General features: G+C 48.4%; 7 protein-coding genes across 22 annotated transcripts; 3 read left to right on the top strand and 4 right to left on the bottom strand.

The window, feature by feature from the left end:
* Nucleotides 1–22618: 22618 nt before the first annotated feature.
* GNLY (granulysin) lies at nt 22619–27161 on the bottom strand. Of its 2 annotated transcripts, XM_030828164.1 has the most exons (6): nt 27021–27072; nt 26494–26574; nt 26069–26172; nt 25435–25533; nt 23796–23967; nt 22619–22909 (listed from the first exon to the last, which is right to left on the bottom strand). In XM_030828164.1, the coding sequence occupies exons 1-6, from the start codon at nt 27070–27072 to the stop codon at nt 22899–22901; spliced, it is 519 nt and encodes a 172-aa protein (XP_030684024.1). In that variant the 3' UTR covers nt 22619–22898. The 2 variants fall into 2 exon arrangements, with proteins under 2 accessions (XP_030684024.1, XP_030684023.1); XM_030828163.1 differs by lacking the exon at nt 26494–26574 and having other exon boundaries at nt 27021–27161.
* Nucleotides 27162–27657: 496 nt separating this feature from the next.
* Nucleotides 27658–118709, bottom strand: USP39 (ubiquitin specific peptidase 39). 9 transcript variants are annotated; one of them, XM_030828149.1, is made up of 14 exons: nt 104967–105332; nt 102155–102224; nt 99837–99931; nt 97631–97767; nt 95720–95872; nt 90456–90681; nt 85572–85649; nt 84256–84323; nt 82283–82471; nt 80578–80720; nt 76640–76775; nt 73733–73819; nt 72898–72990; nt 27658–27718 (listed from the first exon to the last, which is right to left on the bottom strand). In XM_030828149.1, the coding sequence occupies exons 1-13, from the start codon at nt 105226–105228 to the stop codon at nt 72943–72945; spliced, it is 1692 nt and encodes a 563-aa protein (XP_030684009.1). In that variant the 5' UTR covers nt 105229–105332; the 3' UTR covers nt 27658–27718; nt 72898–72942. The 9 variants fall into 9 exon arrangements, with proteins under 9 accessions (XP_030684009.1, XP_030684007.1, XP_030684013.1 ...); XM_030828147.1 differs by lacking the exon at nt 27658–27718 and adding an exon at nt 63701–63784; XM_030828153.1 differs by lacking the exons at nt 27658–27718; nt 104967–105332 and adding an exon at nt 118376–118709 and having other exon boundaries at nt 72469–72990.
* SFTPB (surfactant protein B) lies at nt 53536–64018 on the top strand. 2 transcript variants are annotated; one of them, XM_030828155.1, is made up of 11 exons: nt 53536–53638; nt 53949–54076; nt 54576–54647; nt 55008–55133; nt 56327–56503; nt 56766–56855; nt 58288–58478; nt 58651–58789; nt 60021–60101; nt 60594–60675; nt 63246–64018. In XM_030828155.1, the coding sequence occupies exons 1-10, from the start codon at nt 53536–53538 to the stop codon at nt 60654–60656; spliced, it is 1170 nt and encodes a 389-aa protein (XP_030684015.1). In that variant the 3' UTR covers nt 60657–60675; nt 63246–64018. The 2 variants fall into 2 exon arrangements, with proteins under 2 accessions (XP_030684015.1, XP_030684016.1); XM_030828156.1 differs by lacking the exons at nt 60021–60101; nt 60594–60675 and having other exon boundaries at nt 53572–53638; nt 63242–63319.
* On the top strand, nt 109408–116224 carry C14H2orf68 (chromosome 14 C2orf68 homolog). Its single transcript, XM_003268752.4, has 4 exons — nt 109408–109589; nt 109680–109798; nt 111885–112036; nt 112405–116224. Exons 1-4 carry the CDS (start codon nt 109483–109485, stop codon nt 112525–112527), a joined length of 501 nt encoding a protein of 166 aa, XP_003268800.1. The 5' UTR covers nt 109408–109482; the 3' UTR covers nt 112528–116224.
* A 38-nt stretch (nt 118710–118747) lies between the features above and the next one.
* Nucleotides 118748–122907, top strand: TMEM150A (transmembrane protein 150A). Of its 5 annotated transcripts, XM_030828158.1 has the most exons (8): nt 118748–118848; nt 119389–119569; nt 119970–120017; nt 120345–120431; nt 121039–121106; nt 121436–121563; nt 121752–121929; nt 122137–122907. In XM_030828158.1, the coding sequence occupies exons 2-8, from the start codon at nt 119505–119507 to the stop codon at nt 122376–122378; spliced, it is 816 nt and encodes a 271-aa protein (XP_030684018.1). In that variant the 5' UTR covers nt 118748–118848; nt 119389–119504; the 3' UTR covers nt 122379–122907. The 5 variants fall into 5 exon arrangements, with proteins under 5 accessions (XP_030684018.1, XP_030684021.1, XP_030684019.1 ...); XM_030828161.1 differs by lacking the exon at nt 121039–121106 and having other exon boundaries at nt 118756–118848; nt 122137–122905; XM_030828159.1 differs by lacking the exons at nt 118748–118848; nt 119970–120017 and having other exon boundaries at nt 119053–119569.
* A 635-nt stretch (nt 122908–123542) lies between these two features.
* RNF181 (ring finger protein 181) lies at nt 123543–125718 on the bottom strand. 2 transcript variants are annotated; one of them, XM_003268753.2, is made up of 5 exons: nt 125567–125718; nt 124803–124933; nt 124521–124630; nt 124277–124351; nt 123874–124010 (listed from the first exon to the last, which is right to left on the bottom strand). In XM_003268753.2, exons 1-5 carry the CDS (start codon nt 125650–125652, stop codon nt 123951–123953), a joined length of 462 nt encoding a protein of 153 aa, XP_003268801.1. In that variant the 5' UTR covers nt 125653–125718; the 3' UTR covers nt 123874–123950. The 2 variants fall into 2 exon arrangements, with proteins under 2 accessions (XP_012358106.1, XP_003268801.1); XM_012502652.2 differs by lacking the exon at nt 124521–124630 and having other exon boundaries at nt 123543–124010; nt 124277–124502; nt 125567–125688.
* A 2984-nt stretch (nt 125719–128702) lies between these two features.
* VAMP5 (vesicle associated membrane protein 5) lies at nt 128703–137783 on the bottom strand. Its single transcript, XM_003268748.2, has 3 exons — nt 137704–137783; nt 130275–130412; nt 128703–129162 (listed from the first exon to the last, which is right to left on the bottom strand). The coding sequence occupies exons 1-3, from the start codon at nt 137704–137706 to the stop codon at nt 128953–128955; spliced, it is 351 nt and encodes a 116-aa protein (XP_003268796.1). The 5' UTR covers nt 137707–137783; the 3' UTR covers nt 128703–128952.
* Nucleotides 137784–139929: the final 2146 nt, after the last annotated feature.

The following is a 139929-nucleotide window of genomic DNA, read 5'->3' as shown; positions in this document are numbered from 1 at the left end:
TGCTTATATTTGGCCATCCCATTCAGCATAAATCCCTGTCTTAGTCCTCCCACCCTCAAAGTGCCTGTTGTCAGCTTCTGACCCAAGGCTGCGCTTCCCAGCTTGTCAGAATGGATACCCTGCAAGCTACAATTCTTTAGGAGAAATAAAGTTCTCCTGTCTAAATATATGACCCTTGTAATTCTTCAGCTGACACTTCCAAAATGCACCTTGGATTCATTTGCTTCTCTCTGTCTTCACTCTCCTGGTCTGTGGTGGTCATTAGTGTGATACAGTTTTTCTGGGTTTGTGGCATGATGGCACTCTCCCACTTGATATGAAGTTAGGCTTGCCTCTGTGACCCGTTTGGCCAATGACATGTGAAGAGATATTTGTCACTTCTGGTGGGAATTTAAAGAACTAATATACTTCCTGTCTCCTTTCATGGGGATTATGGACATCATGTCCAGATGAGACCCATACCTGGATTCCTGAGTGATTAAGATCAACAGAGCCCTTCTGCTGATGCATGACAGAGAAATAAATCTTTGTTATGTGAAGCCATTGAAATGGGCACTGTCTGTTACTGCAGCACAACCTAGCTTATCCTGTCTGCTACATTATCATAGTCTAAGTCACTCAAACTACTTCAGAGGCTTCCTACTTCTATTCTTCTGTCTCTCCACAGAGCAAAGTAACCTTTCACGGTGCAAATTAGATGCCGTCACTCTCTCCTTAAAACCCTTTAGCATTTCCCATTGTACTTGGAAGACAATCCCAGCTCCTTCCCCTGGCCTAAAAGGCCCTGCCCAATCTAGCCCCTGCCTGTCTCTCTGACTGGTCTCCCACTCTGTCTTCCTCACTCCTTACAGTCCAGTCCCCCTCACCTCCTTTTTATCTCTAAGGCCCTGAGCCATCTCCTACCTTTAAGCTTTTGCAAGTGTTGTTGCCTCTGCCTGGAACACCTCATCCCCGCACTGTTCACTTAGCTGGCCCCTTCTCATCCTTCGAGCCTCAGCTTCAATGATATCTCTCCAGAGAGCCCCTTCCCTGACCACCCGACCACACTGCACCCAGTTCACTTCCTTATGAGCTCTTACCACAAGTCAGAATTATATTTTGTTCATGTTTATTTACTTGTTGATGCACTAAGTTGTAAGCTCTATGGGGGCCACATCGGCCCTTACTAAGAATTTGTTGAATGGAGAAGTGACTTGATGAGAAGGCTGTTGCAAAGGGTAATTAATGCCTGAAGCAATTGTAAAGTTGTGATGGTGATGGGGCTAGGAAATATTGACCAATTCCGACTCCCCAGTGAGACAGCTTCTTCCAGGCTACTGTGGACTAAACTTGCAAGGCTTTCTCCTCCCTTCAGAAGCTAAAGTGCCTCTGAGATACTGCGGGTTCCCCAGAGGGCTCAGCCTGGGTTCTGTCCTACCTTGGCTCTGACAGCTCAGCCAGTGACACCTCAGCCTGGAGCAGGTCCAGCCAGAGCCAAGGAGCAGGCAGCCAGCTGCTGCCATCATGAGAGATGCCTGGCCAGCTCTCTAGAAATAGCCCAAGGTCAAGGCAGGGTGCTTCTGACCTCTACAGATGGCAAAACCTGGAGATACTCTGTTCTCGAATCTCTCTCCCACTCCACTGCCAGGATCCCTGCCCTGGCCTGGGGCACCCTGATTTTCAGCCACCCTTCACAGACCCCTCCATTCATCGCTGCTCACGAGGAACCCCCAGGCCTCTAACCCTTTCTCCTCCCAACACACTTCTGGGGTACAGAGGATGGGCGTTATCCTCAGCTTGCAGTAAAGGGCTCTGTGGCTCAGGGAGGTGCACGGTCTCTTCCAAGGTCATGTGGTGAGTTTACTGCTGAACTGGAATTCAAATTTAGAGCTCCATTCCAGGTTCAGCGTCTCACCCCATCAGTATCTGCCACACGTGGGATGTGCCTAAGTCTCACAGCCCCACTCGAGCATCTGACCTAATCTATGTGTCACTTGCTGGGAGGGTGGGGGCAAGGTCCTTGCTTTGTGGAGTTTGACCGCCTTCCCTGGACTTAGGAGAACCTTTTAGTCTTAAGCTGCCAGCCCTAGCTGAATTTCCCAGGAGCCAGCTCTTGTGTGCCCAAATCCATGGCGTTCATCTTCACCTCTGGTTACTCTGCCTGCTTGACCAGCTCACTCGCCAGACCTCACTGCTGGCCCGACCACCTGAGCCCACTGTCCCCACACCCACAGGACACCCCCTCCATGAACAAGGAAGGCCGAGGACCCTGGGGACCCAGCCACAGCTTCATAGGCCACTTGTTCTGAGCAGGGCTCTCCGTCTCCCTTCTCTTGGAGGTTCCCACAGCCTGGGGAGGAAGGAGCAGAGATGCAAATCAGGGGACCATAAGGACTGTCCAGAAGCAGATTCAGGGAGGAAAGCCACCTCAAGGGACCAGGACAGGGCAGGCAGCTGGGAGAGGGAGAAGAGAAGCCCACAGAGGTAGGTGGCTGTCCCTGTGAATAGCACAGGACAGGGCAGGCAGCTAGTAGGATTTTTACCAATCAGATGACAGCAGACAGAGGAGAGAAAGGAATTAAGAGAGAATAAAAAGTGGAAATTTTTTGGAGAATAGTGTTTGTCGTTCAAGGACATTCAATAGATCCAAGTAAATGCTGATAGAATATCCATCAGACAACCCTCGAAACATGAACTACCTGTGGTACATCTTGAAAATATGGAGATTCCGTGCCCATAGGTGTTGCAAGTGCACTGCAAGCTCTAGTGGCCCCTTCACATGGTCGTGATGGGGAATTTGAACATCTCTGACTGTTCTCTGGCAAGTGGTGGTCGGGTGTCTAAAGCAGGGAAGGGTATCTTTTCTGAATCTGTTGGGCTACTGACAGGGCTTCAAACAGGTGCTTCTAGGAAGTTCGAAATCAATGTTTGCTCTTCCGAAGTGAAAAGATTTCTAGTGCACACTTGCCTGCTTGACTCATTTGCATGCCAGCCCTTTCTTCCTGGAGCATGGAAAGGTTGAAATGGATTCGCATTTGTTCTTAACTACAGAGGCCAAGACAGATGTTATCTCACGTGCTGGGGAGGGGTATTCACCAACACTGTGCTGTCGACAGCAACAATAACTCCCAAGCCTTTTGTGCAATATATTAATTTGGAAATTATTGACAACTCCTATCTTGCATGACGTAACATGGCAAGTGTACACAAAGTCTTCTTGAGTTGTCTTCGTCACTAGCCAGCCTCATGACTCTTTTCTCCCTGTGTCTATACTTCCCAAGACAGCATCTCTGTTCCTCCCATTTAATTGCACATTGGCATTGAAGAAGCCGTTCACATCCAACACTGCAGGCTGTCACAGACATGCTCTGAAAAATGTGTTTTTAGAGTCTTTAATATACTCATGTGCACCGCAAATCACCAAAAACAGAGCAGGCAATGTTTCCTGTATCTATTTGACCACCGGTAAGATAAGAGCCTCCCGTGAGCTGAAGGGAAGCTTTCTACATAAACCAGGGATGAAAGCATTAAACAAAAGAGTGACTCAGGAGGGCTCAGAACCGTGAGGGAGGCTGCGGTGGGGGAGCCCTGTGACACCGCCCATGGAGGCCGTCTGATTCCTGACCAGCAGTTTTAAAAAATATATTTATATATAGTGTGCATGCATATGTGTGTGTTATACTTGTAATTGACAAATAAGAAATGTTATTTACTTATAGTTTACAACATGATACTTTGATATATGTATACACCGTGGAATGAGTAACTCAAACATATTTATCATCCCACATACTTAACCGTTTTTTGTGGTGAGAACATTTAAAGTCTACTGTCTTCGACTAGCTTATTGAAGTGGGACGAAAAAACTAAGAAAATAAATAAATAATAATGTTTAGCATCTACTCTCAGCAATCTTCAAGTATATGATATATTATGATTAACTGCAGTCTCCATGCTATACAAGAAAACTCCAGAACTTATGCTCTGACCAGCAGTTTCTGGTTGACACAAAGACCTATTTCCAGAAGTTTCTTGAAGATACCATCTGGAAAGTAAATAGCAAATAGGATGGTTTGCTCTGTCATTATAAAAAGTAAAGATTGAACATCTCTCGGATGACCCAGCCATCAGCTGCAGTTCCCTGGCCTTATTCATTGGGAAGTCCGAAGCGGAGCCCCCATGTGTCAACACATCACCACCACCATGTCTACGTAGGGCTGGAAACCGTTCCCCCCAGTCCTCTTCCTCGTGCTCCCAGGTTAGAGTTTGCCAACAAGAGGATCTTGCACAGGACTTGGAAGGCAGAAGGGAAGCAGAAGTCATTGTTCTCAGGGGTTAGTAAGAACGGACATGGTGCTTCATCAGATGCAGGTGCATGGCTGACTTCTAAGAACTCCCACGCCTGTCACTTCTTCCCCCACACCCAGGATTCAGGCTGAGGCCGTCAAGATGCAGAATCGCTTCTGTGTCCTGACCTCCCCTGACCCATGTGGCTGCATAGGACCTCCCTGCTCTCTCTGGCTCTGAGCTCCAGCTTCCACTCAGCCCCCAGCCTCACATGGGCCTCTCCTTACTCAGTCCCCACCCCCTGCTCAGCATGGACCCATGCTGGAAACCTGACCCCCTTTTTAGGCTCCTCAAGGCCTTTGTGTGTGCAGTGGACTTCACAGGAGGCTTAGAAATTACCAGGAGAGTTTTGTCACACACCAACACAAATGATATGATTACACGTTAGACACATGATTCTTAAAGGTTGCTCAGTCCTGTTTCTCCACCGTTCCTCAGTATCAGGCCTGCTTCCTGAGCTCTGCTAAAACAAAAGCCATCTACTCTAGGCTGTAAGCATCAGCGGAGTGAAGAACTGCCAGGCACCTTGAAGCTTGCATCTTTCCTTTCTCCATTCCCCACCAGTCTCCATAAAAAGAAAGGATTAGTAGGGAGTAATTTTCCTACCCCTCCAGCCTTACTCTTCCTTAGAAGGAAAATGTTGCTACACCTTCTGTTCTTTTCATTCATATTCTCCCACTATACTCAAGTTTGCGGATGTGAATGACTCTGAAAGATTATATTTTAGGGTGGTATGTGTATTCATTATCAATTGCTGTGTAACAAACTGCCCCAAAACTTAGCCGCCTAAAACAATACACTTTTATTTTTTTTCTCTGTTTCTGTGGGTCAAGAATTATAATTAGGCTGGGCGTGGTGGCTCACGTCTGTAATCCCAGCACTTTGGGAGGCTGAGGCAGGTGGATCACGAGGTCAGGAGATCGAGACCATCCTGGCTAACATGATGAAACCCCGTCTCTACTAAAAATACAAAAAATTAGCCGGGCATGGTGGCAGGCACTTGTAGTCCCAGCTACTCGGGAGGCTGAGGCAGGAGAATGGCATCAACCCGGGAGGCAGAGCTTGCAGTGAGCCAAGATTGTGCCACTGCACTCCAGCCTAGGTGACAGAGCAAGATTCCATCTCGAAAAAAAAAAAAAATTATAATTAAGAGTGACTTAGTTGAATGGTTCTGTCTCAGGGATTCCCATGAGATTGCAGTCAAGACGTCAGCCAGAACTACAGTCCTCCAAAGGCTTGCCTGGGTTGAAAGGGTCGGCTTCCGAGATGGTGCCCACTTGAGGCTGCTGGAGAGAGGCCCCAGCCCATCACCATGTGGGCCTCTCCACAAGGCCACTTGAGCATCCTCACGAGTGTCAGCTGACTTTCCCCAGAGTGAATGACACAAGAGAGAAAACAAGGCAGAAGCTACAATGCCATTTATTATCTAATCTCTGAAGTCACATACCATCACTTCCCCTGTATTCTGTCTTTAGAAGTGAGTCACTGGCCAGACACAATGGCTCACACCTGTAATCCAAGCAACTTGGGAGGCCGAGGCAGGAGAATTGCTTGAGGTCAGGAGTTCAAGACCAGCCTGGGTAGCATAGCAAGATTTCATCTCTATAAAAAAATTTTAAAATTAACCAGACAGAGTGGTGCGTACCTGTAGTCCCAGCTTTTCAGGAGGCTGAGGCAGGAGGCTCTCTTAAACCTAGGAGGTCGAGGCTGCAGTGGCTATAATTGCACCACTGCATCCAGCCCAGGTGACAGACCAAGACACTGACTCTAAAATAAATAAATAAATAAGCAAACATTTAAAAAGAAATGAGTCACTAAGCCCAAACCAAACTCAAGGGGAGGGGAATTAAGCTTCACCTTTTGAAGGGAGGAGTACCAAAGAATTTTCGGGCATAGTTTAAAACCACTACAATGTGAACAGTACAGGAAGTTCTTACTTAACATTGCCCATAGGTTCTCGGAAACTGCAACTTGAAGCAAAAGAACATATAGTGAAACTAATTTTTTTTCTTATTAACGTTATAACAAAATGATAGTGAATGAAATGACACTATCTGAGGACCCACTGTATGTCATTTCACTTGAAGTTGCAGTTTCCAAGAGCCTATGGACAATGTTAAGTAAGGACTTACCATACAGGACAAGGAATCAAAATACCTAGTTTTGTTTTGTCTTGTTTTGGTTTTGGTTTTTTGAGACAGGGTCTCACTCTGTCACCCAGGCTGGGGTGCAGTGGTGTGATCATGGCTCACTGCAGTCTCGACCTCCCGGGCTCAAGTGATCCTCCCACCTCAGACTCCTGAGTAGCTAGGACTACAGGCACATGCCACCAAGCCCAGCTAATTTTTGTATTTTTTTGTAGAGACAGAGTTTCGCCATGTTGGCCAGGCTGGTCTTAAACTCCGGAGCTCAAAGGATCCGCCTGCCTCGGCCTCCCAAAGTGCTAGGCTTACAGGCGTGAGTCACGGCACTTGGCCTACCTATGTTTAATTTTCCTTCTAAACACTGGGGGACTTGGGCATATCCCTTCTCCTCTCTAGATCTGTTTCCCCATCTGCAAAATAACAGGATTGACTTGGATAACTGCTAAGGGTTCATTTTCAGTTAGCATGTGTCTCAATGTTCCAGCACTCAAGACCCTAGGCCTGGACCCCAGAGCTCAGGCAGCTTTTCCTCCACGCACCCCCCTTCCCAGCAGATCTCGCTGGCTCCCAGCCCCAGGTATAGCCACCACCCATCAGCTCCTCCAGGTGCTTCTTCCAGGCCTTGTAGCCTCCTCTCTCCCAGTGGTGCCGTGCCCTGGCAGCACATTGGGATCACCTGTGGAGCTTTGAAAACTCCTTGTGTCCAAGCCACACTGAAGTTCATTAGCTCATCCAGGGTTGGGACCAAGCACCAGCAGGTGCAACAGCTCCCATGACTCCAAGGCCCAGCCAAGGTTGAGAACCACCACTCTAGCTTGAGTAGCCCTTCACATGCAGAATCGTTTCAACAAATAAAATAACACTGCCCGTGGCTGCGTTCTGATCTGCTCTTTTCCTTTGATGTCTATGCATTTGAGAGCACTCACACTGCAGAGGGTAGAGGTTTTAATTTATAGTTAATTATGTTTGGGGGTTGATTTCTCTAGGAGAACATTTTGCCTAGTATTAACCTAAGAGAGATATTTAGAGGGGTTTAGGGAAATTTTCTGTGACCAGGACAGAATTTTTTATAGACTTCTTTCCCTGGCTCAGGATTTCTCATCAAGGTATTGTTTCTGTGGGAAAATGGATTCAATTTTTATCTTTTTAACTTACACCACCTTTTCCTAGAATATAACCTGCTATAAGTCTGAACAATGCCTGCATTTTTTTTCCTTCTTGCTTGTGCATGTGTATGTGTGGGTGTGAGAAAAGTCAACATTCTCCAGGACAAGGGAGAGCCCAGCACCGAGAATGATGCTGGGCTTGGAGCTCCCAGGCCAGGAGCCGCCGTGGAACGTGGGCGTGGGGCCTGTGTCAGGACTGAAAGACGTCAGCTGGGCTCTCCTGACCCTCAGCTGAGTGCCACTGTGTGACCAATGCCCCAGTTTACCCAGACTGTAGGGTTTCCTGGGACACAGGACATTCTGTACTGAAACTGGGAAAGTTCCAGAAAACCAGGATAGTTGCGGCTCTGTGAGCACCACCCCCATCTTTACTGCCTGAACACCCAGTGGGGATAAGACAGAGCTGCTCTACTAAGGGTGCTGGGTGGCTTCACCAATAGGAACAGGGGGTAGCCACACAGCTCCTCTGGGCCGTGAGGCTCTGAGATGCCAGTTCCCAGCGCCCACGGCCCAGGAAACGGAGCAAGCTCTGCCACATTGACTTCTATTGGCAATCTCCAAACATCTGAGCTCCTGCCATGGAGAAAAGGGGAATGACCTGTCAGCTGTTCCTAGGCCAGTGATTTGAAATCCTGGGTGCATGTGGGAATCACCTGGCCAGCCCCACCCCCAGGGATTCTGATTTCACTGGGGTTCGGTGGGGTCCAGGTTCACACACATATGCCCTTCTAGACTTTTTCCTTATGGCCTCTTTCTAGGCAGGACATTTCCATCTTGGCCATGAAAACTTTGTCACTCCTAAACCTCTCTATTTCTCTTCTTGAGGTTACCTTGAGCTAAATGGCTTCCTAGAGAAGTCAGACTTTTTCACTGTATCAGTGGCAGTTGGGTTATAGATTACCTTCACGGGAAATTTTAGTTTATAAAAGCCCACACCACTCATCATTATCGAGGAATGAACTGTACAGCTCGTGGGTGTGGGTCCTTGTGTTGTCCCTAATCCGATCCCCTTCCTTCCAGCTCTCCCCTGAACTCCCTGCGAGCCCAGCTTCAGGAGGTCTCCATGGCCCCATCCTCCACTTCTGGTTCCACCCAATTTCCTGCCTCCCATATTTCCCCTTGTTTCTTTAGGTTCCCTCTTTGGGATGCAAGAACTGCCCTTGCCCACAGCTGGAGGGGAAGTGGAGGGCTCCTGCATGGTTCCTGTGGGCCTGCCACGCGGCCGAGCCCACTAAACTAGGGGGCGAATCCCCGGCCAGTCTGGAACAATCACATTCTCTTTCTAGGATCTGGGGCTGAGACACAGGGTCTCTGGTTAGCTGGCTGCATGAGCTCTATATCCAGAAGATCACAAGGCTCAGGGCCTGGGGCCACCATCTGAGGAAACACATTTTGAAACCATGAGCGGCAATGATCAGACAGGGTCTGCAGGCGCACAGCAGAAACAGGCAACCAGACAGGCCAGTGAGAAGGTCTGAGACAGTGACTGACAGCCCAACTTTGTCCCCAAGGAATGTCCCCATTCTTGTCCTCCTGGAGGCTGGGCTCTGAATCCTGCCCTCGGGCTCTGTGACATCCTCACCCTCAGTCCCTCTAAAGCTAAGCCAGCATTCGCAGATTCATGTCGCCTGCCACCAACCAACCCCTGGGAGAGTCTCCAATGCCCACCACTCTCATAGGCACAATTTCGGATCCTAAATCTGGGCCCTTCCGGCTCCCATGAGATCCCCTGAGTCCCTTCCTTTCCTGCTCCCTCTCAGCTTCAAAAAGGGCTAGCACCCTCGGCCGCTGCGGTCTGTTCCCCTAGGAGTTAAAGGAGAGATGGCCTCTTCCCTCCTGTGGGTTTCCTCCCACCACTTCCAGAGAACCCAGAGTTCTGGCCGGCATCTCCGGCTCCAGTTCCCATGGCAGAGCCTCTTCAGCACCACCCCCGTCATCCTCCTTCTGGAAACATCTCAGGACACACTTCAGTGGAACACCCTTGAAAACAGAGTAAACAGTGGTTTCCTCACATTCCTGTCAGCCTTTGTTTTTCGAGGCTGAAGAGTCTAAACTGGAGAGTCCCCCACGCCGCCCTCCCCACACTCCTTGGCACTGGCCTTGACCTTTGCGGGTTGTGGGTAGGGGAGCGGTCAGGGTTGCTAGGCTTGTACCGCAGTTTGAGGTCGCCTGTTAGGATCTCATGTCCTCCTCCGTGGTCCCCACTTGACCCCACTCTGGCCCTGGGGGAGAATCAACGTCAAGTGACAAAGCCAGAAAACTCAACGGAGGCAGAGTGGCCGCCTCCCAACCACTGCACCGCCCTGCCTCCTCCTGCCGCAGCCCAGACGGCCTCCCAGGGCGTCTCCTGCAGCTGTGCCCCGACTGTCCCAGCCCTGGTAGGGCCGAGGGACCTGGCTTCTCTTCTAGGATGTGGTGTGGGCCTCAGGGGAGAGCTAGAACAATGCCGGGCCCCTTATCAACAGCTAATCCCATCCTGGTCAGCTCCTGGACTTCCCTTCTCAGAAACACCAACTCTTATTTTAACACATGGTGTGTTCACTTCTGAGTCACCTCAGCCCTAATTGTGTGTGGACAGAGCAGTGGCAAGCCCTCCCTAATGCCGTGGCCACACTCTTCCAGGGAACAAAGAGCTAACACCTTCAAGTCCACCAGGAATGGGCCTGGCTTCCTTCTGCTCTTGTCACAAGCCCTGGGTGCCATAACGTGAAGGCACTGGAAGCAGAGACGCTGGAAATCATAAAATCCTACCCCTCACTCACAGCTGAGTTCACCGAAGCCTAGAGAGGGCCCGGCCTTGCTCAAAGTCACACAGCAAGGTCAGGACTCCTGGTCCAGGCCATTGCTTCTGAGACACACACCTTTCAGAGGTGTGTGTGTGAGTAGTCAGGAGGAAAACCCCAGGAAGTTTGCTTTTGTTGGGGTTTATTTCTATTTCAGTTTCCATTCTATACTTGCCCAGAGGGGTGTTTGTCCTACCTCAGGGCTCAGCACTGGGGCTCAGCTCAGCAGCAGGAGGGGTTTCAGGCACCCCAGTGATCAGGAATAACTCTACCCAGAAGCAGACTATCAGGAACTCCCGTGTCAGAACGTCCAAGTGTCCCAAAGCATGGCACTTCCAAGAGAAAGTGCTAAGTGGCTAGATAAATGGCTAATAACAAGAGTTGGTATGGTGTGGGGTGGTGGGGGGACCCCAGGCGCTGGCCCCATCCAGGGACATCTACGGCCCTGGAAACTGAGAACTGGGTCCAAAATGGCCTCCCACAGGCCCCAGGTGGTGCTTTACCACCACTCTGTTCCGAGAGTCTCTGAGAAGGATTTCTATCGAAGCCAAAAGGGGCTGAGGCTAATCCCCAACTAACCTTGCGTGTGCCCCATGACTCAGCCCACTGTCCCATGTGCATTCTCATTCATCAGAAGGTGGGCTCCAGAGGCAGTCTGCGTGAGGTCAGAGCCCAGCTCCGCTACTCACAGGCCATGTAGCGAAGCGAGAGAGCCTGAGCAGTGCACTCACTCTGTAAATGTGTGCAGTAACAGACCCTTCCTCCCAGGGATGGTTTAAGCATTAAAGCATGTGGAACGGTGCCTGGCATGTGATAGCTTAGATATCATCATCATCATCATCATCATCATTATCATCAATCATCATCACTATTATTATTTCAAGCACTCAACAGATACAATCTGCTTCCTCTGGACACCTAAGTATATCCCTTAAGGGCCAGCATTGTGGAAGCAGGAAATGCTAAGTCCTGTGATCCTCAGGACCACGCCGGGTGCGGCTTTGGGGATCGCTATAAGATAGACATAAGCCAGCAGCTGTGATCAGAACATTCCAGAACAGGAACAGAGGGTTTAGACAGTCTACTGTGTTCTACGATTCAGCCAAAACATCGAATGAGCATTTGCTGTGTGTGTATTGCTCAACATTTGCCCAAACACTTCCCTTCTTTCTACTTCTGTGTCATGATTAAGTTAGAAGGCAGACAGAAGTTTTCATTTGATAAAGAGACTGAAAACAAGAGAATTTGAGCTCTGGCCCCAGAGAGTCCCTAGCTTTTGATAATCTAATATCTGACACACTTTGTCATGTCTTTTTAAAGGATTTTTACTTACATATTTTTTATTGTAAGCTTGTTTTAGTTTTTAGCTTTGAAATAACATTAGACTTTGAAAACACTGCAAAAGTGGTACAAAGAATACGGCCAGGCGCGATGGCTCACGCTTGTAATCCTAGCACTTTGGGAGGCCGAGGCGGGTGGATCACGAGGTCAGGAGATCGAGACCACGGTGAAACCCCATCTCTACTAAAAATACAAAAAAATTAGCCGGGCGTGGTGGCGGGCGCCTATAGTCCCAGCTACTCAGAGAGGCTGAGGCAGGAGAATGGCGTGAACCCGGGAGGCAGAGCTTGCAGTGAGCCGAGATTGCGCCACTGCACTCCAGCCTGGGCGACAGAGCGAGACTCCGTCTCAAAAAAAAAAAAGAATACTATATACCCTTCCCCCAGCTTTCCAAAAAAAGCTGCACCACTGCACCGTATAATTATCCTAATTCTCACAACCAGGATAGGAACACTGACACAATACTGTGAACTGATCTCCAGACTTTATTCAAACTTTGTCAACTGTCCCACAAATGTTTTTTTTTCTGTTCCAGGATCCCACATTGATTGCACTGAGTTGTCTCTTTCAATCTGGGACAGCTTCCTCCGTCTTTGTCTTTCATGATGGTGGCACTTTTGAAGAGTGGTGGCCAATTATTTTGTAGAATGTTCCTCACTTTGGGTGTGTATAGTGTTTACTCATTATTAGATTGTAGTTATGCATTTTTGGCAAGAACACCACAGAAGGGACAGTGAGTCCTTCTCAGTACATCACAGCAGGAGGCACAGGATGCTGATACATCTTGTTCCTGGTGATCTTAACTTTGATCACTTGGAAAAGGTGGTACCTACCAGACTGGTCCACTGCACAGTTATTATGCTATTGTTCCCTTTGCAATTAATAAGTCTCTTGTGAAGAGGCTCTGAGACTATATAAGTATTTTGTTTCTCATCACATTTGCAGCCATTAACTTCAGTGTTCATCGATGGTTCTTGCCGGCCACAGAACCATCGATGAACACTGAAGTTAATGGCTGATATATATTCCTAACATATATACCTATAACACATATATATAGTAGATAAACTGTTATAGTTATATATGTATGTGTATGTATATATAGCTATATGTACAACTGTTTTTATATCTACCTAATATGTATACCTATAACAGTTTCTATATCTACCTATGTATATAAACCATCCATTCACACCAATTCCTCTGATTCCAATCCAGCTCCATAGGGTGTATGCTAACCTTCCCCCTTTCCATATTTGTTATGCTTTTTCAACAGTGAAAAACTTGGTTCTCACTCTCTGCCACATATTTACTTATTTGATTAATTGTGGAATGCACTTGAGATAGTTTCAGGATTTTGGATGCCTTTTTTATGTTTGTGTAATTTTAGTCGATAAATGTTGTTAAGGTTAAAGGTGAAGCAAGATAGACTAGTGGGTAAGTGTGTAAACTCTGGAAGTTGGAAGTATTTAATCTTTCTGAATCTCACCTTCCTTATCTGCAAAATAGGAGTAATAACAATGTGTAGCTCATAGGAGTGCAGTGAGGATTGAAGGAACGTATGTAAAGTGTTTAGCACATAGGAAACCCTAGATAAATGGTACACATTTTTATGAGCTATTGTTTAGGAAATAAAGTGAAATTTTCTATGAATACCCAATTGTTTTAATAAAAAGTTGACCCATATATCAGTTGATGTGAGGGAAACAAGAAAGAGGTTGGAAGCACTGGAGCTTTCCGTACAATTTCTCTTTCCACACAGTTATGTGCCACACAACGACGTTTCAGTCAAAGATGGACTTCATATATGACAGTGGTTTCACAAGATTATGACACCATATTTTTACGGTACCTTTTCTATGTTTAGATATGTTTAGACACAAATACTTACTAGCATGTTACAATTGCCTACGGTATCAGTACAGTAACACCCTGTAGGGGGTTGTAGCCTCAGTGAAATAGCCTATACCATATGGCCTAGGTGTGAAGTAGAATATACCATCTAGGTTTGTGTGATGCCGTCTAGTTTCGTGTGAGTACACTCTATGATGTTTGCACAACGATGAAATCACCTAAAGACGCATTTCTCAGAACGTATCTGTATTTCTGTGGTTAAGTGATTCATGACTTTGCGCAGTTGTAGAAACTGATCATTTTCCTCCACTAGGTGGCAGCATATGCGTCGTTGCCTTTAAGGCGGGTTCCTTGTGAGACGACCCAAGCATGTTGGAGAAGGAAAACAACTTCGGAATTAGGATCCTCATACAAAATGTGAGAAATAATCCACAACTTTAAAAAAAGAAAAGAAATGCCCCATCCCTAAGCACACTTTTGAAATACCCACAGTGAATTCAAGCAAATCTGCCCAAACCTGGTCCAGGCCACAGGACACCTGCGCCTGGTGGGTGGGTCTCAGGTCCCCCAGGACTTGGAATGTCATCCCTGGGGTGGAGGGTGGGCAGAGCTTATTGAGGCCCCAAGCCAGGCAAGGAGCTGGGCAGGTTCTCGGGCTCTGCCCCTTCACACTCTGGGATCTCCCCGGCCCAGGGCCTGGGTGGGGCTTACAAAGACGCGCAAAGTCATGCGTGCAGGCTGTCTGGGGCTGGAGAAACAAGAGGCTCCATTTGAAGCAAGAAACAGAGACCCACTCAACATGGCTAAAAAGGGGAGTGAGAGGGGGGCAATAGGGCCCCAGCGTGGAACGTTGTGTCCATCTAACCGCAGAATAAGAGGCTCAGACACAGGAAATCAAGATGACGGCAGCCACCTCCCCTGTCAGTGTCCTCACACTACCAGTCCTGCTCCCATCAGTGGCAGGAGAGGACAAGAGGCACCCACGGGGGGCGTGCTGGAAGTCTGTTGCAAGAACCCCAGGGTTTTCGGCCTGAGCAAGGGGAAAGCATATCTCACTTAGGTCACCATTTTTCTACGGGTAAATCTCCATCCAATTCCTGATTCTGTCAGAGACATCTCTTCCTGTTTGGAAGTACCACCGTGACAGTACCCACCTGCCAGCACAAGCTGTGCTGGGAATTTGGCACTGCCTATTCCTCCACCTATCTTCTTTTGGAGAATTATCTGGCACCTACTTTGTACAGTCTTGGTGGAGAGTAAACCCAGCATCCGCCATCCCATTGCTAAGACAAAAGGGTCTTCCAGGTGCCCTGCCGCTGCCTGACTTTCCTCTCGCCATCTCACAGCAACCAAAGGCAGGCATGAGAACTAAGCTTGGACTTGCTTTCCTAGGAATGTGGCTATGGAGTAAGAAACACAAGGACAGAAGGAGTGGTGGAAGCTCATTCATCCCAGTAATGGCACCTGGGCAAGACCGTGGAACCCCCCGTTTCCAAAACCATCTGAGCTGCCTGGCCCCTGTCTGTTTAAGCTCCGTTGTAGTCCTTCCCTTCCATCCTGTGGCAGCCATGGCCGCCCTGTCACTTCCCTTGTCTTAATTTAGCCTGAGTCCATTTCTGCTTCTTATCATCAATGAGCCTGGCCTTATACGAGCTCATCTGAGGAAGAAAGAATTCCTATTTCCCCTCTCGAGGGAAGAGCAAGGTGGAGCCTAAAGAAAAAATATGACCTTCCTACCCTGAGGGAATAAACTTGCTAAGATTCTTAGCCAAAAGGAAGTCTACGTAATTTGCTAGCCCTAACCAACAGCCAGTTGGTAACTTCTGAGCAGAACATGGAAAACCTGAGTGTGCTTGGCAGAAAGTTAGGACACCTGTTATGAAAAGGGAAGGGAGGAGTGGAATTTCAAGTGGTTACTCAACTCACCTACTCTCTATTGCATTACTCTTCAGACTTGTGCTGGGAACATTGCAGGGTCAAGCCCATTGCCTCACAGGATGAAGGAAATGGTCAACGCGGTCAGGGACTTGGATTTCCTACCCCCAGCCATTTCCAGTCCTGTGCAGAGCATTCTGGTCCTGCTGTTCCTCAAGGATATGTGCCCAGATTATTTACCCCAAGTTACAAGGGAGCTCAAGCCTCCATTCTTTGGAGAAAGGTGGCTTTGTGTGGCGGTTCACAGCTAAGACTGCCTGGATTCAAATCCCAAATCTGCCAAGGCAATTATGGGGACTGAGCCCCCAGCCTATGGGATCTGACACTGTCTCCAGATAAATAGCGTCAGAATTGAGTTGGAGGACACCTAGCTGGTGTCCACTGTGGAACTGACTGCTTGCTTGCTGGTGGGAAGAAATCTCCACATATTTGGGAGTCAGAGAAGTCTTCTGTGTTGATTGTTGTGTTAATGTAAGAGCAGAGGAAAAACATGATTTGTTTTTCCATAAAAGGCATTGTTGAAAACAACAGAGCAATCAGACAGGAATTAGCGCAGTTTAACAGATAGCTGTGGTGGGAGAAAGAACCAGATAAAGACAGCCCCGCCAAAACCACTGTCATTACAGGATGACTGTGGGTACACTCAAGGCAACGCCCCTTAAGGTGCAACATCAGAGTCTTCACACTGAGGGGGGTGGGGGAATTCACTAAAATAATCCAACCAGTCACCAAACAAATAAACAAGTAAATAACAGTATCAAGCTTGGATAGGGGCAGGGGGATGACCAGTAGCCAGATATGCGACAATATATTATCTAAAATGCCCAGTTTCCCAGAGAAACTTATGAGCTATAAAAAGAAATAAGAAAGGGTGATCCATACACAGAAAAAAAAAAAAAGCAGTAACAGAAACTGCCTGTGAAAGCAACCAGATAGTAGATTTAACAAAGATTTCCTAGCAACCATTATAAATATGTTCAGAAATAACTAAAGAAAACTGTGATTGAAGAAGTAAAGATATGATGATAATGTCTCATCAAATAGAAATATTAATACAGAGATAGAATTATTCTTAAAAAGAACCAAATGGAAAGTCTGGAGTTGAAAAGTATAATAACTAGCGGGGCACGGTGGCTCACACCTGTAATCCCAGCACACTGGTAGGTCGAGGCAGGCAGATCACCTGAGGTCAGGAGTTCGAGACCAGCCTGGCCAACATGGCAAAACCCCATCTCTACTAAAAATACAAAAATTAGGCTTGGTGGTGTGCACCTGTAATCCCAGCTACTCGGGAGGCTGAGGCAGGAGAATTGCTTGAACCCAGGAAGCAGAGGTTGCAGTGAACCAAACTTGCGCCACTGCACTCCAGCCTGGGTAACCAGAGCAAAACTCCATCTCAAAAAAAAAAAAAAGAAGAAGAAGAAAAGTACAATTACTAAAACGAAAAATTCACTAGTGGAGCTCAACAGTAGATCTGAACAATCAGAAGAATTAGCCAACTTGAAGATATTAATAAATCAATAGAGATTATGCAATCCAAAGAACAGAGAGAAAATAGAATGAAGAAAAATAAACAGAACCTCAGAGGACTGGTACACCATAGGCATGCCAACATATGCAGAGCAGAATACAGAAGAGAAGGAGACAGAGAACAAAACAGAAAAAAATAGTTGAAGAAATAATGGCTGAAAATGTCATGAATTTATTGAAAAACAATCTACATACCCAGGAAGCTCAATAAACTCTAAATAGGATACATGCAAAGAGATCCACAAATAAATATATCACATTAGAAATGCTGAAAGCCGTCGGGCCCAGTGACTCACGCCTGTAATCCCAGCACTTTGGGAGTTCGAGGTGGGTGGATCACCTGAGGTTAAGAGTTTGAGACCAGCCTGGCCAACATGATGAAACCTCATCTCTACTAAAAATACAAAAAATAATTATCTGGGCATAATGGTGGGGGCCTGTAATCCCAGCTACTTGGGAGGCTGAGGCAGGAGAATCGGTTGAACCCAGGAGGTGGAGGCTGCAGTGAGCTGAGATGGTGCCACTGCACTCCAGCCTGGGTGACTGAGCAAGACTCTGTCGAAAGAAAGAAAGAAAGAAAGAAAGAAAGAAAGAAAGAAAGAAAGAGCGAAAGAGAGAAAGAGAGAGAGAGAGAGAAAGAAAGAAAGAAAGAAAGAAAGAAAGAAAGAAAGAAAGAAAAGAAAGAGCGAAAGAGCGAAAGAGAGAGAGAGAAAGAGAGAAAGAAAGAGAGAAAGAAAGAAAGAAAGAAAAAAAGAAAGAAAAGAGAGAAAGAAAGGGAGGGAGGGAGGGAAGGAAGGAAGGAATGAAGGAAGGAAAGAAAGAAGGAAGGGGAGAAAGAAAGAGAGAGAGATAGAAAGAAAAGCTGAAAGCCAAATACAGGGAGAAAATCTTGACAGCAGCAAAAGAAAAACAATTCATCACTTACAAGGGAACCCCCAATTATTAACAGGTGCCTTCTCATCAGAAACAGTGGAGTGCAGATGAGTCCAGATAGCAGTGGGGAAACACACCTCCAGGATAGACTATGTGGTGGCCCATAAAACAAACCTCAATAAATTAAAAAGGATAGAAAGAATACAGAATATGTTCCCTGATCACAACAGAATAAAACTAATAATCAGTAACAGAAACAAATTTGGGGAACTCACAAATATATGGAAATTAAACAACACACTCCTAAATAACCAATGGATTAAAGGAAAAATCAAGAGGGAAATTAGAAAATACCTTGAGGTGAAAGAAAATGAAACCACAGCACACCAAAACTTATGGGATGTAGCTTAAGCTGTGCCAAAAGGGAAATGTGTAGCTGTAAATGCCTATATTGAAAAAGAGGAAGATTTGAAATCTTCGTCTCAGAAATCCCATTTTAAGACAATGGAAAAAGGCTGGGTGCAGTGGCTCACATCTGTAGTCTCAGCACTTTGAGAGGCCAACGCAGGAAGATCATTTGATGCCAGGAGTTCAAACCCAGCCTGGGCAACATAGCGAGATCTATCTCTAAAAAAATAAAAGTAAATTAGGTGAGCATGGTGGCCTGTGCCTGTAGTCCTAGCTACTTGGGAGTCTGAGACAGGAAGATTGCTTGAGCCCAGGAGTTCAAGGTTACAATGAAAAAAAAAAAAAAAGACATGAAAAAGAAGAGCAAATTAAACCTAAAGCAAGCAGGAAAAAAAGGGATATTTAAAAAATTAGAGTGGAAGTGTGGAAATTATTAAAATGGAGACTAGAAACAATATTTGAGAATACGAAATGAAACCAAAAGTTGGTTCTTTGAAAAAGCAAGTCTTTGGCTAGATTGACCACAATAAAAAGAGAGAAGCTGCAAATTACTAGAATCAGAAATGAAGGAGGGGAAATTACAACTGACCTTACAGAGAGAAAAAGGATTATACTATTATGCTAATTAATTACGCTAATACATTAGACAACTTAGAATGAAATGGGCACATTCCTACAAAGACACAAATGACTGAAACTGATGCAAGAGTAACAGAAAATCTGAATAGACCTATAATAAATAGGATGAATTAGTCATCAAAACAATGACTCACAAAGAAAACATCAAGCCAGATGTCTTCATTGGTGAATTCTACCAAATATTTAAAGAATTAATACCAATTCTCCAAAAACTCTTCCAAAAAATAGAAGAGGAAGGATGCCCTGATGCCAAAACCAGGTGAAACCAGATGAAGACATCAAAAGAAAAAAAAAAACTACAGACCAATATCTCTATTGAATATGGATGCAAAAATTTTCAAAAAAAATTCTAGCAAGCTGAATCCTGCAACACATAAAAACAGTTATATACCATGACCAAGTAAGATTTATCCAGAAATGCAAGGCAAATCAGCAACCAAAAGTCAATTGATAAAATTCATCATATCAGTAAAATAAAAAATGAAAAACACATGATCCTCTCAATAGCGCAGAAATATCATTTGACAAAATTTAACATCTTTTCATGATAATACTCTCAACAGCAGGGGAATCACTTGGACCCAGGAACCTGGGAAGTAGAGGTTGCAGCAGCCACTGCACTCCAGCCTGGGTGACAGAGCGAGACTCCGTCTCAAAAAAAAAAGGTGTTTCCACTTATGGCAGAAGAGAAAGGGAGAAAGTGTGTGCAGAGATCACATAGTGAGAAAAAAAGAGGAGGTTTAACAAGCAGCTCTCACAGAAACTAATAGAGCAAGAACTCACTTATTACCACAAGAATGGCACCAAGCCATTCATGAGGGATCCATCTCCCTGACTCAAACACTTCTCACTAGGTCCCACCTCCAATATTGGGGATCACGTCTTTTTTTTTTTTTTTTTTTTTTTTTTTTGAGATGAAGTTTCGTCCTCGTTGCCCAGGCTGGAGTGCAATGGCACCATCTTGGCTCACCACAACCTCCGCCTCCCAGGTTCAAGTGATTCTCCTGCCTCAGCCTCCCGAGTAGCTGGGATTACAGGCATGTGCCGCCACGCCTGGCTAACTTTGTATTTTTAGTAGAGATGGGGTTTCTCCATGTTGGTAAGGCTGGTCTTGAACTCCCGACCTCAGGTGATCCACCTGCCTAGGCCTCCCAAAATGCTGGGATTACAGGCATGAGCCACCATGCCCGGCCAGGGATCACATTTCAACATGAAGTTTGAAAGTTGCATTCTTGCAACTTGTCATGGAGTTTGGAGATTACACCTTCCAAACCTCCCAGTGTAAACAGGAGCACCTATTTACCCTTAAATAGGATTCCCCACTGTTAACACCTTACCACGTCGCATGTATGTGGTATATACCTTATCACACTCATTCTTTGCGTATGTATTGCCTTCTTTTCTGAATCATTTCAGAAATTGTAATTGCAGATATGATGACCCATTACTCTTTGAGTACCTTAGTGTATATTTTCTAACAAGGACACTGCCGTACATAACCGTAGTACAACCATCAAAATCAGGAATTAACATTAACAGAATATTACCATCACAGATTCCAGTCACATTTTATAAATTGCCCCAATTATGTTCTTTATAGGTCTGGATCCAAATCAGGATCACGTGTTGCAATTAGTTGTCATGTCTCTTTAGTTTCCTTCTATCTGGAACAGTTCTTCAATCTTTACTTGTCTTTCAAGACCTTGGCATTTTTGAAGAGGACAGGCTAGAGTGCAGTGGCTCCCGCCTGTAATCCCAGCACTTTGAGAGGCCAAGGTAGGCAGATTACTTGAGGTCAGGAGTTTGAGACCAGCCTGGCCAACATGGTGAAACCCTTTCTCTAATAAAAAATACAAAATTAGCCAGGTGTGGTGGTACATACCTGTAATCCCAAGCTACTTGGGAGGCTGAGGCAGGAGAATCACTTGAACCCAGGAGACGGAGATTGCAGTGAGCCCAGATCGTCACACTGCACTCCAGCCTGGGTGACAGAGCCAGACTCAGTCTAAAATAAGAATTTTTTTTTAATTTTCTAAAAAAAGGACAGGCTAAGTATTTTGTAAAATGTCAGTTTGAGTTTGCTCTGATGTTTCCTCATGATTTTTGCATTTTTGGCAGGAACAATGGAAAAGTAGTATTATATTTCTCTCAGAGCATTATATTATGAGGCCCAGGATATTGACTTGCCCCATGGGAGGTGGTAGTAACTTTCATCAGCTGACAGTCTTCTCCACTGTCAGGTTAACTAATAATGGAATGTATTAATTAATATCAAATTAGTGAGCCAGGCGCAGTTCTGCACACCTGTAGTCCCAGCTACTCTGGAGGCTGAAGTGAAGGATCCCTTGAGGCCAGGAGTTTGAGGCTACAGTGTGCTGAGACCATGCCTGAGAAGGGCCACTGCACTCCAGCCTGGGAGACAAAGTGAGACTCTGTCTCTAAAGAATAAATAAATCAATAAAAACTTTTTAAAAATCAAGTTAATATTTGATATACTCACTATACCAAATATGTTAGTGGGATATACTTTGCAACTATGTCTACGTTTCTTAACTGTAATTGTATTGTAAGCTAGCACGTTTCCTTTTCCCTTGTTTATTCATTCATGAATTATTTGTATTTATATGAATTTATGGATTCTGCTTTATTCAATGGATCACAATCTGTTCTTGTCATTATCTATTCTGAGGCTCAAATAGCCCCAGATTTGGCCATCGGTAGTCCCCTTGAACAGCTTCTTTGATTGAACCCAGAATAACACACCATACTCCTTGGGTGGCCAGCATCCATTTTTCCCTCTTCCCACCAACAGCAGCCCAGATTTTCATGTTTATTGTCAACCAAGTGATTGGGTTAGATGGACCCCATCTCAGCCCTAGGGGTGTGCCCTGCTTAGCTTAAGCCAATCAGTGTACCCCATTATTCTCCAGGACACAGTGATTGGTCTGAGGGTGGGCAAATGACCTGTGAGAACTGGCCAATGAGAACTGAGGAGATAACTGATAGGACTTCTGGGAAAGAAGCTTCCTATCTCTTTCCAAGGGAGCGCTCTCTCCCTCTGATGGATGCACTGTAAAGAGGTAAAATGTGGACCTGATGAAGCCATTTCTGCTGCCAAGAGAGAAGCGAACCTGAAGACAATTTCAATATACAAAGGTCGAGAGAACGAAAAATTGCAATAAAACAGGACGGGGCTCTGGTGACGCCACACATTTCTGGATCATTCTGTGCCTGAACATACCCGTGGACTGGTTAATTATTTGAACCAGTTAATTACCTTTTTTGATTAGGCCAGAATGGGCTGAGACTTCTGTTGCTTGCAACCAAAAGGGCCCTAAATGATACACTCCCCCGAAACAGCAAAGGAAGGCTGCCTGTTGCAAGAAGCAAGAGGATGGGCTTCTGTTCCTTTTCACCAAAAACAAAACAAAAAAACCTCTAACCCTGCTGGTCTCTCCCACTGGTCTGAGAGCTTCTGGGGACATAGCCACTGTGTGCCTCGGCCTCTCTGAATAACACATGGCTGTGGTGAGTGCTCAGTAAGCATTTCACGACTAACTGTGTGAGTGCTGTTAAGGTTGTCTCGTTCACCACTAAATCCATAACATTTACAACAGTGTATGGGACACACGACAGACATTTATTGAAGGACTACGCAGCTCACCCCAGCATGCCACTGACACCCACCCCTCAAATCCACCGAAGAAGCAGCAGCTGCGGCTAAAATCTTGCTTGACACTTTATTCTCCTGAGAGGGGAGGACAGCAGAGGGAATCAGGGGAGGGAGACTGGAGAGTGGATTCTGGACCGAGGAAGCGAGGAGCCGGCAGAGGTTGCTGAGGTTCCCGGGATCTGAGGACAGGAGCCTGTGCTTCTTCCACAGGACAGGGTGAGAGGGCTCAGAGGGGACCTGGAGCGGAGAGAACAGCCAGCTGTGGGCAGATGTGGTGGGTCCTCAAGGAGAAGCAGGCACTCAGAATGTTACTTGCTTAAGGTCCCAGAGCCACCTGCCCCTACTGAACACACCCAGAGGCACATCCTGGAAGCCAGTCAGCAGCCTGAGCAGGTTGTGGGGCCTTGAATAGAAAAGTCACAAGCTCCAATGACAGGAAATGGTGGGGACCCCCGATCTGCTAGCATAAAATCCCAGAGCATCGGCAAGGGCCAGCTGAGCTGCCAGAGCCAATCACCGAAGCCCCTTTCTGGCCCCATTTCCTACAGCCGAGACCTGTTCTCTCCAGGCACAGCCTGAGCAGCCATGGAGGGAAAGGCCTCACGCTCCCCTGCCTGAAGGGTTCCCTAGCCCAGCTCTCAGGGCCCAGGATTGTGGGGGAGGATATGGCCCCAGCTCCCAACCCCAGGGGCCTGTGCTGGGCTGGGATTGGAGTTTGACTGAGGGTCTGATGACCTTGAATAGCCTCAGTTTGAGGACATTTCCCCAGGGTCAGGTCCACACACACGGTGACCTCCTTCAATTCTCATTCCAATCTCAAAAATCAGGATTGCAATCTCCCCTTCACAGATGAAGAAACTGAAGCTCAGAGAGGTCAAGTTATTTGCTTAAGGTCACACAGCCAGGGAGAGATGGAGACCAGATTTTACTCCATGACCACCTGTGTCTGAAGCCCAAGCTCTAATCAGTATTTCTCAAACATTTCTAGCTAAAGTCCATCTGCTCAATTCTCCACACTTGCCCGTGCTGGGAGATGGGGGAGTAAGAAGGCAGCTTTGATGTATCCTGGGGGAAGCTGTCTCCAACCCTCAGGAGGCATCCCTGCTGTCACCTCTGCACTCACCCATAGAAGGTCCGCACAACTCGAGGTCCACACAGATCTCCTTGGCAGTTTTTCCGGCCACGAGGCCCTGGGTAACTCTAGGCTGATACGTCGTTATGAAATGTTTGCAGACGTCGCGCCATCGTGATCTCTGCTTCTTACACACCCGGGTTGCAGCTTTGGAAACGCTTTTCTGCAGCAGCAGCACCACAGTGGACATGGTTATAGGGTGAGTCCTGCCCAGCTCTGCCAGCCTGCAGGTTCCATCAGCCCTAGCAATGGGAGTACTGGGTGCGAGGAGCTGGCGCCTGGTGCCCATGGGGCCAGAGACTGTAGAGACGGGGCTGGGCCCCTACTCCCTGTCCCCAAGGCCTGGCCCAAGCCTGGCCAGGTAGGGCTCCTGAGACAAGGACAGTTAGCCCTGCTGGGGTCTCAGCCCCTTGTGCACCTGTCCCCTGCCTTCTGTGTGGAGAATGGTGCCCATGGCTGCCAGGCACACATTAAATGCTCTGCCATGTAGCTACCTGGGTCCAGAACCTGGCTGGGGGCTCCAGCTAGAGGGGGTGCATAGAGAAGACTGGTGGGGGTGGGAGGTGTGGTCAGAGCTTGGAGTCTTGGCTCATTCGGTTTTAAAGTCTCTTCTATGCCATCCCAGGGGAGGAGGATGAATCTGGGTATCCAAGGGCTAATGTGAGCCTGCAGTGCCAGGATGCTTAGTAGTTTCGGGCAGCAGAGGAGAGGGAAGAAGGGAGAGTGAAACAATAATTCTTGGTAGTAACACAATCATTCGTTAAGCATTTACTCCATGCTGGACGTGGAGCTAAGCACATCCCAGCCCTCAGCTCTTTTAAAAAGCTTCAGCAGCCAGGTGCAGTGGCTCATGCTTGTAATCCCACACTTTGGGAGGCCAAGGCAGGTGGATTGCTTCAGCTCAGAAGTTGGAGACTAGCCTGGGCAACAGTGAGACCCTGTTTCTACAAAAGTACAAAAATTAGCTGGGCATGGTGGCGCACACCTGGAGCCCCAGGTACTCAGGAGGCTCAGGCAGGAGAATTGCTTGGGCCAGGGAGGCAGAGGTTGCAGTGAGCCAAGATCACACCACTGCACTCCAGCCTGGGTCTCAGAGTAAGATCCTATCTCAAGAAAAAAAAAAAAAAAAAAAGCTTCGACAACTTGCAAGATAGGGACTATTATCCATCCCATTTCAAAGATAAGATAACCAAGGCTCAGAAAGTGGAAGTGACTTGCCCAAGGCCATGCAGCTTGGAAGTAGCAGATCTGGGATTTATTCAGTCCTGACCCAGGCCTCTTGGGGAACTAGCTTCTCAAAGCTCTGCCTTGGACACAAATGTTAGGGCTTTAGGGGAAGATTCCTAACTTCTCTGGGACAAGCCCTCTTTGAGGATACATGTATATTCTGCCCTCTGACTTACACAGTTCCAGAGAGTCACTAACAATTTCACAAGTTCTCTGAAATTCATCCACAGACACATGGGGACTCACAGATTCCCTTCTAGGAAGCCCTCCCCCAGGACCACTGTGCAAGGTGCCCCAGGACCACTGTGCAAGATGCCCCCGGGCTCCCCGATCCCCGATCTGGTCACAGGCTGGCCCCTCCATTGAGCAGCAGACAGGAGGCTCTGTAGCCCCTCAGCCTCACCTCGGTGGGCTGTTTCACCATCTCCTTCAGTGCCTGGACTATCCTCAGACAGGTCCTGCAGTCATAGCTCAGCTCCTGTGTTTTGGTCAACAGATCACCCTGTCAGGAAAGAAAGCCCCTATGATGGTCTCTCAGACACTCTGGGAGTGCGTGAAAATGCCCAAGAAAGGGGCCCTTGGTGTTTCTGAGGCCGGCAGGTATGTCCGTGATCTCTTCCCAGAGCATGGATACACTGAAGGCCTGAACTGGCTGCCTGGCCCCTGCCCACCTTTTTGCTTGTCTTAGAGGCTCTGAAACACCCCAGAAACAGCCTCCCACACCCCCAGTACTTTCCCAGCCCTGCACTTGCCCCTCTCCTATTGAGGAACTCCCAGGGGAGTCTGCCTATTTGGGTTCTGCAGCCCCAGGCTCCTTGGAGGGTGAGACCCCAGAGGATCCTCCTGGGGGAGTCTGCCAGGTATCTGTAGCCCTCCTGGCCAGATGTGAATTCGACAAAACCAGCATCGTCAGAAACAGCCCAGCCTCCACTCCCACCTCCTGACCATTAGAGAGCTCCAGCCCTCACCCCAGGAGCCACAGAGAGAGGAGGGAAAGGAGAGGGACTGTGGCAGGTGAGCAGAGAGCCAACACGTACCTGGGGGCTCTCCTGGGCCAGGCGTGGGCAGGATTTCTCCTCGTCACACAGGTGGGCTGTTGCCAGGTCATAGTACTCAGGGCTCAGATAAGAGAAGACCAGACCTGAGGAAGACCAGACTTCAGCTTCCCCTCTGCAGGCGGAAGGAGAGGGAAAGCCCGTTCTCCTGGCTTGTGGGAGTCCAGGAGGTGACCAGGGCCTAGGACAGGAGCTGGGCCTAGCAGGGGGCCAGGATACCTGTCCACATGCTTTGCCCTGGGGCCGCTCTGACCCACTCTCAGCACAAACACGTTCTCACGTTCCTTCTAGAAAGCCAGGAGGGCGAGACTCTCTCTTCTCCTCTGTTCTCCCAGCAACACAGATTTGGGGGTCGGTTTGTCTAGAAACTTCCCTCAATCTCCTTTCAAGAGATTTTCTTTTTTTACCTTCCATCCAGATGGCCCAGCCAAATCCACTCTCCCTTCCCGAAGTGTCCTTGCCCTTGGGGCTCACATTGACCCCAAGGCCTGGGAGAGAGCAGGGTGCAGGCGGCAGGAAGTCTGCCTTGAACACGGAAGAGATCTCGTTCTCTCACCAGCCCTGCACAATCCTAGACAGTGTAGGCCCGATGAAACGCAGACCCACCGATAAGGGCCAATGGCCTTCACCACACAGATGTGGAGGCAGGGGCTTGGGAGGGAAAGGGGGGTCTCAGGCCACACAGTGTGGCCAGTAGAGTTAGGACCAGAATCCCTGGCCTGTCTCTCCTCCTTGGCCAGGCCAGTGACAGGCTGGGCAGCACACTGGGCTAAGCCTGGCTCTGAGGGGAGGGCCAGGCCTCCATGACAGGGGAGAAGGCTGGGGGGAGGCAGGGGCACCTGGGTGCCCACAGAGTCCATGCTCCAGGTTCAGCCAGCCTGATAGTGCGTGGCTGGGTGGGCCATCAGGATCGATCCCGAGGAGAAGGCCTTACCTGTGTTGCCCAGGAGCGTGGCTGCAAGGAGCAGGAGGGCCCAGGTAGCCATGGTGGGGCAGCTGCTGAGATGCCTTTCACACCCTGTTTTATGGGCAGGGAGCCTACAGCTTAATCTTTCTCAGGTCCTGCCCTTTTTGTATGTCATCTCCCCCATGTCACTGGGTTTACCACAAATACAAATACCAGTGTGTGAAGAAGCAGCTCAGGGCAGTGGTAGCCCACAGGGTCCATGCCACACCCCACTCCCACACAACTAGAATGTGGGGTTGCTGGAGGCCAGCAGCTGCCGGGATGCCTGGGATGTGCTGATGGAGGGAGAAACCCCTTAGTACAAGTATGTTCCAGATATTGCATGGGACATTCTTATACTAAAAGTATAAGTGAGTCATCTCACTTGACCCAAAAGCTATTTTTAAACAGCTTTTTAATTTAACAATATACCACGAACATCTTTCCACATTTGTAAATATAGATCTTCTTCATCATTTCCCCTGGTTGCCTAATGGTTCCCTTTACACATGAACCATAGCTGAGGTCCTGTAACTCTGGGACTTGTATCCCCTGTGGTACTTCGGCTTGAAGAGCAGAGGCTGGGAAGCCTCTCCGAGGGCTCACCCAGTAGTCAAGTTGAGTGCTTCAGACAGGGTGCCTCAGCATCTCAAAACGGCAGCTGTAGCTCCTCCAGGCTACAAGGCCTGTTCACGTGGAAAATGGAAAGAGTGAAGCGGAAAGAGGTGGTACCTGTGTAGGAAAAACATCTTTCTCAGCCTCCATCTCATTGATCTGAACTGTGTCACATGATGACCCTGGCTGCAAAGGGCAATAGGAAGGGAGTCTTTTGCTGGACCTTCACTGACACTTTGCTTTTCGTTGTTGTTGTTTGTTTGTTTTTGTTTTGTTTTTCTTTTTGGAGACAGAGTTTCACTTTTGTCACCCAAGCTGGAGTGCAATGGTGTGATCTTGGCTCATTGCAACCTCCACCTCCGGGTTCAAGTGATTCTCCTGTCTCAGCCTCCTGAGTAGCTGGGATTACAGGCGCATGCCACCGTGCCCTGCTAATTTGTGTGTTTTTAGTACAGACAGGGTTTCACCATGTTGGCCAGGCTGGTCTTGAACTCCTGACCTCAGGTGATCCGCCCGCCTCGGCCTCCCAAAGTGTTAGGATTACAGGCATCAGCCATCGCACCTGGCCTTCATTGACACTTTGAACAAAATTGGTATTCTGCTAGGGAGGATGAGGGAATGGGAATCGTATAGGCAATGGCAGTGTCAGCTACTGCAGGACTTTTATTTATTTTTTTTTTTTGATACAAGTTCTTGCTCTGTCCCTCAGGCTACAGTGCAGTGGTGCAATCACAGATCACTGCAGCCTCAACCGCCCGGGCTCCAACAATCCCCCCCACCTCAGCCTCCCAAGTAGATGAGACCACAGGTGCATGACACTACCACCACTGCTGATTTTAAAATTTTTGGTAGAGATGGGTCTCCATATGTTGCCCAGGCTGGTCTTGAACTCCTGGACTCAAGCGATCTTCCCAGCCTCCAACGTGCTGGGATTATAGGCATGAGCAACCACGCCTGGCTTTGCAGGACTTTTTGATAAGGAAACATATTTCAGGAAGAATTGGTAGGACTTTGTACCCATATGATTACAAGAAAGAAGAGAGAGGAGGCAAAGGTTTTACAGCTTGGGTGACGAGTATTTGGGGCCCAGGAGGCTGAGGGACTGGCTGTGAAAATTAGGAAAAGGAGCTTGTTGGTGAGAAGTTGAGTTTGAGGTATTGCATTTGTGGCTGGCTTGTTTCCCCAGCTGTAAATCAACTGCTTGAGAGCAGGGCTGCCTCTGCCTGTCAGGGTCTCCCCACCATGCCTAGAACAGCTCTCAGACCAACCGGCAAACTCGTTTTACCTCAGATGAGGAAACCAGGACTCAGAAAGATCCAGTGAATTACCCACCAACACACAGCTAGGAAGGGAATGGTCTGTGGATTTGAACCCAGACCCTATGACTCCAAAGCCCAAGTTTTCCCCCAGCCCTACCCTATCTCAGTCTCCAGGTTTTCAGTGCAGGGCCACTTAACCCTCTTGAGGCCAGCTCAGGCACTACTCCCCCGTCTCAGCAGGCCCCCTCTCTCCTGACCACTGTGTGAAGACCACATTCATGGGGGGAAAGGGTCTTGAAAGGTGACTCATGTCTCCTTATTGTGGGAAACTTGGTGAGATCAAATATCGCAGTGAGACCTTGTCTGAGGTGTTGAGGGGTACGTGACAAAGCTCACAAGCCTCCACCCAGGCCTCCGGGGTCCCGTGTGATAAGAACCTGGGGTAAGTCTTACCCAGTTCCCACCCATGGTGCCCCAGGAACTGGCCCATTGCAAGTCAGGCCCAGGCCCCCAAAGAATTCCTGTGTGAAATATTGCCTTCTGCGGAGCTTGCAGTGAGCCGAGATCGTGCCACTGCACTCTAGCCTGGGCGACAGAGCCTCCGTCTCAAAAAAAAAAAAAAAAAGAAATATTGCCTTCTGTATCTTCTTCAGAAAATCTTCACTTACACTATCATAAAAATCGCCTCTATGTTTTTTTCTAGAACTTTTATAATTTTAACTTTGACATTTAGGTCTATGACTCATCTCAAATTAATGTATAGTGTAAGCTGGGTTGAGGTTCTGTTGGTTCATATCAATTTCTTGAAAAGATTTTTCTTTTCCCATTGAATTGCTTTGGCACGTTGGTTGAATATCAGTTGCCTGTGGGTCTGTTTGCAGACTCCTTATATCAACTACTACTGCAATAATAATAATAAAGCAATCCAATTTTTTACATGGGCAAAATATTTGAACAGGTAATTCGCAAAGGAAGATAAGAATGATCAAAACATTTGAAAACCTGCTCAACATCGTAAATCACAAAGAAATTTTTTTTTTTTTTTTGAGATGCAGCCTCACTCTGTCGCCCACGCTGGAGTACAATGGCGTGATCTCGGCTCACTGCCACCTCTGTCTCCCGGGTTCAAGCAATTCTCCTGCCTCAGCCTCCTGAGTATCTGGGATTACAGGCACACACCACCATGCCTGGCTAATTTTTGTATTTTTAGTAGAGATGGGGTTTCACCATCTTGGTCCAGGCTGGTCTTGAACTGCTGATCTGAAGTGATCCACCCACCTCGGCCTCCCAAAGTGTTGGGATTACAGGCATGAGCCATTGCACCTGGCCAAGAAATTCTATATTAAAACTATACTGAGATGATGGCATCAACATGACTAAAATTAAAAAGACAGAAAACCCAAATGCTGATGTGTCTGTGGAGCAACTGGTACTCTTAAGCATTGTTGGTGGGAATATAAAACACTAATAACTGAAAACTGGACTGACAGTTTTTCAGAAAGTTGAGCATACACCTGCCCTGTGACTCAACAATTTCACTTCTACGTATTTACCCAAACTAAATGAAAACACCTCCACATACACAGATTTATACAAGAATGTTCACAGACATGTAACCCAGCAATTCCACTCCTAGGTACACACCCAAAAGAAATAAAAGCAGATTGAAACAGATACTTGTACATCAATGTTCATAGAAGCATTATTCACAATAGCCAAAAGATGGAAAGAGCCCACTTGTCCATTGACAAATAAATGGATAAACAAACCGGGCATAGTGGCTCACACCTATAATCCCAGCACTTTGGGAGGCCAAGGTGGGAAGATGGCTTGAGGCCAGGAGTTTGAGGCCACCCTGAGCAACATAGTAGACCCCAGCTCTACAGAAAAATTCAAGAATTAGCTGAGCATGGTGGCATGTGCCTGTAGTCCCAGCTACTCAGGAGGCTGAGGTGAGAGGATTGCTTGAGCCCAGGAGGTTGAGGCTACAGTGAGCCAAGGTCATGCCACTGCACTCCAACCTGGATGACACAGTGAAAGCCTGTCTCTAAGAAAAATTAAAATTAAAATTTTTAAAAGTGGATAAACAAAATGTGCTCTACATATACAATGGAATATGATTCAGCCAAAAAAGGGAACACAGTTCTGATACATACTACAACATGAATGAACCTTGAAATAATTATGCCAAGTGAAGTAAGCCAAACACAAAAGGATAAACATTGTATGACTCCACTTACATAAAATTTATAGAAAAAACAAATTCACAGGGACAGAAAGTAGATTAGAGGTTACCCAGGGCTGGAAGGAGTGGGAAATGAAAGATTTAGTGCCCACTGGTTAGACTTTCCATTTGGGATGATGAGAATGGTTTTGGAAATCGATAGTTCCAAATAGATGATTCCACGACCTTGTGAGTATAATTAATGCCACTGGATTGTACATTTAAAATGGTTAAAATGGCTAATTTTGTTATTTATTTTTATTAATATTATTTTTAATTGACAAATCATAATTTTATATATTTATGAGTACAACGTGATGTTTTGATATATGTATACCACTTGGAATGACTAAATCAAGGTAATTAACATATCTATCACCTCCCTTATCATTTTCTGTTGTACACATTTTATGTTATATGTATTTTACCACAATAAAAAAATTGTTTTAAAAGGTTGTTCAAAGAAAATGAAAAAAGGAAGAATGAATAAATAAATAAATAAATAAAAGATTGTTTGCAGAAGCTTCTTCATAACAGCCAAAAATTAGACATAACCCAAATGTCCATCAACAGGTCAATGGATGAGGAAATTAATGTAGAGCCATACAACTACTTGGCAATAAAAAGGAATGAACTACTAATACATGCAATAAAATGAATAAATCTTTAAAAAAAAAAAAGGAGGAAAAAGAAGCCAGACACAAAAGACTACATTCTGTATGATTCCATTTGTATGAAGTTCTTGAACAAGCAAAATTCATCTATGGCAAAAGAAATCAGAAAAATGGTAGGAGGTGGGAGGAGGATGTGAGGGTTATTGGGCTGGCACAGGGGTATTTTCTTACATAGTGAAAGTATTCTATATCTTAATTAGCTTGTGAATTGCATGAGTGTGCATCTATCAAAACTCTTCAAACTGGACACTTAAGATTTAAGCATTTTGTTATATGTAAATTATATCTCAATTTTAAAATTATCCAAAAAATTATTATTTTTTTTTTTGGAGAGGGAGTTTCCCTCTTGTTGCCCAGGCTGGAGTGCAATGGCATGATCTCGGCTCACCATAGCTTCTGCCTCCAGGATTCAAGCTATTCTCCTGCCTCAGCCTCGTGGGTAGCTGGGATTACAGGCATGTGCCACCACACCCGGCTAATTTTGTATTTTTAGTGGAAACGGGGTTTCTCCATGTTGGTCAGGCTGGTCTAGAACTCCCGACCTCAGGTGATCCACCCGCTTTGGCCTCCCAAAGTGCTGGGATTACAGGTGTGAGCCATCGCACCCAGACAAAAAAGATCCTTAAGTTACAATTTTACGGCTCCCAATGAACAATATCAAATACTTCCCCAAAGGATTGTACCTATTTACAACACTGCCAACATTGTATGAGAGTTCCCTGAACTCTCACCAGCATTGAATATTGTCACACTCTTTATTTTGCAAATGTAATGAGTGAAACTAACACCTATTTTTATTTCCATTTCAATGACTACAAATTAAGTTTAATATTTTCCCAGGTATTTGTTTACATTTACATTTATTTTGAAATTGTCTTTTTATGTCCCTTGCCCAATATCTACTGGACTCTACTATGTTTTTCAATTTGTAAGACTTCTTTATTAAAAATACATTAATGTTTTGATATATTTGCTACAAATATTTTGTCAACTCTTGATTGACGTTTAAATTTCCATAAGGTTCTTATGCATAGAAAGTTTTCATTTTGTATAATCAAATATGTATTTTTCTTTATGACATATTTTCTCAGTTTAGAAAGTTGTGATTGCTTCTTTTTCCCTAGAAAATTTTTTTTTGCTAATTTTTACAGTTAGACATATTTTTTAATGTGACACTTTAATCCTCTGGAATTGATTTTAGGAAGGTATGAGGTGGAATGTATTCTTTTCAAAACGCTATTCCCTTATTCTAAAGGTATTGATTGTATACTTCCCCCCCCCCATTGATCTGAAATGGTTATTTTATTGTATATTCAATTATATGTAATAGGATCAAATTCTGACCTATACATTCTGTCTAATTGACCCAAATATCTAGTGTTCTATTAACACCACATTATCTAATCCTGCAGTTTTCTTTTTGATATTTTCCTTTGACATTCCTTTACTTTTAAATTGTACTTTGGGTAATATTTTATATACTATAATACTTTATATGCTAAAAGTATATTAAGGTATAATTTTATATACTAAATATTAAATATCTACTAAATGCTAAATATAAATTATTTTGACCAATAATATATCAGATTGTAATTTTCACTTTAAATTTTGTTATAACTAAAAACTAATATGGAAAAAATTCACTTCTTTATAGTTACTCTTTCAGCCATGATCATAGTATAACTTTTTTTTTTTTTTTTGAGATGGGTCTGGCTGTGCTGCCCAGGCTGGAGTGCAGTGGTGTGAGTGGTGTGATCTTGGCTCACTGCAACTTCTGCCTCCCAGGTTCAACTGATTCTCCTGCCTCAGCCTCCAGAGCAGCTGGGATTACAGGCGCCCGCCACCACACCTGGCTAATTTTTGTATTTTTAATAGAGACTGGTTTTCACCATGTTGGCCAGGCTGATCTTGAACTCCTGGCCTCAAGTGATCTGCCCACCTCGGCCTCCCAAAGTGCTAGGATTACAGGCATGGCCACTGAGCCCAGCAGACCATAGTATGACTTTCTATTTTTTCCAAGTCATCTTTTTTCTCTCTCAATAAAGTTTTAGGAAGAGCTTTCCAGTGCAGGGGACCTGAGCATCAGCCAACCCAGGACCCGGACCATGATGATTCTGGGTGGCCAGGGAGATAGCGGGGGTCGGCGAGGGGCAGGAGACTTCAGAGGGATGTCCAGCTGGGAGCAGATCCCTCTCCTGCTTTCTCCCCAACTTGTGCAAATGACTCAGAGCTTATTCACGTGACATTTTGATATAACAAAACAAAATGCCAGGGACTCAAAATGAGATAATTAAAGGCAGTAAAACAGAAATAAAATAGGGAGATAATCAGCCAAGAAAGACCTATGGGAGAAAGCAGATGATGGAAAATAAAGTGAAGCAGCATATTTTGGTATGTGTTTCACAAGACTTTCTGAAATTTAAAAAATGATGACCCTTTATTTAGAGAACTGCTCTTCTCAGCACCAGTCACAGCAAACAAGCAGTCCCTAGATGTTAACTGTCTGATTGCACTTGGGAAAATATTATTAAATAGCCTCACCCTAAGAATGAGAGGAAAATACACCTATCAAATTGTATGGAAATTTTTACATTTCACCAGCATCCATCAATCTCTTACTTTTGGTAAACATTTTCATCATCTCCTATTTCAGGAATTCTGTACTTTCAGGCACTAGGTTTGCTAAATACCACATCTGCCTATTTACTCAAATGATGTCCTTTACTTAAAGCCTTTTGCATTATCCAGTTTTCCTGATGGTTTGTATAGATGATTGCCTGAATTTCTCAAAAAGCAAGCTTCCCTTAAGCGTTAAAATTATTTTTATTTCTTTGCAGTAATTTCAATTTAGATTTCAGTCCTTGCTTACGTTTTGGGAGACCCAGCTATCTGCCAAAGCCTGAAGGCACAGAAGGTTTATTCTCATCAATGTCCTTTCTACATCAGCATTCAGGGTTAGTGGCTGTCATTTTTCGTGATGATTTTATGGTTTTTATAACCTCTTTGTTACATGATTTTAGGATAACTTTCTATATGAATGAGACTATCCTATATCTTCTTCTCTTTCATCCCATTCTAGATATATTGTGGGTTCTAAAAAATTACACTTGCCCAAACTCACTGTTTTCTTGGTACCTGGTTGCCATTTGTACCACTTCAAGTAATCATCTTTTTTCTTTTTTTTGTTTTGTTTTGTTTTGTTTTTTGAGACGGAGTCTTGCTCTGTCGCCCAGGCTGGAGTGCAGTGGTGCAATCTCAGCTCACTGCAAGCTCCACCTCCCGGGTTCACGCCATTCTCCTGGCTCAGCTTCTCCGAGTAGCTGGGACTACAGGCGCCCACCACCACGCCCAGCTAATTTTTTGTATTTTTAGTGGAGACGGGGTTTCACCGTGTTAGCCACGAAGGTCTTGATCTCCTGACCTCGTGATCCGCCCGCCTTGGCCTCCCAAAGTGCTGGGATTACAGGTGTGAGCCACCGCGCCCGGCCCGTAATCATCCTTTTTCTTAAGGTACAGATTCCAGCACTGAGATGAGTTCCCTGGTTGTACTTTGTCAATAGTTTTCTCATCACTAGTTTATTGGTTTAATCGTCACAAGCTTAATTTAGGTGACATTGAATTACCTGTGGATCCATTTGTCAACTTGAAATGCTGCTTCCTTCCACATACAATTTATAATCTTGAAAATTTGCTCAATAAGAATCTGTTAATATGTTGCCATGTTAAAGTGAATTAAAATTTACAACTACAATAAGAATCATAATTTTATGATTGGAAAAGAATGATGAGTCAGGATATATAAAAAACAAGCTGAAGCCTGAGGCAGTGGCCCGCACCTGTAGTCCCAGCTTCTCAGGAAGCCCCACAGTTTAAGAGCAGCCTGGGCAACATACTGAGACCCAGTTTCAAAAAAAGAAAAAAAAATTGATGAAAGCCTTTCCCCTCTAACTTTCACACCTCTTCAGAATGTATCTTTTGGGGATATGGTATTATTTATTCAATAGTATTTTATTTTAAAAACAAAATAATTCCAGCCAGTCATGGTAACTCATGCCTGTAATCCCAGCACTTGGGAGGCTGAAGTGGGACGATCACTCAAACCCTGGAGTTTGAGATCAGCCTGAACAACATAGTGAGACCCCATCTCAAAAAAAGTTTTTAAATTTAAAAAACAACTCCAAGAACATTTGTTAGGCCTGTTCTGGGACATTGTATATTATAAATATTAATTTGCTATGTAAATACAAAATTTACTACCAACTTTATGATATAAACAAATGAACATTTTAATCAAATTGAAAAACAAAAAACAACTCCTCGGAAGCAGCTTGCCACCCAAAATATAAACATGAGTGAGAAAAGCAACACAAAGAAAAAGGCCTCGGGCAACTCTCTCACCCTCCATTTTACCTTCCTTCCAGCTGGACTCCCTTAGGCTGAGAAATCACTTCCACTGCCCTTGACTGTATTAATTTTCTATTATTGTCACAGCAATTACCACAAACCTAATGGGTTAAAATAACACCCGTGTATTATCTGACAGTTCTGGCAGTCAGAAGACTGGGTGTGCTCGACTGGTTCTCACAAGGCCAAAGTCAAGATGTAGGCTGGCCGGGCTCTAACCTGGAGGATCTGAGAAGAATCTGTTTCTAGGTTCATGCCACATTGTTGGCAGAGCTCAGTGCCGTATGGTTGTAGGACTGAGATCCCCCTTTCCGTGCTGGCTGTTATCGGAGAGTCATTCTCAGCTCTAAAGGCTGCTGGTATCTCCAGGCTCACGGTCCTGTCCATCCCTTCAAAGCCAGCAATGGCGGGGTAAATCTTTCTCAGGCTTCCAGTCTCTCTGAAGCCCCCACTGCTTCATCTTCCCGTCCCCCATTCCACTACACACACACACACACATGCACACAAACTCTTACATATACACACAGACACACAAACACATACTCACATAGACACACACTCATATAGACACACACACATTCACATAGACACACATACATAGGCACACACACACATAGGCACACACACATATGCATGCACTCAAACACACTCTCACATACACGCATACATAGACACTCTCACACACACTCCCTCACATAGACACACACACACACTCTTGCATAGACACATACACTCACATAGATACACTCGCATAAACACACACTCACATAGACACACTCTCGCATAGACACACTCTCACTCACATAGAAACATACTCTCACATAGACACATACACTCACATAGACACACATACACACTCTCACATAGACACACACACACTCTCTCTCTCACGCAGACACACAAGCCATTGCCTCTTCTGTCTCCTGCTTAGATCCCCAGTCCTTGCTTCAGTATCTGCAGCTGGAGAGCCCCTTCTTTGCTTTCTCATACATGCATTTATGATGAAAATTTGTGGATTTTCCTTATGAACAGTGTAAGGAAATATTTTATGTATTTTTGATATTTTTATGTACTGATGAAAAGCATAAGGAAAAAGAATATAAGCCCCCACTAGTTCATAGCCTCTCTCCTCAGAGGAAAGAAAAACTGTTAAAATTTTCCTTTTTTGTACCTTTCCATACAAGCATGTGTATATATGTTGCTCCATTTTAAATTACACAATGTAAAACATATTCAGAAATGTGCACAAAACAAAATGTACAGCTCAACGGTTTATTATCAAGCACACATCCACGTAACCACCCGGGTCATGAACTCTGACAGCTCCCCAGAAGCCCCATCATCTTCCCTCCCAGAGACCACCCCTTCCTCCTTCCCTAGGGAGGACTTAATGATCATTGTGTTCTTGGTTTTCTTTATAGTTTTACCACCTGAGCACATACTCATAAACACCATAGCTCTGTTTTCTCTGGTTTGTTTGTTTGTTTTGAGCTGGAGTTTCGCTCTTGTTGCCCAGGCTGGAGTGCAATGGTGTGATCTCGGCTCACTGCAACGTCTGCCTCCCAGGTTCAAGCAATTCTCTTGCCTCAGCCTCCTGAGTAGCTGGGATTACAGGCGTGCGCCACCACACCCAGCTAATTTTTGTATTTTTAGTAGAGACAGAGTTTCACCATGTTGGTCAGGCTGGCCTTGAACTCCTGACCTCGGGTGATCCACCTGCCTCGGCCTCCCAAAGTGCTAGAATTATAGGCATGAGCCACCATGCCAGGCCTGTTTTCTCTGTTTTTGAAGTGTATATAAATGGAACCGTACAGAATGATTGTTGCGTCTGACGTCTTTTGATCAGCATTCATGTGTGAGATGGTCCATGTTGTCGTATATTTGAGCAATTTGTTCCTTTCTACTGCTGAGCAGTATTCCATTGCATGGATATTCCACAGCTTATCCATTGTCTTGTCCATGGATATGTGGGGTGTTATCAGTTTTAACCTACTGTTATTTACCTTCCTTTTTTCCAGCTTTATTGAGATATAATTAGGGTACACTCACATGCACACACTTAAAGTGTACCACTTTACCAGTTCTAACACATGTACACACCTGTAAAACCATCATAGCAGTCAAGACAGTGAACACATCCATCAGCCCTAAAAGTGTCCTTGTGCCCCTTTAGATAGATGGATGGATAAGTGGATGGATGGATGATTGAATGGACAGAAGGATGAAGTCAGTCTGCAAGGAAGAAACAAGAAAGAAAATCTACATGATGGGTGAATGGATGGATGATTGGAAACAGCCCCCACATGCCATAGTTTTTGCTCATCATTTGGGATACACCCCCCCGGTTGGCTTTTATTTATTTATTTATTTATTTATTTATTTATTTATTGAGACAGATTCTCACTCTTTTGCCCAGGCTGCAGGGCAGTGGCATGATCTCAGCTCAGTGCAACCTCCACCTCCCAAGTTCAAGCGATTCTCCTGCCTCAGCCTCCCGAGGAACTGGGATTACAGGCATGTGCCAGCACTCCCAGCTAATTTTTGTATTTTTAGTAGAGACAGGGTTTCACCACGTTGGCCAGGCTGGTCTCAAACTCCTGACCGCCCGCCTCGGCCTCCCAGGGTGCTGGGATAACAGGCATGAGCCACCGCGCCCTGCCTGGATGCCCTTTAAAATAGATGTTACAGAGACAGTTATGCATCAGCTGACTCTAAGGGCCCATTCTGGGCCCAGGCAACCTACTCACCCTGGAAGCTTGCTGGATTATTAAGAAATGACAGGCCAGCCAGGCTTTGTGTCTTGAACAGAAGCTCCTGAATGCAGCATTATGGCAAACTAAAAATAGATAAAAGTGTGAGGGCTAACTTGTTAAAGTAAAAATTGCATATATTTAAGGCATACAACATGATATTTTGACAAACATATACATAATGAAGTATTAGTGGAAATGTAAATTAGTATAGCCATTATGGACAACAGTACAAAGTTTCCTTAAAAATTTAAAAATAGAATTACCATATGATTCAGCAATCCCTCTTCTGAGTATATACCCAAAAGAAATGAGGCTGGGCACAGCAGTTCACATCTGTATTCCCAGCACGTTGGGAGGCCAAGGCAGGAGGATCACTTGAGGCCAGGAGTTCAAGGCCAGCCTGGGCAACACAGCGATACCCCCATCTCTACCAAAAAAAAAAAAAACATTCCTGACCACATGGCCACCACCATTTGTATCAGGCTTTGGAGTATGACACAAAGGAAATGTCAGTAGTTTCCTAGGGAGTTAGCAGACCTCATCTGAACTGTCCATAACTCATTTCTTAAGTTCCTAGGCTGCAAGACAGGCTCAGTCTTCACCCAGGCCTCTGGTTTCAGAAGTTAACCCTTTACATCACTCTTTCTCCCTCATGCACAGGCTCTCTGCCACATAAATTCTCAAAACTCTCCCACCCCAGGACCTCCCCTACGTGGGTCCCTTCCTTTGGGAGGCTCCAAAGTCACTGACAATTTCCATGTCTGACTTTCATGGTTGATGACAGCTTGGATCCAGAGGCCTTAGAACTGAGGCTCATATACGCCCACTCTGAACCCTCACCTGGCTGCGAGCCCTACCTGCCTGCCTTCCCCACCCTCCCACCTATCAGCTTCCATCCCAGAATGACCCACATGACCCTGGCCTCCCCTGCAGCCTCACTTGGCTGCTGGCTTCTGTCACTGGGTGTCCTGGTGCCTGACCTTTACCACACCCCTGTCCTGGCGTTTGACTCATACCTGATGTGAAAGGACTGGGCACTCTGCTCTCAGCTTCCAGAACTGCATTCCCCAGCCTGACTCTCCATCTTCTGGGATTCCTGCTTCCCCCTCAGGACTGTTGATCCACACCAGCCCCTCATCCTCACAACCAAAACAGGACAAAATCGACATTAGCGAGAATTGTTTTCTAACAGCTTCTTGTTTGCTAGTATATTTGACTGGGAAAGGAAGGTTTTTTTTTTTTCCTTTGGCTGAATTTTTTTCTTCGGCTTAATTTTTTTTTCAAAGTACAAAGACAATGAGTAATGACCACATGTAATTCTACCAAGAAATACCATTATCAACAAGGTGATACACATCCTGCCAGTATTTCTCCAGTGTTTCGTTTTGTCGTGTTTTTTTCTTTTTCATTATTAACCTAAGTTTCCTGAGGCATACCAACCTGTGTGTAAATTCTGAGTGGTGACATTTACCCTTATTTTACTGTCTCTTACCCTGTGGGCCATTGCAGTACTTTACATCCCCAACAAATTGCCCTTCAATTATGTCTGCAACTTATTCACCAAATCAGCCAGTTGTACGGTGGCAGTGCCTGGCACCACCATCTGGATAGGCACCAGCCTGTTTCCCAGGATAATTGGTCCCCAGGGTGCTGTTCTCTCTGCCCTGCCACCAGGGCCTGCTGGATGTGGCCATCTCTGCCAGGGATGCAGAGCTGGGCTGTGTCCGCTAGCACCCTGGAGGCCCCAAGGCAGCCAGGGCCTATCCTGAAATGAGAATGTCTCCCCTCCACTCTGGTTTCCCAGTTTGTTAGGCCATTTGAACCTACATGTCCTGGAGCTTTTAGCTGAAGCAACTCCTTCAGCATTTACTTGCAGACATCCTGTCACTGGGACTTGGACAAGAGCCCCTGGGGGCTGGGCTGGGAGCAGACCTCCCTGTCAGTTTTCAGAACTGCCCTACTCCCTGCCCAGCCAGAACACTGGGGCTCTGCTACAAGTGGAGCTCCAGGCTGGTTGGAGTCTCTCTCAGTAGTTGCTCTGGAAGCCTTCAGGATGGTACCCCCAACCAGTCTGCAAAGCCTCCAGACCTCAGAATGCAGCCCTCGGTCATGTTCATTGATTCAGCAAATACCAAGTGAATGCTACTCTGTGCCAGGTACTCTGCCAGGCACTGAGAACACAAAGATGAGTAAACACGAACATGGGGCCTGCCCTCATGGAACTTACTTTCTAGTGGGAGAGAAGACAATGATCAAATTACAAATAAGTGGGCCCAGCGTGGTGACTCACACCTGTAATCCCAGCACTTTGGGACACTGAGGCCAGCCGATCACTTGAGGTCAAGAGTTCAAGACCAGCCTGACCAACATGGTGAAACCCCCACCTCTACTAAAAATGCAAAAATTAGTCAGGTGTGGTGGTGGGCAACTATAATCCCAGCTACTTGGGAGGCTGAGGCAGGAGAATCACTTGAACTTGGGAGGCAGAGGTCTCAGTGAGCTGAGATTGTGCTACTGTACTCTAGCCTGGGTGACAAAGCGAGACTCCATCTCAAAAAAAAATAAAATAAAATACAAATAAGTGTAAACAGTAAGAAAGAACAGCTTGTCCAGGCACGGTGGCTCAGGCCTGTAATCTTAGCACTTTGGGAGGCCAAGGCAGGTGGATCCCCTGAGGTCAGGAGTTCGAGACCAGCCTGGCCAACATGGTGAAACCCTGTCTCTACTAAAAATACAAAACTTAGCCAGGTGTGGTGGCTCATGCCTGTAATCCCAGCTACTGGGGAGGCTGAGGCAGGAGAATCGCTTGAACCCAGGAGGCAGAGGTTGCAGTGAGCCGAGATCGTGCCATTGCACTCCAGCCTGGCCCATAGAGTGAGATTCTGTCAAAAAAAAAAAGAAAAGAAAAATAAGGGGAAGGGGAGGGGAGGGGAGGTTAAAATGTTGTAAAGCCCAGGTACTCGGTGCTGCCGCCTGTAATGAAGGAGCGCCTTCCTCAACAGGTGCGTGGGCCCAAGAAAGCTGGATGCAGCGAAGTCCGCGAAAGGCAAGGTGTGGGGATCGCGCTGCCCAGGGCGGTGCATCTCCACCTGGCTCTTGGGCGCCACCTTCCGGTCCTGCTCGGAACTGCACTCCTGGCCGCCCTGTGTTTGGGAGTGAGGGTTGGGAAGGCTGGGTGGCGTCCTGCTAGGTTGCTTCCTGAGCAGAAGTTAAGCCTGTTCCTTCCGAACTGGAACATTTAACAGCCAGGGAGAGACCCCAGAATTCTCTTTTCTCCTGGCATGATGATGGGCAGTGTTCAAGACGACTGCTGCAAGTGAGCCTGCGCCCCGGGGTGACTGATGAGCGGAGTCCCTGGCCACATATGATGGGCCTGAGCCTGGGCATGGGACGAAGCTCTGTGGCCCTGAGCCACTACACTTAGGGGTTTCGTGGTAATTTCCTGGAGACAGAGGCTCCTGGTGGCTGAAGGAATGCCTTTGTTGTGTTTTCTCAGACAGGTGGCTTGGTGAGAGCAGGGCTGCTGCCCCTTCTGTCACCTCCACCCTATGCCTGGAACAGCACTTGGGCACAGAGCCAGCGCCCATCAGATTCAGCAACCTGACCCCATCTTCCTGGGAAAACACTTGTTCCTGCAGGAATGGCAGCTGGCACCCTTCCAGTCAGAATCAGCTTCTCTTTTCCTGTTGAAGCCACCATCACTGTTCCCTTGTCCTAAGGCAGCTCAACTAAGGAGGTGCCCACTCGGCCTTCTCTGCTCCAGCCTCAAGATGGCTTCCTCAGGCTCCATATTTTCCCTCCACACTTTGCACCTGTTCAGGGCACAGCCCTCATCATGCCCCTCAGGACTCCACTTGAAGCCTCTTACTTCAGGGAGAGACCAAGAAGAGGGGCCTGAAGTACTTCCTGCAGAAAGGAGACCCAGCCCCTGCCAGAGGCCTGTGTGGGCCTCTTATCTCCTTAGACCAGAGCAGTTGGAAGCTGGGCCAGAAAGGCAGAAAGGAACAGAAACCAACAATGGGCAGGAATGTCTTCCAGCTACAACCTATAGGCGCAGCTACAGCCAACAGGTGCAATTTTAGGGACATTTAAAAGGGTCATAATTCCATAAACAAAATGTGGTATATGCACACAGCCTTTAAAAGGAAGGAAATTATAAGAGATGCATGATAACATGGATGAAACCAAAAGACACTCTGCTAAGTGAAATGAACCAGTCACCAAAAGACAAATACTATATGAGTCCACTTCTAGGAGGGACCCAGAACAGTGAAAATCGTAGAGACAGGAAGTAGAATGATTGTCAGGGGATGGGGGAAAGGAGAGTTAGAGATGGGAAGTAGAATGATTGTCAGAGGATGGGGGAAAGGAAGTTAGAGACGGGAAGTAGAATGATTGTCAGGGGATGGGAGGAAAGGAGAGTTAGTGTTTCATGGGCACAGAGTTTCTGCTTGGGAAGGTGAAAAGCATTCTGGAGATGGATGGTGGTGATGGTTGTGCATCAATGTGAATGTACCTAAAGCCACTGAATGTACACTTGGAAATGGTTAGAATGTAAATTTATTTATTTATTTATTTATTTATTTATTTATTTATTTATTTTAGATGGAGTCTCACTGTCTGTCGGCCAGGCTGGAGTGCAGTGGCACGATCTCGGCTCACCACAATCTCCACCTCCCAGTTTCAAGCAATTCTCATGCCTCAGCCTCCCAAGTAGCTGGGATTACAGGCACCCGCTAGCATGCCCAGCTAATTTTGGTATTTTTAGTAGAGACGGGGTTTCACCATGTTGGCCAGGCTCGTCTAGAACTCCTGACCTCAGGTGATCCACCCGTCTCGGCCTCCCAAAGTGCTGGGATTACAGGCGTGAGCCACTGCTCCTGGCCTAGGATGCAAATTTTAGGTTATGTGTATTTTACCACAAATGAAAAAAGAAAAAGATTCACAAGACCAGTCCGGAGAAAGGCACTGTCTTCTATACTGCTCAGAGATGTCAGCATGACATCTTGGGAGACCTATTGGCAGTGTGTGTTAAAATTTAAATATGCTAGGCCAGCGCGGTGGCTCACGCCTGTAATCCCAGCACTTTGGGAGGCCTAGGCGGGAGGATCACCTGAGGCCAGGAGTTTCAGACCAGCCTGGCCAACATGGTGAAACCCCGTCTCTACTAAAAATACAAAAATTAGCTGGGAATGCTGGCAGGTGCCTGTAATCCCAGCTACTCGGGAGGCTGAGGCGGGAGGATCACTTGAGCCCCGGGAGGTTGAGGCTGCAGTGAGCAGAGATCGTGCCACTGTACTCCAGCCTGGGCAACAGAACAAGACTAGTACTAGAGCTACCAAAGGAGTCCCACTGTCTGCTTGGACAACGTGGATGAAGCTGTGACATCTGGAACAGCTGTAGCCTTTTCACTGCTATGGAGGAAGACTTGGAGGCTCCAGACAGCAGAGGCTGAGCACAGGGAGAAGCCATATCTTGGTGACATGATTTGCACCCATGGATAAACTTTGCCAGCAACTACTTGATCAACTTCCAGATTTTTCATTTACATGAACCAAAAATCCTGCCCCTGCTTTTCTCTTTGAGACAGAGTCTCACTATGTTGCCCAGGCTGACCTCGAATTCCTGGGCTCAAGCGAAAATTCCCTTTCCTATAGGTCAGTTTGCATCGAGTTCTCTCTGCTTTGTAACATAAAAATGCCTGACACACTTACTTTTGCAATCAGAATTTAACTAATTAACACAAAAACAATAAATACATTCCCCAAGGTCAAATCTTCTCTTACCAACTTTAAGAAAGGCTGCAAGTTATTTTTAGTTCTTCCTTTGCCCTCAGATATTTCTGGCTTTTGAATAAAATATGAAAGTGCCATGTTGAGCGACTTCTCACATTAAGCTTGTCCTGAATGGGGTTAATATATCAGGACTACTTGAATTCAGAAAATATTTTTGAGCCCCCACTATGGACAAAGCCCCATCAAGGGTGTGTTGAGAGCCAAAGATATAATTAGATGCAATTTCTGCTCCAGGGGTCAATGAGGAACAAACCTGCCTCCAAGAACAGCACCCACTTAGGAGGGAAGCTCCTGGAAGCTGAGCCCATTATCCGGTTGGTTTACTGCTGTATCTCCAGTGCCTAGATTAGTGCCTGGCACATTGCCAAGTATGTATTTTTATAATTGAATAAAAATAATAGAAATGAATAAATGAATGGAACCATTATTTCTTCACGTTATACCAATGTAGACTTAAAAATGGAGTCAAGGCCAGAGTCAAACAACTTGAACTTCAAAAGGGTCCCCTTGAAGTTGTTAGTGGAACAGATTTCTTTGCTTTCTCCTTTCCTGGAACCCAGGCTCTACTTGAAGGGGCAGGGCTGGGCTGGTAGATGACAAATGCCATAAAAAGCTCAGCTCCCGGGCCGGGCACGGTGGCTCACGCCTGTAATCCCAGCTCTTTGGGAGAGCGAGATGGGCGGATCACCTGAGGTCAGGAGTTCAAGACCAGCCTGGCCAACATGGTGAAACCTAGTCTCTACTAAAAAATACAAAAATTAGCCAGGCGTGGTGATGCACGCCTATAATCCCAGCTACTCGGGAGGCTAAGGCAGGAGAATTGCTTGAACCCAGGAGGTGGAGGTTGCAGTGAGCTGAGACCACGCCATTGCACTCCAGCCTGGGCAACAAGAACAAAACATTGTCTCAAAAAAAAAAAAAAAAAAAAAGCTCAGCTCCCTTCCTCTCTTCTCATAACTGGGGCTTTGTCAGAGAGTCGAATTGGTCAGTCTGACTCTCTCATCCCTTAGGGAGCAGATTCTCCTGAGAGGCTCCCAGGCCCCCATGCTCCTTCCCAGCAGGCTACTACAGCAGGAGGACACCGGCCAGAACCAAATGTGTGTGCACCCAGGAGGGGGCATGGGAGAGGCTCAAGTTGTAGCCTCCAGGCCAAGTGAACACCCAAATCAAAGCCTGGCAGGTGCTAAGAGCTCTCCCAAAGGACAGATAGTACAATGGCAAGAGGGAGGGGATTGGGTTCCAGGTCTGGGGAAACTGGGAGACCTCCTTGGAGGATGTGAAATTTAACCTGCACAAAAAGGATGCAAAGTACTAACTAACTTCCTTTCTTCCTTCCCTCCCTCTTTTCTTTCTTCTTTCTTTCTGTCTTCCTTCCTTCTGCCTTTGATTGAGATTATTTGGGCTGCACATAACAGAATATCCAAGTAGAAATTATAAAAACAGAACAATAAGGGCTTGGGATTGATTAAATCAGCATCTTGGCCGTGTCAAGGCTCTGAGCTCCTTCTCAGTACTTCTTCTGTCTCCCCATTCTTGGGGCAAGATGGCTGCCATGGTTTCGACATCCTAGCCTTGCATGGGAATGTCCAAAAGAAGAAAGAGGCACTTCTCCTCATCTGTCTGCTTTAACCAGGATGAAAACATTCCCTGGAAGGATCCCCCATCATGCTGTCCCCAGCCAACTTGCGTCAGTCTGGTTGACCAGAACCCAAACACATGCTTATCCTAAGTAATTACCGGCAAAGGGAGATGGTGTGGCCAGATCATGGTGCATCCCCAGGGTGAGGCCACAGAATCAGCTCTCTGAACTAGAACAAAACTTGGGTTCCATTAACAAGGAAGAAAGAGGGAATGGCAGATGGTTGATTAGGCAGCCACTGTGTTCCCAGCACCATGCTGGGGCCTGAATCAGCCATGAACAGACAAGCACATTTCCTTCCTGCAGGGAGTGTCCAGTTAGGGACAGAGGGAAAGGACATTCTTGGCAGGGAGGATGAGCAGATGAGCTTTCGTCAGGGCCCTGGGGGAACGGACATCTGACAGATGGTGAAAGAGGACAGCCCTGATGCAGGAGCCAAATGTCACCCATCTTGGACACTTACTCAAAGAATATTTCTGCACTGAGATTCAACACTCAGATCTTCCCCAAGGCCTCTACTGCAATCACACTTTTTGGTCATAGACCTCACGCACAACAAGAGTGACTCGAACTGTGCCTGCCCCAAACCGAACACGTCCAATGTTCAATTTGGATTTGGAAAACAGAGCCTCACATCTTGGTGTGGGGAAGGGGAAACACGGATGGGCTGCAAATACGGTGGGCAGCTGCATGCATTTCCTAGGGCTGCTGGAACAAAGCACCACAAGCTGGGTGGCTTCAAGCAACAGAAATGTGTTCTCTAACGACTATGGAGGCCAGAAGTCTGAAATCCGGGCGTGCACCCTCCAAAGGCTGTAGGGAAGAACCCTTCGCTGCCTCTTCTTGGCTTCTGGCGGTTGCTGCAATCCCTAGTGTTCCTGGGCTTGCAGCTGCGCCACTCCAATCTCTGCCTCCATGGTCCCATGGCACTCCCTCTGTGCCCCAATCTCCCTTTCTTATAAGGACACCAGTCACTGGATTAGGGCCCACCCTAATGACCACATCTTAAATTGATGACATCTGCAAAGGCTCTATTTCAAATAAGGTCAGAGTCACAGACACCAGGATTTAGGACATCAACATCTTTTAGGGGCACAATCCAGCCCACAACAGCAGCATAAAGAAAAGGGAATTCGAGGAAGGTCAATGTCAACATTGCCAGTTCCTCCCACCGGCTGTTCTTAATAGAATCCAGCTGAGCCTGGGGAGACAGAGGGAGGAAAAGAGATGATCCCAGTCCCGAGATGTTCAGGGCCAAAGATATTCGGGCTGCTCAGACACAGACCAGGGAGCAGAAGATGTGGGTTTGGCTGTCACTCTCTACCAAGCTCCCCAACACTCTGAACGTCTATTTGTGGTGCAGAGTGGTGAACGCTCCCTGCACCAGCCCCATGCTCTCTCTTTTCCTAAGCCTTTGCGTGAACTATTTATCTGCCCGGAAATCCTCCTCAATCAATCCCGCCCCACCCTTTGACCAGGCCAATTTCTGTGCCTCCCCAAGTCTCCCCGTAGCTGCCCCATCTCCCCCAGCATCTCCTCTCCCTCTCCAGGCCTGGGTAGTATTCCACTCTGATTACTGGTCTGTGCCCTCATCCATAGATATTAAGTCCACCAGGGCAGTGACCATTGTCATCCCAACTCCTAGCTCATTAACCATTTTTTGGTCAGACGAATGAATTGTGAAAGGTCTTTATAAACTGTAAGTTTCATTGCCAAGGGCCCTACCTCCCTACCCCTTCCCACAGAGAAATCCCTTCTTTTGAAAGAAAGTAAGACATAAGATAGAGCCATGCTAGGAAAGGCTGCTACCATGAGGCCTCCTGAGGTGCACTGGCCTTGCATTTCTCATGGGTTGGTTCTACCCCAGAAACAGAAACTACACTCAAATAAATTCAACTACAAAGAGTGGGGATAGGAGAGGGGAGGAAAGTCATCGGTCCTTAGGCTCAGGCCCCAAGCAGTGTCAGATGAATGCAGCCCAAAATACAACAAAAGGAACTAAAATGAATTCTGCTCTTCCGTGCATCTCTGCAAGGACATAAAAGAGATTTTAATATCAACTGTCCCATTTGGCTGATCTCTTTTTTTCCAGCCCCAGGTGTCTCAAGTCCCACACTTGGGAGTCACATTTTCCACAGTCAAGAAGAAAAACAAGACTCTTCTCCACCCGCAGCCTGGCTTGTTTCTCTCTCTTCCCCTTTCTTTTTCAATTGTGATGAAATATACAAATATAGATAACATAATACTGTCTCAACCATTTTTAAGTTTACAGCTCGGGGACATCAAGCACACCCACATTATGCAACCAAAACCATCGTTCATCTCCAGAACTTTTCATCATCCCAAGTAGAAACTTTGTTTCCATTAACCAGTACCTCCCCATTCCCTCTTCCCCAGCCCCTGGTAACCTCTGACCTACTTTCTGTCCCTAAGAGTTTGACTACTCTGCATACTTCCTATAAATGGAATCACACAATATTTGTCCTTTTGTGACTGGATTATTTCACTGAGCATCATGTTTTCAAGATTCATCCGTGTTGTAGCATGTATCCAAATTTCTTTCCTTTTTTTTCCTCCCCCCACCCACCCCCAGACGGAGTATGGCTCTGTTGCCCAGGCTAGAATGCAGTGGTGCAATCTCAGTTCACTGCAACATCCGCCTCCTGGGTTCAAGCGATTCTCCAGCCTCAGCCTCCCAGGTAGCTGGGATTACAGGCATGCACTATCAGGCCCGGCTAATTTTTGTATTTTTAGTAGAGACGGGATTTCACCATGTTGGTAAGGCTGGTCTCGAACTCCTGACCTCGTGATCTGCTCACCTTGGCCTCCCAAAGTCCTGGGATTACAGGCATGAGCCACTGCGCCCGGCTGAATTTCCTTCCTAAAAAGGCTCAATAATATTCCTTTGAGTGTGTACATTTTGTTTACCCATTCATCCGTGGATGAAAACTTCAGTTGTTTCTACCTTTTGGCTATTATGAATAACGCTGCGATGAAAACTGACATACAAATATCTGTTCCAGTACCTGTCTTCCATTCTCTTGAATACGTATGTAGGAGGGGAATTGCTGGGTCTGAAGGTAATTCAATATTCAAACTTTTCAGAAACTGTTTTGTAGAAACTATTTTCCACACAGGTTTCCACGGTGACTGCACCATTTCACATTCTCAGCAGCACCTAGGGTTCCAATTTCTCCACATCCTCTCAACACGTATTATTTTCTGTTTTTTTGTTTTTTGTTTTTTTTTTTTTGAGACGGAGTCGTGCTCTGTCGCCCAGGCTAGAGTGCAGTGGCGCGATCTCGGCTCACTGCAAGCTCCGCCTCCCAGGTTCATGCCATTCTCCTGCCTCAGCCTCTCAGAGTAGCTGGGACTACAGGCGCCCGCCACCACGCCCAGCTAATTTTTTTGTATTTTTTTAGTAGAGATGGGGTTTCACCGTGGTCTCGATCTCCTGACCTCGTGATCCGCCCGCCTCAGCCTCCCAAAGTGCTGGGATTACAACCGTGAGCCATCGCGCCCGGCTATTTTCTGTTTTTTCATAATAGCCGTCCTAGAGGGTGTGAGGTATGGTTTTGATTTGCTCCATTTTGTATTAAGTGGCCAAGGACCCCCTTGGCAATGCACCATTAACTTGACTTTGACTCTTCACCCCACAACCAGCGGACTTGGCTCTCATCTCCCGATTTAAAAATCCAGTTGGTTCAGCCAAGCATGCAGATGGACTCTTTTGGGGTCTGGTGTGTCTACCTCTGGTCCAATCGGCTCTGGCCAGGGGGATGAATGGAGATGGTCCATGAGGCTTCCCTTTCCAGGGATGTGGTGCGTGGCTTTCTAGACAGGATTACTGGGGCAGGCAAGGGCAGACTTGCGTGGTGTAGACCCATGGACACAATGCTAGGCGGGACATGTGTCTTCTATATTTTGATGACAAGGAACTGGCTCTCAGAAACATGAGTTTGTCCACACACCAAGAGGGGAGGCATCTCCTGTGAATAAACTCAAGTTACTCAAGTTCTCTGTCCCCAGAGTAGCTATCAGAATGTTCTTTTTTTTTTTTTTTTTTTTTTTTTCAGAATGTTTCTTTATTCATTTCCAATGAGAAGCAGGTGAGCCAGGAGAAGAACTGTCAGTAGAGGCAGATCCATGCAGGTTCCCCCTGCAGCCACGCTTCACAGGAAGCCGGATTTTAATCAGAGACTGTGGTGAGGATGGCATCAAAGCAAGGGGTGCCAGGAGACTGCCCATCCCAGGGACCAGGAGCCAGGACACCCTCAGCTCAGTCAACAGCTGGCTTTTTGTGTCTCCTTTATTGGTGCTCTTGGATGGCAGCTCTTGACAGTCAGATACCAATCCCTCTTTGAGGTTCTGATAAAAGCCACGGACCCACTACCTAGAAAACCCCACATAAGCACCTGGTTTTGCATTCAGCATTATGGCTTTTAGACAATGCTATGTGTCCACCAACTCCATCTCCCTTCCCTCCTGGGCATGCAGGCGCATTGCACTTCCCAGCTTTCCCTGGGGTAAGTGAGGGTGTGAGACTGAACTGAGAGGGAAGAAATGATGGACACCACTCCCAGGCCTGGTCCCTAAAACCTCCTCCACTGTCTTCCACTCTTTCTCTCTTCTCCCTGTTGGCCAGATGCAGAGGACCCAGGGGAGGACTCTAAGCCCTCCAAGCAAGCAGAAGGGGGAGTCTGAGCGCCAGAATGACGGCGCGGACCTGAGTCTCACCACCCGGGGCCAACCTGTGCTGCACTGTAACCGAGTAAGAAGGAAACATGTGGGCCAGGCGCGGTGGCTCACACCTGTAATCCCAGCAGTTTGGGAGGCCAAGGCTGGCGGATCACCTGAGATCAGCAGTTCGAGACCAACCTGGTCAACATGGTGAAACCCCATCTCTACTAGAAAAATACAAAAATTAGCTGGGCATGATCACAGGTGCCTGTACTCCCCAGCTACTCGGGAGGCTGAGGCAGGAGAATCGCTTGAACCCGGGAGGCGGAGGTTGCAGTGAGCCAAGATTGGACCACTGCACTCCAGCCTGGGCGACAGAGTGAGACTCTATCTCAAAAAAAAAAAAAAAAAAAAAAAAAAAAAAAAGAAGGAAACATCTGGCCGGGCACAGTGGCTTATGCCTGTAATCCCAGCACTTTGGGAGGCTGAGGCGGGTGGATCGCCTGAGCTCAGGAGCTCGAAACGAGCCTGGGCAATATGGCGAAACCCTGTCTCTACCAAAAATATCATAGAAAAAAATTAGCCAGACATGGTGGCATATGCCTGTGGTCCCAGCTACTCTGGAGACTTAGGCGGGAGGATCACTTGAGCCTGGGAGGCGGAGGTTGCAGTGAGCCAAGATCGCGCCACTGCACTCCAGCCTGAGCGCCAGAGTGAGACCCCATGTCAAAAAAACAAAAAAAAAGAAAAAATAAATTTGCATGAAGCCCATAGACTGGAGGGCTCTCTGTTATGGTAGTGGGACCACCCTGACCCATACGCCCTGGAGGCAGCCAGCCACAAATCCCCACTCTCTTTCGCTGCCTGTCCTGATTGTATCCAAACAAGATACCACTTGCTCATTTGTTTAACACATACTGAATAACAAGCACGTTTCAGTTCCACCTTCCTGAGGTTCTACCAAGGTCACTCAGTTCCCAATCTTTGGTTACCCATTTTTACACAGTCTTGGTGGACTCCCGTGATAGCAGCTGTGTTTGTTGTACTGACAAGGGCTTGAGGCCAACAGAAACTACATAAATCCTTGGGTAACCTTGAGTGTGTCATTAGCCACCTTGTATCCAATTCTTTTTTTTTTTTTTTTTTTTTGAGACAGAGTGTTACCTGGCCAACATGGTGCCAGGAGACTGCCCATCCCAGGGACCAGGGGCCAGGACACCCTCAGCTCAGTCACATGTTTAATGGCCTCACACTCCCATTCTGGAGTGCAGTGGTGCAATCATGGCTCACTGCAGCTGCAACCTGGTGGGCTCAAGCGATCCTCCTGCCTCAGCTTTCTGAGTAGCTGGGACCAGAGACATGCACCACCACACAAGGCTAATTTTTTAATTTTTTTGTAGTGATGGAGTCTCACTATATTGGCCAGGTTGGTCTCGAATTCCTGGGCTCAAAGGATCCTCTCTCCTCAGCCTCCCAAAGTGCTAGGATTACAGGAGTGAGCCACCACGCCCAACCCCATCTCTTTTCATCATGGTACTAATTCCTGCCCTGTCCACCCACAAGAGCACTGTAGTGCTTCCTGAGTATAGAGGCCTGTGAGCCTCCACTAGGGAGAGGGCTCCTGCAGAGATCAGATAAATTGATAACAATGGCTGGGGTGGTGGCAATGTGCTAATGCTCTCTTTCTTCCACTGTCTCCCTCAGCCTGTGAGCTTTTTCTCCAGTGTGCTCTGCCAGTGGGGGCCCTGCCTGAGAGCCCCTGCAGCTACAGAGGACAGTTTCTTTCTGCTGAACCATCACAGCTATGCCCCAGCCCCTACGCTGGAGGGGTCCCCAGGGGCCATGGGCAGCACCTCCTGTATAGGGCTGTCTGGGAGCCACTCCAGGGCCACAGAAATCTTGTCTCTGACTCAGGGTATTTTATTTTCTGTTTCGTGTAAATGCTCTTCTGACTAATGCCAACCATGTGTCCATAGAACCAGAAGATTTTTCCAGGGGAAAAGGTAAGGAGGAGGTGAGAGTGTCCTGGGTCTGCCCTTCCAGGGCTTGCCCTGGGTTAAGAGCCAGGCAGGAAGCTCTCAAGAGCATTGCTCAAGAGTAGAGGGGGCCTGGGAGGCCCAGGGAGGGGATGGGAGGGGAATACCCAGGCTGCCCCCAACCAGATGCCCCCCACCCTCCTCAGCCTCCCTCCCACGGCTTGGAGAGGTGGGACCAGGTATGGAGGCTTGAGAGCCCCTGGTTGGAGGAAGCCACAAGTCCAGGAACATGGGAGTCTGGGCAGGGGGCAAAGGAAGCAGGAACAGGCCATCAGCCAGGACAGGTGGTAAGGCAGGCAGGAGTGTTCCTGCTGGGAAAAGGTGGGATCAAGCACCTGGAGGGCTCTCCAGAGCAAAGACAAACACTGAGGTCGCTGCCACTCCTACAGAGCCCCCATGCCCCACCCAGCTATAAGGGGCCATGCCCCAAGCAGGGTACACAGGCTGCAGAGGTGCCATGGCCAACTCATACCTGCTGCAGTGGCTGCTGCTGCTGCTGCCCATGCTCTGTGGCCCAGGCACTGGTGAGTCTCCCCCAGCCTCCCCTCTCCTAGGCAGCTCCACCACTCACTGAGCACTGCTTTGTGCTAGGCATTATCCCAAGTCTGTCCTCATTTTAAAGACAAGGCAGCTGGGGCTCAGAGAGGGTTCAGAGCTTATCCAAGGTCACACAGCTGGTGGGTCCAGGAGCAGGTGGAACCCAGAGCTGTCTGATGCCCACATGTTTAATGGCCTTGCACTCCCAGCAAAATTGGGTCTAGAGATTGGGTGAAATCAGGATGCCAGGTGTGTAGCCTGGATCCTGATTAAGGTTGCTCTGGCCCCAAACCACAGCTGCCTGGACCACCTCATCCTTGGCCTGTGCCCAGGGCCCTGAGTTCTGGTGCCAAAGCCTGGAGCAAGCATTGCAGTGCAGAGCCCTAGGGCACTGCCTACAGGAAGTCTGGGGACATGTGGGAGCCGTGAGTACCACCACCAAGGATGCACGGAAACTGGGGGTCTGAAATGAAGGGTGCTGGGTGGGCTCTGGATGGCCAAGAGGAAGGTGGAGCCCCCATAGGGGATGGATGAGATGGAATGGGATGAGATGAAATGAGATAGGATGAAATGGAATGGGATGGATGAGATGGGATATGATGACATAGAACAGATGGAGTTGGATGAATGGGATGAGATGGGATGGATGGGAGGGAAGGGATAGGATAGGATGACATAGAATAAAGATGGATGGGATGGGATGACACAGAATAAAGATGGATGGATTGGGATGGATGAATAGAAGAGATGGATGGGATGGGATGGATAAAATGATATGGATGAGATGGGACAAGATGGGCTGGTGGGCAGCTGCTTGTGCCTTGGAGTGCTCTGTTGGCTTCTGCCTGAGAGAACCTCCCCATTGGAGCTGGAAGCCTGCCCCCCACTCATGTGTCCTCCACCTTGGGGCCCCTCCCTCCCCAGGATGACCTATGCCAAGAGTGTGAGGACATCGTCCACATCCTTAACAAGATGGCCAAGGAGGCCATTTTCCAGGTAATGAGGCCCAGATCCTGGATGAAGGTTGGGGCCCAAGAGATGAGGGACAGAGCAGGAAAGAACTGAGCCCCCTAAAGGGGCCATTTCCAGGCTGAGGAGGCCTGGGTTCCTGGGAACTCCCAGCTCCTCCTGGCTGGGAGCAGGTCCTGGCCCTGAGCTCAACAGCACAGCCAGAGATGGTCTTCCCTGGGGGGAAGGGCCCCTACATGTGCCCAACTACTTAACTCCTTGGCACTCTTGAACTCCAGCGCCCTGGGGGATTAGGGGTCGGTCTGCCCTGGTGGGGCCTTGTGTCCAGGGACTTGGGCGGAGTAGACCTCAGAGAGGCCCAGCTGACAGCCCCCTCCGGCCTCCCAGGACACGATGCGGAAGTTCCTGGAGCAGGAGTGCAACATCCTCCCCTTGAAGCTGCTCATGCCCCAGTGCAACCAAGTGCTCGACGACTACTTCCCTCTGGTCATCGACTACTTCCAGAACCAGATTGTGAGGGCTGCAAGCTCACCTCCTGCTGCCTCCCCACGCAGGCCCCTGTGCCCACCCATGGGGAGTTACATACACAGCACCCCAGCCAGCCAGACACACACACACACACAGGACCCCAGCCGGCCGGACACAAACACACACAGCACCCCATCCAGACACACACAGCACCCCAGCCAGCCAGACACACACACACACAGGACCCCATCCAGACACATATACACACACAGCACCCCAGCCAGCCACACACACACACAGGACCCCAGCTGGCCGGACACAAACACACACAGCACCCCAGCTGGCCAGACACACACACACACACAGCACCCTAGCCGGCCGGACACACACACACACAGCACCCCAGCCAGACACATATACACACACAGCACCCAGCCAGCCAGACACACACACACACAGGACCCCATCCAGACATATATACACACACAGCACCCCAGCCAGCCAGACACACACACACACAGGACCCCATCCAGACACATATACACACACAGCACCCCAGCCAGCCACACACACACACAGGACCCCAGCTGCCCGGACACAAACACACACAGCACCCCAGCCGGCCAGACACACACACACACAGCACCCTAGCCGGCCAGACACACACACACACAGCACCCCATCCAGACACATATACACACACAGCACCCCAGCCAGCCGGCCAGACACACACACACACAGGACCCCAGCCGGCTGGACACAAACACACACAGCACCCCAGCCAGCTAGACACACACACACACACACACACACACACACACACACACACAGCACCCCAGCTGGCCACACACACACACACACACCCTGCCCACAAAGGGCCCAGGAAACTAAGTGCCCTTCAGCCATGCGCCTGACCACAGGCCCCCAGGTTCAGGTGCACACTGTGGGCCTGCATGCTCATGCATCCTTACACCCTCACTCTCACACACATGCTTCCACACTTATTCATTCTCACATATATGCTCATGCTCATTCACACACAATCCCAGCCACCTGCTCTAAAGTCCCCACACAGCCCCATCTTTGCCTTTCGTCCCCCCACATAGAGTTCTAAACCACAGCACCCCTACTAGGCCTGCTTCCTCTCATTCCAGTGGTCCCTGAGCCCTTGGGCCAGCCTGAATAGGGGTGGGCTTCCCTCCCAGACCCTAACACTCCCACGCTGTGCTGTGCCCCAGGACTCAAAGGGCATCTGTATGCACCTGGGCCTGTGCAAATCCCGGCAGCCAGAGCCAGAGCAGGAGCCAGGGATGTCAGACCCCCTGCCCGAACCTCTGCAGGACCCTCTGCCGGACAAGCTCATCCTCCCCATGCTGCCCGGGGCCCTCCAGGCGAGGCCTGGGCCTCACACACAGGTGAGGGAGGCCCCTACAGCCAGTTAAGCGGAGATCCGGAGGGCTAGAGCCACCTCCGAAGCCCATGGGCACTGGGCCCTGGGAGAGGCAGAGCCGGGAAGGTGATGGGAAGCTCCAGGCAGGGCCTAAGGGAGGAGGGAGAGAAAGGGAGGAAGAGGGAGAGAAAGGGAGGAAAGAGAAAGGGAGGAAGAGGGAGGGGAGGAGAGCCTGGAGGACTCTTCTCCCAGCACCCAGCCTGGCCTCCACCTGATTCTTTCCCCAGGATCTCTCCGAGCAGCAATTCCCCATTCCTCTCCCCTATTGCTGGCTCTGCAGGGCTCTGATCAAGCGGATCCAAGCCATGATTCCCAAGGTGAGGCATCCAGGGCCTCACAGAGCCCAGGAGCACACACACACCTATAGCTCCCCTGCAGCTCCCACCTCTCTCCCAACTCACACTCCCGTCAGGACCCAGCTGGCTGCCAGAAGTTAGGAGGGGAGAGAGCCACTTGTGCATTGCCCCCACCCGGGGGACCCTGGGGCTCAGGCTCAGGCCTGGTAGGCACCAGACCTACAGTTCATGCAACAAACATTAAGCCCCCACTGTATGGAGGTGCCACGCCAGGTGCCAAAGTACAAAAACTGACAAGACGTAGTTTTGTCCTCCAGCAGCTGACCATCTGATGGAGGATCCCAGACCTTTCTGTAGAAAGGTTGCTTTGATCTTTCAAGAGGGGAATTTCCAGATTCCCCATCCCTGCCTGAGTCCAACTTGGAGTCTGCCAGACCTGCAGTGGCTGTTGTCCAATGGCCCCACCAGCCCAGGGCTACCTTGCCCAAATTGGGGTCAAAGTGAGGAAAGGCCCTGCCCCCTCAGCCTTTCCCAAATAGGATTGTGTGGGCCACTGGGGGCTCAAGGCAGCAGGTGAGGTTCCTGCTAAGGCAGGCGGTTCACTTGAGCCCAGGAGTTCAAGACCAGCTTGGGCAACATGGCGAAACCCGGTCTCTACTAAGAATACAAAAATTAGCCAGATGTGATGGGTGCCTGTAGTCCCAGCTACTCAGGAGGCTGAGGCAGGAGAATCACTTTAACCCAGGAGGCGGAGGTCGTAGTGAGCCGAGATCGCGCCACTGCACTCTAGCCTGGGCGACAGAGCAAGTCTGTGTCTCAAAAAAAAGAAAGAAGGAAAGATCACTGCAGAGATCGCAGTGAGAGGTGATGGGACAGGGACGGAGCTGAGGGCTGGCCTGGGGATGCATTTGGGAGGTGGGCCCACTGCACTTGGGCATGGATGGGCCTGGAGCGTGAGGACCAGGGAGGACTCCAAAGTGACTTTTACACACTGGCCAGAGCAACCAGCCCTCTGTAATGCCAGCAGCTGAGATGGGGAGACTAAAGAAGAAAACAGGTTTGAGCAGAAAAACAAGAGAGCTCCCTCCTGGCCATGCTGAGTTCAAGATGCCTGTGTGAAGTGCAGGAGAGGACAGTCAGGCAAGCAGCTGAATCCCAAGCACTGGGGGAAGGTCAGGTCCAGCATATCAGTCTGAGAGTCACTAGCTGTGGGCCAGAGCCTTTGGGGCCAGACGTAGGTCTGAAGCTGGCTCCTATACTCAGTGACCCTGTGTGAGTCCCCTGGATCCCCTGGACTCTCTGGTCCCCAGTGTCCTTATTTGTGAATAGCCTTGCCCTCCCTTCTAGAAGAGAATGAGGGAATGTGTAGGAAGTGCCCAGCTGGGTGCTGGGCAGAGAGTGGAGGCTTGCCAAGTGAAGGCCCCATGCTGGCCTCTCTCCGCCCCCACCCCAGGGTGTGCTAGCTGTGGCAGTGGCCCAGGTGTGCCGCGTGGTACCTCTGGTGGCGGGTGGCATCTGCCAGTGCCTGGCTGAACGCTACTCCGTCATCCTGCTTGACATGCTGCTGGGCCGCATGCTGCCCCAGCTGGTCTGCGGCCTCGTCCTCCGGTGCTCCATAGATGACAGCGCTGGCCCAGGTGAGCCCACTGCCCCCTCCTTAGCCCAATGCCTGCTCTCCTCCTCCCCCTACCCTGCCCCTGCATGACCTTCTCCCTCTCTGGTCCCGCTGCAATGCACCAAGGAGGACAGAAACCAAACACCTCTGCAGGGTGGCCTTGCCTGTTTTCCCCCTAATGCTCGCATCTCTGGGGTCACTGACAGGAGAATGGCTGCCGCAAGACTCTGAGTGCCGCCTCTGCATGTCCGTGACCACCCAGGCAGGGAACAGCAGTGAGCAGGCCATACCACAGGCAATGCTCCAGGCCTGTGTCGGCTCCTGGCTGGACAGGGAAAAGGTACGGGACGGGCACATGGGGACTCGTGGTCAGGGCCTGTTCAAGGCAGAAGGCTGAGCCCAGGAAAGGCTTTGCAGCCAGAGACACCTAGGATGGGCCAGAATGGAGCATAGACAGGCAGACAGGATGTGGGGCAGACAATGGTGGGACTGTAAATTAGGGCAGAGCCTGCTAAGGGTTAGGAGTCGCCTCTGGACAAAGGGCTGTGGGCTCCAGAGGACCAGCAGGCCCCCCTCACGGGCTGAGTGAGCACCGGGCAAGCAGCCTTCAGAGGCCTGGTTATCTACCAGGAGATGAGTAATGCCAGGGCCAGTTCAAGCCAGGAAAAGGACTAGCCTTCTCTCCAGGTTCCTGATCCCATTACTGCCCCCACACTCCTCAAGGTGTGACTTGCTCAGGACAAACCCATCGGCAAAAGGAGAGGGCTGGGCTTGAAGGTCCTAGGGCCCTTGCCAATACTGTCAATGACAGGAAATCCAAACCCCTTTTTTTTGAGACGGAGTTTTGCTCTTGTTGCCCAGGCTGGAGTGCAATGGCGCAATCTTGGCTCACTGCAACCTCTGCCTCTGGGTTCAAGCGATTCTCCTGCCTCAGCCTCTCAAGTAGCTGGGATTACAGGCATGTGCTACCAGGCCCGGCTAATTTTTGTATTTTTAGTAGAGAAAAGGTTTCGCCATATTGGTCATATTGGTCAGGCTGGTCTGGAATTCCTGACCTGAAGTGATCTGCCCGCCTTGGCCTCCCAAAGTGCTGGGATTGCAGGCATGAGCCACTGCACCCGGACAGGAAATTCCCCTCTTAAAGCGAGATCCTGTCCTGAGGAAAGACAGCTTCCCGGGAGGCAGCTGTCCACACTGTGCTCCCTGCTCAGCAACTCTCAAGCCTCCCCACTGCCCATCACATCTGGTCTCAAGGACCAGATGAACATTAAGGTTCCTTCTAGAACTGAAATGGAGGTGGAGGGAGGGGAGGGTGGTGGCTGAGATTCCACCCCTCTGCCTGAGTCCTCCATCTCCAGCGTCGCCTACTTTTCTGATGGAAGTCCTCCATTTCAGCTGGCTCCGGTTTGTTAAGGGTTTTAACTGCAGCCAGAGCTGTTCCATGAGGGCTGATGGAGGAGTCAGGAGGGAGCCCTAGAATGATCCAGAGAAGTGGAGAGGACAGGACCACACGACAGGAGAGTCCTGCAAAGGCCCGGGTCCCCTCCACAGCTATGTGTCTCCTTCCTCAGTGCAAGCAATTTGTGGAGCAGCACACGCCCCAGCTGCTGACCCTGGTGCCCAGGGGCTGGGATGCCCACACCACCTGCCAGGTACACCCACCCCTCCCAGTTGGTCCTAGGACTTCCCTCGGCTCCCAGAGCCCCCACCCTTTGGGCCCGGGACCCTCAGAGGCCTCATTCCCCTGAGTCCAAGGTGGTCCCACATGCACGGGCCAGGGACTGGGAGGCACCCCTCACTGTTTCCATGTAGAAAATCATGACAGCATGGAAAAGGGGGATGGGAAAGGAGGGACGGCCTGAGGAGTGCCACTGGATGTCCATTATGGGATGGGGCTGTGTTCCCTGGCCAGTGTGTGCTGGTGGGGTGGGGTACAAAGTGAGTGTTCTGGAGTGAAAATCTCACCTCCTCAGGCTCTAAACCCTAAGGCCTGTGGCTCAGGGAGTGGCCCGAGGGGTCTACGGAGTCACACTGGGAGCACTCGCTAGGCGGGAGGTGGAGTGAGTGCTGTTCTTTCCCGTAAGAGCTGGGTGTGGGGAGCTGAAGGGGCCCAGGCCTCAGCCCTGGTGCTGTCCCTGTGACAGGCCCTCGGGGTGTGTGGGACCATGTCCAGCCCTCTCCAGTGTATCCACAGCCCCGACCTTTGATGAGAACTCAGCTGTCCAGGTGAGTCCAGGCCCCCAGTTGCGGGGAGGGAAGGGGGCAGGTCCTGACCATCAAGGCATGGGAGGCCCTTCTGCTCCCCAAACAGGAAGAGGCGGCCACTCCTGCCGGCTGCTCCATCCTTCCTCTCACCACACAGCTGGAGGCTCCTGAGGGCTTCTGGCCAGCCATCAGGAAAACGCCCTTTCCAGACCCCGAGCACTGCCGCGCCCAGAACCCCAGTCACCGAGTGCCCAACCCCGAGCTCCCCACCCACCCCCGGCCCTGCCCTATCCCAGGCCTCCCCCTGAGCTTGCCCCAGGGACTCTCTGGCCCTCAAGGTTCAGTGTATTCTGACCAAGGCCAAGCTTTCCTGGGGCTCAGGGGAAATCACACCTTGCTACCCGAAGCTGTGTCCCCTCAGATGCCAGGAAGGCCGTGATCATCTGACTCCACCCTCCTGAGACACATTCTCTCCCTGACTGTCCTGTTCTAAGTCAGTGGAGCACGTTAGGATGGAGGGGTGGAGGCGAGGCCAGATGCAGCCTCTGTGAACAGGTGCCTGGGGGCTGGGAAATGACCCTGAGAGGGCAGGACACAGCCACCGTGGGCTTAAGGTGACCTTGAGAGCAAGCTTGGCACACTTTACAATTCTGTTCAGAGCCAGCCCCTAACATGGTGGTCATTTCATTTGTTCCCTCATTTTAAAAAATGTAAGGCCAGGCATGGTGGCTCACGCCGGTAATCCCAGCACTTTGGGAGGCCGAGGCAGGTGGATCACCTGAGGTCAGGAGTTCGAGACTAGCCTGGCCAACATGGCGAAACCCCGTCTCTACTAAAAATATTTTTAAAAATTAGCTGAGCATGGTGGCGGGCACCTGTAATCCTAGCTACTCAGGACGCTTAGGCAGGAGAATCACTTGAACCTGGGAGGCGGAGGTTGCGGTGTGCCGAGATCGCGCCACTGCACTCTAGCCTAGGCAAGAGAGCACAACTCCGTCTCAGGAAAAAAAAAAAAAAGGTATTTCTTTGCCGGGCACAGTGGCTCACACCTGTAATCCCAGCACTTTGGGAGACCAAGGCGAGTGGATCACTTGAGGTCAGGAGTTCAAGACCAGCCTTACCAACATGATGAAACCCCGTATCTACTAAAAAAAAAAAAAAAATTAGCCAGATGTGGTGGCACACACCTGTAATCCCAGCTACTTGGGAGGCTGAGGAGGAGAATTGCTTGAACCTGGGAGGCGGAGATTGCAGCGAGCCAAGATTGCACCACTGCACTCCAGCCTGGGTGACAGAGCGAGACTCCGTCTCAAAAAAAAAAAAAAACAAATGTAGCGAGTGCCTGTGGCCAGGCCACAGCCTAGGGTAAGAGCTATGGCTGAGCCCTGCCCTCCTGGAGCTCACAGCCAAGTCCACTTCTTCCATCTGAGGCGGGGAAGCCAGCCCTGTTCCTGAAACCCTGAATCACAAGCCCCTGTGGGAGGCAGTGGGGAGGGGAGGTCCTCCCCCACTCAGACCTGACCCACAGGGACCAGTTTAATGTGTCCTTGCCCCACTGATGACAGCTGGGGACCTGGGGGTGGGGAGTCACCCAGGACCCGGGCAGTCGCCTTTCCCCAGCTCCCAGGGCTCCTGGCCTTCCCTACTGAAACAGCAAGACCAGTGGGTTGGCGTGGGAGGCCTGGGCTTCAAACCCAACTCTGCTATCACCTGGCTGTGGGTCCCCAGGCAGGACATACACACAGTCCCTCTCTGGCCCTCATCCTCCTCAGCTGCAAAGGAAAAGCCAAGTGAGACAGGCTCTGGGACCATGGTGACCAGGCTCTTCCCCCTGCTCCCTGGCCCTCGCCAGCTGCCACGCTGAAAAGAAGCCTCAGATCCCACACTGCCCTCCTTGCCGCCCTTCCTCGGGAGTCACTTCCACTGGTGGACCACAGGCCCCCAGCCCTGTGTCGGCCTTGTCTGTCTCAGCTCAACCACAGTCTGATGCCAGAGCCCACTTCCATCCTCTCTGGTGTGAGGCACAGCAAGGGCAGCGTCTGGAGGAGCTCTGCAGCCTCCACGCCTACCACGGCCTCCCAGGGCTGGGCTCAGGAGAAACCAGCCACTGCTCCACAGGACAGGGGGTAGAAGCTGAGCCCCGCCTCACACCCACCCCAAAGATTGGCTTTTACAGCTATATGCAATTCAAAATTCAGAAGAATAAAAAATGGGAACATATAGAACTCTAAAAGATAGACATCAGAAATTGTTAAGTTAAGCTTTTTCAAAAAATCACCAACTCCCCAGCGTGGTCGAGGGTGGACATTGCACGCTCTGGCATGATGGGATGGCGACCGGGCAAGCGTTCTTCCTCGAGATGTTATGCTGCTTGAGAGCTATCACTTTGTTAAGATATAAAAAGGGGTTTCTTTTTGTCTTCCTGTAAGGTGGACTTCCCGCTTTTGATTGAAAGTCCTAGGGTGATTCTATTTCTGCTGTGATTTATCTGCTGAAAGCCCAGCTGGGGTTGTGCAAGCTAGGGACCCATTCCTGTGTAATATAATGCCTGCACCAATGCTAATAAAGTCCTATTCTCTTGTATGAGAAAGAAAAAACACCGTCCTTTAAAGTGCTGCAGTATGGCCGGACGTGGTGGCTCACACCTGTAATCCCAGCACCTTAGGAGGCCGAGGCAGGAGGATCACTTGAGGTCAGGAGTTCGAGACCAGCCTCGCCAACATGGTGAAACCCCGTTTCTACTAAAAATACAAAAAATTAGCCAGGTGTGGTGGCGTATGCCTGTAATCCCAACTACTCAGAAGGCTGAGGCAGGAGAATCGCTTGAGCACAGGACTGCAGCCCAGGAGGCAGAGGTTGCAGTGAGCCGAGATCGCACCACTGCACTCCAGCCTGGGTGACAGAGCAAGACTCCATCTCAGTAAATAAATAAATAAAAAGCACTGCAGTAGCTGTGGCCTCAACCTGAAGTCAGCGGGCCCAGGCCTACCTCGCTCTCTCCCTTGGCAGAAAAGCAGACGTCCACAGCTCCTCTCCCTCACAAGCGCTCCCAGCCTGCCCTCCAGCTGCTGCTCTCCCCTCCCAGACTCTACTCACTGGGACGAGGTTAGGTCGGGAGGACACCAAAAACCTAAAAATAAACAAAAAGCCAAACAAGCCTTAGCTTTCTTAAAGACTGAAATGCCTGGAAGTGTCCCTTTATTTATAAAATAACTTTTGCCATATTGGTTATACATGTTTCTTGTAAGAAATTCAGAAACTACAGACAAAAAGACAGTGGAAATTACCCAATGTCAGGCCTCTGAGCCCAAGCTAAACCATCATATCTCCTGTGCCCTGCACATATACATCCACATGGCCTGAAGCAACTGAAGATCCACAAAAGTGAAAATAGCTAGTTCCTGCCTTAACTGATGACATTCCACCATTGTGATTTGTTCCTGCCCCACCCTAACTGATCAATTGACTTTGTGACAATACACCTTCCCCACCTTTGGGAAGGTACTTTGTAATATTCTCCCCACACCCCCTACCCCCGCACCCCCGCACCCTTAAGAAGGTATTTTGTAATATTCTCTCCACCATTGAGAATGTACTTTGTAAGATCCACCCCCTGCCCACAAAAAATTGCTCCTAACTCCACTGCCTATCCCAAACCTATAAGAATTAATGATAATCCCACCACCCTTTGCTGACTCTTTTCGGAATCAGCCCGCCTGCACCCAGGTGATTAAAAAGCTTTCTTGTTCACACAAAGCCTGTTTGGTAGTCTCTTCACAGGGACGCATGTGACACCCACAATCCCACCTAGCCCAGGAGAGAGGTATTGCAGGATGTGTATTTTGACACTGAGCTTGGGGCTTTTCAATCTTCTCCTGGCAGCTTCTGGCTCCACACCTCTACCATTCAAGCGCCAGAAACAGCTGTCTATGCAGCCTGCTCTTGGGCTAGAGATGAGACACACAAGTCATTGGCTCCTGGATTTTAACTTTTAAGTAGACGTTTGTAAATCTATAGCTAACTACTGTCTTTAAAGCCATTGTTTCAATTACAAAATCCAACTCTCTGAGAGAAAAGGGTGTTTTAAATTTTAAAAAATAAAAACAATAAAGTTTGAGACAATGAAGAGACAATGTTTGAAGAAGTGGAGGCATTAATAGTTTATCCCAAAAATATAATATGATAATGAAAAAGGAGGCTTCACTCAAAAGGAGGTCAAGAGTTGACAGACTTTGGGAGGGCTGAGGTGGGTGAATCACTTTAGCCCAGGATGTTCAAGACCAGACTGGGCAACGTGGCAAAACACCATCTCTATAAAAAATATAAAAATTTGGCTGGGCATGGTGGCTCACACCTGTAATCCCAGCACTTTGGGAGGCTGAGGCGGGTGGATCACTTGAGGTTAGGAGTTCGAGACCAGCCTGACTAACATGGTGAAACCACGTATCTACTAAAAAAAAAATACAAAATTAGCTGGATGTGGTGGTGCATGCCTGTAATCCCGGCTACTCGGGAGGCTGAGACAGGAGAATTGCTTGAACCCAGGAGGCAGAGGCTGCAGTGAGCCGGGATTGCGCCACTGCACTCCAGCCTGGGCAGCAAGAGCAAAACTCCATCTAAAAGAAAAAAAAAAAGATACAAAAATTAGCTGGGCCTGGTGGCGTGCGTCTGTGGTCCCAGCTAGTCAGGAGGCTGAGGTGGGAGGATCGCTTGAATCCAGGAGGTCGAGGCTGCAGTGAGCCATGATGATGCCACTGCACTCCACCCTGGGTGACACAGAGAGATCCTATTTCAAAAACAAATAAATCAGTAATTTTTAAAAAGAGTTGACCAGCTGGTAGGAGGACAGAATTGGCAGGAAGTGGCTACACTTGAGACTCCTAGGGTCCCTGAAAAGGGTCCAAAATCCTGCACCTCTGCCCTTAGGAAGGCGGGGGAAGAGAAGTCCCAGGAGGGATTATAGCCCAAGAGGAGGGGACTTATTCTTCACTTTCCAGGGTGTGGGCTTCTAAGAGAAGCCTGGCTCTCACAGGACATCAGAAAGGGTGAGGACGCTAGCCTGAGGGATGGAGCTAGGCAGCTGGCCTGAGGTCTGCCTCACAGAGAGTGTCCCCAGTGTGATGTGGTTGCAGAAGAGCAACCTCAACCCACAGACCTAGAGGCAATCAGAATTGGCTCTGGACAAGAGGGTGCACCCGTAAGAGCCCATGGTTGGGGATGAATCTGTGACAGATTTAGTGGATCTTGAGATGAGCAGAAATCAGATGTGTAGCAGTGATGGCACAAGAAGATGATGATCAGGCAAGATGAGAGACACTCCAGAGAGACCTGGACGGCCAGGGAATGCTTAGTCCCCAATCCCTCTCCTCACCACAGGGCAATCTGTAAATCATTCCCAGGGAAAGGGGAAAGAGGATTCAGTGGTTAGTCAGCCAAGAGAGGCTGAGTATTAAGAAGGGAATGAGTTACTCCGAAATGGAAATAATATGTTTTGAGGGCTCATGAACCAAAATGAGTTCAGTTATAGAGAAATAAAGACAATTACATTATGTCCCCCTAATGAATAACTGAAATTTTAAATCCACAACATAATCATTATTAACATGTTATTATCTATAATTCCAAAGCTTTCTGTGCACATATACAAAAACAGATACAGCAGATCTACAAAATGGAAACAGCCTATACATGCTGCTTTGTAACCTGCATTGTTCATTTAACAATAACCTTTTCAGGTCAATAAATGTAAGTATCTACTATTATTGCTAATTGCCACATGACAGTTCTGTCTCCCAGGCTAGAGTGCAGTGGTGCAATCATTCCGGGGTTCAAGCAATCCTCCTGCCTCTGCCTCCCTAAGTGCTGGGACTACAGGCGTCAGATACCATGGCTGGCCGTTTTTTTTTTTTTTTTGAGACAGAGTCTCACTCTGTCACCCAGGCTGGACTGCAGTGGCACGATCTCGGCTCACTGCAAGCTCTGCGTCCCGGGTTCACGCCATTCTCCTGCTTCAGCCTCCTGAGTAGCTGGGACTACAGGCGACCGCCACCATGCCCAGCTAATTTTTTTTTTTTGTATTTTTACTAGAGACGGGGTTTCACTGTGTTAGCCAAGATGGTCTTGATCTCCTGACCTCGTGATCTGCCCGCCTCAGCCTCCCAAAGTGCTAGGATTACAGGTGTGAGCCACCGCGCCCGGCCGGCCCTTTTTTTTAAGCAACTATTATCAACGATTTGTGAAAAATAAAAATCCTTGCACTTACATCTTTGTTTGTCTGACTATCTTCTTAGAATCAATTCCAAGACATGAAATTTGGGGGACACCTTTACTTTTAACAGAGGCTGGATTATCAATCTGGGCCTCTGTGTCAGCCGTACCAATTTCTATCCCGACAGAAAACAAATGCCTCTTTCCACTCTCACCAAACTGGGGTATTAACAATCTTTCAAACTTTGCTAATCCAAAAATATATATATATTTATATATACAGGCTGGAGTGCAGTGGCACAATCTCGGCTCACTGCAGCCTCTGCCTCCCAGGTTCAAGCAATTCTCTTGCCTCAGCCTCCAGAGTAGCTGGGATTACAGGAGCGTGCTACCATGCCTGGCTAATTTTTGCATTTTTAGTAGAGACGGGGTTTCACCATGTTGTCCAGGCTGTTCTCAAACTCCTGACCTCAGATGATCCACCAGCCTTGGCCTCCCAAAATGCTGGGATTACAGGCGTGAGCCACTGAGCCTGGTCTATCCAAAATATTTGTTTTGTTTTGGTTTGGTTTGGTTTTGTTCCTTTTTTATTTCCCGCTAATCTAAAATATTTTTAAACGATGTCTCATGGCTGTTCGAATTTGCATTTCTTTAGTTACCAAATAAACACCTTTTCACATGTTTATTGGCCATTTATATTTCATCTTTTGTGAAATGCCTACTTGGGTTTTTTGCCCAATTTTCTGTTTAGGTTTCTTTTTATTATTGTTTTACCAGTAAAAATAAACTAGGTATATTCATTTATTTACTGTCCTATATATTGTAAATTTTTCTCTATCATATATCTGGGGTATTTTTTCCATATCTATCTTTTCCTCTGTGATTTCTGGCTGTGGGGTCATGCTAAGAAAACATGAATTGAATTCCACTTCTTCTCCATGTGTGGTTCAAACTTTGGCCAGACCTTGAGGTCTCCAAAAGAGGAAGGGCATGCTGGGATCAGCTTTGAAGACATGCAGGCCAGGCACCCAGCCCAGACAGCAGTGGTGGAAGCAAGCCATGTGTCACCCACAAAGGACCTTGAGATCACACAGGATATGACAGTCAGCTCCAAGAAATAGTCCCTAAACTTTTAAGTGATAATACCTATTTTCACCATCTTGGAAGGGTATAAAGAGATAAAATCATTTGTGCAGAAGGACAACACAGAGAACACAGGCTAAGTACTAAAGCATTTACTCAAAAAATATGGGTGACTGGCCGGGCACGGTGGCTCATGCCTGTAATCCCAGCACTTTGGGAGGCTGAGGCGGGCAGAACGCCTGAGGTCTAGAGTTCAAGACCAGCCTGACCAACATGGAGAAACCCCGTCTCTACTAAAAATACAAAATTAGCCGGACGTGGTGGCACATGCCTGTAATCCCAGCTACCCAGGAAGCTGAGGCAGGAGAATTGCTTGAACCCAGGAGGCAGGGGTTGCGGTGAGCTGAGATCATGCCATTGCACTCCAGCCTGGGCAATAAGAGCAAAACTCTGTCTCAAAAAAAAAAAAAAAAAACGGGTGATTGACTTCTAAGTGCCAAGCATTTCCCTAGGGCTGGGCACAAAAGTTTCTATCTATCCTTTGTAACTTGAGAGTTTAGTTGGAAAAATAAGCCTTAATCAAAGAATCACAGAAAAAACAAATTTTTCAGGTGCAATAAGGGCTATCAATTAGAAATACACAGGGTATTAAGGGTATGAGAGGTCACGGAGGAGAAAGAATTAAAAGGGAAAGAACGAGCATCCCTCACAGAGGAAGCAGGTAGTACAGAGGCCTCATGTCATGTGGTACATCTGAGCAATAGAATGAAGCTCAGTGAGCCTGAGCCTGGGCTCAAGAACCAGCAGGGGCCAGGCGTGGTGGCTCATGCCTGTAATCTCAATACTTTAGGAGGCCGAGGTGGGCAGATCACTTGAGCTCAGAAGTTTGAGGCCAGTCTGGGCAACATGGTGAAACACCATTACTACAAAAAAAATCAAAACAATTAGCCCAGTGTAGTGGTGCAGGCCTGTGGGCCCAGCTACTCAGGAGGCTGAGGTGGGAGGATGGCTTAAGCCCAGGAGGCAGGGATTGCAGTAAGCCAAGATCATGCCACTACACTCCAGCCTGGGCAACAGTGCCAGACCCTGTCTCTCAAAAAAAAACAGAAACTTCCTGATAAATTAGGCTAGCAGCTGAGGATTTCATTTGCTATCCTAAGAGCCAGTGAAGTGTCTTTAAGCATAGATCAGAGTATGGGAGAGAAATGACTCAGGTTTGTGTTTTAAAAGATTACTCTGACTAAAGCATGGATAAACTGGGGGTAGGAGGCAAAGAAATGTGGAGAGACCTATTGAGACCACTGCAAACAGAAATTGGCAATAGCTTAGACTAAAATGATAGTGGCAAAGGGCCTGTGCAGAAGTCTGATGGATCTTGGAGAATGACCGTGGACTATCGTAAACTTAATCAGAGTGACTCCAACTGAAGCTACTGTCCCAGATGTATCTTTTTTTTTTTTTTTTTTTTTTTTTTGAGACAGTGTCTTGCTCTGTTACCCAGAGCTCAAACTCAGCTCAATGCAGCCTTGACTCAAGTGATCCTCCTGCCTCCCACGTAGCTGGGACCACAGGTGCATGCCACCATGCCCAGCTAATTTTTTTTTTTAGGAATGGGGTCTCACTTTGTTGCCCAGGCTGGTCTTGAACTCCTGGGCTCAACCAATCCTCCTGCCCTGGCTTCCAAAACTGCTGGGATTACATCTGTAAGCTACCATGCCCAGGGCCAGATGTAGCATCTTTACTCATACACAACAGCTCTTGGCACTTGGTATGGAGCTACCAAGTTAGAATCAAATTGGTATTTCTCCATACCAATTTATAAGGATCACCAGAAGTAGTTTGCTTTTACCTGGCAGGGCCAACAGTATACCTTCACAGTGTTACCTCCGGACTATGTCAGTTCTGCTCTCTAGCATAATATAGTTCACAGAGATCTTCATCATCTTGACAATCCACAAAATATCACACTAGTCCACTACAGTGATGACACTATGCTGTTGGATCTGATGAGCAGAAAGTACCAAGCGCTTTAGATGCCTTAGTAAGACATAAATAAGAAGTTGGGAGTTAAACCCAAAAACAATTCAGGGGCCTGCCACCTCAGAGACATTTCTCGGAAGTCAACAGTATAGAGTTATGTCAAAATATCCTCTCCAAGGTAAGACAGGTGGCTGTACCTCATACTACCTCACACACACACACACACACATGCACACACGCATGCACGCACGCACAATGTTTGATAGGTTTTTCTTGGCTTTTGGAGACATATATACATTTGCGCAGCATGGGCACCCAGTAGCTCCACCTGGCACTCTCTCCTCCCTGGACAGTTTTGTAGCAGAGGCCTCCAGGGAGACACCTGTGAACAGCTTTCCTGAGCACACTACAAAGCAGATTTTTAACGAGGTTCAGAGGGCATATTTTTAGCAAGGTCTGGATCTCAGCTTTGGACACTGTCAGCCCCAGAGGTAGTGGCAGCTCTTTGTATCTGTTATTCCTACATTCTTTACTTGTTACTAACTAATCCCGTTACTACAAACCCGTTGTAGTTAACAATTATTGAAATTAAACTTTCCCTGAACAGATTATTATACATGAATTTCTCTAACTGGATAAATAGTGTAATCTTCACCTCAAAAATAGCCAAGTTTGAAAGGGAAAATCATGGCAGGGCACGGTGGCTCATGCCTGTAATCCCAACACTTTGGGAGGTGGAGGTCGACGGATCACTTGAGGTCAGGAGTTCGAGACCAGCCTGACCAACATGGTGAAACCCCATCTCTACTAAAAATACAAAAATTAGCCGGGTGTGGGGTGCACATCTGTAGCCCCACCTACTCGGAAGGCTGTGGCAGGAGAATCACTTGAGCCCGGGAGGCAGAGGTCGGCAGTGAGCTGAGATCGCACCACTGCACTCCAGCCTGGACAACAGAGTGAGACTCCGCCTCAAAAAAAAAAAAAAAAAAAAAAAGGGAATTCACAAGCTCAACTTTTTTCTTTTTTGTAATGACAAGGTCTTGCTCTGTTGCCGAGGCTGGAGTGCAGTGGTGCAATCATGGTTCACTGCAGCCTCAAATCCTGCGCTCAAAGGATCTTCCTGCCTCAGCCTCCCAAACAGGTGGAACTACAGGCACACACCACCATGCCTGGCTAACTTTTGTTGTTGTTATTGTAGAAATGGGGTCTCGCTATGTTGGCCAGGCTAGTCTTGAACTCCTGGCCACAAACAATTCTTCCACCTCAACCTCCCAAAGTGTTAGGATTACAGGCAGGAGCCACCACACCTGGCAAGCTCCATTCTAAACAATGTTAAGTCTGAGTTTACTTTAAAACACCCAAAAATAGGGCCGGGCACCATGGCTCACGCCTGTAATCCCAACACTTTGGGAAGCTGAGGCGGGTGGATCACTTGAGGTCAGGAGTTCGAGACCAGCCTGGCCAACATGATGAAACCCCGTCTCTACAAAAGATACAAAAATTAGCTGGGCACGGTAGTGGGCACCTATAATCCCAGCTACTCACGAGGCTGAGGCAGGAGAATCACTTGAACCCAGCAGGCAGAGGTTACAGTGAGCTGATATCACGCCACTGCACTCTAGCCTGGGTGACAGAGCAAGACTCCATCTCAAAAATAAAATAAAATAAAATAAAATAATTAGCCGGAAATCACTTGAACCTGGGAGGTGGAGGTTGCAGTGAACCAAGATTGTGCCACTGCATTCCAGCCTGGGCAACGGAGCGAAGGTCAAGAGTTTAGAAAAATCTGGGATTAAGATGTGTTTATGAGTCATTTCCATAAAAATGCATAGCTGAAATGGCCTAGGGAAAAAGTAAACAGCAAGAAGAGTGACGCTAGGACTGAATCTTGAGAAATCCCAACATTTAATGGCTGGATAGAAAAGATAAGCCTCCTAAGGAAATACTGGAGTTTCCAGAGAGGTAGAGGAAAGCGAGGACAGGGCTGTGTCCAGGTAAAGGGTGGCACCACAGGAGTGCAGGGCTCCTGTTTCCCTTCAACAGAGCTTGCTGAGGCTGACTGGCTGCCTCCAGCTGCTTCCCGTATCTTTGGACCTGCCACAGTGCTCATGTCAAGGCCACCCTTCTTCTAGGCTGCTAGAGCCCACGACTGAGCTTGATCGGAGCCATTTCTACTGAACTGTCTGACAGGGAATCTTTGCCCTGGGACTCCACACTCGACTGGCTGAGACCACCTCAGAATTGCGCTGTAGTGAGAAGCGCTTCCTATTTCCTTTCTTTCCTCTTCCCTTACTCATTCCTGCACTGCAGCCGGAAACTGCCCACCTCTGGCCTTCTAGTTAAGCACAATAATAATGTATCCCCTTGACTCAGGTATTTTTTTACTTAGAAACAAATGCATCCTAACTGACACACCACCCACAAGGAAAGGGTGAACGTGATGTCCACCAGATGTCAGACTGTAGGGTAGAGAGTTTGTGAAGATTAAAAAGGAAAATATTTTCCTCAGCCAACCACCAAAGGAAAAGATATAAAACAAGGGGCTGGTTTAAAAACAGGAGGATATTTAATCCATCTAAAAATACACATCAGGAAATGAGGGGAACCATAGGAAAATCCTCCACCTCTAACAGAGCGAGGTTACTGGCTTTCTGCTTGCTCCAAGAATCCCAAGACTTGATGTTTGGAAGAAATTATCTGTTCTTCAGCTACTCCCAGATACTCAGACATAAGTTACACACATCTGGAGAAGGGTTCTGCCCTGCTGAAGCTAGATGGGAGCTCAATGCATGGGAGAAAGGAGCATCAATCTAGAAAAAAATGATCAAAGAACAGCTGAGTGACAGTGTGGGGCTATCCCAGGCAAGTGGGCTCCTGGTGCTCTGGTGTAGCCAGAACCCATACAAGCTGGGCTGGCCTAGGGAGCCCACCAGCCAGCCTGTGTTCAGCTACAGCTTCTGTGTTCTTATTTACCATCATCAGCCACAGCCCTTGGGAGCAAAGCCCTAGATGCCTCCTTCAAGCCCCCTGCTGGTTGGTTTCATCATTATCTCGCCTCTTCCAAATCTGTAAGAAATGAAAACACAAACTGAAGTCTAGGAGGCATTCAGTCAACAGACACTTATCAAAAACCTATTCTGTGAAAGGCCATGGACAACTCGTCACCCCATTTACAAATCTGCTATACCCCATTTGGAAATCTGCTACAGTGGCTACAGCCACTGAGGAGAAAAAAGTTATCTCTAGAAGGAGAGGTATCACTTTCTTCTTACAAAGCTATGGCTTTTGTCTCAATCTTCCTTCTTTTGCCAGGTACTAGGGCAGTTACATAAAGAGAAGACAGAGATGCTGTGTTCCACGGGTCAATCCAATGGAGAGGACAGACAGGCAAAGCGATATGGTCGGCACTAAAACAAACGTCAAGTAGAAAGCGCTGTGGGGTCACAAAGCTGCCTGGGGCTCTGGGGAGCACTTCATGGTTGACTTCTAGCCAGCCTCCCTGATGAGTCTAGGTTCTTCCTCCTCGAAACCAGACCGCACACTTCTGCAAAACTAACCTGGCCATAATCACAACTTTCTTTGCTCACTCATACATTTTCTACACTTCCTTATACTTCTTTTCTGAAAATCTCTGCTTGACTTTCAGGGCCGTACATTCTGGCCCCAACTCACTCCTAAGTACTTCCCAACAGGTACCAGGCCCTCCAACCAAGGTCCTAACTCTATCCCTCTTCCTGCCTTAGCCCACTCCTCTCACTGGCCCCATACCCCACCTATTTGTGGCTCACTAAGCCTGTGGCCAACCCACCTGAATGTAAGCCTCTGACAGTGTGATCATCTGGGGAAGGATGTCAGTCACCTGGAGGTCTTGTAATTCATACCATTTGCCTGTCCCCTGCAGAAAGTATGAAGAGCTGGGTTAGTCTGCTCTCTAAAACCAAAGGGGTGTAGAAGGAAAGGATCATAGCCAAGACTAGAAAAATTAGAACAGCCACTAGACATCATCCAGCAAGAGTCATAAAGAGGAGGGTACATGACTTCTGCTGGGCATGATTCAATTAATGGGACTTCTGGTGTGTCAGTCATGGCAAACTCAATTCCTGTTGGGAATTTTTTAAAGTACTGTTTTTCTGTTTGTTGTTTGTTTTGTTTTTTTGAGACAGGGTCTCACTCTGTCACCCAGGCTGGAGTGCAGCGGTGTAATCACAACTCACTGCAGCCTTGACCCTTTGGACTCAAGCGATCCTCCCCTCAGCCTCCCAGGTAGCTGGGACTACAGGTGTGTGCCACTACAACTGGCTATTTTTTTTAATAGAGATGGGGTCCCACTGTGTTGCCCAGGCAAACTCTTGGTCTCAAAAGATCCTCCCGCCTCAGCCTCCTAAAGTGCTAGGATTATGGGTATGAGCCACTGCACCTGGCCCCTTGCATTACAATGGAGTCTGAAACACTTCTGTACGTCTTTTTAAAAGGAATTTAGTGGACACTAAAGATGAGAAAAGAGGAAGCTGTCTAATCCTCACCTATGTCTCCTTCCTGCTAAGAAATAACAGACTAGACATTCTCACTTATGAGGTACACAGTGTCAACCACTGAGAGAACCTAAATATGGACATTCCTGGCTGGGCGCAGGGGCTCACGCCTGTAATCCCAGCATTTTGGGAGGCCAAGGCGGGCGGATCACTTGAAGTCAGGAGTTTGAGACCAGCCTGGCCAACACGGTAAAACCCCATCTCTACCAAAAATACAAAAATTAGCCAGGCGTGGTGGCAGGTGCCTGTAAGTCCCAGCCAGCTACTTGGGAGGCTGAGGCAGGAGAATCACTTAAACCCAGGAGGTGGAGGTTGCAGTGAGCCAAGATCATGCCACTGCACTCTAGCCTGGGTGATAGAGTGAGACTCTGTCTTAAAAAAAAAAAAAAAAGCAACAGGTCATCAAGAAAAGGTGTCCTTGGTGGACACTGTCTATCACACTAACCTGATTCCTTTGGCCTAAGAAACCAGTGCTACAAATACAGCAAAATGTATCTCACTTCATGCTTCCATGAACAAGGAAAAAATGTTTCTAGATTAAGGCAGAGGCACTTCTGGCCACCCACCTGCCTTAACCAAAGTTTTAAGAAATGCCAAAGACCACTACTGTAGAATATAAATATTCCAGATCCTCTGGATATTACAATAGTTGAGAATATAGGAAACATAAGGAAAGCTCAGGATCACATAAGCAAGTTCCCATTCCTGCTTCAAGGACGAGTTAAGAACATGGGCTTTGAAGCAGAGTACCTGGGTTCAAATTCTAATTCTACCGACTTGAAGTCAATTACTGAAACTCTGAGCCTAAGTCTCCTCCTCTGTAAAAAAGATGATACTGACATCTGTCTTGGAGGTGTGTTTTAATGAAAGAAATGAGATTAATGTACATTAGCTGGCATACTGCCTAACCACAGTAAAGCACTAGATAAACAGAAGCTAGTTAAGATTAAACCCACAGTTCCAGAAGAGACTAACCAAATGAGAACAATTTATGCTAATAATCTGTGATATCAAATATACCTCAAGTACATGTTTTATCTGTTTTCAACTTGAGACAAATTCACAACATTTTTAAGATGAAAGGGAGCCTCTAAGCCAGTGCTTCACAAAGTTTAATTTCTTACAAATCAGAGGGTCATGTTAAAATCCAGGTTCTGATGTAGTAGGTTTGAGGGGCCTGAGGGTCTGCATTTCTAACAAGCTGATTTCTAACAAGACTGATGCTGATGTTATTGGTCCAAGGATGCATCCCACTTTGGATGGTAAGGCTCTAGTCTAGGGCAGAGGTTCTCAACCTTGGCTGCACATCAGGGTCTCTCAGGGAACTTCAAAACATCAAATGCCAGCCAGGCACGGTGGCTCATACCTATAATCCCAGCAGTTTCAGAAGCTGAGGCAGGAGGATTGCTTGAGACCAGCATGGGCATCACAGCACAACCCCATCTCAATTAACTTGAAAAACAGAAAAGACATCAAACAGAAAAGACATCCACCTCCAGACAATCTAACAGAGAGCCTTTAACCTTAATGGTGACTGATGTTTAGGGTCAGATAATTCTTTGTAACAGGGGCTGTCCTTCGTGTTGTAAAATATATACCAACATCCCTGGCCTCTGCCCCAGTTGAAAACCGCTATTATAACCGGCCTGGTGTGGTGCCAGGCATTGGGATTTTAAAAAGCTCCTGGTTGGCACGGTGGCTTACGCCTGTAATCCCAACACTTTGGGAGGCCGAGGCTGGTGGATCACAAGGTCAGGAGTTCAAGGCTATCCTGGCCATGATAGTGAAACCCCGTCTCTACTAAAAATACAAAAATTAACCGGGCATGGTGACGGGCACCTGTAATCCCATAATCCCAGCTACTCGGGAGGCTAAGGCAGAGAACTACTTGAACCCAGGAGGCGGAGATTGCAGTGAGCCAAGATCACGCCATTGCACTCCAGCCTGGGCTACAGAGCGAGACCCTGTCTCAAAAAAAAAAAAAAAAGGCTCCCAAGGTGAGTCCAATGTGTAGCCAAAATTGAGAAACACTGCCTTAAACTAACTACTGACAGCACTATTACTTGCAGAGTCCCAAAGCCAAGGCCAAGCAAGGACAAACTGAAGGGAGCTGCCCTCTGAGATGCCAAAGAAACACCCGTTTTTGCCACTCTGTGCCATGAGACGGTCAGCAAGCCACTCACATGATGAAGCACGTGGATCCGGTAGGAGCCCTCAGAGGGCTTGCCATCATGCACGATGTTGGCAATGAGGTCATAGGTGGTATTCTTGTGTACTGCTTGTACTTCTTCAGACAAGTATTCTCTCAGATCCACATTTCTGTTAATGGTGAAAATAAAGCCGGAATAATCAGACAAAGGCTATGAGGTTAAGGAAACTGTACCACACAAACGGACCACAAAGTTGTTCAGCCCTATTTTAGGACCCTTGCTCTGGGTAGGCCTGCAGAGTCAAGAAGGTCCAAGTGTGTTGGAATTCACAAAATATGCCAAAATGAATGACAGGGTTACACAGCTTCCCATATGATTAAAAAAAAGAAAAAAAAGAATGACAGGCAGTGGCTCATACCTATAATCCCAACACTTTGAGAGGTCAAGGTAGGAGGACTGCTTGAGCCCAGGAGTTCAAGGCCAGCCTGGGCAATGTAGTGAGACCCCTACAAAAAAAAAAAATTAGCCAGGCATGGTGGTACATGCATGTGGTCCTAGCTATTCAGGAGGCTGAGGTGAGAGGATCACTTGAGCCCAGGAGATTACGGCTAAAGTGAGCCAGGACCACACTATTGCACTCCAGCCTGGGCGACAGTGAGACCCTGTCTCAAAAAACCCCCAAAAAGAAGAACTTTCAAATAGTTAAAAAGGAAAATATATAGAAAGTTAACAAGAATATTAAGAGACTATTTTAAATACTTAATTTTAGGAAAAATATATCATTTTGGAGTCTACAAATATTTATAAAAAAAAATACAAGGTAAAATAAAAAAGACATTGCATCATAAAAGTTGTCTGATGTGCTATCACTCATTACATGAAACAAAACCGTGTTATCACTGGAAGAGTTCACAAGAAACAGCCAATGGTGGTCACGTCCAGTTATATAACTCCCTTTGAAGTTAGACTGTGAACATATTAACTGTTCAAAATTACAGAGTTTAAAACGTAAACCATGAGGTAATAAACAAACATACAACTTTGTTGTAATTACTACATGTAGCTTTCTATGTATTGGTGACAGCTATTTGTTTCTACAGACTGACAGTGTCCCATATATGATGCAGTCAGACTGTAATAAATATTCACTGTTAAGAAAATGGAGTCCAGGCACGGTGGCTCATGCCTGTAATCCCAACACTTTGGGAGGCCGAGGCGGGCAGACTGCCTGAGCTCAGGAGTTCAAAACCAGCCTGGGTAACATGGTGAAACCCTGCCTCTACTAAAGTACAAAACAAAAAATTAGCTGGGCGTGGTGGCGTGCACCTGTAGTCCCAGCTACTCGGGAGGCTGAGGCAGGAGAATTGCTTGAACCCAGGAGGCGGAGGTTGCAGTGAGCCGAGATAATGCCACTGCACTCCAGCCTGGGCAACAGAGTGAGACTCCGTCTCCAAAAAAAAAAAAAAAGAAGATATGAGTCCCCGAGTCCATGTGAGCTCTAGACAGCCAACCTGCCTTCCTGCTGCTAAAAGCTGACTTCTCATTTTATTTTCTCTTCAGCCTGAACAAAAGCTGACTAGACTTGTCTGAATGAGTATCAGAGAAGTCCTTTTTTTTTTTGAGACACAGTCTCGCTCTGTCGCCCAGGCTGGAGTGCAATGGCGCTATCTCAGCTCACTGCAAGCTCTGCCTCCCGGGTTCACGCCATTCTCCTGCCTCAGCCTCCCGAGTAGCTAGGACTACAGGCGCCCACCACCACGCCTGGCTAATTTTTTGTATTTTTAGTAGAGACGGGGTTTCACCGTGTTAGCCAGGATGGTCTCGATCTCCTGACCTCGTGATCCGCCCACCTCGGCCTCCCCAAGGGCTGGGATTACAGGCGTGAGCCACCGTGCCTGGTCCAGAGAAGTCTTTATACTCAAGATTTCATGACTGAACCAAAACTGTCCATGTGGCAAAAGAGAAATACTACATTTAATCATTTTGTGTTAGTAAATAGGAAAAGGAGCGATCTATTCATTTTTTTTTTTTTAGTAGAGACAAGGTCTTGCTATGTTTTCCAGGCAGGTCTCAAACTCCTGAGCTCAAGCAATTTTCCCACCTCGGCCTCCCAAAGTGATGACATTACAGATGTGAGCCACTGCACCCAGCCTAAAAGAGCAAACTATACTCATCTCCCAACCACAGCAACAGACCAGTTAAGAGAATGGCTAATTACCTGAAAGTGAAACTTTAAACCTGCCCTCAAAAATCTCTATCTCCAAATAAGCAGAGGGTGCCTAATCACCATAAGTCTGATAACTCTCTGACAAAAAGAGGATGTGTTATGAATAAAACATAGGAGAAGACAGGTATGAAAAAGACCCTTTTCAAGAAGTATGGACAATGAAATGATCCAGAATCGTATTACTCGAAGTAATTACAGCACATAAAATAATTAAAGTGCAAGTTTCCAGAATTAGTCACAATTTGATGTTCTCTAAAAGACTGCCTAGTTAAGAAGCAACCTTTTTCTTAACTTCTCCGAAGTAAGCTTTCTGAAGGACAAACTTTTATATTGGGCCTACTCTAGGCCCATAAAAGAAACCAATGAGGCAAGGAAATTTCTGTGGCAACTGAACAGGAAGTACCATTGATACACAGTCTTCCTCCCTCTGGAGCTGCCCTTGGAATCAAGACTGCCCCTACCTACCAGGAACAGACAGGTGACTGGCAATTCACAAGAGGCTAGTGCTGAAATAAAACTTTGATGCATGGACTTTCAAAGAAAGCACCTCTGTCATCCTACTCAAGGAGGCAGAGAACAAACCTCCATGTCCCCCCATTTAATTCTACTGTCTCACAAACAAGATGCTAGTGGAGAAAAGTGTGGGAAAACAGAAAAAGAAATTCCCCTGTAATTCTCAACTGCAAATGTTCTCTCTCCTCACCCTCCATGGTTCTAAGAGTCCTGGCAATACTATAATAAGATATTACACCTGGACAAACCCCTAGGGCTCAGGCCCATCTACTCCAAGCCTCTCATTTTATCTATGAGAGAACATATCCAGAAAACATGCAAACTATGGATCTGAGGTCCCACCACTAAGACAGCCTAAAACTCAGGCCTCTTAATTTTAGATACTACTTTCTTAAACTCTACATGGAATTTAAAACTGACACTATTTTCTTTCTTTCTTTTCTTTTTTTTTTTTTTTTAGCACAGTCACACTCTGTTACCCAGACCCAGGCTGGAGGGCAGTGACACCATTTCAATCTCCAAGGTTCTAGCCATCCTCCTGCCTCAGCCCCTCAAGTACCTAGGACTGCAGGTGTGCACCACCACATCTGGCTAATTTTTTGTATTTTTTGGTAGAGATGGGGTTTTGCCATGTTGCCTAGGCTGGTCTTGAACTCCTGAGCTCAAGCGATCCATCTGCCTGGGCCTCCCAAAGTGCTGGGATTACAGGCGTGAGCCACCACGCCCGGCCAAACATCTTCTTAAGTATGAAAAACCTTGTCTCTTGAGAACTGAAAACCAACAGTCTACCCCCAAAAAGGATCTTGCAGAAGTTTTCTGAGTTGGAAGGAAGCAAACTTAAAGTATCTAGTACAACTCTAGTGTGCAAAAAAGGTGTGATGGCCAGCAAATAGATGGGCAGACCGTCACTACTCAGGACATCTTCCAAACCAGGCAGAATCCTACCTGTCCTATCCTACTTGTATCATTTCTTCTTCTCTACGCAGGAGGACTATAATTTCCAGCCAGCAACAGGAGAGAAGATAAAATAGGGATTGCCTCCCAATAAAGATCCATCTTTTGTGGTCCCTGAAATAAGTGTATCCTTCCAATAAAAACTCTTATCTACTGTAGGTAGGCTCTGTTCCTTGTAATCCAACTAAGATAGTCCAAAATTAATACTGGTAAAAATACAAGAGAAGAAATCCAGGTTCACTCCCCGTGAGAGGAAGTGAGGCAGGATGTTACTTACGTAATAGGGAAATTGACAATAGTTGGATTCTTCTCAACAAAGAAGTTGTTCTTAGTGAATCTCTTGATACAAAAGATTAGATATGGAGGCAACTTGGTGAGCTGGAAGCGCTTCAGAAAGTTTTCCTTGTAAGTCTTATATTCCTAGAGAAAGAAAAGAAAATTCTCAAATTAGTGCTGAAGTTCAGTAGCATCAGAGCAGGGGCATGAGTTTTTCATTTAGGTTTTTAAAAATATAATTTTGCCTGACACTTAAGTTCTTAAGACTCCTGGTCCCAGAAATTATGTATGAGGCTTAGGATGTGCAGTTTGGCTAAGGCTGATTTAAAAAAAAAAAAAAAAAGGCCGGGCCTGGTGGCTCACGCCTGTAATCCTATCACTGTAGGAGGCCGAGGCAGGGGCATCACTTCAGCACAGGAGTTCGAGACCAGCCTTGACAACATGGTGAAACCCCATCACTACTAAAAAAGAAAAAGAAAAAAAAAGAAAAGAAAAAAAATATATATATATGTACAGAAAGAAAGCTAACCAGGCATGGTGGCTCACGCCTGTAATCCCAATACTTTGAAAGGCTGAGGCAGGCAGATCACTTGAGGCCAGGAGATCGAGACCAGCCTGGCCAACAGGGTGAAACCTCATCTTAGCTGGGCATGGTGGCATGTACCTGTAGTCCCAGCTACTCGGGAGGCTGAGGCAGAAGAATCGCTTGAACCCGGGAGGCGGAGGTTGCAGTGAGCTGAGATCACGCCACTGCACTCCAGCCTAGGCAACAGAGTGAGACTCTGTCTCAAAAAAAAAAAAAAAAGTATGTCTCCCCACTTTTTGGAGTTTCTCCTCTCCTAAATGACCTCCCTTTCTCTATACTACCCAGAGGCAGGTAGGGAGCTGAAAAAAGGATATATGAGAAGTATAAGAGAGGGCACTGTGGTTGGGCAGTGGTTCACATCTGTAATCCCAACACTTTGGGAGGTCGAGGTGGGAGGATCCCTTGAGGCCAGGAATTAAAGAACGGCCTGGGCAACAGAGTGAGTGCTCTCTCTACAAAAATACTTAGCTGGGCGTGGTGGAGCATGTCTACAGTCCCAGCTACTCAGGAGGCTGAGGCGAGAGGATCACTTGAGCCCAGGAGTTCGAGGCTGCAGTGAGCCATGATTATGCCACCATGATCACCCACACTGGGTGATAAAGCAAAACCTTGTCTCAAAAAATAATAAAAAGGGGCACTGTAAGTTAAGAGTTGGGGGTGACCAGTTAGAAATACCAACGAGTCTGGGAGGCTCAATAAAGTCAATATACTTTATAATAAATACATCACATACATGTGGTGATTCTTACGTATAAAATGAAAATGGGCCAGGTGTGGTGGCTCACGCCTGTAATCCCAGCACTTTGGGAGGCGAGGCAGGCGGATCACTTGAGGTCAAGAGCTCGAGACCAACCTGGCCAACATGCTGTCTCTGCTAAAAATATAAAAAATTAGCCGGTCATGATGGTGGATGTCTGTAATCCCAGCTACTAGGGAGGCTGAGGCAGGAGAATCGCTTGAAACTGAGAAGTGGAGATTGCAGTCAGCCGAAATCACGCCACTGCACTCCAGCCTGGGCGACAAGAGCAAACTCTGTCTTGAAAAAAAAAAAAAAAAAGAAAATGAAAAAGTCCAGAGAGCAAGGATAAGTATATGCAGGGCAGGTGTGTTAATGGGCTACCTTCTCAGTGATGCCATTGAACTTGGCCAGGATGTTGAAGAGTGGCACTTGGGGAATGATGAGCTGCTCCTTCTCGTCCTTGTAGAGGGGGGCAGTAGGAAGGTCCAGCGTCAGGTACATAAAAGTGGACTCCACCATCGTCTCCTGGTACTCGTCATTATGGAGCAACTGCTCTTTTTCTTCTGCTGGCTAGAAATGAATGAGAAGAAGAGAGGAAAGGAGTGTGAGGGGTATAGGAACCAACACAGAACCAATGTTTTACCACACCGACATTTCCTTCATCTGAAAGAACAAAGAGAAGTGCCTGAGAGATTGGGCAGTTTGGCATGCACCACCTGGTTAGATTAACTTAAGAACCAACAGGTTTCCTTCTTTAAAGATATTTTGCTTATATACCAGACTATCTAAAAAGCTCTGAGGCCAAGTGTGATGGCTCACGGCTATAATCTCAACACTTTGGGAACAAAGGTGAGAGGATTGCTTGAGTCCAGGACTTCGAGACCAGCCTGGGCAACACAGTGAGACTCCATCTCTACAGAAAAAAAAAAAAAAAAAAAAAAATTGGCTGGGCGTGATGGCTCACACCTGTAATCCCAGCAGTTTGGGAGGCCAAGGCAGGTAGATCACCTGAGGTCAGGAGTTCAAGACCAACATGACCAACATGGAGAAACCCCATCTCTACTAAAAACACAAAATAAGCCAGGCATGGTGGTGGCGCCTGTAATCCTAGCTACTCGGGAGGCTGAGGCAGGAGAATCACTTGAACTCGGGAGACGGAGGTTGCAGTGAGCCGAGATCGTGCCATTGCACTCCAGCCTGGGCAACAAGAGTGAAACTCCGTCTCAATAAAATAAATAAATTAATTAATTTAATTAAATAAAAATTAAAATTAAAATTAGCCCAGTGTGGTGGTGTGCATCTATAGTCCCAGTTTCTGGGGAGGTCGAGGTGGGAGGATCACTTCAGCAGGGGAGGTTGAGGCTGCAGTGAACCATAATCACGCCACCACACTCAGCCTGAGTGACAGAGTGAGATCTTGTCTCAAAAAAAAAAAAAAAAAATCCATTAGAAAAAGAAAGAAAGTGGGCCGGGCACGGTGGCTCATGCCTGTAATCCCAGCACTTTGGGAGGCCAAGGGAGGTGGATCACCTAAGGTCAGGAGTTTGAGACCAGCCTGACCAACATGGTAAAACCTCGTCTCTACTAAAAATAGAAAAATTAGCCAGGCGTGGTGGCGTATGCCTGTAATCCCAGCTACTTGGGAGGCTGAGGCAGGAGAATTGCTTGAACCCAGGAGGTGGAGGTTGCAGTGAGCTGAGATCATGCCACTGCACTCCAGACTGGTCAACAAGAGCAAAACTCCATCTCAAAAAAGAAAAGCTCTAAGACCATCTAGGAAGCTTAGCTGAGGGCCAGGCACAGTGACTCACGCCTGTAATCCCAGCACTTTGGGAGGCCGAGGCAGGCAGATCACCTGAGGTCAGGAGTTCGAGACCAGCCTGGACCAACATGGAGAAGCCCTGTCATGACTAAAAATACAAAATTAGCCGGGCGTGGTGGCAAGCGCCTGTAATCACAGCTACTCAGGAGGCTAAGGCAGGAGAATCGCTTGAACCCAGGAGGTAGAGGTTGCAGTGAGCTGAGATGGCGCCACTGCACTCCAGCCTTGGCGACAGAGGGAGACTGTCTAAGAAAAACAAAAAGAAAGCTTATCTGAGCTTTCTGAAAAAACATGGCAGCACCACCTAGTGACCAGAACACTTGAACCAGCAGAGTACATCCAACTACTAACTCCCAAACTGAAAAAGTGCACTAGCATGACAGGCACCAGGCAGAGCTGCCACTAGGCAGGTGCTTTGTTGAACCTCTTCATAGGGCAAGCAGACTTGTCAGTTCTCTGAGTATCTCTTCATCTCCCCTACGTCCCCTCAAGCAATATGAATCAGTCTAAGACCCAGGCTCAATTAACTCACCAGATCAGGATGGGGAAGCTTTTTAGTGAAGATCCTCATGGACCCCTGGAAAACATCAGTCACAATAGCTGCACAAACAAGAAGCAAGAGACAAATTCTGTGAGGATGGAAAACATGTCTAAAATATATTTCCAGCTTCTAAATTTCTGAAATAAACCAGCATCTTCCAGCAAAAGACCCAGAGCTCTCACTAAACACAGAAGTTTCCTTTTGTACTATACACCACCAGGGTACTTTTATAATTATTTGTGTAAATAATTACTTTATTTCTCTTAAGACAACTTTTTATCCTCCATCACAGGGCCTGGTCCATAAAAGAAAAGGTAAATGTGTTCAAAATGAAGGAATGATTTACAGAGCCCGGTGATACATGAATTACAAAAAAATTCACAAGCAAAACAAGGTACAGCCAAGGAACTTCCCATAACCATAAGCTACTTTCAAAGGGAGACAATGTCCAAACTGTAATGAAGACAAGAGGACAATGACAGACTAAGAGATGGGCCAGAACAGGATCAAAGCAACAAGAGAGAAAGCACAACCAAGTTCTAGAATCTTGCCAAGACACAAGTTAGAGAGCTAGGAGGGTTAACACAGGCTGAAGACACCCGGTAGAGAGGGCAGGGCGATCCAGTGGGAAAAGCAACAGGCCACAATCCCACATCAAGACACCATCACATCTATAATCCTAGCACTTTGGGCAGATCACCTAAAGTCAGGAGTTTGAGACCAGCCTGGCCAACATGGTGAAATCCCATCTCTACTAAAAATACAAAAACTAACTGGGCGTGGTAGTGGGCGCCTGTAATCCCAGCTACCCTTGGTAGACTGAGGGAGAACTGCTTGAACCTGGGAGATAGAGGCTACAGTGAGCTGAGACCATGCCACTGCATAGCCTAGGTGACAGAGCAAGACTCCGTCTCAAAATATATATATAATAAAATATCATTGGGACTATAACCAAATTCTAGCAAAAACTATGGAGAGGGGCCTATTCAGAAAGAACATTTAGTTTACATATAAAATAGATACTACCCTACCCCAGATAACAGTTAACAAAAGAATGGGAAGTTGCCTCAGCCTCCCAAGTCGCTGGGACTACGGGCACAAACCACCACACCCGAATAACTTTTGTATTTTTGGTAGAGATGGGGTTTCGCCATGTTGGCCAGGCCGGTCTCAAACTCCTGACCTCAGGTAATCCACCCACCTCGGCCTCTCAGAGAGCTGGGATTATAGGCATGAGCCATTGCGCCCAACCACAAAGTTTTTTAAAAAGGAACAAAATAACTCCTTTTTATAAGTAAATGACTTACTCTTCTTTTTCTTCTTTGTGCCCCCCAGAGCTGAGTGCAGAGCATTCAGAAACCAAGACAGAAAGTCAACTCCATCCCCTGGAAGAAAAGGAAGGGTGGAAAACATTGAAGCTAAGTGGCATTAGAGTTAACTTAAACCATGCACTGGTTGGCATTCCTGGTTCTCCCCCTTCCTCTCTGGCCATGCCATCCCACCCCAACTCCCATGCATCCTCCTCTATCTGATCATTAAATGCTGGCACTCCTCAAGGTCAAGCTCTAACTCTTCCGATCTTGACTCTCTCCATAGGCTCTCTGATTCATACCAGGACTGTATCGCACCACTCAGTGATGACCAAAACAAATGAATATGACCTTTTAACATCCACTTTTCTCCACAGTGAGCTCAGGCTTCCTTCTTCCCTTCTGTAGCTCATGAAGATTCCTGTCTTTTAGGAAAGTGACTAGCACCCAGACTGAAAAGGCATACAGAACAAGGGGTTCTGAAAACAAGCAGATTGACAATATTCCATGAAAATGCTGTCTACGGAGCCTGCCACTCAGACGTTTCAGGGATAGTGGCTACTTTTTTTTTTTTTTTTTTGAGACAGAGTCTCACTCTGTCGCCCAGGCTGGAGTGCAGTGGCATGATCTCAGCTCACTGCAACCTCCGCCTCCTGGATTCAAGCAATTCTCTCACCTCAGTCTCCTGAATAGCTGGGATTACAGGCGCCTGCTACCACGCCCAACTAATTTTTATATTTTTAGTGGAGACGGGGCTTCACCATGTTGGCCAGGCCGGTCTCGAACTCTTGACCTCAAGTGATCCTCCCACCTCGGCCTCCCAAAGTGCTGGGATTACAGGCATGAGCCACTGCACCCAGCCAGATACTGGCTACTTTCTCATCAACTAAGATTTGCTTCTATTTAGTTCCTCTTTGCTCACGCAATTAAAATCTCAAAGACTATGGTATATCTTTCTCAACTTCATTTCCCTAAACCCAGAGGCCTCTGACAACTCCATAGAATGATTTTCTTTTTATTCCCTGTACACAGAATGCTTTTATGTGACAACAAACTACCACAGCAAGAAACACTTCACACATCTAAACACTAGGCAACTAATAACCTACTAGGTCTCAGAGATGGAGGAAATTATGTTTATGTGACATCATAACTATCATAGCCAACAGTGGCTATGACAGAAGAAAATAGACACATTCATTCTCAGGGTACCCTGATTTTTCTGCAACTCTATAACCCAATTATGCCCTAACTTTCCAAGCTGCCAAAAGCTAACAGGCCCCACTATCCACCTTCAGGCCATAAGTCACCTGTGGAACACAGTGAATGCTGACACTGATCCATCCATTCACGGTCCACAAAAAAATCATTCTCAGCACAAATTTCTTCCTTTCTTGCAGCCTTAATATAAAACCCTGGGAGCTCAGGGAGATGGTCCAGAAACAGAAATGTCTCTATAAACACAAGACAATCTAGCCACCTAGTTCTTGGGAATTAGATGGTCCTACAAAGCACATAAACAGGCTGTCACCTGTTTAGAAGGGTGAGGCACCCAGATTTTTTTTTCCCGACACAGCGTCTCGCTCTGTCACCCAGGCTGGAGTGCAGTGACACAACCTCAGCTCACTGCAAGCTCTGCCTCCCAGGCCCAAGGAATCCTTCCACTTCAGTTTCCCAAGTAGCTGGAACTACAGGAGTATGCCATCATGCCAGGCTAACTTTTACATTTTTTGTTGAGAGGGAGTCTCACTATGTTCCTCAAGCTGGTCTTGAACTCTTGCGCTCAAGCAATCCTCCCACTTCGGCCTCCCAAAGTGCTGGGATTACAGGCATGAGCCAGCGTGCCTGGCCCCAGATTAAGATTTCACTGGCCATGTTGTAACCAACCCGAAGCGTATCTTATTTCCTACTAACCCTGAAACAAGTGCTCCATGGGCCCCATTCCTTACCACCTTGATTCCTCCTATTTCTCCTTAAGTACCAGAGACTCTTAAAAGCCACTACTTGACGTCCCCTCTAAGTCAATCCTCAGCCAGAATAATGTTTTTCTTTTTATTTTACAGACAGAGGTCTCACTCTGTTGCCCAGGCTGGAGTACAGTGGGGCGAACATGACTCACTGCAGCCCCTACCTCCTAGGCCCAAGCAATCCTCCAACCTCAGCCTCTCAAGTAGCTGGACTACAGGTACACGCCACCATGCCTGGGTAATTTTTTAAAATTTTTTTGTAGATACAGGGTCTCACTATGTCGTGCAGGATGGTCTCTAACTCCTGGGCTCAAACGATCCACCCACCTTGACCTCCCAAACTGCTGGGATTACAGGTGTGAGTGACCATGCCCAGCTAGAATAATGTTTTAAAAACAAATTCATTAAGTCTGATGTCACATCTTTGTTAAAAGCCTTCAACAAGGCCGGGCACGGTGGTTCACGCCTGTAATCCCAGCACTTTGGGAGGCCGAGGCAGGCGGATCACCTGAGGCGAGGAGTTCGATACCAGCCTGACCAACGTGGTGAAACTCCGTCTCTACTAAAAATACCAAAACATTAGCCAGGTGTGGTGGTAGGTGCCTGTAGTCCCAGCTACTCGGGAGGCTGAGGTGGGAGAATCACTTGAACCAGGGAGACAGAGGTTGCAGTGAGCCGAGATCACACCACTGCACTCCAGCCTGGGCAACAGAATGAGACTCTATCTCAAAAAAAAAAAAGCCTTCAATGTCTCCAGCTATTTTCAGGATATAATCCAAGCTCCTTATGGTAGCTTATAAAGCAGGCCATCTGGTCCCTCCCTCAGGATCTACACCTTGGCTTTCCACTAACCCCAGGAGTCCAAGGGTCCAGCTACTTGCAGTCTCTGACTATGCCAGGCACTTTTCTCTTCTGTCCACCATGTCCTCTCTACCTAGAATGCTCACTCCTCATCCCAACCTGCCTCCACCTCTACCTAAAACTCAGGGTCTCTTCCTCCACTCTGATCTCCGATCTACCTCCCACATGTTCAGTTGAGGGGGTCCTTACTCCATGCTCCCCTCCCATAGCACAGTACTTAACACCTGTAATTACCTTTTCTTAAAAAAGATAGTTGAGCCGGGAGTAGTGGCTCACGCCTGTAATCCCAGCACTTTGGGAGGCTGAGGCGGGCGGATCACAAGGTCAGGAGATCGAGACCAGCCTGGCCAACATGGTGAAACCCCGTCTCTACTAAAAATACAAAAATTAGCCGGGCATGGTGGCACGCGCCTGTAATCCCAGCTACTCGGGAGGCTGAGGCAGAAGAATCACTTGAACCTGGGAGGTGGAGGTTACAGTGACCCGAGATCACGCCATTGCACTCCAGCCTGGGCAACAGAGCAAGACTCCGTCTCAAAAAAAAAAAAGATAGTTGAAATTTGCTTATTGATTTTTAAAGACAGGGTCTTCCTCCATTCCCCAGCTAGAGTGCAGTGGTTTGATCATAGCTCACTGTAGCCTTGAACTCCTGGGCTCAAGCAATACTCCTGCCTCAGCCTCCCAAGTAGGTCAAACCACAGGCTTGTGCCAGCACACTCAACCTTTCTACATAACTATTTCCCCACCAGACTGGGAGTTCTTCAAAGAGAAAAATCATGTTTCTTATCCCTGCTGCTCTAAAACCTAGCACCATGAGTGAATGCTGAATAAACTAATACGGATGCTAAAGGATACCACATGAGATTCAGGTACAAAGTTACACTGTCCGCTTTACTCATAAGACAGTAACAAATTGGGTTTGGAGAGAAAAAAACAGAACAGTTCATCAGAGGCCGGGCGCAGTTGCTCACACCCGTAATCCCAGCACTTTGGGAGGCTGAAGCAGGGTGGATCATTGAGGTCAGGAGTTTGACACCAGCCTGGCCAACATGGTGAAACCCCCTCTCTACTAAAAATACAAAAATTAGCTGGGCATGTTGGCGGGCACCTGTAATCCCAGCTACTTGGGAGGCTGAGGCAGGAGAATCCCTTGAACCCAGGAGGCAGAGGTTGCAGTGAGCAGAGATCACACCATTGCACTCCAGCCTGGGCAATGGAGCAAGACTTGGTCTCAAAAAAACAAACAAAACAAAACAAAACAAAAATATCATCAGAATACCCTAATGTGGGACACAAAAAAATGAGGATAGATGACAGGCGTTTAATAAAAGCTAGTGTCTTTCCTAGCCTCCTGATATTTCCCTAAGCCATATAGTTTGATTTACCAAATAAGACCGACTTTCTATTCAGCTAGAATCTCCTGGGACTCTTAGCAGGGCAGATTGGTCAGAGAAGAATGAGGAACCTAACCACACTATCCACTGGACACCCCTGGCTACTCTCAAGCTGGGCACAGTGGCTCATGACTGTAATCACAGCTACTTGAAGCTGAGGCAAGAGGATCCCTTGAGTCCAGAAGTTCAAGGCTGCAATGAGCTACAAGTCCCACCACTGCACTCCAGCCTGGTCAAAAGAGCAAGACTGTCTCAAAAAAAAAAAAAAAAAAAAAAAAAAAAGGCCGGGCGCAGTGGCTCATGCCTGTAATCCCAGCACTTTGGGAGGCCAAGTATCGTGGATCAAGAGGTCAGGAGTTTGAGATCAGCCTGGCCAACATAGTGAAACCCCGTCTCTGCTAAAAATACAAAAATTAGCCGGGCGTGGTGGTGCGTGCCTATAGTCACAGCTACTTGGGAGGCTGAAGCGGGAGAATCGCTTTAACCCTGGAGGTGGAGGTTGCAGTGAGCTGAGACCACGCCATTGTACTCCAGCCTGGGTGACAGAGACTCCATCTCAAAAAAAAAAAAAAAAAAAAAAAAAATTCACTGCCAAGTGGAAATAAATTTGTTCATCAAACTAGTTTTGTTGTCCTGAAACATGAATGACTTGTTCTTACCTTGTTTGGTGATCTGAAAAGTCTTCTTACTGCAAAGAACAACCGCCTGAAGCATCTCATGGGGAGACACATGTGCCTTGAAATTTCGAGGGTTCCAGAGCTTTCTCATCAGCTCTCCAAAACGCTGGACCAACAAGAACATGATATCCCCTGGAGGACGTTTGATATTCTTATAATTGTCTTCTTCCAGAAAGTAGTTCCGGAGAGGAGGAACATTAGACAGAGCCTGAAAATCAAACACTCCACTTAACCCAAAGCCCCTTTGTAGGACCCCTTGAGCCAAGCTCTTCCAACTAAAGCTCTCCTAATAGAATCTTGTGATGTGTATGTGACAGCCTTAAAGAGCCAAAAGTGGAGAATCCTACCCAGGCTCACATCACAGAAATATCATTAACGTTGAGTTTCATATGAACTACAGTTCTGCAGACACTTTGCTCATGTGGATACCACAAAGAATGTTAAAACAAAACAAAACAAAACGCAGGTATTCAAATCTCTATCAACTTATTCAACAATTTCCTTTTGTTACTCTAATTATGCTGTGACAATACTTAAATTCATAAGGCAGAAGGCTAAAATCCAAATACTCTTTCCTTCATCATCCATTTTGGTTGAAGCAAAAATAACTACCTAGGAAACACAGTTCTCCCATCTCTCAACTCCACACTAAAATAATATGAAAATTATCTTAAAATTTGATGTTTTCCCATACTAAAACCACATAATTGTACATAAAAGTAAATATAGGGAGCTGTGAGGATGCAAAGGTGTAAGAACGATACAATGATCTTTGGGGACTTGGAGGAAAGAGTGTAGGGGGTGGTGAGGGATAAAAGACTACGCATTGGGTACAGTATAAACTGCTAGGGTGATGGGTGACCAAAATCTCAGAAATCACCACTAAAGAACTTATTCATGTAACCAAAAACCACCTGTTCCCCAAAAACCTATTGAAATTTTTTTTTTATTTTTTGAGACAGAGTCTTGCTCCATCCCCCAGGCTGGAGTGCAGTGGCACGATCTTGGCTCACTGCAACCTCTGCCTCCAGGCTTTAAGCAGTTCTCATGCCTGAGCCACCGTGCCCAGCCGAATTTTTTTTTAAAAAGTGAATATACTCTGTTATGATGGAAAATGGTCGGCCAGGTGATGTGGCTCATGCCTGTAATCCCAGCACTTTGGGAGGCCGAGGCGGGAAGATCACCTGAGGTCAGGAGTTCAAGACCAGCCTGGCCAACATGGTGAAACCCCGTCTCTACTAAAAATACAAAAATTAGCCAGGCATGGTGGCACACGCCTGCAATCCCAGCTACTCAGGAGGCTGAGGCAGAAGAATCACTTGAAGCCAGGAGGCAGAGGTTGCAGTGAGCCAAGATGGCACCACTGCACTCCAGCCTAGAAAACAAGAGCAAAACTCCATCTCAAAAAAAAGAAAAAGAAAAAGAGAAAATGGTCAAAAGGTTTAGGACAATAAAAACAAATTGGATCTCATTAAGCAGAAAGATAAAAACTAGCCGTATTAGTTTCAGGAAGAAACACAGGCTCATCAGCCTGAGCTGTAAAACTGGGAGGAGGGGTCTGGGCGCGATGGTTCACGTCTATAATCCCAGCACTTTGGGAGGCCAAGGTGGGCGGATCACTTGAAGTCAGGAGTCCAAGACCTGCCAGGCCAACATGGTGAAACCGTCTCTACTAAAAATACAAAATTAGCTGGGTGTGGTGGTGACTGCCTGTAATTCTAGCTTCTCAGGAGGCTGAGGCAGGAGAATCACTTAGACCCGGGAGGCAGAGGTTGCAGTAAGCCAAGATCGCGCCATTGCACTCCAGCCTGGGCAAAAAGAGCGAAATTCCATCTCAAAAAAAAACAAAACAAAACGAAACTGGGGGGAAGAGGACCAAAGACATCCTAAATAAAAATGCAGTATCCCCACAGGTCCTTCCCGACCAGCACTGTGCTTACCATGAACACATTTCTTTCTTAAACAAGGTCATCTATTCAGGGAGTCAGCTAGAAGGGTTTCTGCTAAATGTAATAACCCAGGCATCTCTAAGGAAGACAACTCAGAACACAGAGAGTACTTTAACTACAGAGGGGATTAGGAAGGCCCCGACAAGCTCAGCTCAGCTAAAGAAACAAGGACTTCCTGTTTGTAGAATAATTACTAAAAAGAGAGATTTACTCTCTAAACAAGAGGATGGATAAAGTTTATCCTAATTCTCAGTTGTCTATCTTGTGGAGAAGGGTTGCACTCTGGCCTCAGCAACAATACAAATAATATTGGGCATCCTCAGAGAAGAATTATCCACCCTCCAGATGGATGACCTGGTCCAGTCAACCCTATTTTAGTGGAAACATCATCACACAGGGTTTGTTCATCCATTTATTTTTATAAAGAGACCTTCCTACGCGATCTAAAATTCATCAGAAAGCCAAGACTAACAGCTCTGACCAAATCCAAATTCTATCTGTCCATCCTATAATAGTTTTCACTCGGCGGGGCGCAGTGGCTCACACCTGTAATCCCAGTACTTTGGGAGGCCGAGGTGAGCGCATCACAAAGTCAGGAGATCGAGACCATCCTGGCTAACACAATGAAACCCCGTCTCTACTAAAAATACAAAAAATTAGCTAGGCGTGGTGGCACGCACCTGTAGTCCCAGCTACTGGGGAGGCTGAGGCAGGAGAATCGCTTGAACCTGGGAGGCAGAAGTTGCAGTGAGCTGAGTGTGACACTGCATTCCAGCCTGGGCGACAGAGCAAGACTCCGTCTCAAAAAAAAAAAAAATCAGTTTTCACGCAGCCATGAGAGGATTTAAGAGGGACGATCTGATGAAAAGTCTCTCTCTACCTAAGAATTTGACCTTTCCAGAGACTAGGCATGACACCAAGAGCAGACACTGAATGCAAAAAATACGCCTTTACAGTTTTTTGTCCAATTCTTCATGGCAAAAATATCACTTAAAAAAATTTAAAGGCCAAATAAAAACTAGCAGAAAACATTTGCAACACATGCAACAGAAAAGGGCAGAACTTCATTATATATTTCTTAAAGCTCAGTAAGATGAACCAATAGGAAAGGAGTCTGTAAGGCCCAATAACTCAAGAAAAAAATATAAATAATTAACTTTTAAAAGTGATCCAAGGCTAGGTGCAGTGGCTCACACCTGTAATGCCTGCACTTCTCAAAGTCCTCAAACTTCTCCAACAGCCTCGAACTCCTGGGCTGAAGGGATCCTCTCACCTCAGCCTCCCAAACAGCTAGGACCACAGGCATGCATGCACCACCGTGCCCAGCTAATTTTTTTTTTTTTTTTTTTAAATAGAGACAGGGTCTCGCTATGTTGCCAGGCTGATTTCAAACTACTGGCCTCAAGGGATCCTGCCACCTTGGCCTCCTGAAGTGCTGGGATTAGAGGCATGAGCTACCATGCCCAGCCCCTCACAATTTTTACATGTTTTCCCCAACAAGCCTGTGTTTATGATTATAATTTTTTAATCATTTTATTGGTGAAGTAGGATTATTGTTTTCTTATTATACTTAGCAACATTTAAAAATTGGCTGGGCGTGGTGGCTCACACCTGTAATCCCAGCACTTTGGGAAGCTGAGGCGGGTGGATCACGAGGTCAGGAGTTCAAGAACGGCCTGGCCAACATGGTGAAACCCCATCTCTACTAAAAATACAAAAATTAGCCGGGTGTGGTGGCAGGCATCTATAATCTCAGCTACTCAGGAGTAGCTTGAACCTGGGGAGCAGAGGTTGCAGTGAACAAAGATCGTGCCACTACATTCCAGCCTGGGTGACAGTGAGACTCCCTCTCAAAAAAAAAATTTCTACAGTATGCACCTATTACTCATAAAATTTTCTTAAAAACAACTTATAATTGAAAATAAGGAATGGGCACGGTGGCTCATGCCTGTAATCACAACACTTTGGGAGGCCGAGGCAGGTGGATCACGAGGTCAGGAGTTCAAGACCAGCCTGGCCAAGACGGTGAAACCCTGTCTCTAAAACTAAAGCTACTAAAACTCTATTAAAACCCTGTCTCTACAAAAATTAGCCAGGCGCAGTGGCAGGCGCCTGTAATCCCAGCTACTCGGGAGGCTGAAGCAGGAGAATCGCCTGAACCTGGGAGGCAGAGGTTGCAGTGAGCTGAGATTGCGCCACTACACTCCAGCCTGGGCAACAGACTGAGACTCCGTCACAAAAAAAAAAAAAAAAAAGAAAGAAAAGAAAATAGGACAGCTTTGGTTTTCTGCCTTTCCCATTTCAGGGTTATGAGCACATGGGCAGGAGAAAGTCATTGATCAGCCAGCACAACAAATATCTACACCATTTTAAAAAAAAAAATGCATCTGGCATGTTTCTTACTTGATACTGCAAGGCAACACAGATTCGGTCCCTCATTCCCTGGAAGTTCCAGAGGCCATGAGCCAGAGGCTAGAAAAAGCCTCACCATTTGACAGCAGCCCAGTGAGCAAAGGAATGCTCTGCCTGTTGCAGAACAATTACTCAAGTAGAGTCCTTAGCAAGACTTGGTGTCTGAGGATCATCTGACTATACTCTACAAGAAGGCAGTAATTTCTTTTTTGAGATGGAGGAGTTTCGCTCTTGTTGCCCAGGCTGGAGTGCAGTGACGTGATCTCGGCTCACTGCAACCTCCGCCTCCAGGGTTCAAGTGATTCTCTTGCCTCAGCCTCCCGAATAGCTGAGATTACAGGCATGCACCACCAAGCCCGGCTAATTTTGTATTTTTGGTAGAGATGGGGTTTCTCCATGTTGGCCAAGCTGGTCTCAAATTCCTGACCTCAGGTGATCCTCCCGCCTTGGCCTCCCAAAGTGCTGGGATTACAGGTATGAGCCACTGTGCCTGGCCAAAGGCAGTAATTTCTTGGCCAGTACACATACTATTTCCTGTCCCTCTCTTTTTTTTTTTCTTGAAACAGAGTCTCACTCTGTTCCCCAGGCTGGAGTGCAGTGGCGCGATCTCGGGTCACTATAACCTCTGCCTCCCGGATTCAAGCGATTCTCCCACCTCAGCCTGCCGAATAGCTGGGACTACAGGCTTGCACCACCATATCTAGCTAATTTTTGTATTTTTAGTAGAGACACAGTTTCGCCATGTTGGCCAGGCTGGCTCAAACTCCTGACCTCAGGCAATCTGCCTGCCTTGGCCTCCCAAAGTGCTGGGATTACAGGGGTGAGCCACTGTGCTCAGCCTTCTGGGTGTCCTTCTCTTCCTCAATGTTCCTGTCTTGATCTTACCTGAAGGACAGCGTTGGCATAATCATTGGCCTTTATGTTATTCAGTCCCACGATACCCGGCAGGTAAGTGGTACCATCATATGCCCGGGACAATTTGGCTTGCTTGTCCAAGTTTGCAATTTGCTGCTTTGTGAAAGTGGGCTTCAACACATACTGCAAAGCAAAAGAAAATGTTAAGTTGTTTAAGAGCTGAGTTCACAAGAAATGTCTGTAACAGTAATTTCTACAAAAACAAAAAACACTTTGGCCATGAACATCCCACCACACACAGAAAAAGAGTCCCAACCAGTAGGTGTAAAGATTGAAGTAACACGGGGTAGATTCTCTCCCATGGCTAATCTACAAGGGGATCTCTGTGTCTATCCCAAAATCACTGAATCCCAGGTCTTTTCACAGACCTCAGGTCTGGTCAACTCATGAAAACTGACTGCCAGAAACTATACAATACTCAAGTTCCTAAAGGCAGTCTAAGTCTCAGATAGAACCTCCTGGGAGTAGCACATGGACCTAGCTTTGGAGCAGGAGAGTTTCCTCCACTCTGGGTGGGAATGAGGATCTCCATGAGTCCCTGGTACTGGAAGAGCAGGATCAGACTCTTCCCAGGCACAGAGTTACCAGAGTCATTATGTCACAGACTGGACAGAGATCATCCCAAACTCACTTTGAAACACTGAATTTAGCCCAGTTTCTCCCTCTATAAATACTGACCATAACTTTTTTTTTTTTTTTTTTAGACGGAGTTTCACTCTTGTTGCCCAGGCTGGAGTGCCATGGCATGATCTCGGCTCACTGCAACCTCCCCCTCCCAGATTCAAGCAACTCTCCTGCCTCAGCCTCCCAAGTAGCTGGGATTATGGGCATGTGCCACCATGCCCGGCTAATTTTGTATTTCTAGTAGAAACGGGGTCTCATCATGTTGTTCAGGCTGATCTCAAACTCCTGACCTCAAATGACCCACCTGCCTCGGCCTCCCAAAGTGCTGGGATTACAGGTGTGGGCCTCCGCACCAAGCCTCTCCATAACTATTTTAATCTCAACTATTAATAATAGGCTTATACAACTTTTACAAGTAGAAAAAGCAGTATTTCAAAGACTAAATACCATGCTTTCCTTAAAAATAAACAGAGCATGAACAACCTAGGCAACACAGTGAGACTCTATCTCTATAAAAAATTTAAAAAATGTATCTGGGCATGATGGTAATGCCTACAGTCCTAGCCACTTGGGAGGCTGAGGTATGAGTATCACTTGAACCCATGAGGTCGAGGCTGCAGTGAGCTGTGATGGCACCACTGCACTCCAGCCTGGGCGACAAAGTGAGACCCTGTCTCAAAACAAAACCAAAAACAAGAACAGAGCACTTGGCACCATGAATACACCCCACGTGCTGAAAAGGAAAATAATAATCAAAAGCCCAACACTAATCAAAGCCCAAGAGGACTTTCCATGCTCAGTACAATGAGTGTCTCTTGGTACAGGTCACAAACTAGAGCCCACAGATGAGACATCTGTGGCTGGATGCTCTGGCCACATCGTATGTTAAAAGCAGCCAGGAGCTGGTGTGCAGCTTGGTAAATACTGTCCTACACCAGGACCAATTCATATCCCTACTTCAAAGTGTAGAAGAATAATTTCACAAAACACTTTAAACCCCATCAGAATACACCCATATTTCTTCAGTCCTAGCCCTCAATGTTACAAGTAGAAATGACAGTTAAGTTACAGACTACAGGCTGCAATTACGAATTCTGACCTTACTCAGTTTCCCCAGTTCTTCCCAAAAGGGAAAGCAGCCTCTCGATGCCTAAAGGGACTGAGATTCTTCCCTGTCCTCAGGTGGGGCAGTCCCCTGGGAGCCCTGGGATGGCTCACTAAAGAATGGACCCCAAATCAACCCTCTTAGACACACACCGTGATATCCTCCAATGAGGAATCGATGATCTCATAGTTGTCTGGAAGGCAGTAAAACTTGAGGGTGTGGAGGTTGAGGAAAACATGGTGGCTAAACTGGACACTGTGAATGTAGGCGTGAGACTTCAAACCCCGGCCTGTAGGAAAGGGTAAAAGGCTGTAATAGAAGGGCAGATACTAGAACGCGCAGATCAGGTTTGCTTTTCCTTTCATTATTTTCTACCGGAACATGTTAATATCCGCCAAAAAAACAAATATTATGCCATTCATAAAATGAATCCTCCACATGAAGTTCTCTCATAAAAAAATTAGCAAGAAAGACTAGCACATTAGTTATTTCATTCTCTAGATGGCCTAAGACATTGATTAGGGAAACAAATTTCACTATTTTTTTAATACATATATAAAATATATATAACCTATATATATAACTATATATAATACATATAACTATATATTCATATATAGTTTCCTATATACATGAAACTAGAAATATCTATGCATATATGTGTGCATAAATACACATAAACATAAATACATACATATCCTATGACAGCCCATCATCACTCAGTCCTGAATTTCCAAATGCCCATATTCAGGACAATGCTTTATCTATGTAACTTTTTTCATGTTGCTACTCCTTTCTAGAATCTCTCTCCCTTAACCATTCAAACTCCTATGTCCTGCCAATTCAAGTTCCACCTCAACTCTTCGATGAACTCAACACAAACACTCCAGCTAACATTGATTTTTGCACATTTCAACTCCTATTGCACTTATTTTTACTCAGTGCCACAGTCCAGCAGTAATCTTTATGGTCTAACAAAACTCGCTGGTTGTTTTACATGTCAACCTTGACTCCTTATAAGCTTCTTATGAGAGCAAAGAATACAGTTTTTATCTCTTTTTTTTGAGACAGGGTCTTGCTATGTTAGCCAGGTGGGTCTTGAACTCTTGGCTTTAAACAATCCTCCTCCTCGGCCTCCCAAAATGCTAGGATGACATGTGTAAACCACTGTGCCCAGCTGTTTTTACCTCATTTGAATCCTCCACTATACTATGTACATGGCAGCTGCTTGGTGTGAATGAGTTGAAATGATAAATTTTCAGAAAAAAATGGAATAAAAAAAGTCCTTTGAGCTAAAGAATACTCCAAAAAAAAAAAAAAATTGTAGCCTAGGTAACATAATAAGGCCTTGTCTCCACAAAAAAATAATTAGCCAGCTAGCAGGGTGCAATGGCTCACATCTATAATCCCAGCACTTTGGGAGGTACAGGCAAGCACACTGCTTGAGCTCAGGAGTTTCAAGACTAGCCTGGGCAACAGAGTAGAATCCCATCTTTAAAAAAAATGTGGCCATGTGAGGTGGCTCATGCCTGTAATCCCAGCACTTGGGAGGCTGAGGAGTGTGGATCACTTAAGGTCAGGAGTTCAAGACCAGCGTGGCCAATATGGTGAAACCCCGTCTCTACTAAAAAATACTAAAATTAGCCGGGTGTGATGGTGCATGCCTGTAATCCCAGCTACTCGGGAGGCTGAGGCAGAAGAATTGCTTGAACTTGGGAGTCAGAGGCTGCAGTGAGCCAAGATCACGTCACTGCACTGCAGCCTGGGTGACAGAGTGAGACTCCATTTCTTAAAAAAAAAAAAAATTAGGCCGGGCGCAGTGGCTCACGCCTGTAATCCCAGCACTTTGGGAGGCCAAAACAGGTGGATTACCTGCGGCCAGGAGTTCGAGACCAACATGGCCAACATGGTGAAACCCCGTTTCTACTAAAAATACAAAAATTAGCCAGGCATGGTGGCAGGCGCCTGTAATCTCAGCTACTCTGGAGGCCGAGGCAGGACAATTGCTTGAACCCAGGAGGCGGAGGTTGCAGTGAGCCAACCTGGGCAACAAAGCAGGACTCCAGCTCAAAATAATTTTAAAAAAGTAAAAATTAAAAAAATACATATATTAGAGATTCGAGAACCCAGAGTCTTTGAGATTACAGTCTTTCATATGACTAGCTCTTTCTCCCTTTCAGATATATCCAGGCTCTGACCAGTCAGAGAACCTCTTATTGGTTTTCTAAGAATATTTCAATTTCCTGAGAACAAATAGAAATTATTAGATATGATTCCTGAGAACAGCTTACTTTCTTTAAAAAAAAAAAAAAAGTCCCTCTGCAGCAGATCTGCAGTAAGCTCTAACAACTTATTTACCTTGAAAGTACTTGCCACACACCAGACAGGCATAAGCATTGATGTGTGAGAGGGAGATAGAACATAGTTTCTCAAAGTCAAAGTCCAGCACACTCCTAAGGAAACAAAACAGAAAAAAATAAATAGGATGGACATGTAGGAAGGCACTTAAATGAAGCAGTGTTGGCTCTGTGACCCATGATACCACACAACATCCTTCAGAAAACAGTTCACAACCATATATACATCATGGGGGACACTGATTATTCCTCACCTCCACCCGCCATGCTCCAAAGCACTGTTGAGGTGTCTCCACCAGACACATAATACCCACGAGCCTCTTTCTCATTAGTGTTTGTAACCAGTTCAGGACTTTCCATTGCAGTCACTTTCTCTAGAGGGAAAGCTACAAGTTAGACTAAGGTAACAGTACCCCAACAGTATTCTGGAGGTGGAAAGGACATAAAAAGGGTGAATAAATCCTTGCATAGAAGAAAAACATATCACTTAAGCCCAGGAGCTTGTGGCTAGTGAGCTCTGATCCACCACTGCACTCCAGAATGGGATACAGAGGGGGATCCTCTCTTAAAAACAAATACTAGTAATAATTAATTACAAAATAAAAATGTATTTTTATCCATAAAAACAAATGGAAAGCCTGAAGAATTTCAGAATACCTACAAACAGACCTATTTATTCAAGTGCAAAGTGAATACTAGGCAGTAAGGAACAAAAATCTTACCTCCACTGAATCCACAAAGAGATTTATTCTCAAATAGTAACTCTTAATTAACTGATAATAATCCCAAAGAGCTATGCTATCTAATTTATTTAGAGGCCACTAGACAAAGTGGCTATTGACAATTAAATTTAAAATACAGTTGTCCCTCAGTAGCCACAGGACACTGGTTCTAGGACCCCTTCAGATACCAAAATCCAAAATGTTCAAGCCCCTTACAGCTGGCCCTTTGTATCTTCAGGTTCCATATCCTGATACTGAGGCTGATTGTAATTCAATTAAATAAAATTTAAAATTCAGTTCTTCAACTGCAGGAGCCACTGAAGCCACAGGTGGCTCATGCCTACCATAATGAACAGCCCTTATAACTTTTTTTTTTTTTTTTTTTTTTTTTTTTTTGAGATAGGGTCTCACTTTGTCATCCAGGCTGGAGTACAGTGGCGCAATCTCAGCTCGCTGCAGCCTCAACCTCCTAGGTTCAAGCAATCCTCCTGCTTCAGCCCCCCTCAAGAAGCTGGGACTATAGGAGTACACCACCACACCTGGCTAATTTTTTTATTTTTTGTAGAGCTGAAGTTTTGCCATGCTGCCCAGGATGCTCAAACTCCTGAGCTCAAGCAATCTGCCTGCCTCAGCCTCCCAAAGTGCTGGGATTACAGGCATGAGCCAGAGCACCTGGCCATAACTTTTTTTTTAAAGTTTTTTTAAAAGATGGGTCTCGTTGGCTGGGCACGGTGGCTCATGCCTGTAATCCCAGCACTTTGGGAGGCCAAGGCAGGTGGATCTCCTGAGTTCAGGAGATCGAGGCCAGCCTGGCCAACATGATGAAACCCCGTCTCTTCTAAAAAAAATACAAAAATTAGCTGGGCATGGTGGTGGGCACCTGTAATCCCAGCTACTCAGGAAGCTGAGGCAGGAGAATCGCTTGAACCTGGAAGGCGAAGGTTGCAGTGAGCCAAGATCGCGCCATTGCACTCCAGCCTGGGGGACAAAAGTGAAACTCCATCTCAAACAAACAAACAAAAAAGATGGGTCTCATTATGTTGACCAGGCTGGTCTCAAATTTCTGGCCTCAAGTGATCCTCCTGCCTTGGCCTGCCAAAGGGCTGAGTACAGGCGTGGGCCACCACACCCAGCTCTTACTAGAGTAATTATATTATTGTAGAACATTCCCCTACAATATAGGTTGAAAAACATTCTACATGCCACTGGGAATCAGAGAAAAGAATGCTATGATGAGGTAAACTACCTCAGCTTTCAAACAAATTTCTGTGTTTTTTTCTGCTGAATCCCAGGCACCCAAAATAGTATCCAGCACATACTAGATACTCCATAAATATTTCACTGTGCTACTGTTATAGGATACTATGCATCCTGTTATCCCAACATACAAATGCAAAATAAGCTAAAAGCTCTTTAACAACATGTGTTCTGACACTTTAAATCAAAGAATAAAGAGTAACATGGCAAGAAGCACAACTCTCTAGACAGATTTAAAAAAAGTAAAGTTTGTCAATGTGTTGTTCAATGTACAGTCCAAAAACTTTCTGCATAGATTCCATTGTTCTTATGCTATCCTCAGCATCTCTGTCCTACTGACCTGTTAATGGTATCCAGGTATGGGCAGTGGCGGCTCCTCCGGTCCTCAGAATCCACTCGGCCATTCTTTGCTGAAGGGAAAATCATCACAGGCTTTGAAAATGGGAAACCTATACTCAGGGCCAACTAACAGAACAAAAAAAGAAACAGAAATGGGAAAAACTAATCAAGATGAGTTCCTATTGTTTGGGTGGCAACAATATCGAAAAAAAAGTCCACTAGCCGGGTGTGGTAGCTCACGCCCATAATCCCAGCACTTTGGGAAGCCAAGATGGGTGGATCACCTGAGGTCAGGAGTTCAAGACCAGCCTGGCCAACCATGGTGAAACCCCGTCTCTGCTAAAAATACAAAAATTAACCAGGCATGGTGGTGGGCGCCTGTAATCCCAGCTACTCAGGAAGTTGAGGCAAGATAATCGCTTGAACCTGGGAGAAGGAGGTTGCAGTGAGCAGAGATCGCACCACTGCACTCCAGCCTGGGCAACAAGAGCAAAACTCCGTCTCAAAAAAAAAAAAAAGAAAAGAAAAAAGTCCACTAATAGAACAAGCCACAAACTGGGAGAATATATTTGGTATACATAAAATCAACAGAAGATTTGTTTGCATTTTACATAAAGAAATCCCATAAAGCAAGAAAAATATGAAATATGTCAAAAGCACTAAAATAAACTAATTGTAATACAAATGTACTATATAGTTTGTGTGTTTGGTTTTTTTTGTTTTGTTTTGTTTGTTTTTTTTGAGATGGAGTCTCGCTCTGTCCCCCAGGCTGGAGTGCAATAGCGCGATCTCAGCTCACGGCAACCTCCGCCTCCTGGATTCAAGCAATTCTCCTGCCTCAGCCTCCCGAGTAGCTGGGACTACAGGCGCACGCCACCACACCCAGCTAATTTTCATACTTTTAGGAGACGGGGTTTCACCATGTTGGCCAGGCTGGTCTCGAACTCCTCACCTTGCGATCCACCCTCCTCGGCCCGGACCAAAGTGCTGGGATTACAGGCGTGAGCCACTGCACCCGGCCACAAATGTACTACATAGTTTGAAGAGTGGCTGGGTGAGTGGCTCATGCCTGTAATCCTAGCACTCTGGGAGGCAGAGGCAGCTGGCTCACCTGAGGTCAGGAGTTCGAGGCCAGCCTGACCAATATAACAAAACCCCATCTCTACTAAAAATACAAAAATTAGCCGGGCATGGTGGCATGTGCCTGTAATCCCAGCTACTTGGGGGGCTGAGACAGGAGAATCGCTTGAACCCGGGAGGCGGAGGTTGCAGTGACCTGAGATCGTGCCATTGCACTCCAGCCTGGACAACGAGAGTGAAACTGTCTCAAAAAAAAAAAAAAAAAATAGAAGAACGTACATGTGTATCTATAAATCTACCATTTGTCAAAAACTTGAGTGGGTCTCAGATCTTACCCTACTTGCAAGCTAACAAGTTAGCCTGTCACAGTTTTATGAATGCTGATGGAAAGCATGTGACTACCTGGCCTGAAATAAAGGACAGTTTATTAGAGCAATGACAGTAGCCAGAATATAGCATTGGTGTCAGTTGTCCAAGTGAATTCCCACAAGGCAAAGTGAAGAGAACCCATGCACACAGTGAGCTGCCTTACAGGAGAGGAACCCTGAGCTTAGAGAATCTGAACCATTAACCATTTTTTCAAACGAGGTCTCGCTCTGTTGCCTATCCTAGTCTTGAACTCTACCTCATCCTATAGAGTAGCTGAGATTACAGGTGTGAGCCACCACACCCTGCCCCAAATCTTTTATAACGGATTGTGCCCTTGTCTCCTCGTTTTGTAGGGAGACACCATTTCTATCTTCCAAGGCTGCTCACTACACGAAAATCCCTAATGAGAGTCCAGGAGCAAAGGCAGTCAGGCCATGGTCGCAGTACGTGCACAAACTCAAGAGACTAATGGAGAACTGTCTCTAGACTTTATTCAGCTTAAAAGGTGCTACATAATCCATACTTTAGTGCAGGTGCCTATTGCTCAAGCATTCTGAATATCTTAATTACAAGACCTTAGATGTAAAAACTGAAGGAAAGTCGTGCACGGTGGCTCACGCCTGTAATCCCAGCACTTTAGGAGGCCAAGGCGAGTGGAACACTTGAGCCCAGGAGTTCGAGACCGGCCTAGGCAACATAGCGAGACTTGCCCCTATCTTAAAACGCAAAAAAAAAAAAATTTCTAAAATTGAAGGAAGTAACACTTGTAAAATCGGCACTGAGCCCCCACATCAGGCATTCGATAAAGGGAAGCTGCTGTTGTTACGATTGTTGTAGTTAGAAATACCATACGGTTGGCCGGGCACGGTGGTTCACACCTGTAATCCCAGCACTTTGGAAGGCCGAGGCGGGCGGATCACGAGGTCAGAAGATCGAGACCATCCTGGCTAACACGGTGAAACCCCCTTCTCTACTAAAAACACAAAAAATTAGCCGGGCGTGGTGGCGGGCGCCTGTAATCCCAGCTACTTGGGAGGCGGAGGTAGGAGAATCGTTTGAACCCGGGAGGCAGAGGTTGCAGTGAGCCGAGATCGTGCCACTGCACTCCATCCTGGCTAACAGAATGAGACTCCATCTCAAAAAAAAAAAAGAAAAAGAAATACTATACGATTATTGAGAAGGCTACTGTCTTCATCAAAACAAGTCGAACAGCAGAACCGTCGAGTCTGGATCCCTCCTCTTCCCCACCCCAACCCCACCCCTGCCCCAACTCCGGCGCAGGGACCTGGCGGAAGATTAGAGACAAGAAAAAAGGACGCGAAAAAAAGAGGCTCTCGCGCCTAGCCCGGCCCGGCCCCACGCACCTCGCACCTCCCGCTCAGGCTCCGAGTCCTCATCGACCTCGCGCTCCCGCTTCACCCGCACAAACGGGACAACAGAAGCCGGGGCCTCGCGCACGCTCGCCGGCTCCACCTCCCGCTTCACGCGCACAGGGCTGCCCCGGGAGCTCGCCGCCTCAGGCTCCCGCTCTCGCTCCCGCTTGACGCGACCGGAGCTGCCCCGCGACTCGGACTCTCGCTTCCCGCGGGTGGAACCGCGAGACTCCCGCTTAGACCGGCCGGACATCTCCACTACCAGCCGAGTCGTCCAGCGCAGGCGCCAAGCACGCTCGAGCGCGCGGCACACGGCCAATCAGGAGAGGGGCTGATAGCGAGCCCCGAACTCTCTACGAGTCGCCACTGGGGACAAATCACGCTGCAGAAAATTTGTGGGCGGTGCTATTCCTGCAGTGGCTTCCTCTCCCCTGAGAACCTTCTGTGGGCCTACTGTCGTTTACAGTTTACTGAGACGGGAACCTTTACTGGCGACAGTTTTCTGGATAAAAGCTGTCAGGCCGGGCGCGGTGGCTCACGCCTGTAATCCCAGCACTTTAGGAGGCTGAGGCGGGTGGATCACCTGAGGTCGGGAGTTTGAGACCAACCTGACCAACATGGAGAAACCCCGTCTCTACTAAAAATACAAAATTAGCCCGGCATTATGGCGCATGCCTGTAATCTCAGCTACTCGGGAGGCTAAGGAAGGAGAATCGCTTGAACCCAGGAGGCGGAGGTTGCGGTGAGCCGAGATCGCGCCATTGCACTCCAGCCTGGGCAACAAAAGCGAAACTCCGTCTCAAAAAAAAAAAAGAAGCTGTCATTCGGCCCCAGATTTGTGCCTCAAAACCACCATCGTGAGGTCGTATCACACAGTCTCCGCGGCTTGGAGGCTGACAATCCTGCGCAGGAAAACTAGGCGACATTCCCAAATCATCCCCTTGACGGCCCTAATTCTACTTTTAGAAGGTTCTTGGTACCATGAAAACGCAAATGCCCGGTAGGGGCGGATTTACCATGAAGCTAATAAAGCTCTAACCTCAGGACCTGCCTCGAACTTGTTTGCTTGTTTGAACCGTTCCATTGAGGTATAATTGACATACAAGAAACTACATGTTTAAAGTGTGCAATTTAGGCCAGGCGCTGTGGCTCATGCCTGTAATACCAGCACTTTGGAAGGCCGAGGCGGGCGGATCACCTGAGGTCAGGACTGGAGACCAGCCTGGCCAACATGGTGAAACCCCGTCTCTACTAAAAATACAAAAATTAGCCGGGCGTGTTGGCATGAGCCTGTTATCCCGGCTACTTAGGAGGCTGAGGCAGGAGAATCGCTTGAACCCCGGAGGCGGAGGTTGCAGTGAGCCGAGATCGCCCCATTGCACTCCAGCCTGGGCAACCAGAGTGAAACTCCGTCATACCCACACCACACCACACCACGCCACACACCACACCACACGTGAAACTCCCTCATACCATACCATACCATACCACACCACATCACACCGTGTGCAACTTACTGAATTCTGACTTGAGGTATATGTCAGAGGCGTTCGAACCAGACCAACTCCATCTTGAGGGTTAGGAAAATGAGGCTGGGACTTGCCAGGCTGCATTCCCAGGAAGTTAGGTATTCCTAGCCTAGAGATGTCTACGGTTAAGGGAACAGAGAGATAATGTTTACTAAACAGATCCAGACTTGGGAGTGTCCTAATATCCCAATATCTGGAGAATAAAGGCATTCCTAATTTTGCTTTAAAGATAATGTCTTCTTGCAAAATATAGTAATTAATAAAATTAATCCTTTATCACAAACCCTTGTAGCAGAGCACATCTCCCCATGATCTTTTTATCCTATATATAAACAAGCATTTGTAGCCATGGTGGATGCGTTCCTCCTTTTACTTTCAGGAACGCCCTATTCTGTCTATGGAGTAGCTGTACTTTCACTACTTTATTTTTTATTTTTTATTTTTTTTGAGACAGAGTCTCACTCTGTCACCCAGGTTGGAGTGCAGTGGTGACATCTTGGCTCACTGCAACCTCTGCCTCCTGGGTTCAAGTGATTATCCTGCCTCAGACTCCTGAGTAGCTGGGATTACATGCACCTGCCACCACGCCCGGCTAATTTTTGTATTTTTAGTAGGCACAGAGTTTCACCACATTGGCCAGGCTGGTATGGAACTGCTGACCTCAAGTGATCCGCCTACCTCCCCTTCCAAAGTGCAGGGATTACAGGCATAAGCCACCACACCTTGCTACTTTACTTTCTTAATAAACTTGCTTTTACTTTGCACTGCGGACTCACCCTGAATTCTTTCTTGCACAAGGTCCAAGAACACTCCTTTGGGGTCTGAATATGGATCCCTTTCCTGTAACATATACACCCATGAAGCCATCACCACAATCAAGAGAAGGGATCTGGGCCCAGTACGATGGCTCACACCTATAATCCCAGCACTTTGGGAGGCCTGAGGCAGGAGGATCACTTGAGGTCAGGAGTTCAAGACTAGCCTTGGCAACATAGAGAGACCCTGTCTCCACAAAAAAATTTTAAAATTAGCTGGGCATGGTGGCATGCTATTCAGGAGGCTGAGGAAGGAGGATCGTTTGGGCCTGAGAGGTGGAGGCTGCAGTGAGCAGTGATTGCACCACTACAATCCAACCTATGCGACAGTGAGATCCTGCCTCAAAAAAATAAAAAAATTAAAAAAATTTAAAGAATCTACCCAGCCCCAAAGATATCCTCTTCCTCCCAGAGAACCCCCACAAAAATCAACTGATCTCTCGGTCACTATAGATTAGTTTGCACTTCCTAGAGTTTTATATAAATGGAATCATGCAGAGTCCTTGGCCTCCTTCACTGGGCATATTTACTTTATGATCCATCCATGTTGTTGAGCTACAGATCTTCCTTTGGATTGCTCGGTAATATTCCATTGTGTGGCTGGACCACCATTGGTCCCTGTTTTTTGTTTTTTTTTGAGATGGAGGTTGGACTGCAGTGGCTCGATCTCGGCTGACTGCAACCTCCGCCTCCTGGGTTCAAGCGATTCTTCTGCCTCGGCCTCCCAAGTAGCTGGGATTACAAGCGCCTGCCATCAAGCCCAGCTAATTTTTTGTATTTTTAGTAGAGACGGGGTTTCACCATTTTGGCCAGGCTAGTCTCGAACTCCTGACCTCTTGATCCGCCTGCCTGGGCCCCTCCCAAAGTGCTGGGATTACAGGCATGAGCCACCACACCTGGATCTTTCTTTCTTTTTTAATGTATTTTTTTCTTGTAGAGACGATGTCTCACTGTGTTGCCCAGGCTGGTCTCAAATTCCTCCCTCCAGCGATACTCCCACTTCGGTATCCCAAAGTTTTGGAATTACAGACATGAGCCACTGCATCCAGCCGTTTGTCCCTGTCCTAATCATGAATTCCTGATTTTGACTTTTGTAAAAGGACTTGAGAATTTTACACGCTGTGATGTGAACCCAGTGGTCAGAAAAAATAGAAAAAAGAAAAAGAAAAGGGCCGGGCACGGTGGCTCATGCCTGCAATCCCAACACTTTGGGAGGCCGAGGCAGGCGGATCACCTGAGGTCAGGAGTTCAAGACCAGCCTGTCCAACGTGGTGAAACCTCATCTCTACCAAAAATACAAAACTTAGCCGGGCGTGGTGGCACGCACCTGTAGTCCCAGCTACTAGGGAGGCTGAGGCAGGAGAATTGCTTAAACCCGGGAGGCGGAGGTTGCAGTAAGCCGAGATCACGCCAATGCACTCCAGCCTGAGCGACAGAGTGAGACTCCTTCTCAAAAAAAAAAAAAAAGGAAAAATTAATAAAAAAGAAAATAATACACCCGTAAGTCCCTCAAAAACCCTGGGTCCTCCCGCAGGGACAGTTAAGCCATCGGCGCCGTGAGCAGGAGGCAAGCCGGGCCAGGAGAGCCTTCGCGGCGCCTTCGCGAAGCCTGCGGCCTGGGCGCCGCTGTGTGCCCTGCCTGAGCATTTCAAGGCCTCACAATCTATTTGAGGTAGGTGCTCTAGGTGTTCCCATTTACTAATGAGGAAACTGAGGCGTGGCAGGGTTACATGGTCAGCCAAAGTCACGCAGATGGTGATGGATTGCACAGCATCCCATTACCAGAAAAAAGACGGGAAGGCACCGCCGTAAGCATCGAGTTGTGTTAATAGATGATTTGCATTTTTCTGAATGTTCTGGTATCAGCTGTAAGCCGAAATCCTTGTTTCCTATTAATATGTTACGAAAAAACAAACAAAAAAAACAAAACCAAAAGCCCTCTGTCCGGGGGGGGGGGTGGAAGTCAAGCATACCCTACTCCACCCGATCCGACCAGACCCGAAAACTCCGCGCGCCGCATTGCTTGGCCAGGCAGGGGGCCTCCCAGACCGGAAGTCAGGATGCGGGGCCGGAAGCTGAGCGAGGGGCGGCGCGGACCTCTGTGGGCGGGTGGTTGTTGTTGGGGCCGTCGAGGCGGCGGCGACTCTGCATCCCCGGCTCCGGATGGAGGCGGGGCCGCATCCCCGGCCGGGGCACTGCTGCAAGCCTGGGGGGCGGCTGGACATGAACCACGGCTTCGTGCACCATATCCGACGGAACCAGATCGCTCGGTACCGCCCCGCCCTGCGCCGCCGCCGCCGCCACTCCTGGCCTGGCCTGGCCCGGCCCGACAGTCCCTGACTCCCCTCGGCTCCCCGCAGGGACGACTATGACAAGAAGGTGAAGCAGGCGGCCAAGGAGAAGGTGAGGAGGCGGCACACGCCCGCGCCGACGCGGCCCCGCAAGCCAGACCTGCAGGTGTACCTGCCGCGACACCGAGGTGAGGCCGCCCGCCCCGCCTGCCTCCAGCCCGCGCGCTCTTCCTGCAACGCACTCCCCTTCTCTGTAGGGAAAAACCACTTCTTACTCCTAAGGTTCAGCTCACCTCGTCTGTTCCCGGAACCTCCACCTCAACGCTCCCAAATCTCCGCTGAATGATTCTCCCCAAGAACTGGGATGACTCATAAGCCCCCAGTTAAGCATCGCTGTCAGAGTATCGGGGAGCCAGCAAGAAGTTTATTTGCCGGTTTGCCCCACCGTGCTGTATTTTAGTAAGGTGCTCCGCTACCTAGCAAAGAGAAAGTCTGGCACAGCGATGAGCGACCAGCACGTAATTGTGGAATGAACCCAGTAAATGGCCTTTCCCCAGCTTCCCTGCTACCTAGAGATCACACTGGTTAACATATGATACTCAATTTTTGTTAAACATTATTACTTTTTTTAAAATGTTTTTATTTTATTTTTGAGACTAGGTCTCTATCGCGCAAGCTGGAGTGCAATGGTGTGACCTGGGCTCACTCCAGCCTTAGCCTCCCGAGTACCTGGGACCACAGGCGCGTGCCACCACACCCGTTAATTTTGGTATTTCTTGTAGAGAAGGGGTTTCCCCGGCTGGGCGCGGTGGCTCACGCCTGTAATCCCAGCACTTTGGGAGGCCGAGGCGGGCGGATCACGAGGTCAGGAGATGGAGACCATCCTGGATAACACGGTGAAACCCCGTCTCTACTAAAAATACAAAAAATTAGCCTGGCGTGGTGGTGGGCGCCTGTAGTCCCAGCTACTCGGGAGGCTGAGGCAGGAGAATGTCGTGAACCCGGGAGGCGGAGCATGCAGTGAGCCAAGATCGCACCACTGCACTCCAGCCTGGGCAACAGAGCAAGACTCCGTCTCAAAAAAAAAAAAAAAAAAAAAAAAAAAAAAAAAAAGGGGTTTCCCCACGTTGTCCAGGCTGATCTCGAACTCCTGAGCTCAGGTGATCTGCCCGTATCGGCCTCCCAAAGTGCTGGGATTATAGGTGTGTGCCACTACCTTTGTTAGGCATTACTTAAAGTGCTTTTAGATCTTACGTATATTAATTCACTGAGTCTTTATACAACTTCATAAGAAAGCTTCTGTTTCACAGTCAGGAAACAGGCACAGAGAGGTTAAACAACTTGCCCAAGATCTCAGCTAGTAAATGGCAGAGCCTGGATTTGAACCCAGGCAGAGCTGTATCCACCCTTCTGCTTTCCAGTACTTTTTGCTAGACAAATGTGCATTGTGTACCTACTGTGTGACAGGACTGTGCTGGCCTCAGAGCAGAGATGCAAAGGTAAATAAGTCTGATTGGCAGCACACCAAATGCTTACACTGGGCCGGGCGCAGTGGTTCATGCCTGTGATCCTAGCAGTTTGGGAGGCTGAGGTGGGCGGATCCCTTGAGGCCAGGAGTTTGAAATTAACCTGGACAACATGGCGAAACCCCATCTCTACTAAAAATACAAAAATTAGCCAGGTATGGTGGCAGGCGGCTGTAATCCCAGCTACTTGGGAGGCTGAGGAAGGAGAATTGCTTGAACCTGGGAGGCAGAGGTTGCAGTGAGCCGAGATTTAGCCACTGCACTCCAGCCTGGACAACAGAGCAAGACTCCATCTCAAAAAAAAAAAAAAGAAAAAAAAACCCACTTACACTGGACCCATAAGAAGATTGGGGCAGCTGGGTGCAGTGGCTCACGCCTGAAATCCCAGCGCTTTGGGAGGCCAAGGTGGGCGGATCACCTGAGGTCAGGAGTTCGAGACCAGCCTGGCCAACATGGTAAAATCCCATCTCTACTAAAAATACAAAAATTAGCTGGACGTGGTGGCACTTGCCTGTAATCCCAGCTACTCGGGAGGCTGAGGCAGGAGAATCGCTTGAATCCGGGAGCAGAAGTTGCAGTGAGCCGAGATTGCACCACTGCACTCCAGCCTGGGCGACAGAGTGAGACTTCGTCTCAAAAAAAAAGAAGACTGGGGCTTTCTTAACCGTGTATTTTCCTGCAGCATCTCTATGGGCAGGACCTTCAGCAGCACCCCCCTCTTCTTTCTTACTGTGGTTCATCCTTCCAGATGTCTCTGCCCACCCACGCAACCCAGACTATGAAGAGTCCGGTGAAAGCAGCAGTAGTGGAGGCTCTGAGCTGGAGCCTTCTGGCCATCAGCTCTTCTGCTTAGAATACGAGGCAGACAGTGGAGAGGTCACATCAGTTATCGTCTATCAGGTACGCCTGGTGGAAACAGCTGCAGCCTGAAGGTCCTGGGCCATGGTAGTAACCATTGTCAGACCCTGAGCCCTGTTTTCCTCAGGACCCCCAGTGGGAAGCGTCTGCTCCACATGTGAGCCTAGGCCTGGCGGGCAGTGCTTTTGAGCACAACTCACTCCCATCTCACAGTGATTCTCAAGTAGGGGAACAGGGAGGGCTCTTAGCCCCCAGTGGAGAATCACTATTACAGGGGATACCTGGGAAATGACAAGTGCTGGCAAAAAGCCTTGAGCTAAATGGAGGTCTGTGAGAGTGTTTAGGGACAGGGCAGGTCACCTTTCTGGAAGAGGCCAGGCCCTGAGCCTCCTGACTCTTCCTCCACGTAGGGCGATGACCCAGGAAAGGTGAGTGAGGAGGTGTCGGCACACACGCCTCTGGATCCACCCATGCGAGAAGCCCTCAAGTTGCGTATCCAGGAGGAGATTGCAAAGCGCCAGAGCCGACACTGACCATGTTGAAGGCGTTCTCTCCAGGCTGGATTCACTGCACTCGGAAGAATTCTGCCCAGGGAATTTAGTGTGGGGGTACCAGGACCAGTTTGTCTGATCTTGAGACCCCCCAGAGCTGCTGCATCCATAGGGTGTTGCAGGACTACACCTGGCCCGGCTTGCAGTCATTCTTTCTTATATGTTGACCCATTTGCCCAGCCTGATATTCTGGAATTTTTTTTTTTTTTTTTTTTTTTTTTGGAGAATTTTGTGTGGCTAATGTGTTCTAGAAGCAGAGACTCCAGGGAGAACCAGAATTTATGAAGCCTCGTGCCAATATGGTGCTTTCTCACCGAGGTCATATGCCTGGCTGCTGTGTTCCACTCAGCTCCATGAGCCATGTTTGTTATTTTATGTTTCTTCTGTGCTTTTGCTCATTTCCACCCATGTATTCATAGACCTTTCTTCAGCCCTTTTTCTTTGTTCCTTTCCTTCATCTTTTTGCCTCAGGTAGAATCCATCAATTCTCCTCCCCCTCCAACATGACTGTGTACCTCCAGCTGCTCAGGACTTTGGAGGTGGGAGCAGGGCCTGGGGATCTACCCTTCTAAAAAACTCTCCAAGTAATTCTGATACCAATAAAGTGGGAGACCTCCATTTTTGAGGCCTATTTGCAAGCATGTCTCCCTCCCTTTCCATGGCTTTTTTGTTTCTCGCATGTTCCACTGCTTTGCACTGTCTAGACAGGAAACCTAGGAAGATGTTGGTGCTAAACTGCAAAGATTTCTTACAGCAAAACCTGCCTCGGCCAGGGCTACAGAATTCCAACTTTCAACTTCATTCCTAGCCGTGAACAGACTATCCTCTGCTCAGACTAAAAGGGAATTATAAAACAATGGGAACTTACTTTCCAGTTGTGACTTAACAGTTCTGAACATACCTACAAAGGGAAAGTCAATATTAGCAATAATTGCCTGATTGACAGCGCGCCAGAGGGAATGAAATGAGGCCTTCTTTCCTACCTCCCAGGAGTATGTAACTCAGATCCTTAGCATAAAGATCCCCAGGAATACCACTGCTCTAAACCGGTGAACATTTTTTCTAATGCAGGGTTAGGCTTACGTCTGAATTCCACAAGACATCCTCCCCCTCCAGTACGGAAGTTCCAAGGCACTTGTTTTCCAGCACATCAGCCTAACCTCAGTGCCTTGAAATGTGGCTTTAAGCATTTGAGAACTGAGATTTCCTGAAAACATAGGCCCTTGCCCCAGGGGTTTCTCCACATCCGGGTGTTAAGACACCTGATGGCACTGTTGGTTTGTCCCCTATACCCCAGAAAATCTATCCTGCAAGGTAGCTATTTCAATCATGTCATTAAAATGTGGCAAGTCACAGCTCGCAATGCCAAAGGAATGCTGGGGCAGTAAGTGAGGTGGATAAGTGAGAAAGGTCCGGTAGTGAAAGTAGCCAGGGACCAGAATGCTCCAGACCTACAGAGCTGGTCAAGGTTAACTGCCTTAAACTTACCAATCCTGGGCTCAGTTCTCTTTTGAAAGGAGAAAGTCTTTGTCCTCTACTTAGGCAACTGGGCTAGAAGTGCCTTTTGACTTCTAATGTTAACTACCCTCCAAAGCCTCCTGGGTCAAAGGAGGCTCTCCCAAACTCCACCCCTGTTCTTCCTGGTCAGAGAACCAGTCAGTCATTCTAGTCTTCCAGTCCTTAAACTGATCTGATGACTTAGAACATAGGATTTCACTGCAAGTCTCGCTTTTTAGTCTGGAAATACTTCTGAGGTCTGTCTTCTCACAGCTGGATCACCTGTTTCCTGGTTTTATTACACAATTCAAAAGGCTAGAAGTGGAGTTTGGGGGCTTGGCACCTGAAAATTTAGACCCCATTCTTATTAAGTAAAAGAAGAGGTAGGGAGGCCGAGGCGGGCGGATCATGAAATCAGGAGATCCAGACCGTCCTGGCTAACACAGAGAAACCCTGTCTCTACTAAAAATACAAAACATTAGTCGGGCGTGGTGACATGCGCCTGTAGTCCATCCCAGCTACTCGGGAGGCCGAGGCAAGAGAATCGCCTGAACCTGGAAGGCAGAGGTTGCAGTGAGCTGAGATCACGCCACTGCACTTCAGGCTGGGCAGCAGAGCGAAACTCCATCTCAAAAAAAAAAAAAAAAAAAAAAGGAAGAGGTAAAAAGGCAGCATTTAATAAGTACCTGTTGTATCCTTTTAAGTGTTTGTTGTGGTAATCCTCACAAAGACCGGGACTGATGGAAACTCCTTGCTATCAAACTTTTTTTCTTGAGGAATTTTGCTTTTCAAGTGCATGTACACTATTAATATTTTCTACCCAAGAGAGCATTCTAAGCTAATTTATGCAGTGTGACTGTATTAAGCATTAAGCTTCCTTCAGAGCTGGCCTATCGGAGATGCTACTGCCCTTTCTACAGGTATGTCTGAAATGCCTGCCCAAGATGGCCCTTAGCCAGTTAACAGCTTTATAGCCCATCCTCATTGCTTACTGCCACCCCTCAGCTGGGGTCCAAGGCAGTACTATCCAGTTTATTCACCAGACCTGCCTCCAGACATCTGCTTCTTTCAAAAATTAGTGTTTTCCGTCAAGGAGCATGTTCCAGAGCATTTCCCACAGATGTCCCAAAGAACACTGTCCGGTGCTGTGGTGTACCGTGGCAACAGCATTAGACTAAGTGGAACTTCCCAGCAGGCTACTTTAGAATCCGCTCATTTGACTAGATATGATGTAATTGGCTGTCTTTAAAAACAAAACGCGCGCACACACACAATCTGATAGGCATATCTCATGCCCATTCAATATGCAATGTTCTTCGCTCACTGAATTTAAGCCTGTATTTTAAGGTTTTGTGGTTCCTCAGCCACAATGGGTGATGTCACTGATAGAATGAAGCTGAGTTTGCAAGGGTTTGGGGCTGTGCAAGAGTAAACACTAGAGCTTGAGTTGTTATCCAGCTGGCAAGCACAGAAGTCTTTGAAGAATGTAATGTAAGAAGGGAAAAGAATGTAAAGCTTTTTGTACCAAATGAGAGTTGGAGCCCAGCCAACAAATGCTTTTCTCTGTGTAAAAGTCTCTCTGGAAGGGACATTCCATCTCCATGGTGCACTCTGAGGGGCACTGTCAACTAGAGATTGGCCCCATCCAGGTGGGAGGAACCCCTTTGGGATGGTGAGTATCCAATCTGCTGTGCATTTGACAGGATCTCTGAATGGCTAGGTAATGGATCCCAAGCAGGCTCACAAATTTAAATGAGGGCTTTGTGTGCAGAAAGAGGCACAAGTACAGATTACTTTCCTACCACTAGATTTTTGGGGAGAGTCACCATGGAATGTTGACAATTACTTAAAAAGTTTTTAAGCTCCCTTGCTGAATTCTGGTCCTGTCCCTGAGGAAGCAGATGGTCGTACAGCCACAGGCACCCACCCGAAATTTCCCTAGGAGTTGGAATAATGCTAGAATTGAAGACCTTCTGAGTAAAGGGCTTCTCTGCCTTCTCAGAGGCAGGAGAATTTGTACTGGTTGTGTTAAATGTATAAAAAGCTACATGTTCACCAGTTTACTCATTTCCAATGTGTAGATGAATAAAATGTAGTGTGCAAATTATTTGAAAATCCCAGAAGGAAGGTACTTTTCAAATACAGTATTTTTTTAACAAATAAACTTACTATTTTTACAGCACTGTTTTTGCCAAGAGTTGTGAAATAACTTGTGTACTTGGGGAAGTGGAGGTTAAATACCTGCCCTAAAGTCATTCCACCACCGAGTCAGCACTGGAAATCTCATCTCTTGCTTTGCCACACTATTTTAAGAGCTGTCCCTGTTGGAACATAACAACTAGGCAGACTCATGTAGCATTAGAGTTGGAAGGCCTTTTTAAAGACATCTGGTCCTACTTCTTACATGATACACAATTCCCCCTACCAACTACCTATGAAGAGCCCTTCTGTCATACGGAGCTCTATCCTGGGATAATTCTATTTTAGGAACTATTAGATTGTCATACTAAGCCAAAAGCTGCCTCATGTCCCGGATCTGGACTACTATGCCTTGCCCCCACATCATGTTAGAACTTGAGTAGTCCTCTCAGGCCTTCATCTTGATTGGATAGGGACTCAAACCCAGCTCAAGAAAATACAGTGTTAAGAATTGCAAAGCTTCCAATTAGGGTTCACAGCCCCATTGGGCAGATAAGGTGCCTACTCAATGGGATGCAGTTGGGCAGGAAGATGGTTCCTGTCAATTAGCAAGGAAGCACACCCTTGTCCTGAGGCACAAAGCATAGCCAGCGGCAGGTGGGCTGGATTTTATCCCCCACTGGTTTATTCAGCCAGGTGTGCTTGTACAATGATCACTACACAGCCATACTTCTTGGCCCTGTTTTAACTACTTGTCCTAATGTGATTAAGGACAGGGCTCTCCCGCTGGGCGCAGTGGTTCACATCTGTAATCCCAGCACTTTGAGAGGCCAAGGCGAGCGGATCACCTGAGGTCAGGAGTTCAAGACCAGCCTGACCAACATGGTGAAACCCCGTTTCTACTAAAAATACAAAAAAATTAGCCGGGCATGGTGGCAGGCACCTGTAATCCCAGCTACTCGGGAGGCTGAGGCACAAGAATCACTTGAACCCAGGAGGCAGAGGTAGCAGTGAGCCGAGATTGCGCCATTGCATTCCAGCCTGGGCAACAAGTGAAACTCCGTCTCAAAAGAAAAAGGGCTGTCCAACAGGTTTTCTGCTTCCATTTCTACTTTCCACTGGGTCCAAGAAGGTTTCTCCCTCTTCAAGTCATTGTGCAGTTTATTCTGCTCTACTTCTTTAAAGCACAGGACCCTGTTGTTGCACATAGCCTTTGCCTCACCAGTGTTGCCAAACTTCAGCTCCCCACACCAGGCAGCCTGCGCCTGTGCACCATTCAGGTGATGATCTGTCATCTCACAAGGGCTCCAACAGATGCTGGGATCGCCTTCGAGACAGAATGCCAGGCACACTTCTGATATGTGAAAGTATTTCCACCCTTGCAATAATTTAAGAAACATCCGGGCCGGGCACAGTGGCCCACGCCTGTAATCCCAGCACTTTGGGAGGCCGAGGCGGGCGGATCACGAGGTCAGGAGATCGAGACCATCCTGGCTAACACGGTGAAACCCCGTCTCTACTAAAAATACAAAAAAATTAGCTGGGTGTGGTGGCGGGCGCCTGTAGTTCCCAGCTACTCGGGAGGCTGAGGCAGGAGAATGGCGTGAACCCGGGAGGCGGAGCTTGCAATGAGCCGAGATCGCGCCACTGCACTCCAGCCTGGGCGACAGAGCAAGACTCCGTCTCAAAAAAAAAAAGAAAAAAAAGAAACATCCAAGAATGCACTCATAGCCTGTAAGTTTTTGGTGAAGCTGGTCAGTAATTTTTCCCACACTATCCTGTTTCCTTTTCCCAGATTCCTCCGGGTCTCTCACCTTCCCCTCTGCTTACCAACACTGGCCATGTTAATCCTTACCTACTCTACACTGACACCTACATGTGTCTATTTAGAATGGATGTCCTCTGGTCTCTGCCGCCTTATTTCAAATAAGTGTTGATCAGTCGGGAAACACGTCTTGGACACTGATTTCTGGCTAGTACATTGTGTACTTGTATGCAGGAAAGCAAAAAGTATCTAATGAAAGCAGCACTCCTCCGGAGTTTGCTGAGCCACAGAAACCATAAGCCAAATCCCAGGCGCTTGGATTTCTTAAGAAACAGCCAAGGCTTTGTGTCTGCTTCTCTGGACTCACCGCAGCCCTGGCCAGAGGCAGGCATAGGGCGCCACGTTGAGAGAGCTTCCTAGAGGACTCACCGTTGGCCAGTGCAGGCTGCAAAATGTGCGGCGGCGGAGAGACGCTCCTCCAGCCATGTGCACGGCGACAATCCTAGGTAGAGCTGGAATGCAGGCTGCCCCGAGATCCCCACCTGCTGACGCTTCCCCCGTAGGAACCGGTTAAACGGAACCTCTAGGCATCTCGGTTTTAGAGCGGTCTTCACGCCACAGCCCTCCGCGCCCAGGTCCTCCGAAGTTGGGACACCGCCCACGTTTCCCCCGTGACGCGGGCGCGGGGGCTCGGGAGTTGTAGTCTCGGGCAGGGCGCGGGCACCGAGGCCGGGGCTGCGCGGACTCCACGTCCCGGCGGGCGGCGCGGCGAGGCCTGGGGCCGCCAGGGGCGGGGCCGCTCGGCCCTTTAAACCTTTCAGGGCTGCTCCGAGGGCCGCAGCTAGAGTCGGCGCCACGAGGGGGCCGAGCAGGGTGCGGCGGCGGCGGGGCGCTCCGGGGAGGTGCGTACTGGGCTCCTTTCCCTTCCTCCTGGCTTCCAGGAATCACCTGGGGAGTCTCGCGTCCCGAGTCCTGGGGGGGGTCGCCGGCCGCAGGCTCCGGCCCCAGCCGGGGTCCCCGCGCCCAGGCGAGCGGGGGCCGGGCTGGGCTTTCCGCTTGAACCCGCCCCTCGCCCAGGGCGCCGATGGTCAGGTGGTTGCCTGCGCGCCGCCGACTCGCCACCGCTCCACTGGGCCGGCACCTAGCCTCTCCTTGGCGTGGCCTCTTCGGTTGTCCAGCCCTTCTCCCAGCCCTGGTCCCTCAGAAGGAGGGTAACTCCCTTCCAGATGTTACGGTCCGCCTGCGTCTCTCAGCACGCCGGTGGCATTTGGGTTGACCGCGGAGGCCCCCATTGCCAGAGGGTGTCCATGTTCTGCCGTGGGCTCAGCCCAAACTTTGGACGCACAGAGACCCAACGGGAGCGCTGGATAAGGTGTTGACCCCCTTCCCCTCCCCCTTCCCGGCCAGTTACCCACTCCTGGACTTTGATCTCTCTCCACCAGGCCAGGGCAGCTGATGGTTGTGGCAGAAACATCTCAAGGTAGCTGGTCCGCCCCCACTTCCCCATCTACCTCTTGTCCTCCCCCCCACACCACCACCACCCTGGCTCCCCTCCCTCATGACCGCCTGGATCCTCCTGCCTGTCAGCCTGTCAGCGTTCTCCATCACTGGCATATGGACTGTGTGAGTAAAGGGGGGTGCGGGGGGCAACAGGAGCTTGATGACGCACACAAAGTCCCTTGTCCTGTCATAGCCAGGGTGGTACCCAGGGTCACTCTGGCTGTCTCAAAAGCCTGGCTTGGTGCCTGGGCACGCAGCCCCTTGGGACAACCTGGCACCACTGCGGTCCAGCAGGGTGGCCCTGACAAATATACTTCTAGCCAGAGCAATTTCCAGAGGGCCTCTAGCTGGGGGACATGCTGCAGGTGCTGGTGTGGCATCAAGCCTCAGGGACCTCAACTTGAGTCCCCAGCAACAATAATGAGGCTGAATGGGGCCAGAAATCAAGATTGAAGAGAAGCGTCGTGGGATGGGTTGAGTGGGGCTCGGGAAGGCTGCCAGGGTGACAGTTCTGTTCCCACAGGTATGCCATGGCTGTGATGAACCACCATGTATGCCCCGTGGAGAACTGGTATGAAGGACTCTGCAGACAACCTTGCTCTAAAGCTTCCTTCATCTCTGTCCCCTCTTGGGCCTGAGGCTACCACCAGCCAGACTGCAACCCTGAGCCTCACTGCTCTTCTCTGAAATTGGTCCCCAGGCATGGCTTCATGCCACCTACCCACTTCCCACCATCCCTTTGCCCCTTTGGTTACTGCTTCAGGCGGGCACTGGGGAGTGGGATCTTCTGTCCTTGTTGGGGAGGTCTGGGAGAGAGCCCTCTCTGAGGCCTGAGGCCATAGGCCAAGGGCCTGGGGGTAGTCCCTTCCCCCAGTCTACTCCCTGTCCTGCCTGCCAGGTCCTACAACGAGTCCTGCCCTCCTGACCCTGCTGAGCAAGGGGGCCCCAAGACCTGCTGCACCCTGGATGATGTCCCCCTCATCAGGTAAGGCCTGGACATTGGGCAGGTCAGGGAGATCTAAGGGCCTCCCAGACAGCCCCTCAAGCAAAGAGCTGTCCTTGGGTCTCAGGAATAATAAGTATCCTAAGAGCCACTTAATAACAACACTACTTGCCAGTTACTATGGGGCAGGCACTCTGCTGAGTGCTTTATATGCATTGTCTCTTTTCATCCTCCCAGGAGTGAGGCAGCTATTGTTTTCACCATTTTATAGGTGAGGAAACAGGCTCAGTCTTACTCACCCAGGTCACACAGCTAATAAGTGGAGGCACCTGGATTTAAGCTGGAGCCCTCAGATTGCCCAGCCTGTGTTCTGGCTCAAGGATAGCCAAACCAGCCGCAAGGCTCAGCAAAGAGTGTCAGGTTGCCCGAACACTCCTGGGCACTCCCTTCTCTCTCACGCACATGAGCTCTGCTTTGGGGGCCCAGCCTGGAACCAGTTGTTCATGAGGGACCCTGGATCTTCACATAAATCAGTGGCCTGCCTGCCAAGGAGCAGGTGCAGGTAAAGCAGGGGAGAGCCAGTGAGCCAGAATGGGGGCCCCCCGGGCCTCCTGCCCCCATCTTACTCTGTCCTTCCCCCTCCTCGCAGCAAGTGCGGCTCCTATCCCCCAGAAAGCTGCCTCTTCAGCCTCATTGGCAACATGGGTGCTTTCATGGGTGAGTTGTACCCTTAGCCCTGACCCTGCGTGCCCAGCCCAGTGCTCCCCACAGAAAGGCCCAGGAAGCCCTTCTTCTGTGCAGCCCTCCCCACCAAGGGCTAAGGCAATAGAGGCAACTTCTCTCCCCTTCCTTGAAGGCCAAAAGCTGACTCCCACACAGCCACCCTGCTGGCTGGAGCCTGAGGAAACCTAGTTCACCACCTGCTTGTCTGTTCCCTTCTGCCCCTCAGAAGGGGCAGGAGCACCACAGCGTCTGGGGGAAGCTGACAAGCTCGCTGGGCAGGGCCAGGGCTGGAGGAAGGCGTCAACTGTGCTCTCCTCCCCCAGTGGCCCTGATCTGCCTCCTGCGCTACGGGCAGCTCCTGGAGCAGAGTCGGCACTCTTGGGTTAACACCACGGCACTCATCACAGGCTGCACCAACGCCGCGGGCCTCTTGGTGGTCGGCAACTTTCAGGTGCTTCCCCTTCTCCCCCACAATCCTTGAACTTTACCTAACAAGGCCTGGCTGCCTGCAGTGTGGCACCTCAAAGTTGGGGCTGGAAGGAGGGAGAGGAAGGAAGAGGGAGAGAGGAGATTCACTGAAGGAGGGGTGGAGAGGTGGGGCCATGGCCACATTACCAACTGGCCCTTCTCTGGGCCCAGGTGGATCATGCCAGGTCTCTGCACTACGTTGGAGCTGGCGTGGCCTTCCCTGCGGGGCTGCTCTTTGTTTGCCTGCACTGTGCTCTCTCCTACCAAGGGGCCACCGCCCCACTGGACCTGGCCGTGGCCTATCTGCGAAGTGTGCTGGCTGTCATCGCCTTTATCACTCTGGTCCTCAGTATCCTTTCAGGACGGGGCAGCCAGGAACTCATCCTCTAGCTCAACCTTTCTCCCTCCCAAGAGGATGGGGGGTGGAGGCCTAACACTGCCATGTGGGAGAGAGGACTAACACCTCTCCCTTTGGAGAGGTGAGGCCTGAGACTGCAGATGGGGTGTTGCCAGGTTTCCGTATGTCCTACTGAACATTTCCTTAGCCTCATTTTAGGTGGAGTCTTCTTTGTCCATGAGAGTTCTCAGCTGCAACATGGGGCAGCCCTGTGTGAGTGGGTGTGTGTCATTGATATCCTCATTTTCTATGGCACCTTCAGCTATGAGTTTGGGGCAGTCTCCTCAGACACACTGGTGGCTGCACTGCAGCCTACCCCTGGCCGGGCCTGCAAGTCCTCCGGGAGCAGCAGCACCTCCACTCACCTCAACTGTGCCCCCGAGAGCATCGCTATGATCTAAGGTCTGGGGAGGATGGCTGGCCCGGCCTCTGCAGCACCCCACCCCATATCTTCTTTCCATTTATTTTGTACCAAAAACAATTTTGAGAAAGTATTCTGTTGGGATCTGGGCTTCCTCACTTCTGGAGAAGTGGCCATCCCATGCCCACCTGTGCCATAGAGGAGTGGGCCCTGCTAGCTGCCACAGCTGCATGACCTGCTTCCCCACCCCACGGTGTCGTTTTGTTTTTAAAGGTCACCTGTCCTCACTCACCCAGCCAGCCCTTCAGGTGCCTTCTACTCCCAGTGCCAAAGCCAGACCACTGGGGTTTCCTGCTGCAGGAATTGGGGGCTGGGAACAGCAGAGGGGATAGAAGTCTGGTGGAGGTGGAGTGGGCACGCCTTAGCCTACGGAAAGGCCCATTTCTGGGCCCACTGAGCTGCACTGGGATTCTTCACTCTGCCCCTCACTTCCTTTAGGGCAAATAACACAGCAGAACCACGTGGGTATTTTAGTACTTTTTTTTATATTAAAAGAATTCTAATTTGCATGTTTGTAGCCTGTTCTGGAGAGTTGGGGGGCCTGATCTGGGATGGCTTTCCATAAGCCAAGGATGGGAGGAAGCCCTTGCCCCCCAGGAGTGCTGAGTGCAATCTGTTGCCAGAAACAAAGGATGCCAGGTGCCACCCAAATACCCCTTCAAAAGGCTTGAAACCCTTCTGGGCCTCTAAGCAATCTAAAGAACTGACTTGGTCTGATAATCTCACCCATCCCCCACTCAGAGTCTGGTTTGAACTTTGATTCCTTATGAGGCATGGGGGGAAGGTGGGGGTGGTACAGAGAGCAACTTTAAAATATTAAAAGTGGCTTTCGCAGTGGAGCGAAAGAAAACCTGTGGGATTACAAAGTTAACTAGACATTGCAGTGGGAGGAGGGTGCAGGCTAGTTTATCAGCTTTTTTTTTTTTTTTTTTTTTGAGACGGAGTTTTTCTCTTATTGCCCAGGCTAGAGTGCAATGGCATGATCTCAGCTCACTGCAACTTCTGCCTCCTGGGTTCAAGCAATTCTCCTGCCTCAGCCACCCAAGTAGCTGGGATTACAGGTGCGTGCCACCAAGCCCAGCTAATTTTTGTATTTTTAGTAGAAACGGGGTTTCACCATGTTGGTGAGGATGGTCTCGAACTCCTGACCTCGTGACCCACCTGTCTTGGCCTCCCAAACTGCTGGCATTACAGGCGTGAGCCACTGCACCCAGCCTCGTTTATCAGCTTTAAGTGATTAACTGGGTACCAGACCCTGACACATTTTGCCTTCCAACCATGAACACATAGGCCCAAGCCCTGGCTGATGCAGTAATCCAGTTCTTTACCACTGCCATGAGTCCAGATGGGCCAGCAGGGAGGAAAACCGCAACCTGGTGCCTTCTGCAGTTTAGGATCACCTTCCCCAACAGAAGTAGAGACCTGATGGAGGATGCAGAGCCCCTGGCCAGGTCTGTGATCAATACAGCCTCAGGGTGGGTAAAGAAACCTTTAATGAGGATTCAAGGTTAATAAGGAAGACGCAAAGGGCCAGCACTCAGCCCCAACCTCCTCACGTGTACATGGCTCCATGGAGGTTCTCCAGTCGGTGTTGCTGCTGCTGTTTTCGAGCCTGAAGGAAAGAAGGCACTCTGGGCAGGGGCCAAAACTGAAGGCCTATGGGTGAGGGGATGGGCAGCTATTATGGGGCTGGCTCTGTTTTCAGGCCTCTGGCGTCTGCATTGCTGAGGCTCTTACTGCAAATCAAAGTCACTAAGAAGACAGCCAGAGCCAGGGATTCTGAGGCCTACCCAGTCTTGCTGAGGTGGGAAGTGATGGCAGCGGGGACAGGACTGAGGGAGCCCATTATGACCCCTCCACTTAACCATCAGCCCCTACCTTATCTCGTCTATGCTCCTCGTAAGTGTCGTCATCAGTGGGCAGCTCATGGCGGCACAAGGGACAGGAATTTGTCTGAGAAAAGTAGAGTAGTGTTCTAGCCTTGGTCTGATCTTCATAAGCTGATAATCACCCTCCCCTGCTCCCAACTGCCACTCTTCTTCCATCCCCCAGCAGTCCATGAACAGAAAGAAGCTTGAGTACTGGGCCCAGGGCAGGGTGAGAGCTGGAAGAGAAGCAGTACCTTGCTTAGCCAGGGCAGAATGCAGCTGGAATGGAAAAGGTGATGGCAAGGCATCTCAATGGCAGTCTCCTCCTCCTCAAATTCCAAAAGACACACGGGGCACTTGAGCTCTTTAGGAAGGAGTGCTGATCAGGAGAGCTGCTACAGGCTCTGCCTCCCAAGCTCCCACTCCTGAAGGACACTTGTCCCCACCTGACCTGGCAAACCGAAGGACCAGACCACAGTCTGGCTTGGGGAAGGGGTGGGTCTGGCCCAAATAGCAGAAAGAATTAGTGTCCTCACCAGCCTGAGAGCCTCTGATGACTGTCCTGGGGAGGTTCTCAACCACAGTCTTGGCAGCTGGTGGAGGCAGGTGGTGGTCCCAATCTACTACCAACCCCAAGTCTTCAAAGTCCATCCTATTGAAAAGCGACCTGGGGAAGAGGATGTAAAGTCAGAACAAAGGAAAACTATGCTTTTTCTTTGCCCCCACAATCCACTGGACATTAATAAACACGCTGCCCAGCTAGTAGAATAATAGCTACCCTTAGTAGTTAGTAGATGCTCACTAGATAAAAAGCACGATGGGAAATAGTTTACAACTGCTATCAGACCGCCCCAGCACGTAAAGTGTTTATTCCCATTTTACACATGAGGCAACAGACTCAGAGAAGTTACTCAGGCCACGCTGAATAAATAACCTGGTAGAGCCAGATTCCAAGTCAGCAGTGCCTGCTGTTACTGATGAATATACCCACTCACAGCACACGGCCTCAACCCCGCCCCCATGCCTCACCTTCTCTGGGACCTCCCAGAGCCCGCTGTCCTTCCGCCCCCACGCCCACCACTCCCCAGCTCCAATCTTTCCCGCAATCCCCTTGCCCAGGCCGGCCCAACGGACGGCCCAAATTATCGAGATGCTCATCCCCACACCCCTCAGTCTCGCCACCCCAGATTACTCATCTGTCCTCCCCAGAATCCGCTGCCCCTGGTAATCCGCCTTCTCCAGCCCGCCCCAGCCCAGAAACCTGCTGGTTGAACCCTATCCCCAAGCCCCGCGCACCCACCTTGCGAGCTCCAGCAGCATGTTGGTTCGCGTCTCCTGCTCACGGTCCGACGGCTCGCAGTCGTGTTCATCGAAATAGGACGCCATGTCTGCCCAGCCTTCTGAGACAGCCCTCGGACCCTGCTCGATAGCGGCCTAGCGGCGCTGGCCAATAAACTGACGAGCTGAGAGAGGCTGGCCAATCAGAGTATCCGAGGGACGGGCATAGTGGCTCGTTAAACGGCACGGAAAGCGGAAGTACTAATTCGGCCCCCTCTCATTGGCTTGAACAAGTCAGGTGACCAGAGACTAACGCCAATGATGGAGATCGGGCTGGTGAGGAAACGTTTGTTTTGGAATCGGAGCCAAGACAATTCCCGTGGATTTCTGGCGCGGTCGTGTCCAAGTGTCTGGTGTGTAAGGCTCTTCAATCTGCCCTGAAGCTCAGAGGGCTTCGACAGTACAGATGCTAGAGGCCTCTGCGAGAAAAGGCGGCGCTGGCCCAGGGGTTCAGGTTCCTGCGAGCGTTGGGCCATGGCGCTTCCGGATGCGCTGTCCGAATCCCCGCCGGACACGTCTGCCCCGCGGCGCTCTAGTTGGTTCAGGAGTTTGCGTTTGATTGCTCCCCAACCCCGAAAAAAAAATTCCTGCGCATTTCTTATGTGTTAGGCATAATAATAAAGGGTGGGGCAAGCCTCCCCAACTGAGAGAGAGAGATCTCTCTGCGGGAGAACCTGGGGCCTCAACCAGCTCATGGGACTGTTACCTTCAGCCCGTTGCCATCCCTAGCTTCTGTAAAACTGGTGGCTTGTACTAAGACCTTTTCATTCCAGGTTACACATGAATTCCCAGAGGAGAGAATGGGCGCGGAGGAGCTTTAGAAACACCCGTGTCTGATACCTTCGAAGATTCTGATTTAACTGATCTGTGGTGGGGCCTGGGCAATGGCACTTGTATAAATTCTGCAGGTGAAGCAGGTTTAAGAACCACTGCACTCAATGATTTGGATGATAGGTACTATTTAGCATCTAGAACTGTTAGTCTGATGGATGTTTTACACGCTCGATCATCCCCTCAATAGACCCAGGAGCTAAGCGTCATTATGCCCTTTTTACCTCAGAAGTGGCTTGCCCAAATTTGCAGTCTGTAAGTGGTGTTGCAGACCAGCTGCAGGGCCAAGTGCTTTCCTCCATCTTTCCCAAGAGAGAAAGATGCTAATGCGCTCAGTGAAACTAACGCGCTCTGTAAGGGGTAAAGCTCCACACAACTCAGGCTTATTCTGGTTTCTGTCAGTAGCCCTCACTTTACCCAGCAAGGAACTGCTTATTTTACACACTTGACCCTGAATTCCCCTTGCCACTCACACTTGAGTTTGAGCTGCAGTTAAGTAGCCTAGGCAGAGGCTGCCCTGTTGCCACAGTCTTGGTGTGGCTTTATTTCCTTCTTCCATGCCTTTGCCCATGTGATCTTTGGGCATGCTTCCTCCATGCTTCTTCCAGTGATCTTTGCTATGGCCCTGAAGGCACTGCCTGCCTGGCCCTATATGGCCCTGTAGCTTTGAAAAGCCTGAATTCAGGCTGGGCATGGTGGCTCACGCCTGCAATCCCAGCACTAAAGGCAAGAGAATTGCTTGAGCCCAGGAGTTCGAGACCAGCATTGGCAACATAGACCCCGTCGAAAGAGGGAGAGAGGGAAGACATAGGAGAGACCCCGTCAAAAAAGGAAGGAAGGGAGGGAGGGAGATGGGAATACCAAGGAGCGCTTTAAGGTCCCCATCTCTTGCTATCACTTCCCCCATCTGCAGTCTGACGTAAAGCTTGAGGTAGATACAATGTGGAAAGAGAAATTGAGGAGTGGGAAGTGTTCAGAGGGGAAACCATTTATCTGAAGGTGAGAGCCTTATGAAAAATTTTTTGGGCCAGGCGCGGTGGCTCACGCCTGCAATCCTAGCACTTTGGAAGGCCGAGGCGGGTGGATCACCTGAGGTGAAGAGTTCAAGACCAGCTTGGCCAACATGGTGAAACCTTGTCTCTACTAAAAATACAAAAATTAGCCAGGCGCGGTGGCTGACGCCTGTAATCCCAGCACTTTGGGAGGCCGAGGCGGGCGAATCACGAGGTCAGGAGATCGAGACCATCCTGGCTAACACGGTGAAACCCTGTCTCTACTAAAAAAATACAAAAAATTAGCCGGGCATAGTGGCAGCTGCCTGTAGTCCCAGCTACTTGGGAGGCTGAGGCAGGAGAATGGCGTGAACCCGGGAGGCGGAGCTTGCAGTGAGCCGAGATCGCGCCACTGCACTCCAGCTTGGGCGACAGAGCGAGACTCCCGTCTCAAAAACAAAAAACAAAAATTAGCCAGGTGTGATGGTGGGCACCTGTAATCCCAGCTACTTGGGAGGCTGAGGCAGGAGAATTGCTTGAACCCAGGAGGTGGAGGTTGCAGTGAGCTGAGATCGTGCCATTGCACTCCAGCCTGGGCAACAGAGCAAAAACTCCGTCTCAAAAAAAAAAAAAAAAAAAAAAAAAAAAAAAAAAAAAAAAAAAAAAGGCTGGGCACGGTGGCTCACGCCTGTCATCCCAGCACTTTGGGAGGCCGAGGCAGGCAGATCACGAGGTCAGGAGATCGAGACCATCCTGGCTAACACGGTGAAACCCCGTCTCTACTAAAAATACAAAAAATTAGCCGGGCATGTTGGCGGGCGCCTGTAGTCCCAGCTACTCGGGAGGCTGAGGCAGGAGAATGGCGTGAACCCGGGAGGCGGAGCTTGCAGTGAGCCGAGATCACGCCACTACACTCCAGCCTGGGGGACAGAGCAAGACTCCGTCTCAAAAAAAAAACAAAAAAATTGGTGAAGTGCTTTCTTCTTTGTCATCCCATCTACAGTCTCATTGGTCCTCTAGGCATCCCCAAGATGACAGAAAAATAATAGATTTCATTCTCAGAGAAGCAGGCTCAGATGGGGAGGACTGGTTCAAGGGTCTGGTTTGGGGGCCATTGTGTTCTTGCATCCACACTCCCTGTCTATGTAGGGTTGGATCAAGTAGGGAAGGGAGAGGAAGGAGCCATCTCCCAGGGGTGGAGTCCTTTGGGTGATGGGCTTTTTAAGCAGCCCTAGGGGTAGAGACAGATGGGATTAACCAACCTGGGGACCTTCACACACAGATACCAGCTTTTAATCAAAAGTAGCTTTTACTGAGCTCCAGGTGGGGCTGGCCCAGCATGGCCAGTACAGCAGGCTGCCCTCGAGGGCCAGTCTGTGGCATGACAGGAAATGCAGGGGTGCACATGTTGGGGCTGCCCTTTGGCACTCACTGGGGTGGGTCAAGGGAGAGCAAACACCAAGGTCCTCTGAAGACCAGAATCGGCCAGTGCAGCCATTTGGCTTCTCCTTCAGGACCAGCTGGGTCAGTCCCCAGGCCCTGAGGCAGTGCCTGCATCCTGGGTCCGTGGGGCACTACTGCTGTCACTTCTCTGAGGGAGAAAGACGACCAGCAGCACAATCAGGATGATGAGCAGGCCACCGACCACCACCAGCCCCACACAGATCCGGTAACGGATGTTCTCCCGGCGCTTCTTCTGGGCCAGGGTCTTTGTAGTCTTGGTGAAGGTTGAGCTCTGCGGATACCCCCACACACAAAGTGGGAGTTAGCTGGCACCCTCTTGGCCTGGGAGCCAGCTCCTCCCAACCCCATCTCAGTAAGGCTTAGTCTCCTCCTGCATCCTCCCCATCTTGTCTACTTTCTTTCTTGGTGGTTTTTTTTTTTTTTTTTAAGAAGGAGTCTCTCCCTGTCACCCAGGCTGGAGTACAGTGGCACAATCTCAGCTCACTGCAACCTCCGCCTCCCGGGTTCAAGCAATTCTCCTGTCTCAGCCTCCCTAGTAGCTGGGACTACAGGCGCACACCACTGCGCCTGGCTAATTTTTGTATTTTTAGTTGAGGCGGGGTTTCACCATACTGGCTAGGGTGGTCTCGAACTCCTGACCTTGTGATCTGCCCGCCTTGGCCTCCCAAGGTGTTGGGATTACAGGCGTGAGCCACCGCGCCCGGCCTTGTCTGCTCTCTTTCTATACCACCTGCCGTGGAACCCTCCCAACCTGACTCATCTCAAACACCGGTGTGGCCCTTGACTTTCAGCCCTAGTGTCTCACCCTCAGTTAACAATGCCAGTACTCAGGCTGGACACAGTGGCTCATGCCTGTAATCCCAGCACGTTGGGAAGCCAAGGTGAGAGGATCTCTTAGATCTAGGAGTTCAAGACGAGCCTGGGCAACATGGTGAGACCTCATCTCTACAAAAAATAAAAAATTAGACAGGCATGGTGGTGCATGCTTATAGTCCTAGCTCCTCAGGAGGCTGAGGCAGGAGGATCACTTGAGCCTGGGAGGTAGAGGCTGCAGCAAATATGATTGTGCCACTGTACTAGCCTGGGCGACAGAGTGAGACTCTGTCTCAAAGTAAAAAAGAAACAAAAAACAATACCAGTCTTCTACCTTTAGGAAGGTCCACAGCTTCAAACCAAGGCCTTCTTATCTGTTGCATGTCTAAGCTATGGGTGGGGTCTATCTGTTGCATGTCTAAGCTATGGGTGCCTGAGGAAACCCAGAGGCCCCACACTGGCCCTCAAGAAAGCCTCAGCCCCACCAAGGACCTGGAGATCCTGAATACAGCCCAAGAGAGACTTTCCCAATCCTCTCCCCTCCCCTCCATGCTCCCCCAGGCCTCACACCATATCCAGGAGTTGGTCTGAACGCTGCTCCAGTTCGGCCAGCTTCACACCACGCTCCAGGACCTTGCCGAAGTTGTTACGCATAATTTCTGTCACTTCGTTCGCCTGCTGCTGGCACCGCTCCAACTCTTTTCCTGCCTGGACACCAAGCCCGAGGTCAGGGTTGCATGAGGCCCCCACCTGGCCCTCATCTGCCCCTGAGATCTAGAAGCCTCCTTCTCCCCCTGTAGGTGGGTACAGCATGAGAGTAACAGCATCCTCTGTGTAAGGGTATGATGTGTGCAGAGTGAAGGTCTGGCCTTCGGGGTGAGTGAGGCACACCTTAGGTCTCACAGGCTCCTCCCCTTGCACATCAGGGCAGGGCCTAGGACCTAGGTAAGCCCTGGCTTCCAGCAGCTCAGCTTCCTCTAAGCTGTCCCAAGGTGGGATCTTCCCAGGACCCCACCCTCCCACAAAGCTGATTCTTTTCTCACCTGCTCCAGAATGGCCTCTACCCAATCAATGCACAGCTGCCCTAAGGCTTCCCACTGGCCTAAGAAGGCAGCAAAGAATGGGTAACCAAGCTACCTGGCTGGAACACACAGGGAGGAGACCTACCCTACAGGCTAGAAAGGTAATTTTGAAGCAGCACACATCATAGTCTCTGCCTAACCCTTCTATCCCCAAACTGAGAAGCTCAGATCTCCCTTCTTGGGCCTCTGACTGGTCAGGCCAGTTCTGCCTCTTGGCCTGATCCTGCTCCCTATATCACTGCCCCAACTTCCCTCTCTGCCTGGGAACCTCAGTGGTACCGGCCTCTGGCCTCCAGCCTTCCACTCAGCTGGGGTCCTTACTGGGGTCCAACTTACAGAGATGAGACAAACTCTTGGATTTCCCAGCCTGGGCGGCAGCTTTGCCTAACAGAAAACAGCAGCTCATTTCAGAGGACTGGGAAGGGAGGACTTGGATCCAAGCTGGGGAAGGTTGAAATGGCAGGGGAGAGAGAAAGTCTGGGTCATGTGCAAGAAAGGCACTGGGCTTTGGGTGCACATAACAGAGAGAGACCCCAGGCAGGAGGCCCTGGTATAAGCCAGAAGCCTAGGAGCAGGGACATTTCAGGGAGATGAATACCAGTGGATTAGCAAACCACAGAAACTCCTTCCTCTTAGCCTAGTTCCCCACAGCCCATCCCTGTTCCCTTCCCCTCCTTACAAGAAGGGCAAGCTTCTTTTCCTGCCAGCCCACGTCACCCATTGTCTACAATAGACATTTTGGCACTTGACTGAATTCCACTTAAAAGCAGAAAACTTAAGTGTTAGAAGAGATCTGGTGGTCACAGAAGGCCATCTCCCACTCAGCCAAGAATCCTCCGTCAGGATCCTTGCAGCTGCTTGGTACACAGCCTCCAAGAATTCCCAGTGCATGAGTCCTATCTCCCCAGCTGGACCACAGACTCCCAGAGGGAGGGCAGGGAGCAGTGCCCTGCCTTTGTCCACCACCATCCCACCGGGAGGCCAGCACAGTGCTGACCATTGCAAGCAAGGACTCAGTGAGTGGGCCAGTTACGATACAGCCTAACCAAAAGCAATTCTTATTCTCAAGAGATGTTCTCCCAGCATGTTTTTCTAGCCCTGCATGAGTTTCAAGGGGCAGGCATTTGAAACCCAAATAGGTCAATATTTACCCATGAGCTAGAAAAGCAACCTGCTTCAAGAGAGGTCAGGCAAACCACTGTAGGGGAGGGTGCGCTCACAGGCTGGAGGAAGCATTAAGCAGGAACCACAGAGGAACAACGAAGAGAGCAGGAAAACTGCACTCTCACCTTTTCCTGAGTCAACCATCATCACTATTATTACTACTATAGCATTCAACGAGGCTCCTTCATTCAATCCTTTGAACTTCCCCACATTCAAATACTCCAAGGCAGGCTGGGCACAGTGGCTCACACCTGTAATCCCAGCACTTTGGGAGCCCGAGGCAGGCAGATCACTTGAGGCCAGGAGTTCGAGACCAGCCTGGCCAACACGGTGAAACCCTGTCTCTACTAAAAATATAAAAATTAGCCAGGCATGGTGGTGCATGCCTGTAATCCCAGCTACTTGGGAGGCTGAGGTGGGAGAATCCCTTGAACCTGGGTGGCGGAGGTTGCAGTGAGCCGAGATCACACCACTGCACTCCAGCCTGGGCAACAGAGCAAGACTCCGTCTCAGCAAACAAAACAAAACAAAACAAAAAACAAAATTAAATAGTCCAAGGCAAAATCTTGAGAATGGATAAAGACTCGAAAATAAGAGTCACTGCTAGAGACTGGGAAAATGCTGGATATTATCTTTTTATTTTCTATTCTAAATCCTACAGCTGTTGTTACCTTATTCTTCAACAAGGGGTGATATTTGGGTCACATTCTCCAAAGAGCTGGCTGTGCTTCCAGCTGTAATCTGGACCAGTCTCCCCCAATGCGAAGCCAGGCCTGCCTGGAGCCAAGATGGACCCAGGCCTAAAAGAACACATTCGCTCCAGGGAACACAGAGGCCTTAGACTCAAGTCTCGGGCCCTCCTTGGCCCCCACTCAACCAGAGGAAAAAGGACACTGACTATATACACAGGTCTCTGCTAGCACTGTGAGAAATAAAGCTCCAGGGGCCCTGGAAGGAGGTAAGCAAGAGGACAAGGGCCACACTGCCTTACGCCACACTGTAACTCAGCATAATGTCTGCAGACAGCAGAGATGTGATAAACAGTTCCTGAATGAATGGTGCCTATATTTTTAAAGATGGGGTCTTGCTATGTTGCCCAGGATGGTCTTGAACTCCTGGGCTCAAGCAGTCCTCCCACCTCAGCTTCCCAAAGTGCTGGGATTATAGGCATGAGCCATCATGCCTGGCCTAACTGTGCCTATTCTTAAGGAGACCACTTTGCCCTGGGGAAAAGACACATGTAATACAATTAGAGAAGAGTAAAGAGTTACACTGTGCGATACAGATAGTAAGTGTCAGAGCTGCCACAGAGAGGGTGCCATGGGGGGGGTGACCCCTTGAAGGATGACATGGAGCGGGGACATTCTGGCACTGAGAGATAGGGATACACCCTGACAGTGAGGACCAGGCAGAGGATGCGAGGGACGGGGCAGGACAGAAGGCAGAAAAGGTCAGGTACAGAAGACTGGCTCCAAGCGATTGATAAAACTTAAGAGCTAGTGTGGGTTTTTGAGCCAAGGGTGACAGTGAAGAAGTGCTTCAGGATAATTTCTCTATTGGTGGTAGACAGGCACAAATAGAAGTAAGAAAATGGCAGAGAGGCCAGCCAGAGGGGTGGAGAAGTACATCAGCAAGACTGTGAGGAGATGGTCACCAGGCTGGAGATGGGTGACAAGCAGAGCATGGAGAAAGGAAGAAGGGTAAGACAGGCATTTCTGAGACCTGAGGCCAGAAGCCTGCAGGGCTTGGAATTTTGAGCCAGGGCGAGAGAGGGGCAGTTGTGTAATTGCCAGAGAGTGGCAGTTACACAGGAAATGTTCTTGACAGACTGTTGCCCCCTATACAGAATATCCCCTCTATGATACTCAAACCTCTCAGGTTTTTCTGGGCTCAGTCTCTTTGATTCCTCCTATGAAAACGCAGTTCTCAAAACCACACCATCTGGGCCAGGCACGGTGGCTCATGCCTGTAATCCCTGGACTTTGGGAGGCCAAGGTGGGCGGATCACGCCTCTACCAAGAAATACAAAAATTAGCCGGGCAAAGTGGTGCCTGCCCGTAGACCCAGCTACTCGGGAGGCTGAGGCAGGAGAATTGCTTGAACCTGGGAGGCAGAAGCTGCAGGGAGCCAAGATTGCGCCCAGCCTGGGCAAAGGAGTGAGACCCTGTCTCAAAAAAAAACAAAGAAACAAAACCAAAAAAACCTCCCTATCCTAACTCTCCTTGTCTCTCCATCTCCTGTCTAGTATCCAAGAAACTCTGTTCTAACTGTCGTCAGATGAATGGGCGCAAGTACCGGTATAACATTGGCTCCCTAAATCAGCACTCAGCTCAGAGACTAGGAGCAGGGCTCTGCTTTGCACCCCTCTGTTGAAATCCTGCTTCTGCCACTCTCCAGCTGAGTGACTGAGACTGAGGATATGACCTTTCTGACCTCCACTTCCTCTTCTGTAAAGTGCTGATAATAATGACTTCTCTTATAATGTTAGCTAAGGATTATGTGACATATTGTAAATCAAAAGCTTAGCACAATGCCTGGCACATACTAAATGCTCAATAAGTAAGAGCTATTATATCGATGTGGCCCACACTTCCCTAGCTTCTTTTTTTTTTTTTTTTTTTTTTTTTTTTTTTTTTTTTTTTTTTTTTTTAGCAGTCAGATCTCAAGAATTGTACAATATGGCCAGGTGTGGTGGCTCACGCCTGTAATCCCAGCACTTTGGGAAGCCAAGGCAGGTGGATCACAAGGTCAGGAGTCCGAGACCAGTCTGGCCAATATGGTGAAACTCTGTCTCTACTAAAAATACAAAAATTAGCCAGGCGTGGTGGCAGGCACCTGTAATCCCAGCTACTCGGGAGGCTGAGGCAGGAGAATCGCTTAAACCTGAGAGGTGGAGGTTGCAGTGAACTAAGATAGGGCCACTGCACTCCAGCCTGGGCGACAGAGCGAGATTCTATCTCAAAAAAAAAAAGAATTGTGTAATACATGTGGTCAATAAAACCTCTTCGTTTTACAAAATGCACAGCCAAGCAAGCTCTTCCCTAAGGCAAACTTGTACACATAGTACACATAATTGTTTCTAACCTGTAGCTCAGAACTTTATATGGACCTTTGGTAACTAGCATCTAGTTTATTTTCTTTCTTTTTTTTTTTCTTTTTTTTTGAGACGGTGTCTTGCTCTGTCGCCCAGGCTGGAGTGCAGTGGCGCGATCTCCACTCACTGCAAGCTCTGCCTCCTGGGTTCACACCATTCTCCTGCCTCAGCCTCCCGAGTAGCTGGGACTACAGGCGCCTGCCACTACGCCCAGCTAATTTTTTGTATTTTTAGTAGAGACAGGGTTTCACCGTGTTAGCCAGGGTGGTCTCGAACTCCTGACCTCGTGATCCACCTGGCTCAGCCTCCCAAAGTGCTGGGATTACAGGCGTGAGCCACCACGCCCCGCTGCATCTGGTTTATTTTCATCTGGCACTGCAGGCTGTTGAGGTTTTACATCTGGAGCAAGAATAACAGCCACGATCCAATGGGCACATACTCTGAGGTAGGCACTATGGTGCTTGCTGTTCATTTGCTCTGTCTCATTTAATCCTCACCCAACAACCCATTGAAGACCATATTATTAACCCAGTTATTTTGTTTGTTTGTTTGTTTTTGTTTTGAGACAGCCTTACTCTGTCACCCAGGCTGGAGTGCAATGGCGCGATCTTAGCTCACTGCAACCTCCGCCTCCCGGGTTCAAGCGATTCTCCTGCCTCAACCTCCCGAGTAGTTGGGACTACAGGCGTGTGCCACCACACCCAGCTATTTTTTTATATTTTTAGTAGAGATGGGGTTTCACCATGTTTGCCAGGCTGGTCTTGAACTCTTGAACTCGTGATCTGCCCGCCTTGGCCTCCCAAAGTGCTGGGATTACAGGTGTGAGCCACCGCGCCTGGCCTTTTCCCAGTTTTATAGGAAACTTTGGCTCAGAGGTGTTAAATCACCTGTCCAAGATCACAGACCCAGTGAGTAGAAGATCTGGGAGTTGAACCAACACAGACTCCAGGCACCACATTCGTAACCCGTGTGCTAAATTAGATGCAGGTACAAGGAGGTCAGACACTTCAGCTGACTGGCTAAAGAATCACCAAACCTTTTGATGCTACCAACTTAATTTGTGTGCATATGAGGGAGGCCCATGGCTCAACACACACATTCTTTGGAGAGAGGATCATCTACAAGATTAATGAATTCGAGTAATTACTCATTCCATTTCCATCTTTCCCATCACTGCTTTGTTCCTGCTCTGTCCCCTATACTTGTCACCATGCTGGCATGAAGGACATTTCCAAGAAATCCTTGTTGGTTGAATGAGTCATAGAGAAGAAAAGAAAAGTGAAAGGAAGAAGAAAGGAAGTGAAAGGGAGGGAAAGGGGATGGGTGGAAGGAAGGGAAAGAGCTAAAGGGGCAAGAGTGAAAGAAGAAACAGGAAGAGGCTAGGAGATGGATGGGTGGAGGAGAGACCTCCCCAGGCTCTCCTCCACAGACTGCCTCAAATGTACCTGTGACAATCCCCAGGTTTCCCAGTATCCTCCTCCCCCAATAAATTATCCTGCCTTCAGCCTTCACTTCAGGAACGTCTCCCGAAGAGCTAAGGGCCGGCTGAAGCCCACCCCTACCTCTGCCTGACCCCTTGCCCTGCACACCCTTAAGTGGGCTCTGGGCTCTGACCTATTCTCAGAGCCTTCCTCAGCTTCCTGGCCTGGCCTCAGAGCTCAGTGCTACCTTCCTGCCCCACTTCCTCTTCCTGCCTCCAAGTTCCCTGGAGATGAGGCCATCCAGGCATTGACCCCTAGCCAGGCCATATCCATCACACCTCTGTCAGTTTCTCCAAGGCAAAATCTTAAAGCACCAAGCCTACTTCCTGCCCAGTCCACCTTCCCAGGAGCCCTAGGGAAAGGGAGAAACTGGCACCAGCTGTTCCTGACATCTTCGCCTTGGTGATGGCAAGTGAGGACAGAGGCCAGGATCTGCAGCAGGAGTGGGGATGACTCAACTTACGAATGTGTCACTAGGTAGAGGTTAGCAGGGAGTCAGGCCTATGCCACACTTTGGTAACTTCGGTGGAACTTTCAGAGTAAACATCTCCCTTTCTCTTTCTCTAGGGGAGGAGTTCGCCCTCCAACACCCTGCCATGGGGCTGGAATGGCCTCTGCCACCCCCATCTGCTCAAGTTTCCAACTCCTGAGCCAGGCTTGGCTCCTCACAGCTGTGGAAAGGGTTGACGAGGTCGTTACATTTCCTACCACTTCTTAGCAGTGGGTTCTGAGTGCCAGGCGGGTCTCTGCCATTGTGTCTCCTTTAACCTCGCAAGGACCCAACAAGGCAGGTATTACTGACCCCACTTGACGGGTGCGGAAAAGAAGGCTCAGGGAGGTTAAGTGACTTGTCCCGGGTCACAGAGCTGGGATCCTAGCCCGGAGTCCGACTCCAAAGTCGGTGCTCTTAACCGCTTTGCTTCAGGAGAATGGGGAGCCCGAGCCCCGCTCTCTCTGCGCGGTGCAGCCAGGACGGGGCTCACGCATTTCCCTCCCAGGCGGCGCGCGGGGAGTGGAGGGTCCGCCCCGTCCTTCTCCAGCGGTGGTCACCGCCTCAGGTCTGACCCGCGTGGGCCCCAGGGGAGGCCCCCGCCCGCGGACTTTGGACTCCTCTCTCCCACCCCCGCCACTCGCCCTCTGCCCGTCGCAGGGCTGGCCGGCCCCGCTCGGGCCCTCACCATCGCTGCTGCCGCCGACGCCTCGCCCGCTCCCGGCTTCTCTGCCTGCGGAGCGGCCGCAGCGCCAGCTGCCCCGGAGGAAGCGCAGGGGCGGGGCGGGGCGGGCCGCCGAGCGAGGGCGGGGGGCGCGCCTTCCGCGAGCGGCGACCGAAACCAAGTCAAATCGAAAGCGGTGGGCCACAGCGACCTAGGTCCGTAGAGTCGCCTCCTCCCGGGCCCCAGGAGCCTGAATTCGGATGACACCTCAGCCTGGTGAACGGGCATACCTCGGGGCCGGATCTGTGGAATGGGCACAGTGGAATGAGCCCTGGAGTCTTCTAGGTCGAGTTTAGCTGAAGAGGCATCATTCATTCACTCAACAAACACCCCATGAGTGCCACAGTCAGGCACCACACTAGGTCCTGGAGACGCCATGAACAAGCCAGGCAGAGTCTTTGTCACCTTGGTGAGTGCATCTCACCCAGAACCAAAAACAGGCACCCAAAAAGTTTTGAAACTAAAGACAAGTGGTGGTTGCACAACATTCTGAATACATGTCACTGATTTGTACACTTTAAAATAATAAACTGTATGTTATGTGACTTTCACCTCTATTCAAAAAGAAAGCAGCCCCACATGGGCAAAGTACTAGCTTTGTATGTCTTTGTATGTATGTAGCCTTTCTGTATGTCTTTCCTCACCATGAGGGCAAGTGCAGCTCTGTGCTGGCATGCACCCGCCATGCACCTCCTCCTCAGTCAGAAGATGGGGGAGGCTGGTGTATCTGCTACCACTTCAGAGCCTTCCTGAGCCGAATCTACCCATCCTTTCCTCTCACTGCTGCAGAGAAACCACCAGCTACCTGTTCTCCACTACTATAAGCTGCCTCGGACATCTTAAAATAAGGTCCCTCTTTTTTTTTTTTTTTTTTTTTTTTTAAGAGAGAGACAGGGTCTCACTGTGTTGACCAGGCTGGTCTCAAGCAGTTCTTCTGCCTCGGGCTTCCAAAGTGTTGGGATTACAGGTGTGAGCCACTGGGCCTGGTCCCTCAAATGAGGCCTCTCTTGACCAACAGCGTTGAAAGTTTCCCTCTCTGGGACTGAGCCTCTGTGAATACAGAAGTCCCAGACCAAGAGGGTTTCACAGACCCTCACCCTCACCTTGGACAGCCTGGGTCCCAAGGCAGAAGCTTCACTTCAGTTCCTTACACCTTGAATCCAGGAGAGAGAGGATCAACATAGTTGTAGCAAAGACTACCCCAAGGCCAGGCATGGTGGCTCACACTTGTAATCCCAGCACTTTGGGAGGCCAAGGTGGTAGGATTGCTTGAGCCCAGGAGTTTGAGACCAGCCTGGGCAACACAGTGAGACCATGTATCTACTAAAAATACAAAAATTAGCCAGGTGTGGTAGCACACACCTGTGGTCCCAGCTACAAGGGAGGCTGTAGCAGGAAGATCTCTTAAGCCCAGGAGGTGGAGGTGGCAGTGAGCCATGATCACACCACTGCACTCCAGCCTGGGCAACAGAGTGGGATCCTATCTCTGAAAAAATAAAAATAAAAATATCACAAGGGTCTTTTCTGACCTTTCCTCCACCCTCCCCAAATTTCAGAGCATGATTCTTCCAGAGCCTGACTCTCAACCCTTCCCCTTCCTCCCGACAACAGGTTGCTTCCAATTCTGGAAAGCCTGTGGAGGAAACAGGAACAGAGATAGCAATAACCCTCCCTGCAAACCAAGGCGGACTGGGCACTGGAAAAAGTGACAGTGATGGTGGAACCTGGTAGGGAGGAGGGGGGCCTGAAGACAGAATGGCTCATTGTGCACAGAGGGGAAGAAGGGCCATTGGCCCTGTCCTGTGACACTGACTGACTGACTGTGCCCAGCCATGGGATGCCGAGGAGAGATGCTTGCCCCCTCGGGACAACTGAGACCCAGAGGCCTTGCTAAGTCCCAGAAGACAAGGACAGAGAAAAGACAAATAGAACATGCAGAAGCACAAGGAAAGGAATAGCAGTCCATTTCCTCCACCCCTCGGCTCTAGACTACAGGGTCGTTGAAGACAGATGGCTCTGGTGGAAGAGGCAGGAGGCCTTCAACCAGCTCTTAAATGCTCTGTCCAGATAGGCTTCATGCCTCAGCTAACAATTCCGGAAGAAGAGTACTACAGGGCCATGGTAGGACCCAATGGGAACACTTAAAAATCTTGCATACCACCCCAAAATGCTATGAAGGTTTTGAACTTT

This window comes from Nomascus leucogenys, chromosome 14, assembly GCF_006542625.1.
Source record: "Nomascus leucogenys isolate Asia chromosome 14, Asia_NLE_v1, whole genome shotgun sequence".
NCBI classification, from domain to species: Eukaryota; Metazoa; Chordata; class Mammalia; order Primates; family Hylobatidae; genus Nomascus; species Nomascus leucogenys.
The sequence above is the reverse complement of the archived record's forward strand: the minus strand, read 5'-3'. Positions and strand labels throughout refer to the sequence as shown.

Excerpts from the sequence above, each read along its gene's own strand:
- VAMP5 (XM_003268748.2), bottom strand. Across the intron at positions 129,163-130,274 it reads CAGACCAACTCCTGGATATG|AGCTCAACCTTCACCAAGAC; the intron begins GTGTGAGGCCTG and ends GGGTATCCGCAG.
- C14H2orf68 (XM_003268752.4), top strand. The coding sequence starts at position 109,483 with ATGGAGGCGGGGCCGCATCCCCGGCCGGGGCACTGCTGCAAGCCTGGG. Across the intron at positions 109,590-109,679 it reads CGACGGAACCAGATCGCTCG|GGACGACTATGACAAGAAGG; the intron begins GTACCGCCCCGC and ends GGCTCCCCGCAG. Across the intron at positions 109,799-111,884 it reads GTACCTGCCGCGACACCGAG|ATGTCTCTGCCCACCCACGC; the intron begins GTGAGGCCGCCC and ends TCATCCTTCCAG.
- RNF181 (XM_012502652.2), bottom strand. The coding sequence starts at position 125,652 with ATGGCGTCCTATTTCGATGAACACGACTGCGAGCCGTCGGACCGTGAG. Across the intron at positions 124,934-125,566 it reads ATGCTGCTGGAGCTCGCAAG|GTCGCTTTTCAATAGGATGG; the intron begins GTGGGTGCGCGG and ends CCTCTTCCCCAG. Across the intron at positions 124,503-124,802 it reads CATCAGAGGCTCTCAGGCTG|CTCTCACCCTGCCCTGGGCC; the intron begins GTGAGGACACTA and ends CTTCTCTTCCAG.
- GNLY (XM_030828164.1), bottom strand. The coding sequence starts at position 27,072 with ATGGCTACCTGGGCCCTCCTGCTCCTTGCAGCCACGCTCCTGGGCAAC. Across the intron at positions 26,173-26,493 it reads CTGGGCCATCTGGATGGAAG|GTCTGGTCTTCTCTTATCTG; the intron begins GTAAAAAAAGAA and ends GGTCTTCCTCAG. Across the intron at positions 25,534-26,068 it reads TGGCCCAGGAGAGCCCCCAG|GGTGATCTGTTGACCAAAAC; the intron begins GTACGTGTTGGC and ends CTTTCCTGACAG.
- SFTPB (XM_030828155.1), top strand. The coding sequence starts at position 53,536 with ATGCCCCAAGCAGGGTACACAGGCTGCAGAGGTGCCATGGCCAACTCA. Across the intron at positions 55,134-56,326 it reads ACTACTTCCAGAACCAGATT|GACTCAAAGGGCATCTGTAT; the intron begins GTGAGGGCTGCA and ends GCTGTGCCCCAG. Across the intron at positions 58,790-60,020 it reads CCTGGCTGGACAGGGAAAAG|TGCAAGCAATTTGTGGAGCA; the intron begins GTACGGGACGGG and ends CTCCTTCCTCAG.
- USP39 (XM_030828149.1), bottom strand. The coding sequence starts at position 105,228 with ATGTCCGGCCGGTCTAAGCGGGAGTCTCGCGGTTCCACCCGCGGGAAG. Across the intron at positions 95,873-97,630 it reads CCTCATTGGAGGATATCACG|TATGTGTTGAAGCCCACTTT; the intron begins GTGTGTGTCTAA and ends TTTGCTTTGCAG. Across the intron at positions 90,682-95,719 it reads ATGCCAACGCTGTCCTTCAG|GCTCTGTCTAATGTTCCTCC; the intron begins GTAAGATCAAGA and ends TTTGATTTTCAG.
- TMEM150A (XM_030828158.1), top strand. The coding sequence starts at position 119,505 with ATGACCGCCTGGATCCTCCTGCCTGTCAGCCTGTCAGCGTTCTCCATC. Across the intron at positions 120,018-120,344 it reads GTATGCCCCGTGGAGAACTG|GTCCTACAACGAGTCCTGCC; the intron begins GTATGAAGGACT and ends CCTGCCTGCCAG. Across the intron at positions 121,107-121,435 it reads CAACATGGGTGCTTTCATGG|TGGCCCTGATCTGCCTCCTG; the intron begins GTGAGTTGTACC and ends CTCCTCCCCCAG.